General features: G+C 37.3%; 8 protein-coding genes, 1 long non-coding RNA gene and 1 pseudogene across 12 annotated transcripts; 6 read left to right on the top strand and 4 right to left on the bottom strand.

The window, feature by feature from the left end:
• The first annotated feature begins 2,114 nt into the window (after positions 1–2,114).
• On the top strand, positions 2,115–3,359 carry LOC124641178. The gene is made up of 2 exons (XR_006985643.1): positions 2,115–2,534; positions 2,570–3,359. It is a non-coding gene; the product is annotated as an uncharacterized LOC124641178 (long non-coding RNA).
• On the bottom strand, positions 3,069–32,756 carry LOC124641176 (phosphoinositide 3-kinase regulatory subunit 4). Of its 2 annotated transcripts, XM_047179175.1 has the most exons (28): positions 32,430–32,755; positions 31,906–32,086; positions 31,302–31,472; positions 30,682–30,870; positions 30,295–30,383; positions 29,739–29,945; positions 28,789–29,245; positions 28,368–28,560; positions 24,582–24,691; positions 24,034–24,142; positions 23,112–23,260; positions 22,436–22,579; positions 21,994–22,110; positions 21,448–21,582; positions 20,940–21,018; positions 20,778–20,854; positions 20,213–20,313; positions 19,477–19,568; positions 18,831–18,944; positions 15,920–15,995; positions 15,496–15,591; positions 14,802–14,924; positions 13,475–13,582; positions 12,887–13,044; positions 12,227–12,385; positions 8,404–8,561; positions 7,424–7,602; positions 3,069–4,519 (listed from the first exon to the last, which is right to left on the bottom strand). In XM_047179175.1, the coding sequence occupies exons 1-28, from the start codon at positions 32,519–32,521 to the stop codon at positions 4,306–4,308; spliced, it is 4,077 nt and encodes a 1,358-aa protein (XP_047035131.1). In that variant the 5' UTR covers positions 32,522–32,755; the 3' UTR covers positions 3,069–4,305. The 2 variants fall into 2 exon arrangements, 1 of the variants encoding a protein (XP_047035131.1); XR_006985642.1 differs by lacking the exons at positions 3,069–4,519; positions 7,424–7,602; positions 8,404–8,561; ... (1 more) ...; positions 12,887–13,044; positions 13,475–13,582 and adding an exon at positions 13,699–14,025 and having other exon boundaries at positions 14,123–14,924; positions 32,430–32,756.
• Positions 32,757–33,049: 293 nt separating this feature from the next.
• LOC124641106 (stromal membrane-associated protein 1-like) lies at positions 33,050–42,511 on the top strand. Its single transcript, XM_047179081.1, has 5 exons — positions 33,050–33,268; positions 36,185–36,315; positions 38,128–38,306; positions 38,709–38,817; positions 39,594–42,511. Exons 1-5 carry the CDS (start codon positions 33,151–33,153, stop codon positions 40,284–40,286), a joined length of 1,230 nt encoding a protein of 409 aa, XP_047035037.1. The 5' UTR covers positions 33,050–33,150; the 3' UTR covers positions 40,287–42,511.
• Positions 42,512–44,625: 2,114 nt separating this feature from the next.
• Positions 44,626–48,243, bottom strand: LOC124641439 (annotated as a pseudogene).
• A 1,436-nt stretch (positions 48,244–49,679) lies between these two features.
• LOC124641653 (sister chromatid cohesion protein DCC1) lies at positions 49,680–61,762 on the top strand. Its single transcript, XM_047179821.1, has 5 exons — positions 49,680–49,837; positions 59,648–59,838; positions 60,084–60,889; positions 61,184–61,347; positions 61,587–61,762. The coding sequence occupies exons 1-5, from the start codon at positions 49,824–49,826 to the stop codon at positions 61,690–61,692; spliced, it is 1,281 nt and encodes a 426-aa protein (XP_047035777.1). The 5' UTR covers positions 49,680–49,823; the 3' UTR covers positions 61,693–61,762.
• On the top strand, positions 49,951–52,329 carry LOC124641652 (protein DENND6A). Its single transcript, XM_047179820.1, has one exon. The coding sequence runs from the start codon at positions 50,128–50,130 to the stop codon at positions 51,811–51,813; it is 1,686 nt and encodes a 561-aa protein (XP_047035776.1). The 5' UTR covers positions 49,951–50,127; the 3' UTR covers positions 51,814–52,329.
• Positions 56,637–59,213, bottom strand: LOC124641654 (mitochondrial import inner membrane translocase subunit Tim23). The gene is made up of 3 exons (XM_047179822.1): positions 58,886–59,213; positions 57,945–58,052; positions 56,637–57,588 (listed from the first exon to the last, which is right to left on the bottom strand). The coding sequence occupies exons 1-3, from the start codon at positions 59,100–59,102 to the stop codon at positions 57,329–57,331; spliced, it is 585 nt and encodes a 194-aa protein (XP_047035778.1). The 5' UTR covers positions 59,103–59,213; the 3' UTR covers positions 56,637–57,328.
• On the bottom strand, positions 61,749–102,434 carry LOC124641650 (phosphoenolpyruvate carboxykinase [GTP]-like). 2 transcript variants are annotated; one of them, XM_047179819.1, is made up of 13 exons: positions 102,328–102,434; positions 97,708–97,779; positions 72,949–73,048; positions 71,636–71,781; positions 71,029–71,213; positions 69,711–69,833; positions 65,484–65,633; positions 65,004–65,107; positions 64,438–64,651; positions 63,870–64,062; positions 63,258–63,456; positions 62,681–62,830; positions 61,749–62,390 (listed from the first exon to the last, which is right to left on the bottom strand). In XM_047179819.1, exons 2-13 carry the CDS (start codon positions 97,737–97,739, stop codon positions 62,088–62,090), a joined length of 1,899 nt encoding a protein of 632 aa, XP_047035775.1. In that variant the 5' UTR covers positions 97,740–97,779; positions 102,328–102,434; the 3' UTR covers positions 61,749–62,087. The 2 variants fall into 2 exon arrangements, with proteins under 2 accessions (XP_047035775.1, XP_047035774.1); XM_047179818.1 differs by lacking the exons at positions 97,708–97,779; positions 102,328–102,434 and adding an exon at positions 75,181–75,459.
• LOC124641656 lies at positions 66,121–68,848 on the top strand. The gene is made up of 2 exons (XM_047179826.1): positions 66,121–67,048; positions 67,449–68,848. The coding sequence occupies exons 1-2, from the start codon at positions 66,835–66,837 to the stop codon at positions 68,105–68,107; spliced, it is 873 nt and encodes a 290-aa protein (XP_047035782.1). The 5' UTR covers positions 66,121–66,834; the 3' UTR covers positions 68,108–68,848.
• Positions 102,435–108,870: 6,436 nt separating the features above from the next.
• On the top strand, positions 108,871–120,973 carry LOC124641655. 2 transcript variants are annotated; one of them, XM_047179824.1, is made up of 3 exons: positions 108,871–109,141; positions 119,082–119,235; positions 120,136–120,973. In XM_047179824.1, the coding sequence occupies exons 1-3, from the start codon at positions 109,122–109,124 to the stop codon at positions 120,256–120,258; spliced, it is 297 nt and encodes a 98-aa protein (XP_047035780.1). In that variant the 5' UTR covers positions 108,871–109,121; the 3' UTR covers positions 120,259–120,973. The 2 variants fall into 2 exon arrangements, with proteins under 2 accessions (XP_047035780.1, XP_047035781.1); XM_047179825.1 differs by having other exon boundaries at positions 109,070–109,141; positions 120,140–120,973.
• The last annotated feature ends 5,684 nt before the right edge of the window (positions 120,974–126,657 follow it).

The raw sequence follows: 126,657 nt of genomic DNA on the forward strand, positions 1-126,657 counted from the left end.
TCTGTTTGCTTTATACTTTGCGGTGGTGGTTAGAGAAGTCTTACAAGCAATTCCCCAGGGAGTTCGCATTCGATTCCGCACGGACGGCAATCTTTTCAACTTGGCTAGACTTAAGGCTCGTACCAAGGTTTCGCATGCACTGATCTCCGAGATAATGTATGCTGATGATCTGTGCTTTTTGGCTGAATCCCCAGATGGCCTGCAGCAGCTGATGTCCGGTTTCCATCAAGCTTGCCGTAAGTTCGGCCTAAAGATCAGTGTCAATAAGACAGAAGTGATGTCTGTAGACATTCACGGTCGTGAGTCACTGACCATAAAGCTTGGCCAGGATGTGCTGAAGCAGGTAGATAAATTTCGCTACTTGGGGAGCACTGTAACATCCAAGTGTGACCTTGATTCTGAAATTAACAGCAGGATCGGTGCTGCAGCTGCAGCATTCGGTAAGTTGCGTTCCAAGGTCTTCAGTACACGTGACCTTAAGTTGGCCACCAAGGTTTCTGTTTATATGGCAATTGTGCTGCCAAACCTTTTATACTCTTCCGAGACGTGGTGTCTATATCGTTGCCACATACGTGCTCTAGATCGGTTCCACCTAAAATGTCTCCGTTCCATCATGAAGATCAGATGGTCTGATAGAGTACGAAATACCGAAGTCTTGCGGAGAGCCAATGTTGGTGGCATTGAGGCCTACTTAATGCGCCGGCAACTTCGGTGGTGCGGTCACGTATCGCGGATGTCGGATGAGAGAGTGGCGAAGCGCATCTTTTATTCTGAACTGGAGGAGGGCAAGCGTAAGCAGGGCGGACAACTCCTCCGGTACAAAGATGTCCTAAAGCGGCATATGAAGAGATGCAACATAGAGCCTTCACAGTGGGAGCTTTTGGCAGCACAGAGGTCAGAATGGCGCAGAGTGGTTACCAACCATGTACGGGATTTCGAGGACCAACGTAAAGTTGACCTTGACGCTAAACGCGATCGGGTAAAGGCCCGTCCACCTGCTGCTATTTCGTATCACTATCAAGACGGCAAACTCACCTGCCCTCAATGTGCTCGGACTTTCCTCGCAAAGATAGGGTACATTAGCCATCTTCGGGCGCATGAGCGCCAAAATACCAATTAGGAGTTTAAGCGGTCGCCATGGCCGAAATCGGTCGGATATATATAGTTTTTGTGTGTGTGTATACTACATTATAGAGCTCAACTATTGAAGTGATTTTGGTACGTATTAAATCTGCGTAAGCGCAGCAAAGCGTAAATTAATGATATTCAACAACAATGTTGCATCATAATTTCATGGAAACTGTTCAACTTACTGAAGGCTCTTTATTATTTCCAGGGCGGTTTAAAAGAGGAAAATAGGTCTCTGTGAATAAATCACAGCGGTTTTTGTAAGAATTTTGATGACACAATACAATTTCGAAGATTTTTTGGATATGCCTCCTGTAAAGCGCGGAAGACGAGGTGCCAGCGACGTCGATGAGGGTGACGAGGAGTATAGACGGAAGAGGGAGAGGAATAATGAGGTAAATAGTCGAAAATCTACAGAACCTCTTTTCTATGAGGATACATTTTGTTTCATAAAAGTTGCTCCTTCAACTTCCAAAAACATTGTGCCACATATCTTGTAACAGTCATGCAATTTTTTGTAATATTGTTAGCTTTGAATAAAATTATTGTTTACTTAAATATTAGTTCTGATATACAGTTTTGTCTATTCACTTAGTGAGAATCAACCAGTTGTTCCTGTGTGTTTCACCCACATTCTGAGAAAACTACTTCCCGCTTGCTAATTGTCCTTTTCCAGGCAGCTAGTAGTTTTTGAATTAAAGTCAGGTCACCTTTATAATATTATAATAAGGATTTTATTAAATAATATAATTTTTCATTCAGGCAGTCAAAAAGAGCCGAGTAAAGTCCAAACAGCAAACACAGGACACATTTACACGTGTCAAACGGCTGAAGGAAGAAAACCAGGAGTTGGAGGACACCACAAAAAGGCTGACCAAGGAGTTGGAACTCTTGAAGGAACTCTTTATTGCCACAGCCGCTAACAAGAGTAACCCAAAATTTGAAGGAATGGATCTCGAAGCACTTTTAGCGGATACACCTGATAAGTAATAGGTATTCTATATTCAACTTGATAGAAGAAATGTGTTTGCCAGCGGTTTTTCTTTTTGTCAAGTTGCTAGTTGTTAGCGGGTATTTTAATTGTTTAATGTTTTTGTTGTAACTATGTCTAATTAGCATTTCTGTCTCCTGTAATAATGCATTCTTGTATAGGAATGCACAATTTTGTCAGACTGATATTATCAATAGATGTTGTCATTATTATTTTCTCTCTCGTAAATTTCACATAGTATGATTAATGGATTCTGAGTAACGTTCCAAGCTACCTTTTCGGGGAAAACTGTAGTATAGTTATCGGCACGGATATTGAGACTGACCTTCACCTTCAGAAGTGATTTTTTGGTTTATTGCCTTATGTGTACAGTGCGCGAAGCGATCCCCACTCTTCCGCCGAGAGCTCAATATCCGTGCCGATAACTATAATTGGTATTATAAAGTTTAGGAGCAAGCCAGAATTTACACACTGTTTAATGTTGTTACTGTAGTTGCAAGAAACTATTTAATGCCATAAGTTTTAGTTTGTAAGTTACTGTTTAAGTAGAGATATGAACAAACAGTAAGGTCTTCATTGTAAAGTTCAATTATTCAGTATATATGATAGGTAATGATAAAGTTTAATTATATTAATTTTGTTTCATGTTTTTCGTAATATTTTGAATGATATTTAAACTCGTAACAACATACAGGGATGTATGCACTTTATTGAAAATTTTCTTATGATCTGTGATATAGTCTAGTTCATATTGAATTGTATTCTTATGACGTGAGAAATTATTAGCTGAAAGCTATTTTTTATTCATTTTTACTTTGATTATGTAATCACATAGGGTGTTACAGAAAAGTTAAACAGATGTTTGACACATGTTTAAGAAAGTTCTGAATGGAAGTTTTCTGTTTAACTTTTTTGCAACAACACTGATTAATGAAAAGGAAGCAATAAATAATGTAAATCAATAAAATTTATTATGGAAAAATATTATCTTACTATCTACATTATTTTTGTTTCGTTTTATTGACATGCATATTGAGTCAGTCTATGATTTTGAAATTCATTGATTATTCTTCATATTGTCTACGCAATCATGAACATAATGTTTGAAGTAACTCAAAATAGGCATGTCATTAAAACATTACAAATTCATAAACAATAATGTTTCTCACTGTTATAATGTAATTTATCAATCTAAGAATTAAAATAATAAAATTTAAAATAAACTTGATATATAATAATATTCAGTCGTTGTCATTTATAATAACTACCTTGACTGCAATATATAATATATATAATAAATAATAATGAACCTCAGCTTTAATATTACACAAATTGATACTTTTCTAATCTTGAAGATGATCACAGATAAAAAATTGTAAGGAACAAATAAAAATAACGAAATAAAACATTTGTCTAACTTTTACAATTTGAAAACAATTTTTTGATGTAGGTATAGTAAACATGGAATTATGCATTCAAACAATAACATACAAAATAGCATTTATTCTGAAAATCATTGAACTATGAAGCCAAATACAGATTTGATGAAAAATTACTGTATAAAGCGTCGCCTGCGCGTGATTATAAAATAGTACTACAAAGCTCATTGTAGGTGGCGCCACTCATATTGACGTTATTAAAAGTCCGTATATTTGTACAGGTAACACGTCAACCTACAACAATGAGTCAAATTCCTTCAATAAATTTTCAACCTTATCACAATAGTGGAAGATTAATATTAGATTGGTAAAAATCGACAGATTCGGATAGGTTCACCTGCTAGCATCTGTACTTACTACAGCTCACCTTTTACACATTAACAGCCAGTTTCTTCATCAAAAGTAAAAGCCAAAGTAAAAGTCAAAGTAATGTCTAAAGTAAAAGTAACGGTCAAATTCATTTTTTCTATTAGTTTTGCTGTCACTTTAGCGTTGAAAAAACGAATTTGACAGTTACTTTTACTTTAGACATTACTTTGACTTTTACTTTTGATGAAGAAACTGGCCGTAAATATTATTTTTTCACATCAAAACAACAGAACTTAAACATTTCATATAGCTGATACAAAAGAGAGCTGAATAGGTCCAAACTCCAGTAAAATCACTGTGAAAAACACAGTAACTCAGGCCATATATCAACCTTGCACATTTCAGCAATTTATAAGTCCCAAATATTATTATTTTTTCCTATTTCCAGACATTAATAACCCCATCTGCAGCAGCACTGACAAGATAAGGCTTGCTACCTTCTACCATAGTCAAGTCGGTAATAGGCGCGGTATGGTAGAATGACCTGGACTCTACGCTGCGGTATATGTTGTCTTCTATGAGTGAGGATGGTGCTGAAGGGTTCTGCTTGCAGCATTCCTGGATGACGGTCGTGCCGTCTATTATGCGGCTCCTGGGAAGAAAGGATTAATTTATGTAATGGTACATTTTAGTATATTAAAGGCCAATTTTTTCAATCGCCACATAACTTTTGTCTGAAGAACAGGGTTGAAGTTTTGTATTGAAAATACATATGTCGCTACATTTATCCCTCAAATAGAAGTTATCATGAATATCGGTTCGAATCTCCTAACTGCTTTGAAGGGCAACTTTGGATTCATTTTAATAAAAGACTTTTGACCTGGTAACTTTAAGGGATTAATAATAATAATTTATTTCAGACTAGTTGTGCAATTACTGCAATGACATATTTTACCGACAAAAAATGAGGAAAAAAGAGATCAAGATTCCTGAAAAAATCTTAACCATGTTTCTTGCCATAGAACCATCTATACATATAATAAATCTGTAAAAAAACTGTGTCTGTACATTGAATATATTAAAAAAATAATCATTGGGTGGGGTTTAGAAACAGTAATGGAGCACAAATCCAAAAAAAAAATTCTGTCTGTATGTCTGTTTGTTTGTACACGCTAATCTTCCGAACTACTGAACGGATTTCAATGAATTTTTCTTTGTTGTATCAGTATTAAGCCTGGTCAACATATAGGCTATAATTTATCTTCGAAACTTGAAGACCTGATGCAGAACACCAACAGACCAACAAAACTATAAGAGATACAAAAATGGTGTCATGGCAAAAATTGTTTCATGTGATGAGCATTTTCAGCTGAGATAATAAATTTGAAGATCTGGAACACCTGATGTGGAACCCCAAGAGCCCAGCTTCTCTGTACCATATACAGGTATGCCGTTTTAGGAAAAGTTGTTCAATTTGATAAGCACTTTCTATTGACTTATACAAATTGAAGATCTAAAACACCTGATGTGGAACTCCAGGGGCCCAGCTAGACTATAGCATATAGAGGTATGACGTTTTAGCAAAAGTTGTTCAATCTGATAAGCACTCTCTGTTGACTTATAAAAATTGAAGATGTAAAACACCTGATGTGGAAACCCAGGAGCCCAGCTAGACTATAGCTTATAAAGATATGACGTTTTAGCAAAAGTGGTTCAATCTGATAAGCACTCTCTATTTTGACGTATAAACATCGAAGATCTGAAACACCTGATGTGGAACTTTAAGAGCAATTGAAATGTATAGAAATGAATGTTATGAAATAGGTATGGTGAATCAAAAAAAAGTAATTAGTCCGTCTTTTAGATAACCCTAAAATAATGGACACGTATTTTTTTCTTTTCTCCTTCTCACAAACAAATAATAACAAAGATATAACACGCTTGAATTTTGTGTTAAGTCACTGCTTAGTACAAATTTTACATACCTAGACGTGGCGTCACGAGCCCCCACTCTCCGAATTTTTTGCGTTATATATATCTCATTATTATTTTGTATGTCTCTTCCAGACCTCGGGACTACAGAGTTCCGAATTTTTGGGAGGCAAACGTGAGGCCAAAGCCAACACGCTGAAGCCCTTTTGAGACAACTTTAATGAAATGGTGACACAAAACCGACAATTATCCCTTTATACACTATAGAAATGAACCCAAGGACAATCCCCGGTGAACGTCGTTAAAAAAAAGACAATCTGTGCTATACCATTGCTAACTGTGGATGAATACTACTTGGGCTATTGTGATGGGAGGCTAATGGACTAGGAATGGGGAAACTACGGGAACTATGGCTCCTGCCGATGACAATGTATTAGATACATGTAAAAATGGCAGGTGGAGACTCGCCAGCTCACTTACTGGGCCCCCGGGAATCTGTCACTGAATAGCAACAAAAGGGCAACAGGGACATGAGCGGCTGAAGTGTGAGGATACCTCGGCGGATTTTAAACGCAGATTACGCGCTCCCTGTGGGTCACTTACCACGAGGCACCTATCCTCCGAGCAGGGCTACTAACCCTGCTCAAGCGACTCCACTCTGGATGGTCAAGCCAAGCCAGAGGCGTGAGACCTACCCCCGTCATGGTTCACTCCGACCGGCCGGAGATGGGGGACAGTATACTCTCCCTGGAGAACTCAGTATATATGCCCCGCGGGGTCGCTACTCCCCCTCATCAGCCTCAGATATCCTGCAATGCTTGTATCTCATTATTATTGTCGTTATTATCTCAATAGCCTTTGTCCCAATTATGTTAGGGTCGACTTCCAGTCACGATGCAACTGATTACCAGTGTTTTAAAAGGAGCGACTGCCTATTTGACCTCCACAACCCGGTTAACCGCTCAACCCCCAACACCCCTCGGTAAAACTGGTCAGACTTACTGGGTTCTGACTACCCATAACGACTGCCAAGAATGTTCAATGACAGCCGGAACCTACAGATTAACATCCCCTCCAAATAACGGTCATTGGTATCCAAAATATACGTAGAAAGTACATACGAACTTAGAAAAGTTGCATTGGCAGGTACTTGCCAGACCTGGAATTAAAGACGCACGCTCATACTTGAGAGATTGGTTCTATACCCACTAAACCACCACGACTTCCACTAAGTCATCACGACTTTGTCATCTCAGTAACATTTAATGTTTTTTTACGTAATAATACGTGTAATATTTTTGCCACACACAACTTAAATGCGGACTAATTAGAATCACTACTTTTATCCCTATGGTCACGTCTATTGCGGTTCAGTTCTCAGCGTTTTGTTTAGTCTGCTGTGCTTTTGCCGTTAAAGTACAAAAATTAAATATATGGAACATTTCTAATGGCTATGCGTATTCCGTTGTTTTCAAGGCAACGGGCCCTTAAAATTCAATATCAGACGATTCAGATCTTTGATTTTGCTGACCCCGTAGTCGCTGGCATAAGGGACAGGATCCGCGTACGAAGTCGCGGGCAGAAGCTAGTTATCAATAATAATCTTACATCCACATAAACGTACCTGTATTTAACAGCATTAGGCGAGTTCCTCAGCGAATCATTGTGTGCATGTAACAGCACATACGAATCCTCAGGGTGCTCCAAGTCCCAGTACCGCAGCCGAAGGTCGGAGCCCCCTGTCACTACGAACCTGTTGCCCTCGCGAGCGCCGCAGTATATCGCGCTTATGTAGTGGGAAGCCTATAGGAGGAAAATGAGGGATCGTAAGTAAATTAATCAGTGTTTTTTTTTACACACTACATAAGCTCGATGAACAAAATAGTTCATCGAGCTTATGTTATGGACGCCTGTAGGGGGGTAAATAAGGGATAGTAATTAATCAGGTGTTTAACAAAAATACGCTTCTGATCTTGAAGGCCAAATATATAATGCCAAGGTCGCCAAGAAGCACTGGATGCGGGTTGCTGAAGATCGAGCAACGTGGCGACCCTTGGGGGAAGCCTGTGTTAAGCAAGTGGGATCGTGAGCCCCCCCGCACACTAGACAGCCAGCCTGCAGCAGCCAGTAAAACATATGACACAGGCCGTAGGACAGGTAGGCGGTACAGTTATTTCCTTTTATCTCAATCCATCCAAAGGTTGTCTGTAAGAGATCGCTTTTAGCGATAAGACCGCTCATTGTGTCACCGACTTTAAAATCTTTAGGTTAGTTTTTTGTTGTTGTTTTTAATTGGTGTACATAATAAAGAGTATATCATCTATCTATCTATCTATATGACGTTGTATTGGAGCCTGCGCACTAGGCAGCCAATAAAACGCGCCTGATTGCACGGCAGCTGCCCGCGGTCTGAGCGGGCTGCCGTCAGTGTCTGCGCACTAGTTGTAGCAGCCAGACGTATTCCCGGGGTCCGAACTTTGATAAGATGACTTTTGAAACAGATAAATTTATTCTGGCTTCTGAATTTGCTGCTGACTGGTTGCGCAGCGCGGGGGTCTAAAAATTTAAGGGCTGGTGATGATTTTGGGGATATAATATAGATACCGCCGGCGTGTAGTGCAGCGGCTGCAGCGCGTTGGTGCTGGGCCACAGCGCGTGCGTCCTCTGCGTGGACTCCAGGCTCCACGCCGCCGCGTCGCGCCCGCCCGCCGCCCACACGCACCCGCTGTTCCCACTGCCTACTATACGCCGCACTCGTTCCGCTATAACGAGTGTTTAGATGTTAACAACTCCCCGCACATGGATAAAAAGTAGCCTATAATTTAGGCTGATATATAAGCTATAATACTGCCAAGTTTGAACAAAATCGATCAAGTAGTTTTTGCGTGAAAGAGCTTCAAACATCAACATTGTATGAGAAATGCTTCTCATATTAGCCCTGCTCAATGCATAAGTGACATCGAAATAAATGCTGACACGGTGCTGAAGCTTCTCAAGTCATTAGATCTTAACAAGGGAGCGGGTCCCGACAACATACCACCGACATTTATAGTAAGGTGTGCTGATAGTTTGGTGGTACCACTTACTGCCATTTTTGTGCGTTCAGTTAGTGAAGGTATCGTGCCCAACATATGGAAACGAGCATTTATAACTCCAGTGCACAAGAGTGGTAGTAAGGGGGACATTACCAATTATCGCCCAATATCAAAATTATGTCTGTTCGGTAAGATACTAGAGCGCCTTATATATGCCCAAGTCTATAGCACTTTTTCCTCGGCATTCATTCCCGAACAACACGGGTTTTTAAAAAACCGATCGACCACGTCAAACTTACTATCATTTGTTGATTTTACTACCTCATGTATGGACCATGGCGGTCAGGTAGACTGTACCTTTACTGATTACAGTAAATGTTTTGACCGCATAGATCACTCTATACTCTTACAAAAGATCTTGCAGGCAGGTATCCATGGTAACTTGTATCGGTGGGTTACCTCATATATACGAAATCGTTCGCAAGCTGTCGCAATCAATGGCATTGTATCTTCATGGCACGTAGTTCCTTCTGGAGTTCCCCAGGGATCTTTGCTTGGTCCTTTGTTTTTTAACATTTTTATAAATGATATTAACATGTGCTTTCATAACTCGTCATTTTTACTTTACGCAGAAGACATGAAGATTTTTAAACAAATACGCAATATTGATGATTGTTATCTTTTGCAACAAGACCTGTCAAGACTTGAGAGCTACTGTACATCAAATAATCTAGACCTCAACGTATCAAAATGTTTCCTAATTACATTCACACGTAAAACCAACATCATAGTCCAAAACTACACCTTAAACAGTCATAACTTAAAACGTGTAAACTACATACGAGACTTGGGTGTAATACATGACTCAAAACTTACGTATGAGAAGCATATCGATTACATAGCCAATAAGGCCTATAAAGCCATGGGATTTTTAAAAGGGTATAATTTAGGCGATCACCAAAAATATTTTTAAGACTCTAAGCTGAGGCACCAAATAAAATAAACAACTCCAAAAAAAATAAATTGACTTTATTAAAAGGGCACTAAAGTATATAATATTATGATCCAAAAAAAAAAAATAACATCAGAAAAATCGCAAATCTCGTACAAATATTATTTTTGGTTCCCAAAATGGATTAATGGTCACCAAATTCTATCCAACTAAAAGATTAATAATACTACCAAAATCAAAGTTAGTGACGAAAACGAATCGCTGCAAAACCGACTCCACGTAGTCTTGTCTGCCCTACCCCTAGAGTGCAATTCAAATCCGCGTGGGCGCAGAGGGGCGAGGCGGCCTGCGAGCTGAGGCGCAGGTAGTTTTTAAGGCTGGCCGGCGGAGCCGGCCAGCAAGCCGAAGCTGCGGTGGTGAGCGTGAAAACCATCTGCGACGATAAGCTCGCATGGGACCGCCGGAGCCCCGCAGTGCCGGAGCCGTGACAGAAGCCATGCTTGCTGCATGTTTCGTGCTTACATTTTACTACTGAGTTACACACAAATTCATATAACAATAAATAAGCGACGTACGTTTGGGAACCCCAGTATATTAATTGGTATTTGGGAAATATTCTAGCGATCGTTAGCTTATTTAGTCTAACAAAAATGACCAAATTAGGAGTCATGGTATTACATAATTGGTAACATCTAAGTAGTGACAATATATAATATTTGGTCTAAAGTGTATTTTAAAGGCGTCCATATATTTTTTTAGTAGTCAATAATACGAAAAAATGGTTTTACCTAACAATATTTTTGGAAACGTTATTTGGTGACCATTTATCCATTTTGGTAACCGTTTAGAATTTTTTTGGTAGTAAAATAGGTACTTTTTTGGGTGGTGTTTAAACACAAGCCTTTTTAAAAAGAACCTGTTCTCAGTTCTCTAGTGTCAAAATTATTAAAATTTTATACTGTTCGTTTGTCCGTAGCTCACTCGAATACTGTTCGCAGGTTTGGAATCCTCGGTACGATATTTATAACTCAAGAATTGAATCAATTCAGAAAAAATTTACCAGATATCTCCAACATAAATGTGGCACATATGATTGCAATTACATATCCAGATGCAAAAGATATCACCTTTTACCCCTTAAAGAGAGGAGGATGATAGCAGATGTTACATTTCTTGTTAAATTGGCTCAATCACATATTGACTCTCCTACCCTTCTCTCGAAAATTGGATTACGCGTTCCTAAAAGGTTGCCTAGAATACCGGCTCTCTACCTTAATGTCCCACATTGTAGTACTAATTACCGACAAAGTTCATACTTTGTCAGAGCAGCAAAGACCTTTAATACACTCGCAGACTTTTCGGAACTTGACCTATTTACCGCTAAGCCACGGGTATTCGCAGGAACACTTGCTAAGAGCTGGTTTGATGTGGTTCGATAATTGTATGTTTTTGTTTGTATTTTGTATTGATGTCGTGTTACGTTTTTATTGTTTGGATTAAGCAGACAAGCTAGGTATTGATATGCGAAAACATGTAATTGGTTTCAAGTTATCATAAATTGTAGTTAAAGTGTTTTTTTGTAAAACTGTTTGTTTTCCGAATAAAATAAAATAAAAATAAAATAAAACATTTCCACGGAATTGCCAATCCACGGAAGAGAATGGACGAGTGGAAGTGCCCTTATAGTGCCCCAATAAAAAAAAACCAGTGTCGCCAAGTTCACACATTTCAGATCTGCTGTCCTGTATGGATCAGAAGTGTTGGCCCACAAAAGCGACGAATTTTAGATAATTGCTTGCGGCAGAGATGAGAATGTTCATAAAAATGTGTGGTGTTACGGGAATAGATAGAGTGAGGAATGAGTAAAGTTACCGGCACGGATATTGAGCTCTCGGCGGAAGAGTGGGGATCGCTTTGCGCACCGTACGCAAAAGGCAATAAGGCAGTAAATCGCTTCTGCGCAGGTGAAGGTCAGGGCTCAATATCCGTGCCGATAACTATATTTAAGAGGAAGCTTGAAAATGGCGCCGGTAACAGACAAGCTTTGTGGAAATCGGCTGTTATAGTATGGTCATGTATGCGGAGGAATGAAAGTCATGGTGTTGGGATGGTGATAAGTATGAACGTGGACGGATATACCTAGTGGAATAGGGCGACCAAGGAAGCGATTGAACGAGGGCAGGAAGCTGACGATGATCAATAAGTTATGAAGGTGTTATGCTCTTACGCTGACTACTGACTGGGTATGCGTTATTATGAAATCGGACAGATAGTTTTTATACTTTTAACCTTCATTTTTCAACGAATAACGTCCAAAATAGTCAAAGGTAAAAATATTAAAAGATTCATACAGTATGTCCCGAAATTTAAGGATGAAAAAACTGATACAAAAAATATACCTAAATAAATAATTAAATAATAATAATAAAAAATAACTTACAATTAGGATGCCTCACAGACGTGATGGGCAAATGGAACCTCAGATCCCACACACAGATGGCGCCACTTGAAGTGCCCACAGCGAGGTACCCGCACGGGTCTGCGTATAGGCACGTGTACACCCCTTGCTTCAAGTCGCCTTGTAGCTTCCACGCGTTACCTACGAAAAAGGGGGAGAACTTTTTTGGCAGCTCGTACAGCAGTAGGAGCAGTAGTTCACAGATTCATCCGAATTCTCAATTCGGCTGTTTGTGTTTTTTTTTTCTAATTGCGGAATCAAACTGCTTTAAGGTTAAAGCTCAAATATAAAATGTGCACTTGGAGAGGCCTATGTCCAGCAGTGGACTGCGATAGGCTGATGATGATGATGATGATGATAAAATGTTTTTATTTTTATTTTTTATTATTTTCTTAAGTTAATATTCCATTAATATTATTTTTTTCTTTACATCCGAAAGTTCTTTTATTGAAATGTTTGCCAAAAAGAAATGAATTAGAAATATGTATAGATTTATTTAATCTTATATCTAGAGGTTTTCCCCTATTATTCTTCGTCCTTTGCTCAGCAGTGCGACAGCATAGGCTAATAAAAAAATAATTAAAAAAAAACAAAATTATCAAGCCTGTCCTAATTGAAACAATTAAGTATATTAGTACATACCTGGCGCCCTGAGGTCCCAGCCCACAATATTGGCGAGTAGCGTGGCATAGGAGATGACGGCGCCGTGCGCGGGCGCAGCCACGCACACCGCGTCGTCGCCGTCACCCTCCAACTGACGCCCTTGTGACAACGTCATGCGGGACGAGTTGTTGTCTACCCTGGGGGGTAAAGGTGGGGGTATGATAATGATATTCTGTCATACCTCATTAGGGATACAGGGCTGGCAGAAACTAAAATGGCCGTACAGCCCAGAGGGGGATTCTACACACGGCAAAATAGATAAAATAGTAACTAATATTAAAAAGCGAAAACAAAGTTTGTTTTTTGGATGCGCTTATCTCAGGAATTGCCGATTCTATTTGAAAAATACATTTTAGGCGTTAGATCAATGAAGGGTTATAGCCTACTTTGTATCCGGGTTGACGAAATATAGTACCCACGGGATGCGAATTAAACCAGTTTAATAATAATGATGAATTATCAAAACCTGACGTATTAAAATAAGCATAGGTACAAAGTTAATAAATAATAAGAATAAATAAATAAATAATAATAAGTAAAGGACCCTACTACAATAGAAATACATACCTTAACACGAAGACAGATTCTTGCGTAGCAGCGACTAGTGACTGGCCGGCTTCACACGCGGCTATCGACAATACCGGGCCTGCATTCCTATTGTACATTGATTTGGATCTGTAATAAAAAATGTACTAATTTGAATATTGTTTGAGGAAATCGTGGCTAAGAAATAGATGCACGAATTGGTAATAAGGTTAAGCAATTTTGGCGCGGTCAGTTTATGGATGTATGACTATCTTGACATGACGAGTGACTCCGTGTTTCGGAAGGCACGTCAAAGGTGGATCTCGGCTGTCGTTTGAACATATTTGGCAATCATTACGGGTAGTTAGAAGCCAGAAAGCCTGACAACCAGTCTTATCAAGGGGTATCGAGATGCCCGGGTAATTAGGTTGATGAAGGCACGTAGACAGGTACTCCATGTAAAACACTGGTAGTCCGCTGCATCCGGTTAAATTGGAAGCCCACTTTAATAAAGAAGGGAAAAGGCTAGGGAGGTGATGATGACGATTTTATATATCGTCCTTTTTTTATAGTTATCTTTATTTTCTCTATACCTGTTGATGTGTGCCTGCGTGTGCAGGCGCTGCGCGTCCCACAGGCGCACGGTGCCGTCTGTGACATGGCAGTGTTGCCAGCACACGGCAGTGTTACCTGTTGATGTGTGCCTGCGTGTGCAGGCGCTGCGCGTCCCACAGGCGCACGGTGCCGTCTGTGACATGGCAGTGTTGCCAGCACACGGCAGTGTTACCTGTTGATGTGTGCCTGCGTGTGCAGGCGCTGCGCGTCCCACAGGCGCACGGTGCCGTCTGTGACATGGCAGTGTTGCCAGCACACGGCAGTGTTACCTGTTGATGTGTGCCTGCGTGTGCAGGCGCTGCGCGTCCCACAGGCGCACGGTGCCGTCTGTGACATGGCAGTGTTGCCAGCACACGGCAGTGTTACCTGTTGATGTGTGCCTGCGTGTGCAGGCGCTGCGCGTCCCACAGGCGCACGGTGCCGTCTGTGACATGGCAGTGTTGCCAGCACACGGCAGTGTTACCTGTTGATGTGTGCCTGCGTGTGCAGGCGCTGCGCGTCCCACAGGCGCACGGTGCCGTCTGTGACATGGCAGTGTTGCCAGCACACGGCAGTGTTACCTGTTGATGTGTGCCTGCGTGTGCAGGCGCTGCGCGTCCCACAGGCGCACGGTGCCGTCTGTGACATGGCAGTGTTGCCAGCACACGGCAGTGTTACCTGTTGATGTGTGCCTGCGTGTGCAGGCGCTGCGCGTCCCACAGGCGCACGGTGCCGTCTGTGACATGGCAGTGTTGCCAGCACACGGCAGTGTTACCTGTTGATGTGTGCCTGCGTGTGCAGGCGCTGCGCGTCCCACAGGCGCACGGTGCCGTCGTCGGAGCACGAGCCGAACAGCGACACCTGCGCTGGTAGCGTCACCATCTGATTTACACGGGCCCTGGACATAGAAAATATAGTAAGTATGATTAATAATAATAACGTCCAAGGCCGATCGGCCACGGCGGCTGTTCTCATATAAGGAGATCAGCCAGCTGCGCAGGACATATTATAGTGCACCAGCATTCGCACAGACACAAGTGTCCTATGTACGTGTACACGGGAATCGTCAACACTTCCAACCAGACCAACGAGGTAGTCGCAGGTAAGTATGATTATCTAACAGATACCCTATGGAGCAGAAAAGTTCCCGAGTGGCGAGTGTAGCAACAACGACCTGGAAGACGCAACGGCAGGCCTCTACTAGATGGTCGGACGACACATCACGCGACAGTCGCGTGGCTGGCGACTGTTGTCATCCGCGCGAAACTATGTACATCATACAATGTTGTCTAACACCGGGTTCGGCCGCTAGAGATTTTGATGTAACTTGCTAATTTACTAAAGTTTCTTATATCAGAATAACATTATAGGTACCTAGTCTTTTTATCCCGATGCAGGAAATACCTAATTCTACCAGGAAACACATGAAACCGCTGGCAGAACCTAGTAAGTTAATATAATAAACTTACTTGTGTTCATGTAAGTAGGCAAGCAGCTGGTTCCCGGGCCGCCAGCCGGCCGGGGGTAACATGTCGTCGTTGTTGTCTAGTGGGTCATCGTGACTCCTGTAATAAAACTTATTCTTTTAAAAAACAGTCTTATAGTAAAATATTTATTTCTCGCTTATAGACTACTAGTGGCCCGGTACGTGCTACGAATAAAACCACCACCACCACCATTTTGTTACAAAAAATGAATTAATGATAAATGAATGCTCGACTGATTTTGGCAAACTTTACAAAAACCATCTACTAAATAGTCCGAACAAAGCCTAAACATTTGGTTTGGATAGGTGAGCCTGTTCTTCATTTAAAAAATTAAAACGAAAAGTAACATCAATTTTAGAAGTGATTGGATACGCTATCATTTCTAATCCCATTCCTGTTGACTTACCTCAGCGATTTCTGATATTTCTGTTGCATACGGGCTGTCAAGTCTCTCAGCTCCACGCGACACGGCGCCATGCTGTCTGTTAATTATTAAACTATATTTTATTCATTTTGCTTCGAAGCCGATCCCAACATAGTTGGGAAAAAGGCTCGGAGGATGATGATTCATTTGGTTTGATAATAAATAAAGGTATTTATGCCCCTTTTCTACCCTCAAGATGCCCGACTAAGGAAAGCACCCATTTGTTTGAAACCTGTCTATAGTAAAAAATAATATTTTTAGGTATTTATGAGCATTTTCACCAACAATAGGTCCCATTAAGGAATTTATTTTTAAATTAAAACCTATAGTTGAAAATAATCATTTATTGAGTCTTATGTTCACAAACAGCTATGACAGGTGTTTCCGTTTTTATTTTGTTTAACTAACTTTTATTTGATACATGATAGTGTTACCAGCAGAAAGCAGTGTTATTTGCTGATGTATACCTGTGTTTATGTATAACTGTATTATTGGGGTAATATCGAGCCTTTACCGCCATTTTAGCGCAACCGACAAAAAACAAATTTTACAGGAGACGGTTTTTTTTAAATATTTTTAATCAGAAGTGTGCTAATAACAAGAAAAATTACATACGTTATTGATTTTTAGAGATTTAAATATATAATTGAAAATAAAACAAAAATAATGAGTTTTTATGCCATTTATGGCGCATACAATATTTTTGCTGTCACAGTTTATAGATATTCGGGCGTTTACGATAATATTACCTATCAAAATTACTATCCAAGAAATAATATAATTGTTAAAAAAATGGCGTTTTAAAAGGTTTTTAAATGAAATATCCACATAATAATCAAAAATTATTTTTTCATACTAATCGTTAGGAATAATGAGATCAAATGAACTTATACTTATTACAAAGATTATAAAATGAAATGAGAAATTTCTTCTTGTACGAATCAATTAATACTCGTACCACTTATTCCATCGTGGTTTTTAATCAAAATATTATGTATTATTAAAAATATAGTTATTTATGTAAAACATTTGGGATAGTGAGATGGGCCTGCACCAAGGGTCGGCTTTAAGTCCTTACCTCTTCCTGCTTATTATGGACGCCTTGACGGCGGACATACAGGAGGAGGCACCCTGGTGCATGCTATTTGCCGACGACATTGTCCTGGTTAGTGAGGATGGACCTGAAATCCAGAGCAGATTGGGGAGTTGGCAACAGAGACTGGAGAATGTTGGATTGAAAATCAGCAGAACCAAGACCGAATACATGTTCTGCGATTTCGGCGGTCTCTCTAGTCCTGAAGCCATAGCGCTTGATAACGCACCTCTTCCTATCTGCTCCGATTTCCGGTATCTCGGCTCGCTTATTCAGGGCGATGGCGAAATAGATCGGACAGTTACGCACAGAATTAACGCAGGATGGATGAAATGGCGGCAGGTAACGGGAACAACTTGTGACCCTCGTATTCCCCTTAAACTTAAGGGGAAAATTTACAAGAGTATGGTCAGATCTGCTGTCTTGTATGGATCAGAGTGCTGGCCCGCAAGAGCGACGAATGAAAGACAATTGCATGCGGCAGAGATGAAAATGTTAAGAGGTATGTGTGGTGTTACGCGAATGGATAGAGTGGGGAATGAGTATATAAGAGGAAGTTTGAAAGTAGCGCCGGTATCAGAAAAACTGCGTGGAAACCGGCTGTCATGGTATGGGCATGTGATGCGGAGGAATGAGAATCATGTTGTGAGGAAGATGATGAGTATGAATGTGGACGGATATAGTGGAAGAGGAAGACCAAAGAAACGATGGATGGATTGTGTGAAAGTAGAAATGGTAAGAAAGAATGTTACTTGTGAGCTGACGGCAGATAGAACAGTATGGAAGGAGAAAACATGCTGCGCCGACCCCAATGAATTGACCCCAAATAAGGGCAAGAGGAGGATGATTTGGGATAGTGAGATCAAGCAGATTATACAAGTAAACTAGGTACTCGTACTTCAATTCAGAAACTAAAGAGAGCTCTCTTTAGTTTTTGTAATTTTAACTTAGGTGAAATAGACACAGTACGAGACTAATTTAACAAATTTTAACTAACTCACCAATAATTTTAAGTGAAAGAATATTATTACAGGCAAGGCATAAATGATACGCGTAATTATTAAATTATTCTTACTTTAATTTAAGTACCAAAATTAAAATAAAATACATACCCTTGCTGCTGGAGTCAACATTGCTGATTTATTTGATACCTAACTGATGAGTTTCCTCTCGAAGTACACTTCTAACTGAATGAACACAATAATAAACACTATTTAAAACGTTTTTAGGCTCAAATCTATTTTTTTACTATAAAACAAAGGGAACGATGTTTGTTGCATCAGTACTTTTGCGGAAATAAACAACAGTTCACGACAGGTTTGTTTATAGTAAACGCCCACGGTGAAGCACTAATGTCGCTTGCGATAAAAATGCATGTGTCGCTTACGTTAAGGTTTAGAAAAAATGTATATTAACGATAATTTTAGCACTTGCTATAACTTTGTAACGCTTTTTTTTGGCGGGAAACACCAACAGGGAAAGGTCCGTTACGGTTTAAAATACTAGTTTCGATAAAAAACGGTTTCTTGACAAAAGTGTCGCTTACGATAATTTGGCGGTAACGGCTCGATATAGTCATGGAATAGTATGTTTACAATATTTTCTACAAATAAACTCCATCCAAAGGTTGTATGGAAGAATTTGCTATTTAGCGATAAGACCGCCCAATGTACTTTGTGTGTGTGATTTCCTGTGTTGTTAATCTATTTTTTGGTGTACTATAATAATCTAATCTACGTATGGAATTGTATTGACGTAATATAGTTATGGAAATGGTTTAGTGAGCAGATGTCAACTTACATTGCACATAGCTAGCACTGTGCCCGAGCTGCGAGTGCTGCGGCGGCACAGACATGGCTGGCGACGCGGCGCCGCCCGCCGACAGCGGCTGCGACTGTGCCGCGCTCTCTGAAACTGAAAATAATTCTTAGTTAAACTAGCTAGTGGGTTCACCCCGAGGGAATTTCCCGCCCCCGGATAAAAACTAGTCTGTAATTTTCCCCAATTAATTAATTATCTAAGTCTGAATTTTTGCATTGGACCTGTTTTCCAAATAAATACTAGCCGATAACTTTCCCCGATCTACATAACACTGAACGATTTTTTACATTGGAATAATGGTCCAATGTAAAAATTATTTATTTTACATTGGGCATACAGCAGTTACACAGTGTCTGAGATTAACGCTTTCTTCCAAAAAAGTGTTTGATATAGATGTTTATTAATAGTAAACAGGGGGTTTTCTTTTATTTATTTGTAGGGTACAAAGGCTAAGAAATTACTGGACAAATTAAAAAAAAAACTTGAAATTGCTGGGAAGCTATACAATACCCGACTGATAGATAACATTTTACTTGGGTACGAGAAATATTGTCCAAGGGACGGAGGTAAAACCGCGGGAAAGAAACAGCTAGTAAATAATAATTTAAAATTAACAATAGTTCACCTCTAGAATGTTGTTCATGTGACTGTCCGAACATGTGTTGCCATTCCGTGTTCATATGCGTCTCGTGCGATACCGATGTCTTGTGACTGCGCCTGAAAATTAACATACGTTATTGACTGGTGGCAATTTATAAATAACCGTTGGGGTAAACGAGTTCTAGAGTGGAGACCATGCCTCGGCAGACGTAGTGTAGGACGTCCTCAGGCACGGTGGCGTGATGACTTGCGCAAGACGGCTGGCAGGAGCTGGATGCGAGAAGCTGAAAATCGATCTCAGTGGCGTGCACTTGGAGAGGCCTATGTCCAGCAGTGGACTGCTATAGGCTGATGATGATGATGATGAATTTATAAATCAAGCGTCATAGAAAACTAATTTTTATCTCGATATTTTTAAGATGTTTACGAACAATATAGCGCCTAAGGCGTTAAGTCCGCCATTGTACTATTTGTGCAAGAAGTATTTTAAATAAAATAAATATAGTATGTACCAAAATTGCAAAGGAACCGTAAAGGAAATTTAATAAACGGTTGTGGGGACATTTTGCCCCAGTTTTTAAGTCGTTCCGAACTAGAATTTGTGCTTTTTTGTGCTGAATTTAATATTTTTATCGGATGCGTGTTTCATCTACACAATTTTATGTTTTTTATTATTATTATTCTTGATGCAGTGCTGTTAATGGACCCAAATAATTGATATGTGCTGTATAGTATATAGCAGCTAGTTGAGCTACAGTTACCGGCTGTGTGCGTCGCAGTCGACATGCGGCATGCAGTCCAGCTGCACGGCGCGAGACATGCCCTTGGCCAGCACCAGCCGACCTGGCGCCTCCGTGATGTGCTGTAAATAAGAATAATACTAATTAATAATAATAATAAGCTAGTTGTTTGTAGCTAAATAACAGCCAAACGGGTCGATCGACCATAAACTTAAGCAACACTTGGCGTAATCTGTGGATGATGACCTGACCATGACCTGACCGTGACCTGCTTGTCATAACGAGTTCCTCCGTGTGTCGGAAGACAAGTTAACTTGGCGGTGAAAATCTTTGGCTGTCGCTACGAGTAATCAGAAACCAGAAAGTCTGAGAACCCATCTGTCTACTTCCAACGAGGGGTATCGGGTGCCCAGGTAGTCAGGTTGAAGAGGTCAAAAGGGCAGTCGCTCCATATAAAACACTACTGCCGGTGAGACTGGAAGCCGACACCAACATAGTTGAGAAAGGCTAGGCTAACACCTAATTCTTTATAAAACACTTTCAAAATCGTCCTTTATTTAAATAAACCCTTGTAAATGTGACTGACCTGTGTTGATGAGCCCTGTATTTTAATTAAATGCGCACTCATTGCCAATAGCTGGTTTTCCACGTGCTCCGTCATACCTGGAATTACATATACATTTTGTTAATTTCAGTCATCAATTGTCATAATCAAACAAACTGATTTCGAAACAAGAGACCAACTTACCATCAGAAGCCAGTCTTCTAAACAAGTTTCTGAGCTGTTGTCCCATTTCCGAATATTGTGGAACGGTGCCCTGTTTTACCTGTTAATAATATATAATTAAATTAATATTCTATTTTGTATATTTTCAAATTGTATATTTATAAATTTCAGAATATTTAAAAATGTAAAGCATAATATATGTTCCTAATTAATACAATAAAATAGTAATCAACAGTAATTTTTCAAGTCTCGTCCTGAAAGTAGGCAGCGGGGGTGATTACGTATGAGCGGGAAGGGTGATCTGACAGGACTGTCAGTGATGGGTTACCAAGGTCCTGGATTTTATTGTTTGACACTTATGTATGACACTGACAATAAAGAAAGGTATAGTACAGAAAATAATAATTTTAAATGATGTCGATCACATTGGGCCTTACGTACACCGGGAACAACCTTCAGCTTCCTCCACGCACCTGTGTAGACCAACGAAACAAGTGTCACTAACGAATTTCCGAAAATATACAAGTACCTTGAGTCTAGTATTCCTTCTCTCTCGTAGCGTATGTACAAGTCTGTCCACATCCCCGTGACGCAGCACTGCATCTAACACCTTGCGGGGAATAGGTTCCGCCAAGCTTTCTAGCAGTAACTCTGCTCTTTCTACCTGTGGAGGAAATTATTTAGGTTTTATTTATGTGTTCCGTATCTGAAAGATGGTAAAGGACGAAAAATATGCCTCAAATATAACTTTGTCACTCTTATGCCCAGTTTCACAGCAATTAGATCACCGTCCAATTGAGGAAAACAGCTGTTTGTCATAACTCGAAAGAAAGCATTTTATTGGTTAAGGTTGGTGTAAAAATTCTAGCTTCATAATAAAAAAAGTTGCCGTTTAATAGACCGATTGCGTAATCGACTTTTTTTTATATTAGGCCTCAAGCTGGTTACTATACTTCATAAGGTTATGTATTTAACTATTCACACATTAAATACTATTCAATTCATTTATTTATTTATTTAATTGTAAGCAGTAATTTTTAAAAGTTTATGTCATCAAAAATGTTTCCAACTATACCTGTATAAGTTTGTGTTTGAGGTGTGGCCAGACGAGGGGTAGTATCTTGCAGTTGACGTCAATCGGGTTTAGAAGGCTGGACACGCATGATACTAGGCCACAGACCTCGTGACGAATCTAGGCAAGTAAATAACAATGAGAGTGTAAAAATTCAGTGATAAAATCCCATTTTTCGAATTACATATTTGTATGTTGCCTGTTTTTTTACCATTATATGGCAAAGGTTAGGCATATATAAAGGATTTTTTTTTAATATTTTACCAAACAAGGAAGCAGAATATACGAATACATACGTCAGTTCGATAGGTACCTACAACTTAAAAATCATCGCATCACCGGGTGGAGATACTTTAAATTGGATCTTAAACAAACGATGTTTTTGTTTTACATCTTTTTAGTGACAATACCTTCTGAAATTACTCTTTAATGCCAATATACTCACCCACAAGTTAGGATGCGCTAGAAACACCGCGCTCTCGGCCACCAGGTCACAGAGCGCCTGTTTGGGCAGTAGCCCTAGCTCTGCTAGACTTGTAGTAGCCCGTAAAGCCTTCGCTATAATCCACTCTGATTGGTCTGTTAGGCCCTGGAACAATAATTTGGAACAATATTATGGGTGTTTCTCGAAGTATGGATCAAATGGAACAGAGGTATGGAGAAGATCAATTATGAAATTTTTGACTTCAGGATGTGGGGTCCATTTTTTACGGGTCAAAAACGATGGTTTATTTAAGATTTTTTTCTTTTTTCTTCTTCGTCTTCTTCGAAGTCTTTTTCCCAACTATGTTGGGGTCGGCTTTCAGTCTAACCGGATGTAGCTGAGTACCAGTGTAAAATTTTTATTTCTTCATTATGGTGTAATATTTTCTTTCGTGATATTGTTGAGCAGCATTAAAGCATGAATCGAAAATCATTTTTTCTAACAAAACGTTTCTTAGTTTGCGTTTTCATACAAATTGCATAGAAAATAACCGATTTTTGACAGTTCAAGAAAAGTATGTTCTGACCGATTTTTTGTGCAGTTGACAGTACAAAAAATGCTACTGTCCCTAGCTGTCAATTGCACAAAATATTTGGTACCACATTTATATGGTATTTATCTAGTTTTTGTCTATCACCTGTTGCAAGAGTGGTACAAGTATAGGCGCGGCGTGGTGGCCCACGTATGCGGCGACGCCGACCACGCGCTCGAAGAAGCACCCGCGCAGGGCAGCCTCCTCCTTGTCGTTCAGAAACGTCACCATGTGCGATAGTATCACGTCGTTTGCTATATAAAATGTTTCAATTCGTATTATTATTGGAGTGAAGTGAAGTTTTCAAAATAAATACACATCATAGAAATTACATATTTACTTTATTGTAATTATCAACAACCTTTAAAAGCTAAGAAATTTTCGCCAAGCATCTCGTTTTCATATTTAAAAAAACTAACTTATGAGTTTAATTCTCAACCTATTTTGAATAACCGATGATGCATAGCCATGAAATAGCATAGCATATTACAACTACAAACTCCCACTCATCATTTTTATTTTTATAACATCAACTTCTAGAATAATCCACTGCTCAAAATTACTTTGTAAAGAAAAATGATTTGATCACAGAAAATATGACAGATTCTAGCAATTTATGAAAGCAAAATTGTATTCAATGACAGTATATAATGAAATTAGTTATATTTGTTTTTTGGACCTCACCTGCCACTGCAATATTGAAAAATAAAAGAATAGATGAAAGATTAATTCAATATGAGGTAATTTTATTAAAGTAAGAGGACAATATTAAGCCGGGTTTGCCGAAGCCGAAGCTGACTCGTACGAGTGCACTCGATCCGAGCCAACTCTTACTGTGAAAACCCAGCTTTAGGGAAATCAAACTATATCAAAAGGGCAAAGCTCCGGTTTAAAGATAAACCTAATAATGTAAACTCGAAAGTATTTCAAGGTGGAAGAAAAAAATATGCTGCGTCGTCTATACTGAATAAAATTTGAATAAGAGCAGGGGTATAAAGGGTATAAAAATTATATAAAAAGATCTTACCTTTCTGTTTTCCGAAGAATATACAAAGCTTTGTGATGCCATTTTCTACTAAGGCTCGCTTGACCACCGCTTGCGAGTCGGTCAGTAAATACGATACTGTTGAGCGGACCTAGAGATAACAACATATTTTTTAATACGAAAGTAACTTTGACTTTTTCAGCTTTCACGTTATAACTGCTTGGCACAAGATTATCTGGCCTTACGACCGCTTGGCCGGATCCAGCTCTAATGGAAGGTTGTTGACTCAACTATAAGATATATGGTGATATGTGGCAAAAATTTGATACATTGACATTCATTGAATTCAGGTACATGAGGAAGTTTATGGGAAGAATACATAGGGGGAATACCAAGGGTTGTTAAGGGAGTACATAGGGAAAGTATATAAGGAAGTAGAATATAAGGGAAAGAGAATATAAGGGAGCGTATAGGTGGATCAGATAAGAGAGTTTATAAGTCGAGTAGATAAGGGAGTATTTAAGGACGTATATACGGAAGGAAGTGGCCATTACTTCGAAGCTTTATATTAAAACGGCTAGCTTTCATACCATTTCATGCAGAGCAGACAGCTCAGTCTCGTAGTTGATGTTAGCTGCTTCCTTCTCCACCATATTTTGTGTCTGGTCCAGGAAACGTACTGCCGTCTCCGCCAGTTTAGCTGTACAAATAACACACGGATAAATTGAGATTAGGAAGTAGTGGCTTATATCCGGAGCTGCGGGGTTGTTCGAAAGAGTAATCGCGGCCCTGGTACATAAAGGGTTCCAGAAGGAACATGATGTGGCATCAGCCTAATCTATAGGCCAATGCAGCCTGAAAATAACAATTGTAGTATAATATAATATGTAACTAATATAATATGTATAATATGAATTTGTACAAAAAATCCATCAAATCCATCGCGTTCCTTCGTGGGCCTTTTATGTGTCAGGGCCGCTGTTTACTATTTCGAACAATCCTGCAGCCCGTCTAATACTATCAAGCTATTTTATATATTTTTATTTTAACAACTAGCTGTTGCCCGCAACTTCGTCTGCGTGGGCAATATAGAATCGTCAAAATACACTTATCCCGTAGGTGCATTCTTTCACGTGACAGTATAATTAGGATTAGCACTTAGCAGTCGCATAGATTCATTGATCAAGGTTGTGTTGTGGATGTGACCATTTATCTAAACAAAAGAAGTAAAGTTTGTAACGTTGTGAATATCTCTGGATCTAGTCAGCCAATTTGGGAAATTATTACGTATGGTGCGTAAGTAATTTTCACAGGAAACAGCTATAATCTGTCTATATGCTTTGAGTCTGACAAAGCTGTCATTTGTACATTTTCTGCAGCTGCTGCGACTAACCAGAAGCCAGAAAGTCTGTCAGTCTTACCATGGATATCGTCTTGTGTAGTTGACTGGATTGAAGATAGGTAGATAGGTAGTCGCTCCAAGCAAAATATTGGTACTCAAACAGATTCGGTGACTGGAAGCCAACACCAACATAGTTGGGGAATGGCTGGATGGATGATAAAATGAGTCATCATCATCAGCAGGCGCATAGGGTAGGATAGTTTCACTTACTCACTATGGTAAGGCTGACCCCACATTAGGCGTGCGCGATCCTCGTACTCACCGATATTGTTAGCATACGCGATGCGCACGGGCACGCTGGGGTCGGTGGCGCGGGGGCCGAGCTCCGGCAGGATGTACTCGGGAACACTAGGCACATGTATGTACAGTACTCACCGATATTGTTAGCATACGCGATGCGCACGGGCACGCTGGGGTCGGTGGCGCGGGGGCCGAGCTCCGGCAGGATGTACTCGGGAACACTAGGCACATGTATGTACAGTACTCACCGATATTGTTAGCATACGCGATGCGCACGGGCACGCTGGGGTCGGTGGCGCGGGGGCCGAGCTCCGGCAGGATGTACTCGGGAACACTAGGCACATGTATGTACAGTACTCACCGATATTGTTAGCATACGCGATGCGCACGGGCACGCTGGGGTCGGTGGCGCGGGGGCCGAGCTCCGGCAGGATGTACTCGGGAACACTAGGCACATGTATGTACAGTACTCACCGATATTGTTAGCATACGCGATGCGCACGGGCACGCTGGGGTCGGTGGCGCGGGGGCCGAGCTCCGGCAGGATGTACTCGGGAACACTAGGCACATGTATGTACAGTACTCACCGATATTGTTAGCATACGCGATGCGCACGGGCACGCTGGGGTCGGTGGCGCGGGGGCCGAGCTCCGGCAGGATGTACTCGGGAACACTAGGCACATGTATGTACAGTACTCACCGATATTGTTAGCATACGCGATGCGCACGGGCACGCTGGGGTCGGTGGCGCGGGGGCCGAGCTCCGGCAGGATGTACTCGGGAACACTAGGCACATGTATGTACAGTACTCACCGATATTGTTAGCATACGCGATGCGCACGGGCACGCTGGGGTCGGTGGCGCGGGGGCCGAGCTCCGGCAGGATGTACTCGGGAACACTAGGCACATGTATGTACAGTACTCACCGATATTGTTAGCATACGCGATGCGCACGGGCACGCTGGGGTCGGTGGCGCGGGGGCCGAGCTCCGGCAGGAGGTACTCGGGAACACTAGGCACATGTATGTACAGTACTCACCGATATTGTTAGCATACGCGATGCGCACGGGCACGCTGGGGTCGGTGGCGCGGGGGCCGAGCTCCGGCAGGATGTACTCGGGAACACTAGGCACATGTATGTACAGTACTCACCGATATTGTTAGCATACGCGATGCGCACGGGCACGCTGGGGTCGGTGGCGCGGGGGCCGAGCTCCGGCAGGATGTACTCGGGAACACTAGGCACATGTATGTACAGTACTCACCGATATTGTTAGCATACGCGATGCGCACGGGCACGCTGGGGTCGGTGGCGCGGGGGCCGAGCTCCGGCAGGATGTACTCGGGAACACTAGGCACATGTATGTACAGTACTCACCGATATTGTTAGCATACGCGATGCGCACGGGCACGCTGGGGTCGGTGGCGCGGGGGCCGAGCTCCGGCAGGATGTACTCGGGAACACTAGGCACATGTATGTACAGTACTCACCGATATTGTTAGCATACGCGATGCGCACGGGCACGCTGGGGTCGGTGGCGCGGGGGCCGAGCTCCGGCAGGATGTACTCGGGAACACTAGGCACATGTATGTACAGTACTCACCGATATTGTTAGCATACGCGATGCGCACGGGCACGCTGGGGTCGGTGGCGCGGGGGCCGAGCTCCGGCAGGATGTACTCGGGAACACTAGGCACATGTATGTACAGTACTCACCGATATTGTTAGCATACGCGATGCGCACGGGCACGCTGGGGTCGGTGGCGCGGGGGCCGAGCTCCGGCAGGATGTACTCGGGAACACTAGGCACATGTATGTACAGTACTCACCGATATTGTTAGCATACGCGATGCGCACGGGCACGCTGGGGTCGGTGGCGCGGGGGCCGAGCTCCGGCAGGATGTACTCGGGAACACTAGGCACATGTATGTACAGTACTCACCGATATTGTTAGCATACGCGATGCGCACGGGCACGCTGGGGTCGGTGGCGCGGGGGCCGAGCTCCGGCAGGATGTACTCGGGAACACTAGGCACATGTATGTACAGTACTCACCGATATTGTTAGCATACGCGATGCGCACGGGCACGCTGGGGTCGGTGGCGCGGGGGCCGAGCTCCGGCAGGATGTACTCGGGAACACTAGGCACATGTATGTACAGTACTCACCGATATTGTTAGCATACGCGATGCGCACGGGCACGCTGGGGTCGGTGGCGCGGGGGCCGAGCTCCGGCAGGATGTACTCGGGAACACTAGGCACATGTATGTACAGTACTCACCGATATTGTTAGCATACGCGATGCGCACGGGCACGCTGGGGTCGGTGGCGCGGGGGCCGAGCTCCGGCAGGATGTACTCGGGAACACTAGGCACATGTATGTACAGTACTCACCGATATTGTTAGCATACGCGATGCGCACGGGCACGCTGGGGTCGGTGGCGCGGGGGCCGAGCTCCGGCAGGATGTACTCGGGAACACTAGGCACATGTATGTACAGTACTCACCGATATTGTTAGCATACGCGATGCGCACGGGCACGCTGGGGTCGGTGGCGCGGGGGCCGAGCTCCGGCAGGATGTACTCGGGAACACTAGGCACATGTATGTACAGTACTCACCGATATTGTTAGCATACGCGATGCGCACGGGCACGCTGGGGTCGGTGGCGCGGGGGCCGAGCTCCGGCAGGATGTACTCGGGAACACTAGGCACATGTATGTACAGTACTCACCGATATTGTTAGCATACGCGATGCGCACGGGCACGCTGGGGTCGGTGGCGCGGGGGCCGAGCTCCGGCAGGATGTACTCGGGGAACACGTTGCAGTCCGAGTTGGGGAGTAAGCGTACGGCGGACAATGCGCGGGCGCAGGTGGCTACGGCGCGGGCTCGGACGCGGGACACGTTGTCATGCGATAGGTGGATCTGAGGAAAATAAATTATTAAAAAAACCAGCGTATCCTCGGATCCAAAGACGGAATTATGATGGATGACTTCTAAAACATTGCAAATAACTGATAATAAAATTACTTCATGTGACCTTGCATACATGTTTTTTGCACCAAAGAGAATTTTTTAATTCGCTTGACTCACTTTGACGCTGTATTCATCAAAAAAAGATTGTACCTACTAGAGCAATAAATCTATACTCACAATATAAGGCAGAATCCGATCCAAAATAGTCTCCGAACTCGAATTCTCGCACAACAGCTGCAGAATCTCCAAACTATACAACTTCGAAGTACAATGATGCAACCCCCTAATGCATGACGTCACTAATGACGTAATTAATATCAACCCTTCACTATCGGGCCCCATATCTTTTCTCTCTGGGGCCTTATCATCTTCATCATCAAAATCTGTCGTATTAACATTGAGCACTTTAAACTTATCCTTCAATTTATCAATGCTGTCAATATTCTGATGGTCTGTAGTTTCTTCGACCAAGTCTTGGTAGTTCTTAGCATCGGAGGGTTGGGTGAATATCTTGATAATGTTCTTAATGTCCTGGTGAATGCGTAGTATTTTTTCGTCGGGCGGTAGTATTGGTTGGGCGGAGAATATTAGCATGTATGATTGGAGGAATGAGTAGAAGTATTCCGGGAATAATCTGAAAGAGAAACCATCAAATGACATATGATATGCGCTGGAATTGACAGAATAAGCCAGTCTAGGCTCTTTTGCAAAATTCTCTGCTCCACTTAGATGAGGTTCAGGCCTTAAGTGGTTTTGGGTGTTATTAAAAATAGCTTTTTGGACTTTCAAAATTTTGCTAAACTGCCCAGATTGTATTACACCACAATGTCTGGGAGAACCCATCACTCTGTTAATTCCAGATCCGCATGACATTGAAAAATTGATAAATATAGTAGCCCAATAGACAAGAAGAGAAATAACAATAGGTAGTCTTGTCTAATCACAAGATATTGTAATCTGGATGCAATTTCTCATTAAAATAAGCAGCAAAAACAGTTTTGTGTCCCTCGTCAATCATGGAGTTCAAAACAGTCCTCAGTGCATACTATGGATTGAGACCTCACCTCGGCATTACAATTACGAAAATCACATTAACAACAAGTACCTACTATTATACAATAACTCACTTGCCCCTCGCCTCATCGAGATACAACTCGGCAGTCCTCCTATCTCTCGGGTTCCTCTCGGTCATGGAGTGGAGGAGAGTCCTCAACTGTGGGTCATCCGTGCTGAGCGTCATGGTCGGAGGCCTGTCTTCTCCGTTACGGTAGGCTAGTAGACCTGGGAGGTCTAGGGCTGGAGTGCCGTCGTTCCAAAGTTCTAGGAGAGCACAGCTGGAGGACAAGAAATGGAGTATTGTTGTAATGTTTAGAGAATATAGTCCATTTGAGTAGGCACTTATGTAAAGACAAACAATCTGTATACAACTTTTTATTTTCGAACTCAGTCATCATCCTTTATCCCAATTTATTTGGGGTCGCCGCAGTATGTTTTCTTTTTCCATACTTTTAGAACTCAGTGTAAATAAAAAAATAATTTAACTTACTTAATCAATTGAATAATTATTTTAAGCAGTAGATCAAGTATCAAGATTTTTTACCTTCAGTTAAGTGCCTACTCAAATGACGTACTGTATTATGATTTTTTATCAAAGGTCTTGTTGAAATAATAAAAGAAACTTACCCAGCTGAAAATATATCCATGCTAGGTACGAGCTCGCCAACTTTACATGGCGATTCGCTTAACAAGAGACCGCCCATTTTGTCATCACTCTGTATAAATAATTAATATTTATTTACTAACATGCTTTTTATATAATTTTTATTCATATTTTCATGACGTTGAGGTAAGTTTTATCGTAATTTTCATCATGTAGACGCTTATTAGAGGAAAAATGATTTGTTTGTTTGGTCCCTAATGGCTACGAAACAACTTAATTGGTTTGATACTTTCTTTCACTGCTGGAAAGCTACACTATCCCAGGAATCCGTAGCTATATTCCAAGAGAAGTAGTTTCCACAAGCCACAAACAGAAATTAATTTTCTTTAAAAAAATTACGTATCCCTTACCATAGGTCTATTATGAGGATCAGGAGCCCTCACGAATCTCTCAGGGGCCACATAGCACAGCCTCCTGCGAGAGGTATCGAAGAAGTAGCTGAAGTCTGCCGGATTGTCGTCAGGGAGGAAGGTCGGCTTGAAGGAAGCTATGTCTGTCAGCAGCACCCACAGCCAGGATGTCACCATTATGTTTTCTAGCTAGAAGGGAAAATATTAATGACGATTGGGTATATGAATGTGATTTTGTGACTATTAGAGATTTTGCTAAACATTGTCAATGCATTTATGAAAAGTTGAAACGGGGACGTGAATATTGCAGAAAAATTGCTCCTTATTTTTACTCAGTGCCAATTTTGTAGAGTTTGAAGTGTTTGTTTGTTTACTCGAATGCGGAAATCTTAGGATCTACCAAACCAATTTAAAAAATTCTTTCAATGTTAAATAGATTATTAATTGAGGAAGGCGGTAGTTCGAACGAGTTGCGGGTGAAACCGCTGGCGGAAGCAAGTTTATAATTTCATGCATGTTGTACCTATCACATAATGAGATCAAAAATTTTGCTGGATTTTTCATATTTCATACAAATTGTTGAATATAACTATACTAATCCCTGTTACCTAGACGCTTACCTTGATATCTCCATGACAAATCCCAAGCTTATGCATTCTATGCAGTGCATACAGTACTTGGAAGGTGATCCACTTCTTCTCCAGCGTGGTGAGGAACGGACGGGTGGACATGCGGTCGTACACACTGCATTTGCAGTACTCACGCATGAGGAGACCGGCTTTGTCTGTTAGCTGAAAAGTATTATAAAGGTTGAGATTACCAGCCAATTACTGAAATGTCGCAATTTTATACACTACTCTAACATCATTTTATCTCTGTCAAACTTATGAAAATTGCTGTGACAGGAAGTAGTTATACTTATATGAAACAATTAAAGTTAAGTAATGTTTCAGTAATTTGGAGTGGTTATCCTAACTGTCAAGCATGAGAATCAAAAGATTTTTGCAGCTGTTTACTTACCTACTTCTAAAATAAGGTTCAGGATTCAGTTTATTTTTCTAAAAGTTTAAATGATCATTCAAACCTAGCTTATTTAAAAAGGAAATAATTAAGAACAAAATCCAAACAAATATAATCAAATCAATAAAACATTAAGCAGTGGTTATTTGTAAAACACCTAAACCAGTCTAAAATAAAAACTTCAAGTTTATTTTAAATACATACAATAACCCTCTGAAATGGCAGACAGTTGAATGCTGAAGCCAGCTGCTCTTTTATCTTCAGGATCCGTTCCTTATGTTCAGCCAGTGGTAACGAGGGGTCATGGACAGCAAACACCTTCACTACCACTAGACCTTCACGGGATCTCGCTCTAGCTACCTTCAGGAAGCGGGTGGAACCCAAGCTAGAATATTGTAAAGAAACATAAACATATTATGAAGTGATAGCCTTGTCCTTTTAAGGAAGTTTGAAATTACCAATTAAAAAATTATATTTTATGAGCTACCTAAGGTACATAGAAAAACTAAAGTATTGAGTTGGAAATTACTACAAGGTTACTTTGATTAAGTGACTCATTTAAAATGATAAGCAATATATTGAAGATATTAAATCTAAGTAATAGGTGTTATTCTGTCTGTATTTCATTCTAAAATTGAGGCTGGTTTACAACTAAAAAAAAAATTCTAACTTATCATCAGGATAAAAAGGATCACTTCGGTACTAGTCCTGCAGTAGTCAATACTTACCTCTGATCAAATGATAGGTCAACATGATCGCTCAGATAGTGTTCTACGGGATAAATCTGTGATGGAGCAACACCCACCAGCTGATTGCCCATTGTGTAATTATAAAATTACAACAAATTACGTTTAACACATATCCTTTCACCAAAACCTTATTTATTTCTAACCCACTGGCTTCTAACACTTTATAATCTTGCTATGCACTTGTTGATCTTTGTGTGATAATTATAGGATTTATTGCGACCTAATAAATTTAAATAAATAGTGATAATTTAGCTCACGTATGTATTCAAAACAAAGCAAAATTTGCAATTTTTGACACTTGCCTGCCTGCCAGTCAAACAAGTCACTTTTGACGTGAGTGGACGTGAGTAACAAATCCGTTCAAAAACTAATGCAGTAGAGCTGTTTTGTATTTAGAATTTATTTACTGATGCAACGATTTATTTCTGCCGATTATTATCTTGAACTTTTATTACAAAATCTAAGCCTTTACTTATGAAAATACGATGAAAATCATTTAATTCAGGTGCTGTGTTTAGGAAAACTCTTGGAAAAACCATTTTGTTTTTCTGTTTACGTCAAAATTCATAGAGTAAAATGACAACACAACTCATCAAATCCGCTGTCATTGTAGCTCTATGGTTTCTCTTCCCTTCAACAAACAAGCATTCCACCCATTTTCATTGAATTTGATATCGTTTGCTAATAATATTTCAAAGAAATGTCTTCTAAAAGTGAAAAAGATCGAGCCAAACAGATCCAGGACAGATGTCAGAACATTTTGATGCAGATGTTGAAGGATGAAGACAATAAATACTGTGTTGATTGCGATGCCAAAGGTACGCGGATTTTTTCTTTTTTTTTGTACTTTAATATTTCATGTATCTTCTTGAATGCATCAGGAATGAGGTCATAAAAATCTCAACGGGCAGTTTCTTTATTAGTTTCGCAAGCAATTTGACTATAATTGAGGTCCTTGAACTCAATTTTTAACATCAAAATTATTCAAATGACTCACGTTATCTCGTAATATTTGTGAGACTTTTGCTTCGTTTTTCACATTTCTACATGTTGCAGTGCTTTCTCTTAATTAGTATTAAAATTTAACAGCTAATCACGAAGGCTGTCTGAATCTGATAATTAATAATTCCTTCTTGCTTGAATGACTTAGTGCAATGTTTCTAAATAGTTATTTTGGTATGTGTCAACAGCTGCTGCATTTAATCAAATTCATAAATCTTAGTTCTTTATTGTTTTAATAACTATAAGTCTGAAATTAAAAAAAAAAAAACTACTCAAAGTCTTTCTTACCACCCAAAAAACTTGATACCTTTTTGTTTGTTTTTGTATTGAAGGTAGCTCAGATAAAACTATAAACTAAAGGCACTCTATACTCAATATCCTGTACTTCCCTAACACACGATAAACATGGGAAAAAGTAGTGTGGTTGCAAAAAGTATTGTAGTACTATTGTTAATGTTTTTGTTCTACAATACAAGGGATACAGTATGATGGTCTAAAGGAGAATACATTGCAATCATCCAGAACCGATAGTCATTTATTCAATGTGTACCGCTTGTCTTTGAACCACTTCTTTTTGTCAACTTCAAGACTGATATCTTGTGCTTGTGTTCATTTTTATTTTTGTTCTTATATTTACTTCCCTATAAAAACACCTTATCTCAGTTTTAAGAATATCCCTCATTTGCATTATCTAAAATCTTAATATAAATTAAGGAGCATAAACCTCTATTAGCACACCATATAGTTAGGTATAGCATCATTGCCATCCTCTTTGGTATGATATAATTGTCATTGCCCAACCATAAATGAATGTGTTATGTGTACACATGTTTATATTTGCATTGAAAGAGTCTAAACAGGCAAGGTGCTGTCTGATTGAGGCTGAATGCTATTATTTATTCATGACATAATCTGTTCATGACACAAAATGATTGTCTATGGTTCATGACATAATTAGAGAGTTGGTTGGGATAACTTTTACTACACAAACATTAACCTTATGTAGCAATTTTGACCTGGGGCAATGTCTACTCAATTTGGTGAGACATAAACTGAAGTTTTTACACAAATATATAACGGGTGTGTTGTTCACAATCACATTAAATGAAATGCGTTAATATACTAGTTAACATAATATGTCGATTAACACAAAGAAAAAAGAAAAATATGTAAAAATAAAAAAATGCATTTTTCAAACAAAGTAAATAGAATAAAAATGTGCGAAAATTAGAACACCACATAAAAGTCAGCATTACAAACAACTGGAATTCTCCCTTGAAAACTGACAGCTGTCAGCTATTCAATATGTTCGATACTCCTAACTTTATCTCTACTTTACACATGATGTTGTAAATTATAAAAACGAAAAATTACTCCTGTGGCCAAACCACTGAATGGATTAGGTTATTTTTTTTTACAATTCGCCATAGAATATCATAAAGCATATGTGATAGGATTTAATGTGATTGTGAACGACACACCCTGTATAATAATATTAATTTTAAGTAAAGTAATACTCAAAATAATAGTTTCAGCTGTTTCCCAAGAGAACCACTTCCAATAATAGATAAAATGTAACCTACACATTGCATCAATATACTATTGCTAAGTTTCATCAATATCTATCCTGTACTTTTTGTGTGAAAGAGGAATAAACACATGCATTAAAATTTCGCATTTATGATACTAGTATAAAAATATACAGGTATATTAGTGTAATATTCTTCATTGGGCTTATCATAATGATGTGTCTTTTAATGGTACATGACAAACATTAATATTTTTATCACAAACACATTGATAAGTTATCTAGAGTATTTGAGCCCAGCTGTTTAGCATAATTGGCTTAAAATATCAATTTACCAGGATAATTATTTACCCCAAAATTATTTTGTTTAGGAATAGGAAATTATTATTAAAAAAATAGGAGAAATAAGATGCATTCATAAAATATTTATACATATAATATGTATTCTAATTGTTAAGCTGACAACACAAACAAACCTTCGTTAGGTTGAATTTGCTTATCTTAGGAACTACTAGTCCCAATTTCAAAAACACTTGTATACATATAAAGTAAGCTTTAAATATCATCATGATTTTTTCTATGACATACATTATTACTAATTAATAACAGTAGTACCAATATCATATTCTGTATTGATAGTTTTGTAATACAACCAAAATTTGTGTTAACAGTAATTAAAATTGCAACCTTGCATTAATTACTAATGGTCAAAAGGAAGTCTGCAATTATGTTCACATTAACACTATTTTGTATGTCAATGCTGCATTCTTCACCGTTTCATGTTATTAATTTAAATGATGTAATAAGGTAAAATGTTGTTTATATTGTGGGTATGTCAATAGTCTTTGTTTAGATATTTGTTAGAATTTATGTAAGATGGATTAGTTGAAGCAATAAACTTTTTATTATTTATTTATTTAGATGGATGAGGAAAGTTACCTGTTATCCAAATCCACCACAATACAGCTGAGCAATTATGTTTGTTAACTATAAAACCTGATTGAAACATTTTCGGTTTTAAAAACTTACGTGAGCGGTCTGAAGGAGTTGTCAAGCCTTTCTCTCTAAAAAGGCTGTATACAGTTTGCTGAATACAGTTTGACATTTTCTTCTCACTTAGGACTCTAGCAAAAGGAACAGCTAGACAGTTTTTGATGAGTGTGCAAAGATTCCTTTGATTTAATGCTTCTCGTTACCCCCACAGGACCTCGCTGGGCGTCATGGAACCTGGGCATATTCCTATGCATCAGGTGCGCCGGCATACACCGGAACCTCGGAGTGCACATCTCCAAAGTCAAGAGCGTCAACCTTGACTCCTGGACGCCTGAACAAGTCGTGAGTATTTCATTGAAACTACTTTAAAGTAAAAAGTATAAAGGCGTTTCTTACCACCTTTTTATTGGAGCCCTTTGATTACCAGGGCAGCGATAACTCATCAAAAGATAAAAAAGGCTGCTGATGATACTTTGAAGTAAATTGAAATTACTTTAAACCTTGTCTTCTTTCGAGCAGCCTGTAGATATCAAGCCCGTATAGCAGTTAACAAACTCTGAGGGCCACTGGGCCTGCGCCTGCCGGGACTGTGAGATTGTTCAAATTACTTCTTCTTCCCAGCAAAAACACATAGAAATGGTGAATGATGGGCGTTTTGGGGGCTGTATTTTGTAAAATTGATTGAGTTGATTTTCTCATCATGTTTCTAGCAAATAAAAATTTCTGATTTCAGTCTAATTTGAATAAATGACTTTTTATCTTTTAATGAGTTATTGTGGCCCTGGTTAACAAAGGGCTCCAATAAAACAAAGGTGGTTACAAAAACCTTTGTACTTAGACTTACCTTTAGATGCATTTATATCTGAAAACAAAAGACGATGACATAACAGCAAATTATTCCAATATAACAAAGAGGATACATTATTTCGATTGTGATGAAAAATTCTTTCACTATTTGGAAGCAAGACTATCCTCGAATAACATAGGGTTTGTTTTGATTGTCTCGTAATGAGAAGAAGTTTCCCCGGGACACAGGTAAATAGTTAGTATTAGTCATTAGAATAGTAGCTTAATCACCAACCCGCATTGAACAAGTGTGGTGATTAACGCTCAATCCTTCTCTGTGTGAGAGAAGGCCTGTGCCCTGAGTGACATCATAAAAAGGCTGATGGCAACCTGAAAAGGCCGGCTATCATTGCCCATCCTTTACAGTCGTTACAGCTAGTCAGAAGCCAGTAACTTTGACACCAGTCTAACCAAGGGGTTGCCCGGGTAACTGGGTTGAGGAGGTCAGATAGCCAGTCGCTCTTTGTAAAAAACTGTTACTCTGCTGTATCAGGTTAGACTGGAAGCTGACCCCAACATAGTTGGGAAGGCTCGGGAGATGATGATGAGCTGAAAGGGATTATGAGTAGCATAACTTTCCTATCCAGAAGTTTTACAAAGTTTAACTCTAAAATACCTTCTACAGTAGCGGTCAATGCCCCGGTTAAGCAAGAAACATTGCTTAAGTACTAGGATATCGCGTTATCGTGACGTATCACAAAATTATTAAACTCTGCTCTATGTATAAGGCGTTAGATCGCGTGACTGTTAGCTATGAGCACCTAAGCGACGTCAATGGACTAAAACACGTGGCTACTGGCTGCTTAAATATGTATTGTAGGTTCTATTTTTACTAAGGAGTTTCTTTATTAATTAGTTTCTTTGACTATGTATACAAAGTACTGTACGGTGGTCTTGAATTTTTGGTTTCCATCACAGGGAGGTCTTGAATTTTTGGTTTCCATCACAGGGAAGTTCACTTTGTTATGTATTTTCCTTACATGACTAATATGTCCAGGAAAAGTTTGTATGCCAAAAGGCGTCTCCGGGTCGCTACAAAATATTGAGCAGACCAGCTCTTAGCAGTTTACCCACAATATCTTGCGTATAATCGTTCGGGATCTAAAGAGAGAGAGATCTAGCCGAAGATTTTGTTTGTTTGTTTGAACACGCTATCTTAGGAACACCTAGACAGATTTGATTGTTTATTTCTTATATTTATACGGCTGATACCTAAGTCGTTCCAATTGACAGATGAAACGCTGGTGGAACCTACTACTATAAAAAAAAATATGCTTTCTTTAAACAGATCCTATTTCCTCTTCCCAGGTATCCCTACAACAAATGGGCAACTCTCGCGCCCGTGCGGTCTATGAGGCGAACTTGCCCGATTCCTTCCGAAGGCCACAGAACGACTCCTCGCTGGAGGCCTTCATCAGAGCCAAGTACGAGCAGAAGAAGTACATCGCTAAGGAGTGGGTGCCGCCTGCACTGCCGAAGGTTAACTGGTAAGTGGTGATGATGGAAAAAGTGGAAGTGGTTTTTTTTTTCATAAGGTTGTGGCTGAGTGACAGTCGCACAGGTCCATAGATTAAACGTTAAGTTGCTCTAGGTGTGATTAGTTTCTGTTTAAGCTTCTGTATCAGGGGTGAGCCAATTAAAAGACTAAATATCGCCAGCTTACAAAATGGCAAAAGGAATGTTTTTTTTTTCATGCGAATTAAGTTAAATGGAAGTTGTATAATATTTTTTTGCCTTGACGCGATCAAATGACTACATTTTAAAAATATCATACTGAGACTCTTGCACTCCACGTTTCCAGCTGATACTTGGTTGAATTTTTTTTTGAATGACATTCAGCCAATCCATTCTGTACCCACAAAACCTATAAAACCTACCTAAATTTTCAGGGACAAAGAGATTGATGAAGAAATAGAGAGGCAGAAACGAAAAAAGAAATCCACCAGCTCAGGCTTAGGACCTCTGCCAGCTCCAACCACAAGTGATAAGAAATATAATGTAGGTATATCTTCATAATGACGACCTCTGTGGCGCAAAGGTCACCAAGCCGGACTGCCGAATCTGAGGTCCCGGGTTCGATTCCCGGTTCGATCGACATTTGTGTGATGAGCATGCTTGTTGGTCGTGGTCTGGGTGTTACAATATGTATTTATAAATATGTATATATGCAGCTATATGTAGTTTATCAGTTGTGTTAGCACCCATAACACAAGTTAATTAATAACTTAGCGTGGGGCTAACCGACCGTGTGTGAAAAGGTGTCCCGACATTATCCCGACATTATTTATAATATATCGTATACATCACGATTGAATTTATAGGCAATATTTTGTATGACGTAGGTACTTTTATACCGCGTGACGTCTAAACGGTCATCCATCATATATTATTTATTTAAGTAATAGAAAATAGATAAGTTCGAAACTGCCCACTTGTTTGTGTAGAAAATAACTTGCTTAGTAAGTCTTTGTGAAAGAAACATAACAATTATAAAAAAAAATACGTAGGTATAAAAAATCAACATAGATTTTATGACGGCACGACATGCTAAATAAGCCATTGAAATTGATGAATTCCTATGCCCATTGTGTTTGATTATGCTTACAACGCTTAATTAGATACTATAAAATATTATTTGCATTTTCAGAATCAAATAAACAATAACATCATTCAAGTCTCTTTGGGTTCAGATATTATTTGTTGTATGTAACTTTCTAAATTCCTTAAACAAAACATAGAACACAGAATTTAATATAAATAACGTAAAATTACAGAAGTCTGATGTCATACCGAGCATTCCGAAACCAAAATCGTCAGTGAGTCCAAAATTGGGCAGGTCTACGCCGCCCACAGCACAACCGGACCTCAGCAAGACTTCCAATGGCGCTGCAGACCTCCTCGGACTGGACACAAGCACCAAACCCGACCCCAAACCAGCTAACGACGATATATTCTCCAGCTTCTTCTCAGCACCACAGGAGAAACCCGCGGAAACCAAACCCGAAGAACTAAAACCTGACTTAAAGACTGAAGAAGAGAACTTCTTCAAACAAGCAGCCCCCACGGAGAAGGAGAAGTCTAAGTTAACAAAGGACAGTATATTAGCTTTGTACAGTCAAACACCTTCAACTAATTTAGTGAATCAATTCAACCCGGTGCCTCCTGTGCAGCCCGTGCAACAAGCGCAGTACCCTTTCGCGCCAGTCTACCAACAGAACTATACAAACATGCCCGTACAGAATGGCATGCAGTTCAACCAGTTCCCTATGGGTAGTCAGTTTCAGCAACCGTTTGGGGCCCCGGTTCAGCAACCGTTGCAGAGTCAACCGTTCCAAAATAATCAGTTCTTCAATCAGCCCCAACAGCCTTTGGCGCAACAGTTTAACAGTCTGAACTTAGGGCAAAGTTTTCCGAACGCTTTCTCGCAACCCAATACGAACGTTGCTAGCAACTCGACATGGCAGTAGAGTTGTGTATTTCATTTAGATTTTTTATTTACTTACTGCAGATGTGTGTGTGAGAAGGTTCGCTTGTGTGTAGTGACGTTTGAATTTAGATTTTTTTTTTGTAGGAAATGTTGCCAGCAAATTAATTAAATTTATTTCTAAATACTTTCAAGGACATGGCTTTTTATTTAATTTGATACTTTGATGCCATAAATATTGTTTTGCCATAGTTAGTAACTTATTACCTCATGTTTTTATTTTCGATTTTTAAGCTTAACGCAGTAAATTATAGACTAGATTTCTGGCAATATTTTTGATACATACAGGTATGCATTGCTTGTCATAAAACCTAAGCTCTAATTTTGCTCCTTAAATTGCTAAGGTGGGATACTTTATAAATAATTATTGATTATAACCACACCAAACTAGTTTATTGCCAAGCAGTATGCATACCAGACTTACAAATTAGCCTTCTTCCCAAACCGAGGCTACCACGAAAAATCGATCTCAAGATTCGCGCCACTACACACAAAGCGAACTCAATACATCTGAATGTACGTTTGTAACGAGTAGATAAGCAGTTATCGTGAGCGTCGGCTCGGTCGGCTTCTTAAGCAGTTTGTTCCTATTTGTAATGCTCAGATATCTACTGAACTTAGAAGGCGCTGTGAAGCCTACTTTACTGTAAATTGAACCTTATTACGTACTGAATAAGTGGCAATTTCATTTGACGTACGTTAAAGTATATAATTCTTGTGCAATCAAACCCGTCATTACAATCAAGTAATCTAGAATGTTCCAAAAAGAATAGAAGGTTCGTGACATTCATTCGTTCGAGAAAAGTTTAAACACAGGCTGAAAATGGATGAAAAGCAAAGGAGGCCACATAGCGCCTTTTATGAGCAGTTACTAAACATTAATGAGGCTTGGTGCTTCAGAATGAGTGGATAAGGTGAACGTACTTATTAGTTATTGTTATATCAATTATTTCTTTATTAAACAGTCTTCCTAAATTATATATTTACTCTTGATAAACCTATTTTATTTTAGCTATGCAATAAAATGTCTCCCACTGTCAAAAGTAATTTTTAAAGTCGACGGTAAGAGACAAGATAGTCGATAGCTAATAAAATAGTGGGATAGAAGGAGAGTATTTAATTTTTACTTATTATAAAATGTGCTATGAAATTATGTTGGTCGACAGTAAAGTACTTAACTGTATTTTCGTCGTCAATTCGTTCAAAGACGGTTTTTTTCGCATCTGTGAACGTTAGAATAATTTCTTATTATTTAAATTCGAAAATAATGTAAGGTGATAGTGATTCCACTCATTCTGAAGTTTGAAAGGTCGATACACGCATGTTTTGTTGCAACGATATTCCGTGTGCAATATCAAATGATCGATGAACTTATGTATGAAAAATGTTTTACGCGTCAAAAAAGTCTTGTGTATTAAGACTTAAATTCATGCGGAATAGAGTTCAAATTGTCGATACAAAAATTATCGATAAAAGGACATGTGTGGACATACCTAGTTATTTCAAGTCTGTTCAAGTTTATGGCGAAATTGTGAAATGCTGAATTGATGCCCTCTGGTAAAGGGCCCTAGATAGTGCACAATGTAATGTATTGTAGAGTTTAATATTACTAACTGTATGTTTTAATTTCAGTAAATTGTAAGTATTATAAGCAACCGACGCAAAAAGCCCATAAAAGGTGCACAAACTTGAAATAACAAACTAAGCCCTTTCTATACGACCTGTGCAATTATGTAATTTCATGATAATTAACTATTTTTTTTATTATTTTCATTGAATAATTTATACTTCTATATATTGTGTATTCTTAAAACGTTTACACTTTGATGAATAATTTAGCACTTTTTAAAAATCTATTTTAAATATTTTATGCACAGATAACAATTTTGTTTGTGTAACGATCTTAATTCACAGTAACTTTAAGTAGATATTTTATTTTTATTTTGCTAAAGTCAGGCGTCCCGGATTCGGCCTGTTCCAATGAAATGTAGAAATAATATTTTGAGTGCACACATTTCATATATTTTGTTAAATTATAACCATTGTACAAAAAATATAATGTCATAATATTGGAATATGTATGTGTATTTACAATGCCGATAACGATTTCGGGACGTTTGTAACTTGGAAATTGGTGCGTGTTCTTTAATCTATTTTATTTATAGACGTTAAAAATGTTAAATAAATCTGATAACCATTTTCTCTAAATTGTAAAGTTTCTATAATATAACTATTTACATTTAGATAGCCATTCCCATCTCATGCTTTTAGGCATTTTGTTTGATGTTAGCTAAGGTTTACAAGTATTAATAATTTTTATATTAACGTGAATTTTAGTTTGAACGAGTATGTCGCACGCTTATTATTAAAGTGACCGAATTGAAAAAACTAGTTTTTTGGCAAATCGCAAAAAACGTTTTGCAATTAGGACTTTGGCTGTTTATTTAGACATAAATGTTACAAGATGTTACTCGCATAGTTATTTTTATTTTTTAATGATAGAATATGAACCACATAGTTGGTTGAAACTTAAATTTCAATTGAATACTATTTATTTTGTTTATTGTAGGCTGTCAAAATTACTTTTGTAGTTTTAGGTCTATATAATACTAAGTAACAGTTAGTCTGCCAAAAAGATAAAGACCTAATTAATTTTGAGTTGATTTATTATTAAATTCAAATACTACTTGGTTGTATATGTAAGGTTTAAGTCATAATAATACTAAACGAAAATACATAAAAATGAAAATACATTTTTGTAGTTACGGTTTTTAATTAAAAAAAAGAGATCAACATTAAGGAACTAAAATTATAAAAAAACTGTTATTTTCATTTTAACACTTATTAATAGAAGATGTTAGATGTTTTTATACCGAACTTATTAATATAATTAAAAGAGATCTTAACTTCTAAGCAATAAATCAATCAGTCTCATGGTATTCTAAGTAGGTTTACATCAGTTCACAAAAATCACTCTTCTATCCTAACTATCGCTTTTTAAATTACAAGTCTTTATTTAAATGATTACGAGAAATATAATAAAAAAAATAGTATACATTTTCATATACCTTCAAAATTAACAAAAAGCAAATATAGTTTTTTTATACAAAGTAGTATATAGTATTGTAAAAAACTATGATAACTATTATAAACTATAATTATAACATCGTAGCAAAATTAAAAGAGATCTTAGCGAATCTAATCAGCGTTATGGTATTCTTAGTAGGTCCGCAGTCTAGGTATAAATCAGTTAACAAAACATAAATTATTTAAAAATATAAGATGAAAACGGAGGAGTCATCTTTACCTTTACTGATTAAAGAATGGAATTATAAAAGTCAGAATAAAAGTTAGGGATCAAATTCTTAGACAATAATTCGCGTAAATCTTTTTTTTTATTTTCACTTAGCTCTTGTTTTCCAGTGTACGCTTTGACTAGCGTTAACTCGTTTAAAGGCAACATTTTGGTTCGCCTGTTTCTTACACATACTTCCAAAAAATCCTGTTTATAAGATTTTTTTATAAAAAATGAAAAGGGGTTTTTCTTTGTCACCTTAATCATTTTTACGTCATTCCATACAATATTATCTCCATTCTTTGTTTTATTAAAATTGTATCCCCAAGCTTCTTGTAACTTTTTCAAGTCATAAAAGTCATGAAATGTACGCTCATTTACTATAAATTTGTTTCCTGATTTTCGTGCATTTTTAATTATTGATACATATTGGTGTGGTGAATATATAGGTCCAGATCTTAAATTCTTTTTTACCTCTTTTTCTATAAGGCTATGTATGTTATCGGCTTCATTCTGCGTATGCCCTTTGATTAAGTATTTATGTGTGATGGAATTAATATTAAGATGTGTAACTGCGTAAAGATAAAGTGTAACGATATATTTATTTTTATTTTGTCCTCCGCAATTGTCCGAATACAGTATAAGATTGATGCCTTCCTCATTAGTAGCCCTGGATTCGATACAAAGTTGTTCGAAATAATGGAGTAGACAAGAGCCTATTTCATTGGCACCTCTTTTTGCATCAGTTTCATTCCAAAAATAACAATGCACGTTACTGTACGATTCCTGTACTTTGCCTTCTACTTTTTTGTTTAAGGAGGCAACAGTGAAATTATAGCTATTGAGCTTACTTTTGTAATAGAAAGCTGAAGTGTCCCCTTTAGGTGATTGAAGAACAGCTTGGAGGTCGAACAAAATTACTTTATTACTGTCATCAATTTTAAGTCGGTCATTATATTTTTCCTGTCGGCTGAGGGTTTTTTCTTCTAAATGGGAATCATATTTTTCTTGAATAATAAGTTTTTGTTCAGGCGATGAATTCTGGTATTGCAAACATGTGTCGCATTGATCCTTTCTTGGGCGAAAAAATGATATATTGAATTGTGTATTAAAAACCTTATAAAATGTGCAATACTTTCCTGCTGGCTTATTTTTTTGTTTTTGGACTTCTTCAAAGTCTTTAAAGAGATCTACTATCGTTTTTCCACCGTCTATGTATTCACGGGTCGATGATTGTCGTGTGTAATGAGAATCAGTTCTTGGAATAGAATTGATAAATTCTTTGATGTCAGAAATTAATACTTCATCTGATTTATGATTACCGGTTATTCCTCTACAATCCGTCTTCAAAATTCCATGTTTATCAGTCTTATGTTTAACAGTACGAATCATACGATCGGATATGTTCAAAGTATTAGTAAAAAAGGTTTTACAAACTCTGATCGAATTACCAGCAACAACAAAATGGAAAGCTTTGTTACAATGCCGTGGGGTCAATGCATTGGTATATTTATATCTGGGTGTGATATCAGATAAACACGACAAAATGAAAGATCGCTGATTATGAATATCTCCAAGTTCCCAGTATGCGTCGAAAATACTTTGCCTTTGAACAGAATCAATCTTGCTAGAACATTGCAGCCTGCACTGGTCATTACATGGTGGTTTAAGTTCACGAGCTTTAGTTATAATATTTTTACTATTAATATATGACTTACCACAATTTCTCAATTTTTTTGCTCTAGTTTGCTTCCAGTTTTCCGGTTGTCTAGTGCGTTTTTTACCTTTTGGCTTAGTAGAAACTGTAGGTGTTCCGGAAGTTGTGTCTTCTGTTAAATTATCTTGATTCTCCATTGTTCCTCCGTCTAACTCTCTTGTTGGCTCAGGTGTTCTATTTTCTGTGTTATTGGCATTTAACTGTTCTTCCAAAGTCTCTTCGTTAGAGCTATCAGATGATGAACTTGAGTCTGAAGTTGAAGAAGAACTACTACTCGAACTTGAACTACGGGTACGGGGAAATAGCAAATGACTACCCTGTTGGCCCTTTTGTACGGTTTCGAAAGTAGGATCGCCATCACTTAAATCTGCGTCGCTTTCTCCAGAATTAACAGGTGACACACGATAATCTATAACTGCCTTGTTACGGCCTTCAGTATGTTTGAAATACTCAGAGGCATTCAAATGTCGTTGATTTTCGGGTTTATTATAAACATCACATAACATCTGCAAGTAAACATAAAAGGTGAATAAACAAATTTAACTAAACATACCTACATAAAGTATCAATAAATAAGTAAGTGCTAAGTAGTAATTTTACATACCTGGACATCACCACTTTGAGTTGAAACAATATCAGTATCATTTTCGGGCTCTTTAGATGCGTCACATATCATCGTCTGTTAACAATTAAAGGTGAGTAAGTCAGTAAATTGCAGCTAGCCATAAATAAAATACCTTGACAATACAATTATTTTTACAAACCTGGACATCAGCACTTTGAGTTGGAATAATATTCGTAACATTTTCGGGCTCTTTAGTTGCATCACAACAAATCGTCTGTTAACAATAAAAGAAGTATTAGTCAGTAAATTGCAGGTAGACGTAAATAAAGAAAGACACCATAAAGACAATTCAACGATTTTTACACACCTGAACATCAACATTTTGAGTTGGAATAATGTTATCTTCAATTTGAATTAAATCTAGAATTTTTCTTGATCGCGAAGTAGACGACGTCATCCTAATAAAAAAATACTTAATTATAATTATAGGTCAACAAGTGAAACTTCTTTTTTTGTTCCATATTTCGTTTTAAAGTGACTCAATCCTGAACTTAAATCACCTAGCACATTCATAGCAAAATTCCGTTTTTTTTTTAGTATAGTACAGACCAAATACTGAATGTTACTAAAAATACATTATCATTATTTGTAATAAACAGACTTAACAATGAATTCTACAGAGTGTACGAATAAATTTACTAAGTTTTTTATTCAAAAAGAGACCTAATCATTAATGTGCTGTAGAATCATCTAGAAGTTTTAGTTTTAAACAGTCCTAAAACGTAATATATCGTACAATAAATTAACAAATTTAATATAAAATAGACTCATTACGTATTGGGTCAAAATACAACAAAAATAATCAGTAAAACTTACCTTCGATTTCACTGTTACACAATCCTAAATATTAATAGGTCACTTTTATGACAAACGACCAGATGTTCGTTTTGAGCCGGTTAAACGATTACTGAATGTGTCAGTGTAATGTCAAAATGGCGTCTTCAAATTCATAAGTGTGAAAGAGACCGAAACATTGTAAGAGCAGTATAACTCTAACTTTTTAAGAGTTTCTTGGAGTTTGTCACAGATGGCGTTGTTTTAAAGATGACAGTGTATCTAACTCATGATTGATTGATTTTGAATTCGGTCACTTTAATACTAAGCAAGCGATGTAATCAATTCAACCTGCACGAAAAACTTGTTTTAGTCATGGAAGACTGATTTGTCGACTGTCGTGTTATTTTAGAACAGGGTCATATCATCTTACGTGAGCATCAGTAATCATTTGTCAATTTACTCAAAGAAATATCGAAAATATTTTTTTAGCCATAAAGTCTCAGAATTGTATTGCTTATGAAAGTCCCACCTGTATTAATGGCGATAACATATTAATAAAAAAAGTAACTCCTTATTGTAATGTTTTGTTAGAGAAAATCAGGCTCTTTTCATATGCACAACTTATAATGAAAGTATGAATCAATTCATTTCGAGTGTCACTTCACAGACTCCACGTTACGATGACAATTTCGCGCCAATTTTTATATCCCAAGGGCGTCGTTCTTTTCGTGACAACTTCAATGTTTTTTCTCTTCTCCTAAACAGTATTTATTCCTCTCACTGAGGAACCTTGGACTGTCTTTAGCTAAAATATTTGGATACTATAAGTTATTTATTATGTAAATTCCAAAACTTTAGTTCGCGCTACACTTACAGAAAATGAATGTTCTGTGGTTCTCAAAAGGAATGTCAATTTTATTCTAATTTTGAGTGCTTTATACCTATTTCCCCATTATGGTTCGCGATCAAACGATGATTGAACAAGAAAACTGGTGTTTAGATGCAGGTTTATGCAGTTATAAAGCTAGGAGATCCGACGACAATACTTTTAATTTATGTATTACTATAATGTCTATTTACATGACTCACAGGGGTGTAAAAAATGCCTTATAAGAAGTATAGTTTCTTATGTTCTTGAATTGCAACAATGAGCGTCGAATGTGGAATGGATAAAACCTTTCGTCAGCATTCATTCCATAATTTTGTTTCCAGAATTAATAAGTTTTTAAAACTGATGACAAAGGCTTGCGGAAACCATCATTGTTAATCACTTAGAATAAATACTTAGTTCAGATTTCATTTATGAATAATGCAACGTACATAATATATAATTGGCATTTATTACATCTCTGTGAGAAATCCTGTGATGGCTGTAGAATACCCCTCTAGTAAATAGCCTGTATTATTTTAGATCGTCATTTCGTTAAATCCACTTTTGATGTATTTAGTTGAAAATATAAAATGTGATTCTTTAATAAGTGAATAATATGTAATATAGTAAAAGTAACGGGCCATTAGTCATATTGGCTGTATGTAGCCCTGATTGAGCCTGTATTTCGTTTACATAAATAAATATAATGCCAATAGAAATGTTTTTTTATTCATGAATTCAGGGACCAGGGCGTAGCGTGGGGCAAATGCTATTTACGGGGCGGCAAAATTAAACCAATAAAATTTCAGAAAAAGCCGCCCTAGCTTTGGTCGTCTCCTATCAATTTTGACTGTTTCACCCTTTGCATCCCCAAAAAAATTCGCGCTCGCTGCGCTCGCGGCTCCATGTCAGATATCGCATTTTATCTTTGTTTAATTTTGAGGCATTCAATTCCGAAAAAACATTTTTCGCGCACGTCTGTTATGGCTTTTTATGATAATATGTGTACCTACTTCATGAAAACTGTAAGGAAAAAATGGCGCTCGCTTCGCTCGCGGCTTTTGCACTTCACTTCTATGCATATCTTACTTTTTGACTTTGCTTTGTTAATTTACAGTGGTTTTTATTTGTTTTATGCCTTAGACTAAAAAAATTTCGCTTCCTTACATATGAAATGTGCCTTATGCATTTTTAACGGGAAACCCACCAAATAACATATTTTACTGACTTTAAACATGTATTGTATGACGGACTGCATGCAATAGTTATTTATTCAAAAGTAGGTGGGTTTTCTGCAATCAGAGCGGTGCATGTACATATTTTTTTTTGTTGGACAAGTAAGATGGATATGAATGGGCGGGGGGGGGGGGGTCCGGACCCCCTGGATCCACCCCCCCCCATATATTTTTTGTCAAAACGTATGTAGTCGTAGGGCGGCATAATCAGTTTTGCACGCGGGCGAACAAACAGCTAGCGGCGGGCCTGGCCAGAATCTAGCCTTGCTCGAAGTAAGTATGGGCTATCTAAACACTGGAAGGTTTTTACAATTCGGACCAATCATATGGCATACAAACAGAATAGTGGATGGCATTCAAGATCAATCATTCATGGAATTTGTTTATCTGGTACCTTCTGACCTTGTGGACATTTACTTAATATTTTTTTTCATTCGAACAATAAAATTCAAAATAAGGGCCTAAAAATATATTGAAGGGCTCTACACGGGATAAGTAGGTACTTAGTCTTTTTGTAACAGCTGCGACTGCACAGTAAACTGCAGAGTTATATGGATGCACGAACCGCAGCGAAGTTGCAATTGATTCGGGCGGTCGCAGCTTGAAACTGTCGCTCCTGACTGCTTCAAGCGGTCCGTGTATTGCCGGCCTATCAAGTCATTGGTCCTTGATCCGGTCTATGAAGCTCGGATCAGTTCACAATATATGTTTGTGTAAGTGTGAAAGGGCATAATATCGATACGATGCGTTTGTATTTTGTAAAATTATATGTTAGCTGATAAAATTATTTTGATGACAGGCATAGGTTACACATAACATTTTTAAAATAATGTATTTACTTACAAGCGATTTCATTCAAATAACTAATGGAAGTGGAACTGTGTTATTTTTCTGTGTATAACGAAACGCGTTCCTAAAGTAGCTTGGTCCAGAAATTGTATTTTAACTGTTTTTTATTAAATTGGTGTGGTAAATAACGTGTGTTTTTGAAGAATCTAAAATGATGGATTGTGGGTAAGTTACTATGATATAAATTATTGGTCCTTTCGAAGATTTTTGGTTACTTTTTATCGATAAACTTGTTAGACTTTTGTTTTGGCGCCCGCAGCCATATTGTGTCAAACAGCTGTTGCGGGAACGACTTCTGTGTGCTCCGTTGTTTTTGTCGTTTTTATTCACAAAAAATGTGTATAAACTCGTTACACTGTAATAAACAATGATAAGGTGGTGCAAAAACAGTGTTTATTAATTAAACGTGAAGAAATTGGTTATTCGGAATGTGTTTTCGGTAATCAGAAAATATCATGGCTTGTGGATTGCAAAATTACGAGGACGGTGATATGCCCGCGGCTGAGCTCGAGTTCCAAACGAAATGGAGCAGGTTTTCCGACTGGTTGCACTGCATATGTGTGGTTACGTTCGACTTGGAGCTAGGACAGGCTATGGAAAGCGTGTATCCTCCTGGTGTGAAACTAACTGATCAGGAGAAGTGCAATATTTGTTATTTGGCGTTCCCCGACTCTAATTCTGGGTGTATGGGCGACACCCAGTTCCATGTCCGGCTGCGCTCGAGGGCGGGCCTGACGCGCCAGCAACTCGTGTACAACGACGACAGCGTGCCGACGTTGCGCGCCGACTCTACGCACTACTGGGGCTTCGTGTACTTCAGACAAGTGAAGGACCCCTCCCTGCCTAGAGGATATTTTCAGAAAAGTATAATTTTACTTACTAGATTACCTTTTATAAACTTATTCTACAAAGTAATCCAATTGATTGCTCCCAAGCATTTCGAGGAAGGTGAGAGGAGCCTGGAAGCTGCTTGTCATGACATTAACAGATGGCCTCCACTCGACGCCGGGCAGAATGTGTTGTTACCTGTGCTTGGCACAGTTTTTCAATCATACATTCCTAATCAACAGACCGGAAAGATAACTCGATCTGACATTGCAAAACAGGTGCATTCTTCGAATGTACCACATATTCTAGCATCATTACAAGATGTGAATGTATTTGATGTTCTATCTAGTGTTATTTCACACTTGCATTTATTATGGGAGTTGGTGTTGACAGCAGAACCCATAGTGGTGATGGCCAGTTCACCAACTGAATGTTCCGCTTTAGTTCAAGCATTGACATACTTGATACAGCCACTACCATATTCAGCAGAATATAGACCATATTTCACAATACATGACAGTGAATTCAAAGAATTTACAAGGAAACAATTCAACCCACCTTGTGTAATATTAGGCGTGACCAATCCATTCTTCACAAAAACATTACAACATTGGCCGCACACCATTAAGTTAGGTGATGCTTCTTCTATAAAAACAAAATTGAGGAAAGTTGGCAATCTCAAGCTTTTGGACTCTGCACCAGGTGTGTATACTCAGTATAAACCTTTTTTGGAAAAAGATAAAGCTATTATTAAAAAATTGCACAATGGTATTAGAACTGATCGCCCATCTGAAGTTCAAACTGCTATGGTCAAGCGGCACCTACTTGAACTAACTCAAAGCTTTATGATTCCTTTAGAAAGGTACATGGCATCTCTCATGCCTTTGCAGAAGAACATTTCTCCATTCAGAGCACCTCCAGTGCCAAATCCTTTTAATCCTGAAGACTTCTTTGCAACGTTGCAACAGTCCGGCCCACAATTGACTACTGGCATAAAAGGGGATTGGATTGGTCTATACAGAAACTACTTTAGAACTCCAAACTTTAGTGCATGGTTCCATGAAAGACACAATAATTTGACAAATAAATTACATGCATTGCAACTTGAAGCATTGGCTGAAAGTGACTTAAAGAAATGGTCAGTTGGTAAAAAGGAGGTTGAAATTGTGGATATGGTTTTGAAGTTGAGAGAAGTGTTGAAGAGTAACCCCCCAGTGGCGGACAATACCAGGACATTGTTGGCGCGGCGCTTGGAGGACCTAAACTGCGTCCTGCCGGAGGATATGAAGTCGATACTGAACGCGGCCACGTGACAGAAGCACTGCTGCGCCTCAAACTTGAGAGGATGCAGCGACGACTGCAAGACACAATACAGGAAGTTAAGATATGGTCACCCTATTGTGTGCATGTGAAATGTTAGTTTTTATATCGACATGCAATAGTATCGCGTTTGGGGGTCGGTTGCGAAAACCGCGTTGCGTATATCAAGTTTCATTGCGATACATTTAGTGTATTATTAAGTTTGGCCAGAAATAATGCTATATATTTAGTAGGTAGTTAACTCTAAATTGTAATTAGCAAATAACTGAAATTAACTTAAATAATACCTACCTCTGCAGAATAACTTTACTTCTGGCCAAAGGCTTGTGGGCGTTTCTGCGAAAATGTTCGAATTTTAATGTTGTTTGTTTTGTTTAAATTTTTTATCACTTGTTTTCAGTGCGCAGTTTAGTGTTTATAGCTCGATAAGTTATTTATGGATAGTCTTGCAATAGTTTTATAATATCATTTGACTATAAATATAACTTCATCGCGAATTAGAGTAAATACTAGTTGTATAATTATTTCAAATATTCGACAAATATCGATCGTTAACATTTCTGTGGAAACTCCTCTAGCCTGGCTTCTTTGAAACCATCTGACTAATTCATTGGTTTAAAAATCTTTGCTTCCATCTATGTACCTACTCGATATTAAGTATCTGATGTTAATTAAGTAAGTAAATAGTACTGATAAATTGTCCCGTTAGGAATGACTGATTTTTCGTTAATATTGGGTTATACATGTACATGTGTAATGTTCCCAATTCAAGGTGGTGGTAATGTGTTGTCCTTATTTGGATTAATTTACGATTTTATGACCAGTTCTCCTTGTTTTTGTTGAAGATGATTTCAATGCTACTTTAAAGTAGCGTTTTCCTGTAATACTAAAGTTCAGTAATGAATTAATAACGAATCCATTTAAAACTCGGAGAGTTTTCGACGATGTCATCGTTTATTAGGGTTCCGTAGCCAAAATGGCAAAAACGGAACCCTTATAGTTTCGTCATGTCCGTCTGTCCGTCTGTCCGTCTGTCCGTCTGTCACAGCCGATTTACTCGGAAACTATAAGTACTACAGTGATGAAATTTGATGGGAATATGTGTTGTATGAACCGCTACAAAAATATGACACTAAATAGTAAAAAAAAGAATTGGGGGTGGGGCCCCCCATACATGTAACTGAGGGATGAAATTTTTTTTTTCGATGTACATACCCGTGTGGGGTATCAATGGAAAGGTCTTTTAAAATGATATAAAGTTTTCTAAAAAACATTTTTCTTAAAGTGAACGGTTTTTGAGATATCAGCTCTCAAAGTCGTAAAAAGTATGTCCCCCCCCCTCTATTTTTATAACTACGGGGTATAAAATTCTAAAAAAAATAGAGGTGATGCATGCTAATTATCTCTTTCAACGATTTTTGGTTTGATCAAAGTATCTCTTATAGTTTTTGAGATAGGTTGATTTAACTGTAATTTACGGAACCCTTCGTGCACGAGTCCGACTCGCACTTGGCCGGTTTTTTATATTTATGTAAACAATATTGGCATTGAAAGCGCATATATAAAAACACCGTGACCAATAAATTCGATGTACAATTAACGGCCATAATTCTGCATAATAAAATAATGAAACAGTTTTTATACGATGGTAAAATCTTGCCTAGTATGCCTGGGTGGGCTGTCAGTTGATAACGTATGATATTATGAAACTACGTCGATTATAAATAAGTCTTGTAAATATTGTAGCTATAAAATTAATACTTAATCACTAATTTTATCTAGTAAAGTAACAAGAGAGAAATGTCGGAAGACATTTTTGATAGATTATCGTGTTTATGTAAAACATTGTAATCCAATTTGTGAGACATTTGTAAATTTGCTATTTTACTGGCTGTGTATTCAAGGTCACATTGAAAACGCGGAAGGTTTGCAGTTTGCATTAATTAATATTACACGCCACTTGTATCTAATTACATTATACGAATTTTAAATGTAACTGAAGATATAGACAGTGATTCAACGCGAACAATGTCCTGTATAGGTATGCTGTGATAGGCTTTAATTTTGTAATTAGTTTGTGTATTACATTGCCACATAAAATATTTTAGATATAAATGTATTGTCAGAACACGAATACATGTAAAATTTGACGGGAAAATTACAGTTTACTGAGTTGTTACGACCGAGCGCACATATTACTGAGTCAGTAACATGAATCAAGTACTTACCGAGATTTTAAAATAACCGTTTCGATGTACCTACTCGTGGGAGAAACGGTGTGTCATGCTATTGAATGAGCATTCTCAAAACAAATAATAGTTTTTGAAGAATCGATGACGAAGTAAATGACTCTTGTTACTGACAAAGGGAATCCAGTTAATCGCATTATGTCAGTTTCTTGAACTCTGTTATATTTACGGTATAATGGAATTGTGTATAACACCTATTTCTAGACGTGTATTCTTGAAGAGAATTCTTATGAAAGCGTGCATCTAGAAAGGGTTTCCTTAGACAATCGGGATGTATAAAATGAGATGTAATTACAAAGCTGAATCAGTCCAGTCTAAATAATAAGTCATTTTCCTTCGAACTAAGTCTAGATCGAGAGTCGAGAAACCTATGAGTTACTATTCGCATTGAAATATATTTTCGTATACTATTTTATTAGGATGAATGTTTAGAATCTCTGTATTGTATTTGTAACTGTCCTATCTGTTTATCATTATGGTGTTACGATTGTCAGCTACCAATGTCCATCGAAAACTGATTGTAATTTACGATATCATAAAGATTCGAAGGTAAGCGTACCTTGTTATTATACCTCTTTTGGTAGAAAATAGGGAATATGTATTTACACAATGATGTCTATCGCAAAATACCTTCAAGATAGCTACTTAGCTGCACCCAATACCGATTGATAAATAATCTATAGTTCGGCCATTCAGAGAATGCGTTCCTGACACGTCGCGATTGAACTGACGACGTAACTTTGCAATGGCGTTGCAGTTACGATAAAAATATTTTTGCTGGTTGTTTACCGTTTTAACAATTGAGGAGCATTAAAACAACATTATTATATCAATAATCAATGAATGTTATTACGTCGTCAGTTCAATCGCGACGTGTCAGGAACGCATTCTCTGAATGGCCGAACTATAACTAAACAAACGACCATGCTACATATTGTTACACATTTAAGTCGGCTTCTTTTTGACACCCTCGGCCGCAATGCAATCTCCTTTGCGGCAATAAATTAAGATATTTAGTTATCATATCTAAAGACCTTCATACCCACAGCGAAAAGTTCCATATTATCAGTCAGTAGATGTCTAGGACACTTGCAGGTCATGTCACAAAATTTCCGATATCAGCTAATATCGATAGATGATTAGGTAAGACAACTGACAATCGTAACAGCCCTACATCTCTTTACTCATTCATCTTAACTCATTTATCACACGAAAGTCCATCCAATTGTAAATGAAACCGCAAAATAATGAACGGTTGTATTGTTGAGCATAGATAAGATTTTTTCTAAGATTAAGATCACGAAACTCCAGTTGATGTGTAACTAGATAATGATATTAAACGAACCGCGCTTTTTAAAACACTGAAATTCCTGAAATTTTAAAGTAACGATCGATTCTTGGCAATTTGTATTCGATTAAGATCAACGGAGATCAAGTTATCCAATTGTATAATCGGAAACTCTCCGCTTCAGTTGTCTGTAAATAATCGAATATAATATGTAACTAGTACCGATAATATTGCAAGATTTGATTGTGCATAGATAGAATGGCAGCTAGGACTAATGGATACCGATTAGGACCGGCAGACCGGGAGCGGGAGTTTCGAGATCTTACAGGCCTACTAAAGTAGTGAGTCACAAAATAACTGTCCCGCACTTCGTCTAGTTGAAGATCGTTCAACTTAAATTGAAGTAAGCAAGACGAACATACGATTCCGGTTATATTAAAAACCAGGTCTCATGCCATGGCTAGCAGTCAAGGTTAAAAGTGCATTTACGGCAAAAAGACCTACCATCCAGAAATCGGTGCTCGTTTCATTTTACCACGCTACTTGACTGCGCTAATGAATTAATCGATTGTTTATTTTACGTTAATATTTGTAAATAATTGGGTGCCAAATTTTAGTATTTGGATATTGGACGAAAATTATGGCATTGTAATTTTATTTTTATAAAATAGTTATATAAAACTAAAGGGCCTGTTTGCTCAATTGTTTGAAATGTAAGCTCGTAATAGGGTGTGCGCACATTAGCGAAAACGTGAAGGTTACCGTGGTTGCAAGGTTTCCGAGCGTTCGCCAATATGTACAGTGTACACCCTTAGAGATTATTATGTCAAGGTCGGGTCGAGCTAACGCGACGTCAATATAATATCTGGACGGGTAACCCAACCAGATGGAACCGGATCTAATGACCAAGCAAGTAGGTTGTGCGACCCACTTGCTGACTCCTGTAAATGAACTTATTCCCTTTTAGCGAGAGGTTTTGTCGTGTGGGTCTGATCAGTCCGTATGGAGTATAACGATACGGCAATGATGCCAAAGGGCTATTCAGATTCATATTCGAAAAAGCAGCTGGATTCTAATGTATTGTTTTTACCATGACTCCCATTGGCTCGACCAGACTATTTCGGATGGGATATTGCAATACGGGCAATACCCATCCGCCAATGTATCGTTAGTTATAGCAGACTCCACTAGTATATAACATATCCCATCGTAATCGCTACATGTAAATACAACATTGTACAAACTGCACTGTGTAAAACAATGTAAATGAAATAAACCATTTATTTTTCAAATAACTCATTTATTAACGCTTATGCATATTTGTGCGGTCCTGATACGACAAGGCGGGAATATGTACGTAATACAGGGTTGTGCTATCCATAAACTGTATGCAAATACACATGAACCATGAGATAAATTAGTTTATATGTACGGCTGAGTAAATATGAGAGATAATTGTGAGTAAATAAACCTCACTAGAAAATATATTAATATAATGTACTGCGTTTATACACTAGCTGTATAAATCAGCAGCTATAAAAATGTAGATTAAATAGTCTACTACATTATATACAAGATTAGTATTATCTATACTGCTAAGCAATTGTATACCTTTTGACTACTACAATAATTTACAAATTACCCACTTTAGTTTTGGTGTAGGAAACCATTTTATTGATATTCAAAAGGCCTACGAGTAAGTGACATACTTCAATATTTATCCAATAAATATACCATTGAAAACGGGATGAATATTTTATTAAGTACAACAATTGCTACTGTGGCAAGAGCTACACAACTGTAGAGCGCAGTTTATGGATACCAAAAAGCACAATACATAAATCTAAACAGGTACGGGGGGACATGGCACAAATAAGTCCCGGCGTCCCGACAGATCCTTTGGCGTCGTCATAACAAAAAACTAAACATAACAGTCTATTAAATATTTACATGACTATAGGCGGTTTTGAATCACAATCTATTGTATCTAGCTTTGCTCCATATATTGTCGTTGTCGGTGATGAGTGTGTAGACTCCAGCGAGGGTTAGGCCGACAGCGGCGCCGAGACCCATGGAGCGCAGTCCGGAGGTGCTCTTGTAAATGATGCCGGTGGTAGTGGCGGCGATGAAGGTGTTCGCAGTGTCTTCCTTGTCGCGTAGCCATGTCACGCCCAGCGCGATACACGAGTAGAATGACGCGATGATGCCGAGAGTGCAGCCAGTGTTCGTTCCTGGAACATTATAAAGGAATTTGTATTAAGATACATAGGCGTACACAGAACATGTTTATTAGAAAATTCTTATTGGTATCAACCTACAAGGCTTTGTTTATTTGAAACCAGTACTCCATTCATAAATGAGAGATAAATCTCATGCTTGTAAGGCTTCTAATCAGTTTAGGCTTTTTATAGAGAAATCTATGCGATGAAGAAAGTAATTATTCAAATTATTATAAACCTGGAAGTTGTTTCTTATTTGATTCTTATATAGTAGACAGATATATAAGAAAAATATAACAATCTGCAGATTTTATGATTCAAGAATATTTAGACCCAGATTATTTATATTATTTCTTGTACCAACTGACCTTGCTTCATGATGTAGTTGATAATTTGGGTTTGTCGCACTTTGCCTGTCTGTCCTGCTAGTGTTGTGGCTCTCAATCCTCTGTATAAACCTGCCATACCACCCAAGCCTGGAATAGAATTATTTACAACACTATAAAGTAGAATTTAAACAAAAAAAAATTGCAATGGAGTTTTGATATGTGGTGATTATTTGGAACCAATATCAGATTAAGGTGTATCTCAAGTTATTAATCTGTTGTATGTCAGAGCGCTGATATACATACACTAGACACAATTTTATTGTTTATAATTAGAGAAATACAAGTGGTTAAATCAGGAGAAAATACTTATGAACACTGGATTTGGACACTTAATTGCTGTTAGTTTTGCTATTCTGGCAGTACCTATATAAAAAAGAAATTGGTTGCATAGGCTAAAACAGCTGATAGAAAACAAATATCTATTAAATTAACAAGTAGGTGTGACAATTAGTCTTGAAAAATAAATATTGACTTCTTGTAATAACTTGTTTTCTGAAATGATTGCTGTTTGTTTTGTCGAAATTATAGTGTAGTATATTAGCTTCGCACCGTCTAGAGAAAAATTGATGTAGTTCTTATCAATAAATGGTTTTACAGTTCTATTGTTCACTTCTTGAATTAGACTCCAATCCAATTCACTGTTACTGTGAATATACGCAGTATTTACTGCAATCTGTCTTAGCTTGATGCCTATATTAATAATAGTATGCTGGTAGGTATAACCCTGAGCTAAAAACATCAATAATACAACATTTTCTTTCATGATTTTTTGAATAACTGTTTGATACTTCTGTGCGATTCGAAATTCTAATTTACCATGTATACCAAATACGTATTGTATTCATATTTATTCTTACACAGTGTTATGTAAAAATTACTAATAATTTTGAGGTTATACTAAGATTTCATCATCTCATTACCTGATCCGGTCATAAAGGACATTCCAATAATAGGCAGTGCTACGTTAGACCTTCTGGCTGTGGATGCCATGTGACTGTCATCAGGATACAAGAATTCTGGTTGCATTTTCGGTATGATATGGGGATCGAAGTTCAAATATGGGGATAGACTCGCCCCCGCCTGCTGTGTCTTCTCCTCATTCTTGTTCATGGACAATATATCGCCGAACAAGGACATTTTGCTATTTTGGACACTATTTTAACTAATCTAAAACTAAAACGTGATTCGGATATCACGCAGCGAATTTAAAGAAATCGAACTTTAATGAAATGTCAATGTCAAAAAGGTACCTCAAAATCATAGACAAAATTTGTGGTAATGTTGTCAGCGTAATAATTTAATTTGGATATTCATCCACAGAGATTTAATGTGTTTTATTTTCATAAACGAAAACGAATTGTTTTCTTTCTTTAGAGTAGTTTCTCGTTATGTCCACTAACTATCCCACTAGCGTTTTAAGAGTGTTGAATTTAGCGACGACGAATGGTTGATACTGTGCAGTCACAATGCCATTGCGGCCTAAAACAGCTAAAGCCATAAGAATGAGAGCCGTACCTACGAAATAAGGAACTGTTCCGTGGTAGTACCATTGTACATCCTTATCAACTCCATGCTCATTTAGAACCACTGTTCATAATTTTATAACAACACGGCACAACAAACTGCTAACACCGAAGTCACGCGTTCACGTTTACTAACGCAGGGTATTTTGTCAATTCCAGTGAGATGAGAACACCGGAAGAAGTAAGAAAAATCATAAAGACTGCAAAATTGCACGAGTCTGAGCTGACCGAAGTTACCCAAGTCCTCAGGTTTCCTGAGCCAACACAACAGAATCACAACTTGAAGTTAATGCTACTAGATGACACGCTGCTTAAGGAAATAGAAGCTGGAAAAGAACTGGTGTTTAAAGGTAGGTACTTAAGTTTTTTTTTTCATAATACGTATAACGATGATTGTTAAGAACACTGCAAAAGTGTAGGTAAGTACCTGTACTGTATAGTATATCACTGATGATGTTGAGGACTGGAGAGGCTTCTGGTATCGCGAGCACAGAGACAGGGCGTGACTCCTTACATTATAACCACCCAAGCGTTCCTTCTTCATTTGTTTCGTTTCGTACCTCCCTGACTTACGTACTCAATTCTCAAATTACAGGAGATCCAGACGAAAATGTCGTACTGTGTACAAATAACAAAACTTACGACGTCAAAGAAGCGGAGACCTCTAACAGCTTACTCCTAGTTCCAGAACTTCTGTTCGCAGCATCCACAGGTTTAGATGAAACCATACAGAATGACTCTATGGAATCAGACTCCTCTTTCGACAAATCCAACGCAAGCCTTAACAAATCTACCGAATCCGACGAAGGGTCGAAACCGCCGAGGAAAATCGAACATAAAGATATTATAAACACATTTTTTACCTACTACGAGTTAAAACCGTGCAAACCGAGGTTGTCAAAGTTAAGAAAGTTGTTAGAACCGACCAGATATCAGGGTTTAGAGTTAGAATACGCTACAGATAAAACCAAATTGCTAAATTATGATGCTCTCTGTGATCAAATACAAGCATCTAAAGCAGAATTAAATGATGAATTAGAAAAGATTCAGGCGATAGAAATCGATGGTTTTTATCGATTATTGGAATTCGATTACGAATTTCGAGTGCTTTCCTACATGTTAGATTTGATCGATGAGAATTCGTGGGTTTTTGATCGAATATCTAAGGAAGTCACTATGGACAGTTTAAAAGAATTGGTACCTAACTCAATTTTGGAGGCAATGTTTAGGTTTTATACGACAACGTCGGTTATAGAAGATGGGATTCAGTATTATCAGTATAAGCAAGACAAAGTATGTAGGTTTTTGGCTCGAGTGCTGCTGAAAAGTGCTGGGAAGTTCAATCTGGTCGAATTTTTGGAAGCTTGGAGGGATTCAGTTCCTGAGGGAATGGTTACAGACGTAAGTCAATTCTGCTATTAGATTTGAGATTTTTCCGTGTGCCGACAGAACATCTACAACTGTGTAAAAATGCTATATCTCTTCCGCCTAGCGTATGGATTCGTCAAAAGTAATTTAAATCAGTTCAACCTTTACCGCCATAGTTTTCTAGCCACCTAAACCTGTCACGTTAATTTTTGCGTATAGGTAGGTAAATGACCACACTTTTGTTGATTATCACAAAGTTTTCAATTCGTTTCTTTATAATATTAAATATAACGGTTTTAAAATATGTCGTATTTATTATTATTCCAGGAATCAATGCTATCAGGAATAGCGTTAGTAGATAAAACGAGCACTCCTCAAGTAGTGTGGGGGTTCTCTGAAGGCGATTTACCTGAAGAAATCCACGAGCGATTTAAAATACTGTTTCAAACTAAGGCAAAGTGGACTGTTGATCAGATATCGCCGTATATTGAGTAAGTACTCTTAAACTTTCATAAGTAGATACCAATAACTTTGGTAAACGCTTTTCTGTGTATAGTTGTGCTCATGAAAAAGAACATATACTTTTTTGAGGGGGCGGGAGATCCCCAAAAAATCTTCTCTTAGACTTAATCTCATCTTAGAATGAATTAAGACACTTTTACTGCTTACAACTTTGATGTGTACCTGTATTATTAGTTTGATTCTAATGGTAAAATTCTACGTCTTCCAGATGCTACGCGACAGAAAAACTAAACGTAAACGCCATATTAACGAAATACGCGCGAGCTTCAACACAAGATGGCGTCAGGGTATTTTCAGCTAAGCATATGAAATAGTTTGCAAGTTCTATTTATCTTTAAACATATGGGTGCCAAATGAATAAAATTCATACTTATACTCATTGAATAATACGTTTTATTTAAAAATTAACTTACACATAAAAATATTTATCCAATATCTGATGAGTAATTAATTATCGCGTTATACAATACATAAAATTCTTATAAAATATCATTATTTTTACTTAAATAACACAGCCTTCTTGTTCTTCGTAAAACCATCCATTTAGTTTTCAATCATTTTTATCTCAAAATTGTACGACCAGCGCTCGATTAAAATGAAAAAATAAACATATCTCGGGAATGTTTGCAAATACACGAAAAAGAAAATATAAGTAGTATCTTTACATTCCAGAACTTAGTCTAGGCTTAAAACTAAAAATCTTTGGTATTTATGATTGTTGGACATTTTTCCTAAGTTTGTTGAGTTCCTCCCACATGGCTGGGGGTAGGTCTTCTCCAACTTCTTCCTTGAAATACTTTTCGATGGCGTCGGCTTCTTGGAGCCAGAAGTCCTTGGGTATGCTGAAGAGGGTGTTCATGTCGATGGGTCCGAGGTTGTCAGTGTTGAGGTCGCCTTCAGTGGGGATGTTGCCGAGAGGGCTCTCAGTGTAGCAGGGCTCGTTGTCACAGCGGCGCAGGATCCAGTCCAGGACGCGGGAGTTCTCGCCATAACCGGGCCATAGGAATTTGCCCTGTAGATAGAAAGGTCATTGATTAGATTGCCGGATTGATAGAAAAGGGTTTGCTCCGAAAGGTGCTCAAATTGTTCATCGAAGTAAAAAAACATGCATTTGAAGATTTTTTCTACTCCAAAGGGGACTTTCTCTACATTTGTCTGAAGATTTTATTTATTTAATTTCCTGAAGGAGACCACAGTCTTAGCTAGCTAGATGAGCTCTGTTTTTGTTAAACTGTCTGTTTGTTGTTGGTTAAAATTTTAAAATGATCCCCCCCCGTTGTTTTCTTAACCTGGAGTACCCACCTCATCGTTCTTGCGGAACCAGTTGACGTGGAAGATCTTGGGCATCTGTCTGCCTTGCTGCGGCATGGACAGCCAGTGCTTGATGTACTCGCCGAAGTTGTAGCCGAAGAACGGACGCATCGCGAACGGGTCGTGCATCACTACTTTGCCCTGGAGAAATAATAGAGGTTAATCAGGTGCTTTTATAAGGGAAAAGTAGGTCTTTATGCCGTTTATTTTTGAATATAGGTTTTACAAGCTGTTTTTAGAGTCAGTAATGGGTGTTCAAAGCTTCGTTCGATTGACTTGTGAAACATAGACTTTACTTTTTTATTTGTATCTACTACTCACTACGCTCAATACTCAATCCATTGTTAGCAATCTATATGATATACATATACCGTAGGCATATTACTACTCAGTAGTGACATAGCTATTACCTTTAACGTACCTAGTTCAAGAGTCAAGTCAACTTATTATAGATGGACATTAGTCAATTTTATAAGGACAAATTGACTGGTGAATCCGCTTCAAATCAGTATTGAAGTCAACGAAAGCACTCTTAAATCACAGTATAATATCACAAGAGATAACTTACAGCATGTTCAGCGGCAGCAGTAGCTTCAGATCTCATGGTGGCTCCCATGAACACCCCATGCTGCCAGTCGCGGGACTCCACGACTAATGGCACTCCGGCAGGCCTGCGCCCTCCCAGGAGGATGGCGGAGATGGGCACACCTTCAGAGCTTTCCCATTCAGGGTCGATGATGGGGCACTGTTCCGCTGGAGTGCAGAATCTGGGGGAAAAATTGGGGGTTAAAATTGAGGTTTTAAAGTGTTTTTGTGGGTTTAGGTTCTCTTTTGCTGGTCGTACCTATAAGTCTTTTAAAATGTCACCTTATAAGTTGATTGAATCCACTTAGAAGAATTGAATTCTCATTGTAGATAGTTAAAATTCGAGTAATTAAAATGTTTATCGATTAAATAATGATCTCTAGCTCAATGTTAATGGAACGTTTTGTTGATTCAACAATTATGTAATTTTACAAATATTAAACAATTATGTAGTTCAAACTTTAGATCCGAAAAATCATACAATTGATAATTCCATAATTTTATATCCTGGCAACACAACAAAATGTGACCATAAAGCTGAAAACTTATTATCAAAATTTCAAAAAGTTCAAGGCACAAAAGCTACTCAGCCTACCTAGAGTTAGGGTGTGCAGCGGGGGTCTTCTTGCTAGCATCCCAAGGCTGTCCCTTCCAGTCAGTGAGGGTCTCAGGCGCATTGCCCATACCCTCCCACCAGACGCCGCCGTCACTGGTCTCGCCGACATTCGTGAATACCGTGTTTTGGAATACTGTTGACATCGCTATGGGGTTCGTGGCTTCTGAGGTTCCTGTGAAAAGATATTAAGGCTTTAGGATAGGTAGTTTGTGTTAAATCATTTTGTAGTTTATTATGTCATGTAAACAATAAGCTATTCTATATTTCATTTTTTTAGCTCATTTTGCTCATGTAATGAATGAATGCAAATAACGCCTAATTTTGCAGTACAGAAAATAAAAAGAGCCCGTGCTTAGCGGTCAAGTTTAAATATTGTGATAGGAAAAGTATCTACAGTCGGCATACTATGTTTAATGCATTACTGAATTGCACAAATTCGGAATAGCAATACTCCAAAAGTACAGAAGGCATACTATGTTTAAAGAAATTACTGAACTAATCAAATTAAGAATTTAAAGCAATACTCTTTATATGTTTGATTATTTACCTGGAGCAACACCAAAGAACCCATTCTCCGGATTGATAGCCCTCAAGACCCCGTTCTTATCGAACTTCATCCACGCTATATCGTCGCCCACACACTCGACCTTGTACCCCGGTAGCGTGGGCGTCATCATGGCGAGGTTGGTCTTGCCGCAGGCTGAGGGGAACGCGGCGGCGATGTAGCGCTTCCTGCCTTTGGGGTCTGTTACTCCTACGATCTGGAATTTGGAAGATTAGGTTCGATTGAATGATTTTTGATGTCATTTTTTTTTGTAGTACAGCATTGGTGCTAAATGGAATGTATGAGGAATTTGAATAAATCAGAGGTCAAGGATTTTTCTTGTAATGTACTTAATACTATCTTCTTTTGTAAGTATGTGTTTTGTTTGTATTATCATCAAAAGACCACTGAGTTATAGCCATGAAATTATGTAGTCAGGTGAAGGTAGATTGAAATTTGCTTTTAAGACATATTGCTATTAGATTTTTGATAGGCAACACTATACGATAGTTACGTAGTAGGTAATTGTTGTTAATCTATTTAATGTGTTGATTGCCATTTAAACTTACCAGCATATGCTCAGCCAGCCATCCCTCGCGGCGCGCGATGACAGATCCCAATCTCAGAGCGAAACACTTCTTGCCCAACAAACTGTTGCCTCCATAACCACTGCCTATAGACAAATAAATAAAAGAAACATTAAGACTACAATGTAATATTTTTGTAGATATTTTATGTATTTTGAGTCTGTATACACGACTTGAAGAGTTTTTGTTTTACACTACCTGGTGGCGCTACTATCCATACATTACGTATTTTGTTTCATAGAATTTCTTGTATATATTTTTTCTACTTTACTGTATAAATTAATTACATGTCAACCTTTGTAGGTGGATATTGGGTACAAGACGGATAGTAGCTTTATGCAATTTTTAACTAAGTAGGTAGGTAGGTACTGAACACTGCAATGCTAATATTATTCTTTAACTTCCAAAAAAACAAATGAACCCTATTCTTCCATTCCATATTCAAACCAGCAGAATACATACCATAGCTAACGATCTCATTATCAGCGGGTTTATGCAGAATGATGGTGCGCGGCGGATCGCAGGGCCAGCCCGCAATACCGCCGGTGCCGACCGCGTGTAAGCATCGGACGAACTGCTCATCTTGACGAAGAGCTTCCAACACTTTGGCTCCTGGAGACAAGGATATGAGGTCATATTAAAGTACTGGTCAATGAGTAATGGTCGGGTAGCAAAGGCAGCTGGGTTGAGGAGATGAGATAGGTAGTCGCTCCATCTCCATGTAAAACACTGGGGCACGATTCTCCTAATTTTACTTAAGCGTCATACGATTCACGTTCGACTCGATTCGACTGAGATCCGATCCCGACTCGATTACGATTGAAGCGTATGTGGCATTCCGCTATTTTTCCTTTGAAATAAACGTTTTTATCCTTTTCTGTCATTCAATAATGAATCATTTTGTCTGCAAATGATTTACGATTGCAAAATGATTGTACAGCAAACTACCGTATAGACCAAAATTACCAAAATAGCAGACCAATCAAATGTCAATCGAATACGATTGGTCTTTTATTAGTAGCAGAATGCCCGATATGGTTAAAACTGCGATTCGATTTCTATTCGATTTTGACATTATTAACTTAGGAGAATCGGGCCCCTGGTACTCAGTTGCATGCGGTTAGACTGGAAGCAGAGGAAAATGGTGTTGGGCAGACTAGGCAGATGATGATGTAATATCTTTTTGGGGTAAAATCAACTAGTGCTTGTGTGTAAGTTTGTATTAAGAACAGATTAATATAAGTAAATTAGAGTGTTACAATTTCAATATTAGGCTACCATAGTAAGCGACATATTAATTCTAATAGGACCGCCTACTTGTGTAATCTATTTACTTTGTACAAATAAAATATTTATCTACACATTACACTACACGTGAGGTTTGAACCTCATTATAAATGCTTGACATTGCTACAAACAACCCCTATCACTATTTAAATCTTTCGCGCCCTTTAACCCGGTCTCTGATTGGTTCGCTAAAGTTCGCGCCAACCGCGCACCTACGTCACGGCGTGTCGCTACCTACGCAACACGTAGGTGTTGTAATGAGAACCCCTCATATTTACATCGTCATAAAAATAGTATCAAACCAAATCTTAGAAAAACAACAAGACTCCACAATATTGAACAAATATTAAAAAATAAATAACAGAAAAAATAATTCGGTAAAATTTAGCATAGCTTCAAAAAATTTTTGAATTTCGAATTGGCGCCAATTTCGAGTGCATACGTAGAGGTAGATGTCGTTGCAGCTATGTAGTCTGGGGATGCGTCCGGCCGCCGCACGGCAGTCGCGGTGACGGACCCCGGCGACATGGAGCCATCTACCTCCGTTAGCAACGGCGACGCCGACAAGGCTCTTAACATAGAACTGCTCATTTCTGAGATCAAGCAGCGCCCGGCCCTCTACAGCAATGCTCAAGCCGAGTATCTCGAGAGAATGTCCAAGCAGAAGGAGTGGACCGAAGTCTGTCAAGCATTATTCAAGGACTGGAACAAGTTCAGCCCGCGCAAGAAACGAGACAAAGGTAACATTTTTAAAATTATTTTGTTGCCAGTATTAAAAAAGAAGACCGTTTAATTCCAAATTCGATGTATTTAGAAGTATTAATTAGTATGTGATAGTGAGAATTTTTGTGTGTTATTAAAAATCGATTGAGCCCCGGCTGGAGCTATATTTAGATGGAGGGGTGCGGGGGCGCAAGGGAGCTGAGGTTCCGGGTTCGATTCCCGGGCGACAAGTCATTGCTTGTACCTACTGAATGTGCCGAATGGTGATATGTGTAATATTAAGGATTATTTAAATAGACATAGATTTAGGCGTCTGCCTTCTGTGGGCGTGCCCACCTCTTACATCTGAAACGGGACCCCTCCCCTCTCTTCCCATGGTAAACTCAAACCTAATGCACAGATGTTTTTAAATTTCAGTGCGCGAAGTTCAAACCAAGTGGCTGAAGTTGAAGAACTCTTTCTTGAAGAGCTATGGAGGTGTTCGCAAGATGTCTCCATTGGCCAAGAAGAAGAAGCACACCCATTTCAACAGCATGTCGTTCCTGATCCCTTCTACTTCGACACAGGAGGACAACAATGTGGATAATAATAATGAGGATGAGGAGAGTCAGGAAGCCCCTCCGTTGTCAACTGCTGAGAGGATGGTGGCTGAGTTCTCGCAAATGCACGAGGTGAAGCCGACGCCATACATTGTGCCGGTGCCGCAGATTCAGCAGCCGGCACACACACCGATAGACGAGCATCTGAACTTCGCTCTCATGTTGATCCCGTCTCTTCGCCAACTGACTGCGGACCAGAAGTTCATCGCCTGGACCAGCATTATTGAAATTATTCAGAAAGCTGGAGAGCTGGGTAAAAATATCAGCGTGTTGCAAGATCAGCTTCGGTACCCAACTGCTGGACCGAGTGGCGAGCAGGGACAGGTGCCTATGGTCCAATTGCCCCCAGCACCGGGCACTTTAGAGCCAGAGGAACCAGAGGAACCCGCATTCCCAGCTAGCCACGGTAGACCCACTAATCCTCAAGGCGAAATCATGTATCCAGAAACTGATCAGGAAGACCTAGATGAGGCCTAATTTGAGGTATACCGAATTATTTAAGCTGAGCGAAATACACGCCGCTCAAACTTAGCCCTCTATTTTATGTATTCTTACCGAACCTCTATTTCTCTTTGATGCAACATTAGGTTGTCATAAATTTTCGAAAGGTGTACCTGGGCTAATTTTGAGTGCCAAAATTTCCGCGTCCAGATATGGACGGTGAAGTCTTTTGCTAAAAAGGCTATTTTGTAAAATGTAATTTTTTGTTATGTAGGTATGTGTGCAGGGTTAACTATTAAAACAATTTTAATCATCATCCGCCTAGCCGTTACCAAACGAAGTTGGGTATCGGCGCGTAGTGCGAGGATCTGTCTAAAGACCACCCGTAGACAGACGCAACAAGACCAGCTTACTTAGACCCCTAAATGTTAACTAATTACTATTTCAAAAGATGTTTTATTTTTTTGATCTCTAAACGATATAAGATAAAAGCTATGTGAATCCGTGCTGTCCATTTGTCACTTCCTCAGACCTAAGGCCGTATACAGGAAGAAAGCTGGAAGAATGTAAGCGCTTATAAGTTTCCAGCTTTTGTCGGCGCCGGTCAGCGCTTATCGGCGCGTGTTCATATATTTTTCCTGCGCGGGTTACCAGCGCTGTCAAGCGCCGATAAACGCTTATAAGTTTCCAGCTTCTTCCAGCTTTCTTTCTGCATAGGGCCTAATTTACTGAGCAGGTGGTGGTATCGAGCTTAGACAGAAGCGGAAAAATTTAGGTTTAAACATGTTTATTAAATGTCTTGATGTCAAAAAGCGTTTTTTTTTAAGTTACCTATTCACTTTGGTTGCTGACTGCACTTGCACGAGCTAGCAAAAAAATTGCAGCCTAATATTGATACTCCCAATGGTCAATTGATTGGCAAAAGTATAAGCATTTTTTTCAATAGTGAAATACTGCTATTGGGAGAGATCAGAATTGACCTGCAATATGCGCCAAAGCGACTTCTAACCAGCGAACGCTCAATAAACGAATATACTTATTAATAGAAAAACCTGTAGGGGTTGCTAGGGGATACTTCCATCTCCTTACATTGACCCGACGGGAAGCCAGTCTAGTCTACTACCAATATAACTTGACCCACGAGTGTCTAAGCAGTAGCCAGAGTTGATATGACTCGAGAGGCTCTCTGATACCTGGTCGTTGCCAGACAACACCGGACAAAAATATGCTGTGTTTATACACAAATATAATTTCGTCTGGTTTTTTGTGAGGATTATTTTTTAATGGTATTGATTTGGCTGCCCGTCTGGTGCTCGTGAGTGCACTAATAAGTTTTAATTTTTTATTTGAAGTCTAGCTTTTTTCTGAATTCAATTTCTCAGTGGCCGTCTTAAATCTGGATGGCAAAAGTTTTTTTTTTTAATAAACAGCATTTACTAAGGGTGGATGCACCACCATGTAACTGACAATAACCAGACGTCAAATTACCGTCAATTGGTCAAGTCGGCAGTTTTTGGTTTGGTTATTGTTGCAAACAGCCCCAAAATTTTTTTTCGTGCAAGCATTGTGCTTCAGCCTTTTTTGGAATTTTTGAGGGAATTCAGGTGAGATGTCATGCTGTTAATATTGAAGTACTTACCCATTCTGGTCATAACACGCATGGAGTATACGACGTAGGGTGAGTCGGTGATCTCCACTCCGATCTTAGACAATGGGGATCCGACGGGACCCATGGAGAATGGGATCACGTACATTGTACGGCCTGTGAACAAAAAAGAAATGTAAATTAACGTATTCGGTACTGAATGGTAAAGTATTTGTATTTTTTGGAGAAATAGCGAGCTTAAGTTATTTAGTTTTGTAGCAAATACACGAAACAACATTATCGTTAAAAGTCATCATATACGTCCTTAATGGGAAAATAATTACCTAAGTCATAAATTAATCCGAATTTTTGATCAACATTCTTAAATACTAGGTACGTAGGTATATTCTTTTCAAGCATATTGGACATGTCACTCAAATAAAAATCTGTCTAGACTTTTCCCAAATATGTTAGGGTCGGCTTCCAATACTTATTGCAAATTAATTTCTCCCCTCGGCTGTCAAAACAAACGAGTGCCCAAAGCTCTTTGATGTATTAAAACAAATTGCAATGTAACAAATATAGGTACTCCACAGATATAGTAACTGCACCTGTACCTATAGCTAATTACATCCAGCCGGGCCCAGTCCGCTGTATTGATTTTAAGGGGAGTCTGCGTTTACAGACACATGATATGCAGACAGATTGATATACACATTTATATTATTATGCACCTACTCTATCAATGTATGGGAAACTCTGATATCCACCCTTTCATTACTCAATACGCGGTACAAAGATTTTGGGAAACCGATTCATCGCTCATTGTGTAAAACGGAAAACGTACTCTTTTGTTTCTTTGTTCTAAAGTTCAGTTTATAAACATTGTTTGGGAAACTTTGCTAAGGAGGTTTGAGAATGTTTTCACGAAGCTTAACAAAAAAATCTTCCGCGTTAGATTGTTCAATAGTTATGTCATCTTGCATATTAGGCGCGCAGTAAAGGTCACCTTTGTTTGCAATCAATATCAGGAAATAGTTTATGCATGATTACTTTTTTTTTGCATTTTAATAAACAAGTTAGTGACGTGTTGCTTGCAAATCAATTTTGCAGTCTCATAATTTAAGAACAACTTTGCCGTAAGTAGGTACCCTAATTCGAAAGCTATGTTTCCCGGTAACTAGATCACAAAGGCCTTTCTAGAACTCCTAAAGGATTGTACAATGGCAGTGCATCTATTACTTGGTTGATACGTGTCTGTAGCACTTGTACTGTCTTTACGACTCGTAGAAGATTTTACGGCAATGCATTTTTAGATGTACCTCCATAAATAAAAAAAATAAAAAATAATTCACGGAATTCGAAGACTTACCTCTCATACATCCAGGGAACCTCTCGGTGATAGCCTTATCATAATCACTGGGAGCGATGTAGTTGCCCAGAGCGGACTTCTGACCAGCACGAGCGATGGGCACCACGTCTCTCTCCTTGTCAGAGCAGATGAAGGTGCGGGACTCCACGCGGGCTACGTCAGCTGGGTCGGTGCGGGCCAGCCAGCTAGAGAGGAGGTCATAGGTTAGAATTTGAATGTGGATGAAAAATTGGGTGGTGGTGTGTTGGGCGCCAAATTCTCCAAAGGTGGTATTGCTTTATTTATTTCTATTGTACTTCCAAGAAAGAATATATAAAACAATCTTAAAACTAGGACATAATAATCTGGTAAGTAATAATAAAGTAATTAAAGGAATACACAGGAATTATTGGGTGGCCCAATATTTAGCATACATATTCATATGTGTGTATGTGTATGAATTTGACTATCGTAACAGTTCTAAAGATTTTGATGACGGAATATTTTGGCTATTTGATGGTTCAGAAATAGGATTGATTAAACCAATATAAAAGTAGTTGCTAAACTTCTCTTTAACCATACAACTCTAAAAGACACACAGTCTTTTAAAGTTTTTAAGAGCACTTACCAGTTGTCATATTTAGGCAAGCGCTTAAGCATTCCCTGTTGCTGCATGATATGCAACAAGGCAGCGGCTTCAGCCTCGGAGCCGTCACAGACGTGCACATGTTCCGGCTGACAGAGAGCAGCACTGCGCTCCACGAAGGCTCGGACCTGGTGAGATGGTGGTTCATTAGGTTCTATGTGGCCAGTAATTTTGGGTGTCGTTGATTTTTAAACGTAGAATATCTTTAGGCTCAATGTGGACTATAGCATAGATTTTTTAGTGAATATAGTCTATTCCTCTATTGTTTACTAACATAATATAATAGAAGTCATTGTAAGAACCATAGATTACTCAATAGTTACTACGTAAGAACAGGGGCCCGATTCTCCTAAGTTAATAATGACAAAATCGAATAGAAATCGAATCGCAATATGATCGCAATAGCAGTTTTAACCATATCGGGCATTCTGCTACTAATAAAAGACCAATCGTATTCGATTGACATTTGATTGGTGTGCGATTGGTCTGCTATTTTGGTGATTTTGGTCTATACGGTAGTTTGCTGTACAATCATTTTGCAATCGTAAATCATTTGCAGACAAAATGATTCATTATTGAATGACAGAAAAGGATAAAAACGTTTATTTCAGAGAAAAAATAGCGGAATGCCACATACGCTTCAATCGTAATCGAGTCGGGATTGGATCTCAGTCGAACCGAGTCGAACGTGAATCGTATGACGCTTAAGTAAAATTAGGAGAATCGGGGCCCAGACAACTGCCTTGAATATTATTTGTTACGTCTAGACTGCTCGTCCATACAATCAGTACCTACTTATGGTTCGTCTTTAATAAACAATTTACAACTTATCGATCCCTTACATGGTTACAGAGACATGCAATACTTAATGACTCTTACATTTTTAAACTCCCTTAAGTCAAAAATAGACAGCAGTCTGCAGTTATCGATTTACTTAAGTACTATAGAGTTTAGAGGCAATTTTTCTCTGCATTATCGAGACTGTTGTAGTTATTTTTATTTAAGGACAAATCGTTGTCTTTATTGTAATGCTCATTTCCTTGTTATTGTTTATGGAGATTATCTATTTTGCAAATCCTTCTGCATTTCTTCCGGAAAAATGAATCTATTATTATGTAACCATGAAATCAAGCCCGTACAGTAGATAAGTACAAGACCCTTATTGTGCTGGTCTAATTATTATAGATAAGTAGTTGCACCTGATATATGGAGACACTATTTCAAGAACTGGGGCACATATTCAGACTCTATGCTGCTACAGTGAAATCCAACCTCTTAAGTTCTAAAGTTCTTACCTTGGGAGTCAAAGCAGCGAGTTGGGGGCTAGGAGCGCTTGCACCCCGGAGAGCGGTCTGATGGGCCGCGCGCCCACAGGCCAGAGCCACTTGGGCATACCTGTAGACAAAAGAAAAGTCATGTTAGATGATATAAAACACAGAACCGAACAATATTTTAGAAGAATCAATTTTCTAAGGAAAAGTTTTGGCTGAAACCATGATTTCAGTCGGTCTGATGCCAACTAAATTCTGATCGTTGTAATGTGGGTTCTGCATCTCCATACTGATTTATGAACTCACACAAACTAGTTACCAACTAAAAGTTTGCAGAGTGCATCATAAGTCTGCTTTTATCCAGTTTAATTTCAGTTCATACCAATTTTACTGAGACGTCAAAATATTTGATCACGTACCCGACCCCCAAAAAGGGTTATTAACAAATCTTCTTTAATTAATTCGTTCTAATAAATAAAATTGGGATGTCGAAACTATTGATATGAAGTAATTAACGCTATCTATTGCGTTTTGACCAGTGTTCAGGGTAACGCGTGGAACTTTGAACCGGTCACAAAATGTCGGTCAATTAAAGTAAAGGTTAGCCGTTATCTTATACGCGCACTTTGTACGGATTTCGGAATAGTTATAAGCGTTAGATAAATAGATTAATGTATCTATGTAAGTAATTAATCTTGCACAATTTGTTTAAATCCGATTTGGTGATTATCTGTTTGATTATAGGATGTCATTTGTTTTTGTATTTAAATAAAAACAAAAGCGGTTGAGAAATAAGTAGGTAACTCAGATGATAATATAGTATTAGTTATTACTAACACTAGTTTGTAAGCTTGTAATTTTACTAACAAAATATGGATGTAATCTTAATATGAATCTGAAATAAAGGATTTGATTAATATTATTATAGTACCGCTCTTAATTTTACAAGTAGAAAGATTTTTGTGAAAGTTAACCGCACACGAGGAGAGGTACCATCGATATTTCGGAGCAATGTGATGTCCATAGGAGGTAGTAAGTAACCTATACTTTTTCTCTTTCACTCTAGGTCTCAAACGCTATAGAATTTGGTACAGTTACATGGCCTAATATATTTACAATTACATTCTAACTACAAAAAACGCTATGAATGATTTTTTGCGATACCCGATCCACTAACGACTTAAGGCTCAAGTTCACCGACAGCTTAAACGTCAGCTTGTCTTAGAACCACCGTTTCGTCATCTCAACTGCCTAGCCTTGCTTAACCTTATGATCAAAGTCAAAGTCAATAACGTTTATTGAAACTAGCCTAGATTTTAGCACTTTTTCACGTCAAAATCACAAAAGGACAGCACCCCCAAAACGCTCCCCTTTTGCCACTTTCTAGTGTTATGGCTGGAAAGAAGAAGCGGTGAAGAACAAACTTCCCAGCAACGATGGATCGACAGATCCACGCTGCTTTGATTTAGCCATGAACTCTATATACTGTTTACTATGAACATGCATGTTTAACTTTCAAAGAAAACGATTGTTTTAAGAAAAACGGACGTTTATGTTGTGAGTGAATTTGGGCCTAAGTATTGGCTACGTGATTCCATAATATTGTATGTAGGAATTAGCAACTCATTGATAGACAAAAAATGTAGGCAATAATTTCAGTCTGCCTTGTAGGTAATTTGACTCAATTGAAAACAATAACGTTTGGCTGTAACATGATTTGTTTGAGGAACCGCATGACGTAGGCGCAAAACTGTAAATTAACGAATGGAAGAACTATTGGAAAAATACCTGACTGAGATTTATGAATTGGTAAGTAATCTAAAGGTAGAAATGGTATCATTTTTTATAACAAATTGCTTAAACCTGATAATTTTGTCCTTAGTCTAGGCAATAATGAAAATGCTAACAGCCAAATCAAAACAATTACTTGAATGAATTTTGTTTTAAGTGTATGAGTTGCCTTTGTCCAGGATTTTATTAATTTAGGCTGATTTCTTGATATTATATTATAAGTTTGGAATTATTTGTTTTTTCATAGTGGAAAGAACCCACAATTAGATGCTTTTATTATTATTAGGAATAGATTAATGAGAAACAAAATTTTGAATAGTTGGAATAGATTAATGAGAAATGAAATATTGAAGAACAATTTGGAATAAACTATTCCAAAGAAAACATTTAGAGAACAGAATAAATATTTCAAGAACATGGAATGGAAAAGTTTATGAATGGAGAAGACTATAAAAATAAACTTACTGGTTGGTCTTCCTCACGTAATCTTCAGGGACAGTGTTGAGATGCAACATTTTTAATAATTAAGTAATTTAAAGTAACTATACAATTAAAACAAAACTTAACAAACAATTAATACTTGCAATTGAAAAATTGAAAAATAAACTTAAAATACCAGAGTTATATTTGGTCAAAATTACTGAAGCTGAACAGAATTATAAGCCACCTATAATACGCTATAGTGTTTAATTTGTAACCCATTTAATACTATGCGTGATAGAACTCTGGTAACGGAGTGGGTATAAAGTTGCGCGCGCGCACTATATAGTGGAGGAGTGTTTGCACGGCGCGCTCTCATTGGTCGAGAGCGCGGGTGTGTCGCCGGTGACGTGCGCAACGAAACAACTTGTTATTTTACATTTTATCGATATGTTTTGCATGTAATGATAATGTTACTCGTTTAATAACAATATATCGATTTAGATGCATCGGTTCACTGATAAATTTATTTATTTTTGTAATTTTTAATTATGATTTGACAGTTCTAAATGACATCATTCAGGAATGTGTAAAAAATAAGCATAACTCTTCGTGTTTTACATTAAGGATTGTCAATGGGCAATTTTATGGTGTATTTAAAATTCGTAGGACAATAGCCTTGCTTTTACATGTCATGTATTTTAATCGTCAATTCCAAAAACAATCTCTTAGTAAGCAAGATAGGTGCCTTATTGCATCATCTAATTATGTGTTAGCTAGTATAAACTGCTGTTTCATTTCACATAAGTAAATATAGCTTAGTCAAATCATCGCAGCTTGCTGCCTAGACTTTTGATTGATAATGCCTGAAATAAATAAATGTCAAAATCATTCCAAGACACACCCATAACTGACTTCTTTAGCGAAGTTTTTTAATAAGTATATTTTTTACGCTTTTTTTCTGATTATAGGAATATAATAACATTATTCTAATACATTAAAGTCGATATTGCGCTTATGTTTATTAATGTCAGTTAAAACTACTAGGCTATCTATCTATATAAATAAAAATGAATTATTGTTCATTAGTCTGATTAAAACTCGAGAACGGCTTTGCCGATTGAGCTGATTTTGGTTTTAAAATGTTTGTAGAGGTCCAGGGAAGGTTTGAACGATACAAAGTTCGCGGGATCAGCTAGTTTTGAATAAAAATTGCTCTTTACACAATTTGATTACTATTTTGGGGTCTTTTTAAAGTTAAAATTCAAATAAATAAATAATTATGAAGTCCAGTTTTATGTTTATATCTATGTTTATACATAAAAGCATGCAACTTAGGATAAACTGTGTGTTTGTAAGTAAAGGCAGCTATTTCGTCAGCATATATCAAAGCTCAAGGTGAGTTTCGTCATTGGACACGATCGGTTCGGTGAGGTATGCACCGGCTTTATCACTTCTACGTTTCAAAACCTTTGTTTATGGTACCTGCCGCCCTTTTTTTAGTTTATACGGTTGTTTATTTATAACACTAACGCTGAAGTGTGGTATATTTTGTTTGAAAAATCATTTTATTACTTACTATTAATTTTAGGCTTTCGCAAAACAGATTTAGGTAATTTTTGAATTGGTAATTACGATAAAATTATATTGATAGAATAAAAAAGTCTTCTCTTTTTTTGAAATTGGTTAAAATTATGCCTTTTTTCTAATCACATAGGTAAGATATTAAATAAATAGTATAAATACTAGGTACCTATTTCTACACGAGCTCGCAAAAACACCAAATTTTAATTTGCTCAATAAGTCTCGTTAGTAGTTTTTACGACGCGAATCAAATTGTCGTCAATGAAAGATGAAAGACGTGGGTATGCTATACATGATACCTATCTATATTGTGTAGGTACCTCATGTATGCGTATGTACGTGGACAGAATCAGACGTTTATTCTGACTAACCTTGGCCTTAACTTGACCAATTGATGCGACTCGCACTTGACTACGCAATACTTTTACAAGGAAAACATTTTGGCCTCTTTCTATTAGGAGAATAATAACAACCATTCACACTAGCGGTTTTTTCACACCGGCAGTTGTCAGTTTGTTTTGCTGTCCTGTCACTTGAATACGCTTAATACCGAATAGACTTGAATACCGGCACCAGCTGGCCGGTTGTCGTTAAGAAAAACTGAGCGGAAAATCCGCCTGTGTGAAAGCGCTGTAAAACAAAGTATTTCATTCCTGTCTTTACAGAAATAGGTAAGTAACTAGATAACAGTCGATTTTTTTTATATCGATAAGGGAGTATCGAAGCTTAATTAGGTTAAATAATTCCCATATCCCATATTCCCGTACGACCGTATCGCAAAACTCAATTTTCGACACTCTCGAGGGAATCAAAAATCATAGGGTCTCTTTGACCTAAAATTAACAACGTCGTTGACCTCCAAAAAATATTGATAAAAAGCCATTTTCCATATAAAAAAAACTGACTTCAAAAATCAATAAAAAGGAAAACAATATTTACATATTATACTTATATATATTATACTCTTTGTCACATGACTAAAAATCGGTGGCCAAATAAACATTAGGTACTTAGCAACGTCGAGAGCCTTCCACTTTTTTTTCAATGTTTTTTATTAGTCCAAATGAATCCTATGTAATTTGTCTATGATTCCCGCGAATTGACATCATCTATCAATTCCCGTTTGACGTCAAGAATTAGACGTGTAGATAGATATTCTAGTAACTTGATTTGTTTATGAAAAACATGGATAGTAGGTATTATTGCAGTGTCATATCGCATCGGCAATAATATTTGGTCATTCAGTATTAAACGGCTGTTTTGTTTGCAAAACGGTTCCGTGTCAGCCATTTTTTTTGTATAAAAGTTAACGAATGCAATAAAAGTTATCGCTAAAATTAAGCATAAAATCGCAAAGGTACAAAATATGTTAGACTATTTCATATGTATAAATACGCATTCGTGAATATCTATAGATTATGAAGAAGAAACGTTTTCAAATATAGAATTCAGTTTTAAACTATTTTGCATTCTAAAATATTTCATTAGGTGCAACAGATTTACAAGAGTAGGTACATAACGCGGTGTCCTGCGTGAGCGACGAACGCGACGCGACGCGACGCAACACGACGCGACGTAATGCGACGCGATGCTATACGCGACAGATGTCCTACGTGATTTTGGTCATTACTTCTCAAATCATGGAGAAGTTGTGTTACAATTTTGCTTGAAAGTTCATATTTAAAGTACAGACAGCAACAATCTTCCAACTTGTTTGTACTAATAAACGATTTCTTTAATATTTATGTTTTTTTTGTCCCACAACAATCAACGCTTCTGAATAGTTCGCGGTGTCGCGTCTGGTCGCCCTCAAAACAAGTACGCGTTACGTCGCGTCTCGCCGCAGACTGTCACATAGGCCGCATGTAGGGAATTCCTTTGAGTTGATCGCGTTCGTCGCGTTCGCAGCGTCGCGTCGCGTCGCGTTCGTCGCTCACGCAGGACACCGCGTAATAGATTTAAGAAATAATCATTAAAATAATGAAGTAGGAAGTTATTAACGGAGGTAGGTAAGTAGGTACTTTATTGTGATGTTTTGATTGATTTATAATAGATCTAAATATGACCTAATTAATTAGTCGATAATGTTTTGTTTGTACGAAGTGTTTGAAATAAAATTGAAAATACAGAAAATACTGGAATATCAGAGAACATAATTCCATCTTTTCCTCGAACCTCTTTTCATAAAAGGGATCTAGTTTGCATTTCTAGGAAGCTGGCACTCTGTTAGTGCTCGAATATTATTCCGCTCAAAGGATCAGCGGGACGCTGCAGAATTTTCAGTTCTTTTTTAATCTCAATAAAAATAGTCAGATTTCTGATGAAAAACTACAAACTCTTATGACATTTTTTTTCAATATACCTATCCGCTACAAAGCTGTACAATTTTAGCCGAACTTATGGATGACTTCAACAACTAATTTCAGGGGACAAGTCATCAAAGGTCATGTGACCCGTAAGACCATACCCTTTACTTATACTTAAGTACTACTTAGGTCTGTATATTGTGCAGTGCACAATGTTCCGAGCCGCCACAAAGTTTGGCGAGACCTACACCTAAGTTTTGTAAGTTATAAAATGTATGATAACAGTCTGATGCAAGGTTCTTCGACTGAAGTTAGTACATAACACACATCTACTACAACATTACTAACTATTTACATTACGTGACTCCGATAGGTCATAAGTTCTTACTGATAACTTGGAGCTATGCTCTTTGTTTACATCAGGTTTTGTTATTTAATTAAATGACGAGCCGGGTGATTTAAAAACGAATACGGGGGTGGGGTGCAAACTGTTAATATTTCGTTGTACGAGTAGAGGGAATCCTCACTTATATAACATACTAGCCGTTTTCCCGCGGTTTCACCCGCGTTCTGTGGGAACTGCTGCCCGTACCAGGATAAAATATAGCCTATAACATGTTACTTGACACAAGACCTTTCCATCTCCAGTAAAAATAAATACTTAAATGGCTTGATATCATAAATTACTATTTTACTACTAATAAGGAATAAGACCGGATTGTCTAATATCACTTACTGGACTTGAGTTTGATTAAAAATGCTAAACAGGATTTTTTATATAGACATTTAGATTTAGAAAAAAAAAATCTTTTGGAAAGGTCAATAGAACTTCATTATTATTTATTTGTGCCTCTATTCCCAGTCGAGTCTAAACACACTGAGATACGATGTTTCGTCGACGTTACGATCTTAGTGAAATGGTTGATAAACGTTACCTTACGTTCCATTACCTACATATTTATCTACACACAAATCAACCTGTTAAAAAGGAGCCTATCCTATAGTCTTCAGTAGTCTGCGGGGGCTTAACCATAACTACGATTTTCCTAAAGCCACTCCCTCTATCATCCTCCGAGCCTTTTTCCCAATCATGTTGGGGTCGGCTTCCAGTCTAACCGGATTCAGCTGAGTACCAGTGCTTTACAAGAAGCGACTGCCTATCTGACCTCCTCAACCCAGTTACCCGGGCAACCCGATACCCCTTGGTTAGACTGGTGTCAGACTTACTGGCTTCTGACTACCCGTAACGACTGCCAAGGATGTTCAATGACAGCCGGGACCTACAGTTTAACGTGCCATCCGAAACACAGCCAATGGTGTCTAAGATATACTTAGAAAGTACATACAGACTTAGAAAAGTTGCATTGGTACTTGCCTGACCTGGGATCGAACCCGCGCCCTCATACTTGAGAGATTGGTCCTTTACCCACTAGGCCACCACGACTTTTTCACCACCACTCCCTCTAATGAGCAATTAAATAAATAAACAAACATTAAATTATCGCTACTCGAGTTAAGCAATAAGGAAACAGATATATGTCAAGTAACTATTACACATTGGTCACGGTACCAAGTCCAGTTATAGTTAGTAATCCATTATCTGGTGAACTTAGATCTTCTGCAATTGTTGTTTAGACAAGTCGAGAGCAGAGTCCTAAGTCTGATATCTAAGTAGTTTTAGTAGTGTCAGACTTTGTTTCGACTAGATATGATATATGACTGTGTTGACTAGATAATTCTGCTGAAAATAAATAGGCACCTATATAAATAAGCTTAAACAAAGATAGGTAATTTAGTACCTAATATAAAATTAATACCGACAAAAATGATTTTAAGTGTTTTGTGGGCAGCGACAAATGATGCTGAGGAGTGCTAAAACTCTTTTTATATAAAGTTAGTAATGTACTATTACCCAAACATTAATTTTAGGTAGGTACCTAAAATGTAAAAGTAAATTGTATCTGGACAGAGTCTGTCTTCAAAAAAATAACTTCCCTTATCAGAACTTAATTGGCGACACTTTTTTACAAGGAAGCGGATCTTTCAGTCCCAGACTTAATTACTAATAAGTATCTAATTACTAATTATAAATTAACTGATTGCGATTCCCGGAACACTGCATCTTCCTTATTCCCCTTTTTATCACAAGTTCTAAAGTCCATGATTGATAAAATACACAGTTTTGTCCATCATTATTAATTCTTAAGCAACGTTCGTCTTCTTGAATTGGATTGTCATGAATTGAAAATAATAACAAAGGTGCACGGTTTCAAGGAAGAGGAAACCGACAAGAAATTGTAAACAGTCTTTAATAATGGCATCTCGGAGTAGGTACCTAACTGAAATGTGTGTGAATGAGCATCTTTGGTTGGCAAATCAATCAGCTAAGTACATATTTAACACCAATATTCCCGCAATACATAAGTAAATAATGTTTAACAAGTAAAAAGTGGACGTGTGTAAGATTAGGTACCTACATAGATAATTTCTTTTTGACCCCCTCTTATCAAAAAAGAAATGATAAGTAAATCTTACCAAGGGCTCCTTTTTACATGATATCAAACATGTTTTCTGTAATAATTACGCATAACCAAATCATATCATTACATACTATTGTCATATACCTAATCATAAAATGACGTATTATTATCCAAAATCCGCTTAGAAACATCTTTCAAGAACCTCTAAAAAAGATGATCTTGACCTGAATCGTAACATTTAAAAACGGCTGAATGCTAATTAAAACAAGAATAAATTGTAGACAGACCGGTTCAGACACACCCACAGAATATTTCCACGCCATCTTGTAAAACGTGTACAAGATCGGGTGTGTCTGCTACGTCATTTGTTTTTAAGTAAAAACAGGTGATTTTTGCTAATAATATCTGCAAAGATTACAAAATAATTGATTGCAAAAAGAAAGGTTTAAACTTGTCTGTTATAATTACTTGATAATTTGCTAATTAACTTACGAAAATAATGCGTTTTAGTATCTTCTTATCAGACAGATTGGAAAATAAAGGCTTGTTTTAAAAAACAGCTTTGTCATTGAGTTGCGAAGTCACGTAGGATGCCAAATATGAGGTTGGTCTTTATGCCATAAAAAGTTGTTTGGTTGCTTAGCAACAGCTCTACAGGTCGACCGGTAAAGGTTAATTTGTGTCCATCTCTGCCATGGGTGCCATGCCTCGGAGAGAACGTAGGTATTGGCTGTGGATCAGCGATCAATATATAGAGAAATATATAAGAGAGTGGATACGTACCTAAGCCAGTAACATAGGAAAAGCACATAAAGGCGAAATTAGAATGTCGTCTACATTTGAGTCAGACTACCGGATCCTACAAAGCTTTTGTTCGAATGTATTATCCTAATCATACCTATTACTTAAGTATCAAAATGTAATTTGCTGTTAGTCAGAGTTTCGATATGACCTTTGTCTTAACATTATCGCGATAAACAAAGCCTGTAATTTAAAAACAAAAATATTCTCTCTCGTCAGGCATGTTAATCTGTTGCTAAGCTTAGATTGTAAAAGTAAAAAATAGCTTTATTGCTAAGTAAGATTCTGGCACGTGTCACACAGAAATAAAGTCGGATTTGTTGGTATGAACATGTCTTGGCAATTCAGTAGGTACCTAATACCTATTTGATATGGCCAGTGTTTTCAGTTTTTTTTTTTCAAAACACGAAAAAGGCTTAACGTTTATTTAAATTAACATTTTTTAACACAGGTTACATCTACTTTTAATATGAAAGGTCAATCAATGAGAAAGTTCAAAAGTTTTTATTTTTGATGTTGTTAATTTGGCATAGAATCACGTAGATACAACCACAAAAAAGAAAGAATGGTATAATGCCTAATATAAATGTTTATGCAGATATATTGTTTTTCCGTGTGCAAAAAGAAGCACCTAACAGCTGGAAAGACATCAAAATAAATCCCATACTATCTTAAATCCTTTGTAAGTACTTAATGCTTAGTAAAAGTGGATATCTATGGTCAAAGGTAGATAGAAGAATCAATTCTATTATCACCAGTACCTACAGATAATAGTTATCAGGCCCCACCGACAAGCCCCTTAGAGATAGGTTTGAAGGTGATGAGAAAACAATAACATATTATGACCTCATTATTATTTTTTGTTATGAGACTAATGTTAGGTACTTGTTTCTATCCTAACTTGACAAGTTTTATTTTTGATGAGACTCTTAGAATGATTGTAAAACGGTATAACCGATTTAGATGTACGCAAGTAGATCATAAGTTTATAGAATTATCAGGACTTGGCTGAAACATTTATAGAAACATTATTTTCTCCATTGAGTATGGTACTCAGCTGAATCCGGTTAGACTGGAAGCCGACCCCAACATAATTGGGAAAAAGGCTCGGATGATGATGATTTTCTCCATAGAGTAGCCCAGTAGAGTAGAGTAGTTCTCTATGCCAAAAGCTGAGCTGTCCAGTTCTTTTGAACTTTTGAGATTTTGAACATGAAGAGGATTTGAGCAGATAAAATCTATACTTATATACTAATATTATAAAGAGGAAAACTTTGTTTGTTTGTTTGGTTGTAATGAATAGGCTCAAAAACTACTGGACCGTTTTAAAAAATTCTTTCACCATCCGAAAGCTACATTATCCACGAGTAACATAGGCTATATTTTATCCCGGTACGGGCAGTAGTTACCACGGGACGCGGGTGAAACCGCGGGAAAACGGCTAGTATAAAATAAGGCCCTTCGATGTGACTTCGGGTGCCAAATACCCTTCTCAAACACCGCATGTGTTAGTTTGCGAGAGGGTGAACCGAAGGCATAGCTAGTATGTCTAAATCTGTGACATTGACATATCTTGTCAGAGACAATCATGTGTCAACTGATATCTTTATGTTACTTATTATCTGGTTCTTAGGGACAATGTTCTGATTAATTTATCTATCGCCTTGGCTCATAGGTAAGGTTTTGATGATGAAACACGTGTTACTTACTAAGATTAGGTAATTCTTTATGTTAGTGCCGTTTAAATCAGTTATTTATTGTTCTGTAGATTTAACAGATGCCCCTTTACATTACAGATAACAAAACAGATTCACATAACGCGGATTATACCTATCTATAGTCCTGAAATAAAAAAGAATATTTTGTCTATGAATGATTTCGTTTTATTTATAACTTGTAACTTCGTAACAATTTCCTAGAAAACCACAGCCAATCTAATATCTACCTAACAGGCTTTTTTATCGATTTTATTTATAGACATTACTTTGTGTACCAGAATATGTTTAATATCGTTTGGATATTAATGTATTCCCTCATTTCCTTGTCTGCTGGCTACTAGTCAGACTGGTCGTGAAGGTCGCTTGTCTTGCCGCCAAAAGAGAATGGGGACTCCTTTGTTTAACTCGATCAGGAAATTCATAGACTACAACTTGTCTATGATTGAATTTATGCGGTAAAAAGTTTGTTTTTCTTTTTAATTTCAAATAACATGAAAATAAGTTTGCTTACGGTACTGAACAACGCAGGCGTATGCGAGCTACTAATAATTTTGCCCGACATTTTGCTGTAGGCGCTAAAGAGATTAAGAGGCAAATATTGCACCTCAAATAAGTTACTAATACACGATATAAATTGTCCTTTCTAATATTATACTAAAACGAAACTAACTCTGCTTGTCTGTCGCTCTTTAACACCAAAACTAATTAACCGATTTATTAATTTTTTTTCACGGTTAGCCCAGAGCCTAAAAAAGGACAAAGGCTACTTTTTATCCCGGTGCGGGAGGTAGTTCCCTCGGAAGACGAGAAACACACATACCGTAGAAATAATGTTCTTGATATCAGTCTCAGTTAAATCAGAAGGATCTAAAACTTGTAGACTGAAATAATTTCAAAGCTAAATGATGCAACAGGCTAACCTCTTACACCAAGCGAGATATGAGACTTCATTGTAATAAAAAATGTATCTAATTAAACACGCAATTATTGCGATAATTAATATGTCTAGTGAAGTTAATAATAACATTATTTACATTTAAATGTATTGAACCGTCCCACTTTTCGTTTCAGCATTTTATGTCAGTATTCAAGTCAGTTTTCGAAGAGCACGTAAAACTGTAGGCCCCGGATGTCATTGAACCATTGAACATCTTTGGCAGTCGTTACGGGTCATAGATATAATATTACTAAACAAGATTGCGCACGCTCAAAATATATATTTACGAAAATGAACTCTATTCTAACGCAATAAGGTACTAAATTGGTTGCATAATACACAGAGGCAAATCCGAGCCGAGAGGGATAGTTCGAACGGAGGCTGTTTGTCTCTTTCTAACACCTTGCCAGCATAAAAAAATGTTGTGATCAAAAGTTTTGTCTTCCCAAAAACAATTGAATCACTTATATTTTTATCTTATTTTAACAATTGTAAGTCAACAAATTAATAACAATCGCATTAATTTATTCGTATTTATTATTAAAACATAAACAACATAAATTTTTATTTTGCTTTTTTTTATTTTCTAGCGGTAGCCCTGAACATTCTTGGCGCGTAATCAGCATTTAAAATTTTGTTTATATTTTTTTGTATTAAATCAATTTAAACTATTAAAATGGTGAAAAAGTGTTGCGTTTCTACTTGCAAAAGTGAATCCTATGGTGGTTGCAATATATCGTTCCACAGGTTAGCTAATAATAACATTTTCGTAAACCAAACCACTAGGGTGCCCATGAATTCTTGTAACGAGTCAAAATATGGGTGATGGATTTTAAAACTGTTGTACTATTGTTATAGCTTCTCAAAAAATGAAGAAAGGCGACATAAATGGCTCAGCAGTCTATATATGAAGTAGAAATACAAAAAAATACAGTCTTCACTTCGAATCTTCCTGCTTTTATACTGCTAATTTCCGCTAATTATTAAAAGCCTTTGTTAGTATCTTAAGGTCACAAACTGCGTAAGTTAAAACTTCAATACTAATCTGTGTTTAATAATCTTAGCAAATTCGGATTTGTCTCACATAGCTTAATCTCATAGTCACCCTATTAGAAAGGGACAGACAGCCTCCGTACTAACTGTTTCACTCGGCTCGTTTTTTGGGTTTATATGCGCAGTCCTGTTTACTAATATTATGTCTATGTTACGGGTAGTCAGAAGCCAGAAATTGACAACCAGTCTTATCAATGGCAATCGCGTTGGTAACTGGGTTGAGGAGGTTAGACAGGCATTCACTTCAACTATCAAACAGTGTACCAGTGACACTATGGAAGACTACCCCAAATACCTAGTTGAGAAAAAACTAGACAGATGATAATGAATTAAAAAAAAAAAAACTATATGAATGAGTTATTTTGTCTATAGAATTGTTTGTGTGAGGAATTACTTTAGTTAGGTAAAATAAGCAGTATCTTAGATACTCAATAGGTATTTTATAACGAAGCTATGCAAATATTATGAAAATCCAGGCATTGTATTTGGTCTAGGGTGAGGTATACCTATCTCGTGACATTGTTCTCATATTGCTAATCCATTAAGATTACATAAAGTACTTACCTACAAATATGCGGGTAAGTACTTTATTATAATAATTTTTTTATCATATCTAATAATGATTTTTGGCGATTTTAGTTTAAATTCAACAAAAAAGGGTTTAGTTCGATCTTATTTTGTGTAAAAATTACTATGGATAATTTAAAACTTCAGCAACAAACAGTCTCTCGGAATGAAGCTTTAAAAAAGTCAAAAAACGTTTGTAATTAAAAAAAAAAACTATCAAAACATTTCTATCAATATAAGACCTATAAAAAAACTACAAACAATGAATGTCATGTTTGAGCCCCTGATAGACCGGCCCGCCTGCCAATTAACTGAGAGAGTATTATTCACTAGCTCCAAGGGGGATTTTCCGTGATAACTGCAAACAACAAAATAATAAATAATAACGTTATTGTGACAAATCTACACTTGAACGGTGGGCGTGAGGAAAATTTTGCCTTCTTTACAACAAACTGATAAGACTCTATTGACTGATAAATAAATGAATCTGAGGTCATGTGAGTATTGCGAATTTTATTGAACAGGGGAATAACTAAACTTATTTCGCAATGCTTGGAATTAGGCAATTTTATCTATTTGTTTGTTTAATACTTTTTACACAATATACAACGGCGGGCTATGAGTAACTAAAACGCCTTAGGTTAATGTTGGCATCTGTTGTCAAAATGTTCTGTTTAAGTAGATAATATTTTATGTTAGAGTGCTGTGAAGTTCAATAAATAAGTAGAATAAAAGGATAGTCAGGTATTCTACTAATGTTTATCTGTAGGTACATGCTCCTACTCAGATATAAGAGAGAAACTATAATACCGTCTTTTACACTGTAACTGGCTTACAGCCTGGATAAAATGCTACTGAAACCACATCCCAGTAGTTTACCAATAAAATCAATAACTTTACGAAATAATTAATGTTCTCAACAATGACATATGAACCCTTAAACCAGGATACGATTCTAGAAGTAACTGCTTTTAACCGCGATCGAAATAACTCCACAGACGACCAGACAAAGACGAGAGTTCATAGGTCACCACAGATAACAAATTGATATATTTCATGCTAATTAACAATGGGATATAATAAAACGAGCGATTAAAAAAACGCTTAGCGACTGATGATGACATACTGTATTAATAACTTGAGCGGTATGAATTTGAGTAAGCGAAAAATTAACTAAACTAACAACGAATATTGATTAATAATAAAGTCCAGAACGAGCTTACAAAAAGTGAATTGTGATAAATCCATTTCATATATTAAAATTTTATCCGAGCGACTACATTACTAAGTGAGCGACTGGAAATACAGAGAGGGCAACTTCAATATTAAGATAGAATCGATTTTTCTAAGTGAGGTTATACATAACGTACTACTAAATAGTTCACTTTGAGCAAAGTTTTGTAAGCTGCTTTATTAATGATTATTGGTTCCTGATATTCTATTTTAAGTTGGCAGAATTTTGAAAACGAATCACTGCAAAACCGACTCCACGTAGTCTTGTTTGCCCTACCCCTAGAGTGCAATTCAAAACCGCGTAGGCGCGGAGGGGCGAGGCGGCTGTTGTAACATCACTAATTAGTAATACTAATTAGTACGTCACTAATATAATAACTTCCGCTATGATCTGTCATCTGTCTTTTTCCATATCCTTTCTATGGGTCGACTATGTAACTGTGGTACAGTGAGTGAATGTGTGTGGTGAAATAAAACTCAAGTAACCCAAGATCAAGGACTTTCATTTATATTACATGGTGTCAGAAGTCAAGAAGAACTCAAGTCAAAAAAGTCGAAGTCTGGAAGACAGTCGGTCGCGAAAATGGACCAGTCGAGTTCCGAGCCATGCGGCGTGGGCGACCATAATGGCGTCCAAGGCCTTAACAGCAAAATAAAATCACTGCAAATTTCGTCAGATTCCACAAATAATAATGCGGAGGCGTGGAAACGCTGGTGGCAGCAGTTGGAGCTGTATCTGTTGGCCACGGGTTTGGATAAGGCACCCGAAAAGCGTAAGATAGCTATCTTGTTGCATCTCATAGGTGAAAAGGGCTTAAATATATTCAATACTTTCAACCTCACCATTGAGAAGACCACGCTTGCCGAAGTCAAGTCCAAATTTCAAAATTTTTTTGAGCCCAGAAGGAACATAACCATGTGCCGTCACATGTTCTTCACCAGAAAGCAACAGAAATCCGAGTCGATCGAAGGATTCCTAGCAGATCTGGAGAACAAAAGCCAAGATTGTGAATTTGGAACACTCAGGGAATCGCTCATCAGGGATATTTTCATTGCAAATCTGCATATGGATTTAGCGCATGTACGTCAGAGACTACTCCAGGAACCTGATCTGACATATCAGAAGATGCGAGAACTGGCAACAACACTGATCGTCGCACAGCAGGATGCTGAAAAAATTGTCAGTAGTTCCAACGTTGAAAAGTCAGAAAATGTCATGCATCTACGTCGGAGGAGCCGTAGTCGAGGGGATCGTCGACAGCGAGCTTCACCAGTCGGTCAGCAGGGTTCTGGCGCAGGGAAGTCTCCCAACCCTGAAAGGCGCTCGAGGACGTGTAGCCGCTGTGGGCAATCTCACCGCTACAAGTGCCCAGCGCAAGGAGTCAAATGCAGGTCATGTAAATCATTTGGTCATTTTGCTAAATATTGCTTCAAAAATAAAAATATCAGTCATTTAGAGTCGTTTAATTAAAGTCAAAGTCATAAAAATAATCAAGATTATTTTTTTGGAATTTTGAATAGTCATAGCTCCAGTCAAAGTCATAAGTCTAATTGTCATTTAAAGTCATATAACAGTCACTATAAACATGTCAAGTCAGCAAGCACACATTCTTCTCTGTACCACTTGTCTCCACCACCACAATTTACACACATACATAGTCAGTCACAGTCAGGGAATGATTCCGGTGATGACATTGGTGTCATTCCTGAGAGATCTCACCGAGACTCATATTGTCAGTCTGAGAAATTAATTTTCAAGTCATATTTCAATGATGATAATGGTGATAGTGTCATGTCTGAGAGGTCTGAAAAGTACCTCGGTGATGAAAGCAGTCACCAGTCAGAGAAATCAATTCTCAAGTCATATTGTCATAATTCAAATAAAAGTTGTGATAGTCAAAGTGGGTATCTTAATGATGAGTACAGACACATGTCTGAGGAATCACCTCACACAATCACAACAGTCACATCACCATATCACAGTCAACAAGTCACATCATCATTTAGTCAGGTCAATACAGTCGAGTCAAAACATAAACATAACATTAACAATAGTAAACAGTCTTGGAACATAAATGTTAAAGTAGGTCATTCACAATTTAATTGTATCATTGATTCAGGAGCTGATCTTAACATAATGTCAAAACAAACTTTTGATTCTTTAAAACGTCAACAAAGTCAAATGTCACTTGTCAAATGTCACATAAATGTCACAGGATTTTGTGGCAAGTCAATACCCATTATGGGAAAAGTCAATATTAAATGCAATTTAATATTAAATAATAACACTGTCAGTGAAAATATAGTGTTCATAGTCGCAAATTTAGTATGTCCCAATGTCCTAGGTCTTCCTACTTGTGAAAGGTTAGGAATAATTAAAAGAGTTTTTTCAGTATCTAAACAAAATTTTTGTCAACAAATTCTAACACAATATAATGATGTTTTTCAGGGTCTTGGCTGTCTACCTCCTGTCTGTCACCTGAAACTCAAACCTGATGCAGTACCATGCGTGGATCCTCCCAGGAGAGTACCATTTGCGATGCTTGGAAAGCTACGCGAGGAGTTGGATCGCATGGAGAGCATGCAAGTCATTGAAAAAGTCACTAAGCCTACAGAATGGGTGAATAGCATAGTAATTACGGTCAAAAGTTCAGGTCAGTTACGAATTTGTTTAGATCCTAGAAATTTGAATAAGAATATTATAAGGGAAATTTATCCAATAAAGTCAATTGATGAGATAAGATCTCAATTAGTAGGAGCTGTTTGTTTTTCTCATTTAGATGCATTTTCAGGTTTTTGGATGTTAAGATTAGATGAATATAGTTCTAATTTATGTACCTTTCAAACACCATTTGGCAGATATAAATATTTAAGATTACCTTTTGGCATAAATGCATCATCAGAAATATTTCAAAGAGTTATGATGAATTTGTTTGGTGATTTAGAAGGAGTCTTGATATTCATCGATGACATTCTAGTCTATGGTCCAAGTGAGTCTATACATAATGAGAGATTACATAAAGTAATGCAAAGAGCTCGTCAAGTTAATTTAAAATTTAACAAGTCCAAATGTAAATTTCTAGTTTCTGAAGTCTGTTTTTTAGGTTATGTCTTTAGTAAAGATGGTGCAAGGGTTGACCAAGAAAAAGTAAAAGCAATTGTCAATATGCCTACACCACAAAATGTCAAAGAATTGCAAAGAATATTAGGTATGATCAATTATTTAGGTCCCTTTATTAGCAATTTGTCAGAAAAAACTCAAATTTTAAGAAATCTTTTGAAAAAAGATGCAGTCTGGTCTTGGGATGAAAATCATAATAAATGTCTTAAGAGTTTAATAGATGAAATTACAAAGTCACCGGTTTTAGCTCACTATAACCCCAATATTCCATTAGTCTTGTCAGTAGATTCGTCTAAGTCAGCATTGGGAGCAGTCATTTTACAAAATAATAAACCCATTGCTTATAGTTCAAAAACATTAACCACAACTCAGTCTAGGTATGCTCAAATTGAGAAAGAATTGCTTGCAATTCAATTTGGTTGTGAAAAATTTCATCAGTATGTATATGGTCATAGAGTCACAGTTCATACAGATCATAAACCATTAGTCTACTTATTTGATAAACCATTACATGATGTACCAGCTAGGTTACAGCGAATGATGTTAACTTTACAAAAGTATGACTTGAAAGTCATACATGTCCCAGGTAAACAAATGTTTATATCTGATACCTTGTCTAGAGCTGCCTTAAAAGATTATTATATACCAGAAAATGAGGCAGAAATAACTTGTCATGTCAATTTAATGTATTCAAATTTAGCAGTCACTAAAGACTACAGCACAAAATTGTCACAACATACTAATAAAGATGAAAGTTTGCAATTGTTAAAGAAATATTATTATGAAGGTTGGCCAAAAAGTAAAAGTAAAGTCAGTCAATTAGTCAAACCATATTGGAATATACAAGCTGAAATTCATGTCGTAAAAGATTTGTTGTTCAAAGGTTCAAAATTGATAGTACCACAGTCTATGTATAAGGAAATGTTGGATAAAATTCATGAAGGTCACCAAGGTATAAACAAATGTCTTAAATTAGCTAGAGATTCTTTATATTGGCCAAACATGTCAGGTGATATCAAAAATTTAGTAGAATAATGTCTTATATGTGCGAAATTCAAACCTTGTAACCAAAAAGAACCATTACAAAATTTTGAGATTAATAAGTATCCATGGCAACAAGTTGGTATTGATTTAATGTATATTGATAACCTTTCTTATTTAATTGTTACAGATTATTATTCTAAATACATAGAGATAGCTTTGTTAAATAAAAATAGTACAGCCAAAAATGTAATTACACATTTAAAGTCTATTTTTGCCCGTCATGGTATACCTTTGTCATTAGTGTCTGACGGTGGACCTCCTTTCCAATCTTTAGAATTTAAGAATTTTTTACATGAATGGGACATAGAACATATTATTACTAGCCCATATCATGCACAGTCAAATGGTCAAGCAGAAAGTTCAGTCAAAATTGTAAAAAATATGTTGAAAAAATGTAAAGAAAATTCGTCTGATCCTTATATAGCCTTATTACAATATAGAAATACACCTAAAAATAATTTACCATCCCCAGCACAACTGTTAATGTCTAGGAATTTAAGAGATAATGTTCCAAAGTCATATAAAAAATTAAAACCAAAGGTTGTAAAATTTAAAGATTACAAAGATTGTGTAAACAAGAATAATGTCAATAAGTCAAAATATTATAATAGAAATTCTAAGCCTTTGTCATTGTTGTATCCTAATGATCATGTCTACTTTAAAAGAAAACCAAATTATAATTGGGAACATGCCATTGTCAAGCAAAGGCTGGCAAATAATAGGTCATATGTCATTGAGGATGTCAATGGAGTTAGGTATAGGAGAAATAGAATTCACTTAAGGCATAAGTACTCTCCTATGCTATCCAACTCGTCGTCGTCGTCGTCATCGTTGCAGGGGAGAGAGGATGGTGACAGTCAGAAGGCTGGACCTCAAGAACTCTCATCTCAATCCTCAAGTAGTCAAATTGTCACACGTTCAGGTCGATTTGTAAAGCCTTCTCGTAGGCTAATAGAAGAAATAGATTAAGTATATAATTGTAATCTAAATTAAGTCATAATTAAGTAAAAACCTTTGTCTATCATAACTATGTATAATAAAGTCAATTTTTGTCAAGTCAGTCCATAGTCTTAAGTCTATTGTTTGTCAAGGGTTAATTTAAACTTAACAGGGGGGATGTTGTAACATCACTAATTAGTAATACTAATTAGTACGTCACTAATATAATAACTTCCGCTATGATCTGTCATCTGTCTTTTTCCATATCCTTTCTATGGGTCGACTATGTAACTGTGGTACAGTGAGTGAATGTGTGTGGTGAAATAAAACTCAAGTAACCCAAGATCAAGGACTTTCATTTATATTACAGCGGCCTGCGAGCTGAGGCGCAGGCAGTTTTAACGCCCGCCGCCGCGGCTGAGGCTGGCAAGCCGAAGCTCGCATGGGACCGCCGGAGCCCCGCAGCGCCGGAGCCGTGACAGAAGCCATGCTTGCTGCATGTTGCATTGTGCTTCCATGCTGCATGCCTGCTTGCATGCTTCGCTTCAATCCCCTTCCCTCGCTCCGCTATCCCCCGCTTACCCCTTGATATCTTAATTATACATTTCCGATTATTATTTAGGAAATGTATAGATTTCCTAGGAAATGTGTCTAATGTAATTAATTTCACACATTTTGTATTCGAAACACTTCATTTAAAATAAAATGCCGCTCAGTATAAAAAATACATTAGCCAAATATTGAAAAAAATGCAGGACGTAACGTTGACACTCAAACAAATATTAAGTCGCTCAAATATTATGAAGCTGCTCATTTTGTATTTTAAGTAACTCAAATTAATGTTTGTAAGATACTATTCTGTTGATTTTTCGTCACTTGCAGTCAGTCGCTCACTTAGTAATTATATAACCCAAATTAATTAATTTTGACACTTAAAATTGTAATTCACAGTCACTCGTTTAAATACTATCCATTAACAATATATATGGAAAGAGGGGAAGGTGTCGTCCAAGGTACAGCTACATCAAGCAAATTAAAGAGAAGGTAAATGTTGTGACGTATAAGGAAGTTCAGGAGTTGGCGCTAGATAGGCGTAAATGGAAGGAGCTGCACCTACAAGAGCTGGGCTCTTAAATTGAAGAAGAAGAATTAACAATATAATTATGATTTTAAACATTTGCACACAATATTTGCACTCGGAGTTGAAAGAAAAACAATAAACAATGATCTATGGTGCGTGGAGCAAGGAAAGAGGTATAACAAAATAGTTTTTAAGTAAGTCAAACGTTGTCGTTAAGCGCCTAATGTTATCTTGTAGCGCCAAAAAAAGTATCAGATCTGTGGGCGCGCCATTGCCGTTATATAATTTTAGGACCGTCTAAGATTCATTTAAAAGCCTGAATTGTGACTTGTAGGTCACTGTTTTTGTAAGTCATTGTCTGCAAAAGATTGCTTGGTGACTTTGCATGTACCTAGATATTATGTTAGAGAGAGTAGGTACGTAAATTATTGGGTTCCAATCAAACTTAAGAGTACCTGGTAAAGTATAAATTATTTAATACTTGGACCCTATGACCCGGAATCTGAATAATGCGTAACTGTTATTGCTCTTAGATCTTAGCTAAGAAATCTTAGTTAATTGACCTAACAAACAAACACTGGAGTTGAAATGACAGACTGTTAACCATCATTAAAATTTAGTTCTAACCAGATCTAAAATGGCTCAATTAATATCTACACAAGCCACAATACACATGTTGTAATAATGTGCCCAACGCCAATAATTCGGGTCAACTAATTATGAAGACATTGTGATAAAGGCATTAATAATAAAAATACGATAGGCCACTCGTTGGAGACACGAATTTTATAGGTGTCAAACCCGATTTGTGAGGTCACCGGCTTCAGTCAACAATTTATATCTGTGGAATATACCACGAGATTGTGACCCTAAATGAGCGGTAAGAAGAATTAGTTACAAGTTTTTTCCTTCACACGACAAAATACAAAAAATAGACAGGAATTATTATGTTCAGGACATTTTAAACCCACGCGTAAGTATGTCTATTAGTAGCTATAACAATTATTCCATTCCTTCTCATCATTCCTCAAAAATAAGGTTTTATTCAAAGACATAAATAAACCATAGTGTACAAGATTTTTCTCTCATTTTCCTCTCAAAGCATACTTAAGAACTCGTTTCCCTATTCCTTCAAGTAACGAAGCATTTTTACTGCACAGAAACAGTGATATTTCAAAAGGTCAACGTGAAAAAATCCTCCAAAAGTGACTGGTAAAAAGTTGTTACTAGTCAGATTATTAGCCATTATTATTGTATGTTTATGTATAAATGTTATTGTGGTTAGATTACGTGGGAGGGTGTGAGGCCAGGCCTCCAAGAGGGTCAAACTGTGACCCTCTTATCACCGCTATCGGGCGGAGTTCTCCGTAAATGGTATTACAATAATATTTGTATGTATGTGTTGTTCTGTCGTGTGCAGTGTGTACGTAGAAGAAGATTAAGTTCGCAGTTATGAAAAAGAGGGAATTTTAGAGGTACGTGGAAGATGTTTTTCTGCAAACTGACATTGGATCTTCGGAAAATACCAAAAGCACAAACGTAACTTGTGCGTATCCATAGATTCAGCAGTCGGAGCGAATGTTAATCGATTAGTGACTCAGGTTTTTGTTTATTATATAGAAACATAGAGCTAGGTGAATGATACAACAAAAAGACGCCTTAACTTAACTCAACCTTGCGACATTGAAGAAAAGGAGTAAGCATGAAATCATTTGTCATGGTCACCCACGGGGATTGATTACCATGGGGTTTTTTTGTGAATTGTCATGTATAGGATAAAATACATGACGATGCGGGGTTCTTTTGTTTTAATGTGATTAGAAAATTGAATGGCTAATATATTTAAAAACACGTTAGGATTTTCGGATACAAAAATTTAAATTGATAACGTAAAAGTACATAAAAAAATCTTGTCATGCTAAAGAATCAAACATCTTTGTAAAAAACCGAATCATTCAGTTTTTCACTATCTCCGAGTGTTAATTACGGGTTATGTCAACAATGAAATCTTTGTTCAACAATATTATGTCAGCGTTTAACAAATAATTACATCAGTTATGACAAGACAAGAAATTCGTGTCGGGCTGAAAAACGTGTGCACAGTTTTACTAATTCAGTTCCATTCTTTTCCACACGAATTTTGCACTTGATCGCGCAGTCAATCAAAAATAGGTTTTGTCTATGTTTCCAAAGTCATATGTATCTTTTCTACATCAAAATCTATATTCAGCCGTTTACAAAAACCAAACAGTTACAGGAGAGAGCAAAGAGTGAGTTATGGTGGCAGAATCATTTCCTCATAGGTAATGCTTTCATGGTAAAACGGCTGAACCGATTAGCAAATAATTGGGTATAGATAAGTGTACATTTCCTCAAAGAATTCTAATTCAATAAAGGGAAAGATTTGTTCTAAAACACTACTGGTTCTAAAACAGTAATAGGACGAATGTAAATAATACTTATTTCAACTTCAGTGTGATGCATTCATTATCTCTATTTAGCATAGGCTTTATTTTATCCAGACTCAGGAAGTCAAATCCCTCGGGACACAGGAAAAACCGCGGGAAACAACTCGTAACCTATACTTCTGTATTTCCCTGCCTAACGTGGTAACGCAACCGAGACCACGTTAGCGTCACGACACGACTGATCGATCGCACTGTGAAAATAGTCGCGGATTGAGTTGCAACCGTTGCTTGGAAATCAGTTCGTATGCAATTCGTTGCGTTGTCATGAGGTCTTGCTGTTGCGTTTGTTGCATGGCCCGGGGTTGCATGTTAATCTTGGATACCTATGCCTGTCTGTCATATATGTAAGCACCCGATGGAAAAAATCCTACTCATGTTTGTGTTTCCTAACAACTCTAAAAACATCCTTTTTTTAGAGCGCCTTTTTATAATGGTGACAATTACTGACAATAAAAGATACATTTTTTTAATGAGTTGACACCGTTTTGGGCAGTGAAAAAGAGGAATCCTTGAGCAGAGGTTTAATCCTCTTCGTCCTCTTCGTCTATTCCTTAAGTTTAATTAGTATATTTCTTAACGTTTAGAAAAGTAATGGTATTAAACTTATAATTAAGCACCTATAGGTCAGGGGTATAGAAATTGACGCATCAAATCGAAAATTTCATAATCAGATTAAATCGATTGGCTTAACTAACCAAAACTTCATTATCATATTTATTAGTTTATTCTCAAGGGCTTAATAAAAAAGAAAAGAGGTTAACAGTCATATCCGAGTGTCGGGAAGCTACGCAACTCGTGCCAGATACCACACAGTGTTGCCAACTTCAAATCAATGATGGAGTATACCTAATCAAATCAGCTGGCCCATAGAGTTTTCTTATTTACAACCATGGAAGCTCATAAGTCAGTGTACACAAGCAACTTGGAGAGTTGTGTCATTTAACAACTGCAGCAAGTTTCCTTTCGGTTTTCAATCTTTACAAATGACTGATTATAATGCGATTGACACATGAGACTGGCCACGGTTGGCGGTGAATCCGATCTCTTATTGTTCTCACTTCCATGAAATTCACTCTAACCTTACATACGAACACCGCCCATTTGCGTGAACATTTCGAAATCTACATACTTCTCATGTCATGTGTGTTTCGCCAGGTATAATAAATGCATCATATATCATGGAGACCAAAGCACCGGCACTTTCAAATAATGTGTACAAGAAATTAAAATATAAACTTACTTTTTAGTTATTCGGGAAAAGAAGAACACCATTTTGTTTCTTTTTTCTTGTTTCTGCTCCTATTTTTGTTATCTGCAACAATAAATTCGTAATTTCAATACTTCATTCATGAACCTAGATGAATACTTAACTCAAAATAATGCTAGGTTCAATTCATGAGTAATTAAGTACTTATGTAGGCTTAACTATCATCTAGAGCGGTGCAAGCTACCTACACATAGCACCGTTTTCACGCTTTTCAAGTTTACCATAAACAATTTTCGGCAAAGCTCATCAGTAGGTTCTAAGATCTAGACATTTCCAAAAATGACACTAGCAATTAATAAAACATCTTGATTGATTGTTTTTAAAGAACAACAGTGCAACGACAGTCATTTGTTCCTCTAAACGCAATCGTTAGATACACGACACGAAATAAATAACTGATGCATTGCCAAAACTATTTTTAGAGACACTTTCTTCATGTACATATCTGCTAAGGGGTAATGCAGTATCTGTCTGGACGGTCAGCGTCAAAAGTTGCTGAACAAATCATCTCCGGAGTTTAAAATATACAGTGTAAGTGTTTTAAGAGGCTTTTATCCAACAATCCCGAAAGAATAAAAAAGTACCTACCTATAGGATATTGACAGAAGCACTTACAAAAATACTGAGTCTCAGAATTTTAGTATCTACATTAACTATAAAAGCTAAAGTTTGTCTGTCTGTAGCTCTTTTATTCCGAAACAACTGAAACTGGAAGCACACGTCGTATGCACCCGATTCTTAATCTGGAGCGATGCTATATAATTTACACTAGCTGTTACCCAGATACTGAAAAATATATAAAACCATAGTAACTAAGTTTAATTTTGAATTCCCGCCTATCTGACACAAACTGTGCTATCTTATCACTACTGTGATATATTTCTTCCGCCTCTCCACACATTATTTGCGTTAGTTTTGAAAATACAACTATATGACGTCACATAAGTCAGCTGTTTACACTGTCAGTTGACAGTTGGCATATTTTTGTACGCACTTCGCGAAATTTTAACGAAAACAAAACATGAATTGCGAAGGCCTCGTCAAATTGTAATGACAAGTTTGAATGACTAGAGAAATGTTATGTTTTGTAAGGCCAAGCAAAGATTAAGATAAAGATTTCAATCTTAAATCTTTCATGAATTATCTTTGGCGTCAGTTATGTTCAAAGATACACTTCGGAAGTAAAATTATCTCCATATTTATCTTATTTATGCCACACGGGGTTTTTTATCAGTAAGAAGTTCCTTTTCAATAATTTTTAAATTCTTTTTAATAATAAAAAATAAGGGAAATACATTACATAAGTTTATGTAATTTGAGACCAATTTTAGGTAATAAAATAAGAAGGATAAATCAATAATTCAATCATAAAGTATATAGTTCTAAATTGTAGGTAGTGATTAAGTTACTATTAATCGATTAAAAATACGCATGTAACAATAATCATCCTCCGAGCCTTTTCCCAACTGTATTGGGGTCGGTTTCCAGTATAACCGGATTCAGCTGAGTACCGGTGCTTTACAAGAAGCGACGCATGTAACAATAATAAACAATTAAAATCATCGAATTAGTAAGTAGTAAACCTTTTCACCCGGATTTGAACCGATCGATAACAACGATCCTAATTAGTTTTTCTCATGACTTCTTATCTCTTGTGGAATATTTGCAATTTATTTTTAACTCGGCGGCACGTTTATTAATAACATTTCATGTATAGATAATAATATAAATATACTTATTATTTTACAATATGCTGAAGTTACAACAGCCATTGCAGTGTTTTTGACTCGGATTTAGGTATGTAGCTGCCATTAAATTGTTAGATTTGTAGGTGTTAAAATTTATTTATCCCACCCATGATAGTTACCGCCATTTTTTTAGTTCTCTGTCACATTGTAAAATTATTTATTTACTTACAACAATGGACATTTGTCATATGTACTTTCTTTCAACAACACATATTTATTCTTATTTATGTGTCTGGCAATTTTTTTCTAAAAGGATTTAGCTTTTATCTGTGGAATTTTCAAGATTTTTCACTGTTCGTCTTAAAATATTCGATGATATTATGAGGTATGTTGTCTTAGGGGAACAATTTCGTCTAGAAGCACTCAGTGGCCACCAGGTACTTCATTGTGTAGTATAGAAGTAATATAATGCCCCCGAGAGTATCAATACATGGGTTTTGCATCGGCAGATAATGTACATAATGCCTTCAAAAGGTTCACAAGGCGTCGCCTGCGACTTCGTTCACTTATGTTTCTAAGCTTGGAAAGGTCATCTTGTCTTTCTCTTCAAATAGTAAAATAGATTCATATTTCACGGTCCCACCAGCGGTTTCCCCATGGCCCATTTTCTTCGCGCAAACGGATAAAAAGTAAGTTTTACTCTCCAGATTTTCATCATCCCTTTTAAACTAAGGATGCTTTTGATAATTTCCATAAGTATACCATAAGTATACCATACGTCAATTCAACTACCCTTTTCTAAATAAAGATAAGAATAAAGTGCCTCATTACGCAATCAAACAAAAGCAAATCCATTTCTAGAAATGCCATTGAAAACAAAATGGCGCGATAGCGTAGCTGTCAACAAGTGACGTCAGCTGTCATCATGCGGCTTCTCGGCTAATTACATCATGCGCTTGTTTGTGATAAACTGTGATAATGCTGATCGCGGGGTCAAATGGAGGCTTGGCTGGTGACTGTTTTGAGATACGATGTTTGGCAAGCTGGTGGTCAGATTGCGAGGGAATTTTGGGTCAATAATAGAATAATAGACACTGTTATTATAAAAAAAGAGACGTTTTGTAGTAACATCAAGAATAATCTTAGTTTTACTACATCTCAGTGGAAGAAAAGAAAATAGCTTTTTAAATGGTATCAAGCAACACCCAAACTCTTGCTTCATACTTTCATAATTTTGGCCTCACTACAGCCAGCATCAATTTTCCAAAAACTTTTGAATGTAGGTAATTAATCTTTCTTCATTGTAGGCGTGTTCCATAAATATGACTGGTGTCGATGGAACCAAATGAACAGGTTGTATAATGTCTCCTCGGTACCCGTTTGACTTGTCAGCGCGACCTATTAGGGAAACTTGATTTCCGACTTTTGATGAAATTTGTAATAAAAAAATATTGTAACCAAATTCGACAAGGCTTTAAACTACTTTTTTAAGTAGAACTGTGAATTATAGGTGAGGAACATTGGAAGTCTAGATGTGGGACAAATGCTTACAATTTTTGTCGGCTAAAATTAATAGACAGACATAGGTAAGTAAATAGGTTCACCAGTATCTGTGCTAAATTGGAGGGCAAAATAAAGTATAAATTAGCCGTTTGCATATTAAATGTTGCAGTTCATATTGTTAGGGCAGTATGAACTGCCACACCTCTAACTAAGAAATATATATTTTCTTAAGAAAGCTGTACTTAAATGAATATATTATTGTATAATTTCTGAAGGTCATTCTAGTTTGTAAACCTCGTTCTAGAATGTCTGTATCTATCAATATTTATACTCTGTGGAGTGTTGGAGAACAGTTAGTTCCTGTTAAAGTGATTTATAGAAGGGTCCATGCAGCTAACTTGGTGTTGTAGAAAATTAAACCATATATGTTAAGTCATAAGGTGGTTTTTTGTATAGCAAGGTTTAACGTCTGTTTGTATTTTGATAAGTTTTGTGTATCCCTTAAACGATGTTGGAATTGATATTAAATATAATTTTTCTTATGGATTTCGTAACATTACTTAAGTACCTAGTTTACTATTATTTAAAATGCCATTAAAATTGGTTCGTGACTGTTTCAAATTGTTGAATGCTCATTACAATTGTTTAGTTTTATGCACCTAATTTTATAGTTGATTTATATGGGTGTAGAAGAAATCATGTACCTAAGTACTTTTGAAATGAAATTAGTACCTACCTACCTATCTACATAAAAAATCATGACCAATTTTGAGAATTCCTATGCCAAAGTTATTTGTCTTTTACATATAATATAAAAGGAAATAATTGAATTCTTCGTTATCTTATAAACTATAATACCTATGAGTGACTGATTTTATTAATTGCAATCAGGAAGTGTCGCCATGCTGATAATATTATTATTGTTTACATTTAACCAGTATATAAAAGCTAACACAAGCAAAATTGTAAGGTAGTCGATATTTTGACATCTAGTTTGACAGTTGAGGAAGCATTAATGCAGAATCCAGAATACCCGTCCCGCACAAATGACAGTTATTGTTTCTTGGATCCAAGGAGTTCTTAGATCGTTTTAGTTTGTTAAATAACGTTGGAGGTGTTCAAGCTATACTTAAGAAATTGGAAGTCATTTACATATAATAAATATATATCAGCTAGTAAAAGTGATAAACGTTGTTTATTTTGAAAACATTATAAAATAGTTACTTAATTATAATTCTAGCCTTTCTATCACTCTGAAGCGAACCATTGACGATAACCCCACGTCATTCTATACACGTTCTATATTTAAATTCGAATGATATGATTACCTATGTCAAAACTAAGTTATCCATCGACAAAACAAAAAAAGAACTGGCAAACAAAAGACCATAAATATATTTACCTTTTTCTGAGTTAACGGTGCACGAATGAAAACCGGATTTCTCCAACAGTTATAGTTTCACGTTATTTACGATTTTTATATGAAAAAAAATGCGCAAGACGTGTAGTATGCGGTCGACGCACTAGTATACTGGTAAACAACGAGCATCGAGATGTAACATTGCTTGCCAGGCGTCGATAACAACGGCACGTCTTGTGAATGTCGTTGCCAAAACGTTGCCCAAGATAGGTCAAGGATACAGGTGATCTGGATTATTTGCATAGCAATAATATACACGTGGGAAATGTGTCAATATTTTAATATATATAAAAAAATGACAATCTATAAGTATTCGAACCAGGAAAAAAGACAAGTGACATTTGAAATTCCTAATTACCAATTTTGAAAATCAGTTTTATTAAAACATATCTTCTTAGATACGACAGATCCAGTCTCTTACCTCTTCAAGAATGAATTCTTATTCAATTTATAAACACACGAATGTGACTACAGGCGAATATTATAATTATTATCTTATATAATGTTTGAAGAATGTCAACACGTTTATGTAAATACATAATTGAATGTTTTAGACACTAATAAAATATGCTCTAAACATACATCTTTAGGTTTCATTTTCAATCAAAATTATGTTATAGGAACCAAAATAAGTGGGATCATGGAATCCTGTTTTAACATATACGTATAATGGCGTCCAAGGCCGGTTTCGACCACGGTGGCTGTTCTCATGTAAGGTGATGAGCCGTCTGCTCAGGACAATGCACAAGCATTTGCGCAGACACAGGAGCACTCACTATTCCTTCACTTTCATAGCCTGATGGGACGGCAATCCGTCATCACCGGAGAGAGATCAGGTGCAATATAGACACATAGGTATATAACATATTTATATCCTATCCAAAAAAAGGTCATTAACAACATTTCAATCAAGGAACATGCTAGCTAGACCACCAACCAAAACAGAAAAACCGCTAAATAACTTAATATGTAGGTACGTACATCACAAGAGAATTACTAAGAATACTGTTATCCATAAGATGTTTGTAGTTTTCAATAGTTTCCGATACCAAAGGAATGTACCTATTGAAATTCATAAATAACGGCTGACAATGGAGGACATTTTGTAAAGCGCCACCTGGCGGCTCGCACGCTCTTTGTGGTGATGCAAATACGACGGACAAAGGATCAAAGAAAAGATAATATGTTATGTATTTCATATTCCACAATGTTCTTAGATACTTATGTGTTATGTGGGAGTGTGTGTGATCGGGTTTAAGGCGATTTAGCTGTTTTTATGGGCTTAGAAGGAATATTTTTCAGGGTACATCGTACATCTACTGTAAATGAGAATAGGCATGATGACAAATTTTTAAATTATTAATTTTAAGAAAATGCGAAGTTTTTTTATCAAATAATTGCATTTTTCTCTGTCCACTTTGAATCCGGCGCGAAAACGCTTGTCAGTGTCATGTCGTCACTTGTGACGTCACGACTGAAATTACAAGACGCAAGTAAACAACGCTCGTGCAATAATTAAGTTTTTTGTGTTATTAAATATGAATTCGAAAGGGCATAGGTGTTGTGGGGTCCCCCAGTGTAAGAACACATCCAAAACAACTCCTGATAAGTTATTTGTGTACGTTCCTTACAATAAAAAAATACGAAACAAGTGGCTTAAACTTGCAAAGCGAGATTCAAAAGCAATATTGCCCAGGGTACAACTTTATTTTTGTGAAGATCACTTTGATGTAAGTTATTACATAGTTCTCTAGATTCTAGCATAGTTTATAATGTAAATAACTATTTCGAGGTTAGGTTTCATCTCTCATTGTTTTTTAATTAAACTAGTATACTTACATGGAAGTTTTAACATTTCTAAATTCAGCTGAACAAAAATATTTATTTGATGCCAAAAACTTTCCCAGCATTATGATATCAATTCTAGGCAAATTAGCGCTGTTTGCCTTGATAAATCTGGGCTCCATAACTCGTGTTATAAACAATTAATTAATTAAAAACAAAGATCGCAGTGGAAGTTCACAATAACGAAATGTGACGTTCTCGCGCTTTCGCGCGAGTTGTTTTCAGAGATGACGTCACGAGCTCTGATTGGTGTTCAAGATATCATGGCGGATTGCCTTATTTCGTAATTTTATTTTATAAAAATACATATTAATCACATTATCAATAAAGAAAACAATGCGCGTTTTATATTCCAAGCTTCAAGTTTAATTTAATAAATATATTATTTTAATGATTTTTGATTACTGTCATCATGCCTATTGTATCTCAGAGATTCGCCACTGTAATTAATCTTTCTATGTATCCATCTGTCATTGAACATCCTTGGCAGTCGTTAGGGTAGTCAGAAGCCAGTAAGTCTGACACCAGTCTAACCAAGGGGTATTGCGTTGTCCGGGTAACTGGGTTGAGGAGGTCAGATAGGCAGTCGCTTCTTGTAAAACACTGGTACTAAGCTGAATCCGGTTAGACTGGAAGCCGACCCCAACATAGTTGAGAAAAAGGCTCGGAGGATGATATTTCCAGCTGTTCAGATGCTTTAGCCAATGCTGGTAGATAATAATCTGGAAATGGGCAACACGCATGCCCCTTGAGACATCAGGAGAGAGCTAACTGCTGAACGTAGGCCTCCCCCAAAGAACGCCAACCATTACAATGCTACTTACTGTTTACTGTCTGACAATGGGTGTAAAGAACCTCTCTTTTACCATATAAACATGAAAATAAATGCCCTTATAACTGAAAATTCTAAGGCAACATAAAAGAAGCCCTGATGATAGGTAGCTATACTTTCACGAAATCTTGGAAAATAAAGCGACAATTTACATTTCATCTGGGGGTTATAATTTCATTTGTTTTAATGCGTTTCAAATGTTCCCGGTAACTGCTCTGTGAGAATTACAAGACAAATCATTGGATTGTTATTGGATTGGTGAACCTTTACATTTTACGGAGATAAAAGTGGCTTAATATTATGTTATATAATATACTGTAGTTCCAATAAGGTACCCACTTCATGATGATTTCTTATTAAGTGGCAATAGAAACAGAAGAAGGTTTTACTAATTAGTCTTGTTTGGTTGTCAGGGTTCTAGATTAGAATTTAGATGAATCACATACGAAAACGTGTGACGTCACTACTTATCTAATTTATTAAAGAGGAAACATTCACACAATAAAGGTTCCGAAAGTACTTGAAAAATTTTGATTCGATAAATTCTACCAGTGTTGGGAAGCTAGACTAACTCCAGGGCACATCAAAAAGTCACTCCCCGGGTCGGGGGTGAAACCGCGAGAAACAGCTCGTTATCATTGATATACAAAAACTTTTTTGTACTTATATCAATGGTCGTTGTAAACATTATTTGAACACGAAGCGCCCTGGGGCGCAGCGTGCTCTTCGCATATTTTTTGTGGTGCGTTGTGAGGAGTCTCGTAGTGTCATCATAATTATCGACAATCATGTATCACACGACGGAGTCCGCAACAGTTTGTACCTGCGTATGCACACGAATAGGGCGGTGTGGCGTCGTAACATGACGTGTGCCGAACATTTCCTAAACTACACAGATAACTATGTCAGTGGGCCTTGACTTTCAAGATAAAATAAAGATAGTCATCAAAACACTACGTAGAAAATTGACAGATATTGATCGATCGATCACGCCCCTCGTATGTTTGAAATCAGGTGAAGATGCAAATCTGTTGGAAATGCACAAATGATGCAATAAATAAATAAACATAAGTAACTTATAAGTGCATTGTCGACATCATCATCATCATCATCATCATTCTCCTGCCCTTATCCCAATTTTATTTGGGGTCGGCGCAGTCTTATATGTGCATTGTATGACATGAATATAGTTTATGAAAGTTAAGTTTAATGCGAGCAGTATGAAATTAAGTAAGTTTTTGTAACGCGCACTACACTATAACAACAAACACTGAAAAACTAAAATTATATGAACATTATTTAGAGGGCTCACAATACTTGTTTTTTTTTTGTAGCGAATATGGAACGGAACCCTTCGTGCGCGAGTCTGATTCGCACTTAGCTGCTTTTTAAGTCCCCTTTTTTGTAGACAAAGGCGTGATAAGTTAAATCGTGTCTTAGGTAAGGGGTATCGTGTTATTCTATACCTAATTGGGTTATGGAGATATGATTGGTAGTCACTCTATTTGAAATGGCATTAAGTTTGAGTCCTATTTATTTGAAAACAGATCTGTAACTAGTTGGAGAGGGCTAGACTAGACAAATGACAACTTGTGAAGTTTGACGTGACCGTGCGTTTGATCTCCTCAATTTTTTGGTAAACTTGATGCGAAGGAGTGTGCATTTTTTTTTAAATGATTCCTATTTATTATGATCAAGATTATAGTGATGTAAGGCGATGAAGCTACTTTACTAGGCAGGTATCTATGTATGCAGACATTATGATCGTTATTCTATCCCATAAAACTGTATTCAACAACAATGTTCGAATCAGGTAGGTAAGTAACAATAGAAGGCCTGACTCCTCATAATAGGTAACTACTTACCTAAGTTATTGCAGTAGATACTGATCGATAGATTGGCAAGCTCAGGCTACCGATTTACAGATGAATGACCCGTTTCCGAATTATCACCCCTGAAATATCTGAAAATATAAGTTGTTGTTCCCACGTGATCTCAGTCCGTTCATGATGGTTTGCCGTCCCTTTGGACTATGTGAGTGAGCGAATACTTAAAGAAAGCACCTACCTACTTATATTAAACTAGCTTCTGCCAGCGGTGTCACCCGCATCCCGTGGGAACTACTTCCCGTACCAGGATAAAAAGCCAGTAGCCTATAGCCTTGCTCGATAAATGGGCTATCTAACACTGAAAGAAATTTTCAAATCGGACCAGTAGTTCCTGAGATTAGCGCGTTCAAACAAACAAACAAACAAACTCTTCAGCTTTATAATATTAGTATAGATGCAAAGTATTATGTTCTACTAGGTACACGATTGACGGCTGCTGTCGTTTGATGTTGATGTATAGATAGTTCAACTCAGATTTGCGCGCGGCCCTATGTGTGCGTCGGCTTGTAAATATACAACTTTCATTCGTGTGACAGTGACGTCGTCCGAGCATGACGTGTTCTTATCGCTTTTTGTTATGGGTACAGTCGTTTACGAAAATGTCTAGTTCTTCACGGAGAAAATGTTTAAGGAGTCAGGTAGCGTTTCAAAAAATGAAACAACATTCAAAGCTTTTTATTATTACATTTTACAGTTTTTCATTATTTTCTCATAAGTTTTTTCAAATTGACGTTGACAGTATCTAAGAAATAAATGAGGTGAAATATCTAAGATGAATTAAATACTCCTTACATATTTTCTAGATCTCGGGGTACGCGGACAATAAATAAAAGTGTGGACTAAGAATTTAAAAAGACGTATAATTTAGTATAATAATGGAAACAAAATGTGTGGGGAATTTTAAAAAATTATATTGCTTCGCATAATGTCGACCAAAATAAGACGGAAATAATGAAACTCATAAATGAACGTTTAAGTCATATTGATGAAGGGATGTTGGGTAATACTTGTCGACATGTACAAAAGAAAAAAGAAAAATACTATAGACATTTTGACATGGAGTCAAAATTTATAATTTACCTCGGTGAGAGTAGCGAATCCGAAAATTCATCATTTGATTTTTCAAGTAGCGATTCAGAATCATTATAAATAAATAAACATTAAATTACGTAATAACTGTTTATCTTTAAACAGCCGTAACCCCTAAATAACTGTATTTGTACCCGACTGTACCTCTTGTCACGCACACAAAGTCACTGTGTATGTACAAGGGTTACCCACACATAAGGCCGCGCGCAAGACTGAGTTGAACTTACTATAACTGGGTTGATGAGGTCAGATAGGCAGTCGGTCCTTGTAAAACTTTAGTAACTATTCAACTGCATCTGGTTTGACTGGAAGCTGACACCAGCATGGTTAGAAAAAGGCCTTTTCATACTACTACATAATACGAGCATTATTAAATGTTATAATATTTTTCTACTTACCTACCTGATATATCCAGCCTTGTCATAGGGGATACATAACATATAATATGTTGAAAGTTGCTCCGAGGTAAGGGCTGTCATTCTTTTAACTGAAACAAACGACAAACAAAACAATTGTTAAACCCACGGTTATTATGCTTATTCGCAACTTTACCCATTTTTGAGTCCTCTAGGACCAATCGTAAATCTCTTCAGTAAACACGGATATAGAAATAAACTCGTTAGGTCTTTTTGTCCCAAAATATGTGTTGCTAGGTGTTCCTCGCGGTTCCCGAGGGAACTATTGCCCGCACTCAGATAAAAAGTAGCCTATGTCCTTTTTCAGGCTCAAGACCCATCGGTGAAAGCTGGACAGAAAGTCAGAAAAAGTTATTAAACTTTGCATATATATGTAGATTTGATAGATTTTTGTAATTCCTACGATCAATATTGCAATTTAAAGTTAAAAATCCAAAACCAATTTAACTATCCAGCAAAAAAGTTTCAAACCAACTTTTATTGCCCTGCAAAATATTAAAATCTTAACACCTAACAAGCGCAAAGGAAATTGAAAAATATGGACGTTGATGTTCTTTTTTAAAATATCGTTGTATTATCCCCTCGAGTCCGGTGGTGTAATCCTTTCCCCACGCGCGGTGCGTGGATGCGCGGGAACGCTTGACAGCTATATAAAGATGGCCGCTACTCTGCAGGACATTGTTGTGCTGGAACTTAGCTGGTGACATGACGGCTGTGCGGTGCAGGTAAGTCTTAACGTAGTTAGGTTTGCTAGAAGTTCGGAAACTTTTTAGGCAACTTTTTTAGTTTTCTTAAAACATCAAATTTGCAGAAACTTTTAAAACAATTGTTTAGGTTTTATGACTATTCCCGTAAAATACGAAATACCTACAGGCGTTAATGTTGTCGGTGAACTTGAGTGTCCTTAGTTTGGAATTATTTTGTTACGATTAACAAACTTTGTTTGCGCCAAACAGCGCCAAGTCAAGCCAACGTCAAGAAGGAACTTTTCAGAAAGTTTTCTGAAAAGTTTTTGGGCGAGGAACATTTAAGACCTTTGTGAAAAACTTTTCAGGAATTTTGAAGTGAGAAGTGGTCAGTGTTCTGGACTAGTTATTAGTGGCAGAACGTTGTATGTTTAGACACTGTTCTCGAAAAGAAAACTTTTTATAAGTTCCAAATCTGAATCAACTAGAATTTTTCCGGATTTCTTTGTGGGGCAAAAGTTTTTCTACTTTTGAATAAAGTATTAAAAATATAGGCCTATCTATCTTAATTGACTAACACGCAATTTTTCTTTGAAAAAGTAAGTTTTGAAGCTTTCACCAGACCGGGAAATTCGAAAAATTCGTAGGAAAATTATAGACATAACGTTTCAGACTCGAGTTAAGATACCATTATTTTTCTAAATTAGATTAAACTAGGCTTTTTCTAAATTAGTTTAGACTAGGCTTACTAACAAAATATTATTCCATTGTAAGCAAACTCGATGATCAAAAAAGTTCACCAACACAGTTGGGAAAAAGGCTAGGTAGTTGAACCTGGTAATACCATCATCAGAAGATAATACCTGCGCGTAGGGTTTCTAGTTAGTTTTTAGTTTGAACTGCTCTAAGAGTATTTCTACAATTGTCGAATTAACAACATATTATGCACAGGGCTTGATATATTGTTACTTTGACAATTTCATATAATCACGAACTTTCTTTATTCATTCACAAAACTTAAAAAAGTAGATCTTTGTTAAGGCCTTTAAGAGTCCGCTAGTTATAACCAAAAAACTTTCGTCGTATTGGTTATAATTACCTAGGCCCTAGGCTATTCGTTATAATTACTCAGTTTCATTAGAAAATTAGTGATGTCAACTTGCAATAATTGGTACCTACACAAAATCCATGGGGAATATAGTTTCAGCCATTTATTAGAAGTATGTCAATTAAATGATGACACGCTTTTTACACGTGCAGTATACGATGCAAAAGAGGGTAATAAATAAATAGGTTTTTGGAAAAAAATGAAGCTGCAAGCAAATTACAGACTTTTTCTTACATTCAGTACGGAACATGGATGGGTATTTTTTGACCAGTTTTTTAAATAAAATGGTTTGTTGACAAGTTAAAGCTCACCTCTTAGGTACGAGTATGCGGGGTCTTAACTTTTCAAATTATGTGTATGTGTGTAATATTCTGCTACTAATATAAGACCAATCGTATTCCAACGACATTCGATTGGTTTGCGATTGGTCTGCTATTTTGGTGATTTTGGTCTATACGGTAGTTTGCTCTACAATCATATTGCAATAGTTAATCATTTGCAGACAAAATGATTCATTAAGTATTGAATGACAGAAAAAGGATAAAAACGTTTATTTCAAAGAAAAAATAGCGGAATGCCACATACGTTTCAATCGTAATCGAGTCGGGATTGGATCGCAGTCGAACGTGAACTGTATGTTGCTTAAGTAAAATTAGGAGAATCGGGCCCCTGACTTATGGTGAAGGAAACCATAGTGGTGATATCTGGTCTTACAAGGCCTGAAATCGCCAACCCACATTTGTCAATTATTGCAGTTTCCTTCTTTGTACGAGAAGAGGTGTGCCTAGGAGTGCGACAATATAGAGGCTTATGATGATGGCTAGAAAATAGATTGACTTCACCGAGTCATATGTGGTAAACCCGTTCATTGATGAATGGTACATAGGTAAATAACATCTGGGATCTAACGTCTAAACTACAAATTAATTAGTTTTAAAGAAAGGAAAGAAAGAAGTCTACAAATGAAAACCGTCATCCAGCCGCACGTTATCAAAACAAAAATATTTTGTGAATGTGTCTGTTGTCATGTAAATCGCAGTTCATGTTACAATTTTTGGAATCCTTGTAAGTACCTATAAGAAGACTATTTATTAAGTAGGTACACTAATAGGCTATTTATATTGAGATAGTGAATAATGATGGATTGGAGCTGCTATCAATATGTCTTATAGCCCGGTCAAAATAGACATAAAAGTAGTGGTCAAATAACAAAAATTCCCAGAAAGCTGATTTTTGGTGGAGAGCTAGATTTGATCATTATAAATAAAATACTAAAAGTCCCCATCGATCCCATGTGTGCGTCAAAAGTTATTCGAGGTCAAATGTCAAAATTTTTGTTTTTATTTTTTGTGTTTTTTTCGAAAACGGTAAGTTTTATCTAAAAAATACATCAGACCAAAATTTTAGATTATAAAATTTTCTACAAAAATGGCATTAACAGTTTTTCCTAAATGTTACCATTCCTGAGATATCGCGCTTCAAAGAGTCACACTATACATGATATGCACATATGAGCCACGTAAATACGAGGGCTGCCTTTTAAGTTGTGTCGTTTGAAATAAGTGTAGACAATCTAATAGGTTAATAACATTTATTGTTTATCAAAGAATTCTCCGCGATATTAAATGCACTTTTGCATGCATTTAAACCAGTTCTTGAAACATTTATTCCATTCTGAAGTGGGGGTAGTCAAAATGGCCGATTTGTGTGAGTCTACAGCTTTTTCAGGAATGCTGAAACGTTGACCACGAAGACTTTGCTTAATTTTGGGGAGTGTAAAATAATCGTTATGCCCACAGGTCTATGTCACGGTATGTTACATGTTGGTCTGCGAGAATTAACTGGCGCTTAGCCTCGATATTATCTTGGGTCATGGCGGGTTTTGAACTACCTTCAAGTGGCTTGTTACTGAAGCTAGAGTGCCCACGTTGAAATTCTAAATCAAAATCAAAATTCTTTTATTTCAAAAAGGCCTTTGCAGGCTCCTATGAAACAAAAAGTTGGTCTCATGGAGAAGAGCCGGCAAAAAACTCCATAGAGACTCTTTTGAAAAGTAATATTTTCACAAACAGTCTATTACTTAACAATAGTAAGCTGTCAAAATTATACAATGCAACTGAAAGTTAAACTGTAAACTCCTAACTCCTAACTTTATCTCTGTTTTACACATGATGTTGTAAATTAGGGCACGCCACCATAGTGACTGTAAGTCCCCTCTTTGAGGAGTGAGTGGCTCGGGAGGAGTCATGGCGGCTCACCGGATACGTTTGTTCTGTATCTGTATCGAATCGGTCGTGAGGAGGCGCCCGGGTGTCACCACTGTGCGGACAGCCCCAAGGGCACGTTGGACCACACAGTCCAGGTGTGCCCTGTGTGGGAAGAGCACCGTCGGGTCCTCGTCGTGGCTTTAGGCGGCGGCGACCTCTCGCGTCCGAGAAGGAGGAGGCGGAACGACAAAGAGTTCGCACCTCTCATCCCGGCCGCCGCGCTGGACCTGGTAGACACCAAGGGCTCCGGGTGTCGCGAGACGACTCCCGGCCACCGTAGGCGTGGGTCTCTGTGCGGTGAGTTAGGGTGGCTCATCGCTCATGTCTAGTTAATAGACAAAAAACCCGTGTCGGCGGCGCGTTGTTCCACGCGCTCCTCAAAGACATGTCAGCAGGCCCAGCGGGGCCCAGCAGGGCCAAGGCCTGTCGGGGCTGTGGGATTCTTCGAAAGAGTTACCGCGGCCCTGGTACATAAAAGGCTTACGACAGAACACGACGGTTTTTAGTCAGTAAGAGTCTGACACTCAAAGCCCTCGTATATACGTTGCTTATATGTGCATATCATGTGTAGTGTGACTCTTTGAATCGCGATATCTCAGGAATGGTAACATTTAGGAGAAAACTGTTGATGCCATTTGTGTAGAAAATTTTAAGATCTATAACTTTGGCCTGATGTTCTTTTTTGATAAAACTTACCGTTTTCGAAAAAAAGTCAAGAAACCTAAAATTTTGACATTTAACCTCGAATAACTTTTGACGCACACATGGGATCGATGGGGGGTGATTCTTCGAAACACTGTTTTGACGTGTTTTTGACCGAAGAACACATGAAAATAACCTTCGATTGGAATGCCAGTTTCAGGTTATATGTTAAAGGTAAATGTCTATCGACGCCTCATGTAGCTAATTAGGATTTATTAAAAAAAACTATAATTAAGTTAGCAGAAAACAGTAAAACCTAATTAGTCTGGTGTGTCCCAACGTCGGTTTTTGTTGCATTATTTTACTTTCTGCGAGCTACGGTCGCGTTACACTAAAACTAATGAATTCAAATGATCTTTAAATACGTGTTTCTTAACATTTTAATATTAAAATACAAAAAAAATGTGTATTTTCATAATTACATACATTTAAAAATTGTCCCCGACTAAATTCATCATTAAGCTGGCTCAATTTGTTCAAACATTATCTGTACGTAAATAAAAAATATTTGAAAGAGTAATATTTACTTGTAAGTGATCGCGCCAGTCAGCACCGAACGGTGACAGCGAGTGCTCGTGCGCGGACGTATTTTTTCAAAAAAATACGATTACAAGTTGTCATCTGGCGTTTGTAAGGCAAGTAGTACAATCAATCTGTCATAATTAACTGATAATGTGTATCTACTATCGTTTTGTTGCCAAAGCAAAGTGTCGTATAAGAGGGTTTTGCTAACATTAATTGCATGTTTGATTTTTTACGTTTATAAATAAAGGAGCAGGATTTGATAATCTGCGAATTCCTAATTTTTCTGGCCCCCATTGGTCTGGTTTCATCTGGCTCTTAAAGCCAGACGAATTTGAGCGGGCCATATGAATTAGGTTTCATACAAATCGGGCCTGACCAGATTAATTTTTATGTGTCAGATTAATTATGTCTAATGACATTTCTTTGCTGTGGTTTGTTTTTTTTTGTTCATTTGTGTTGGCTTCTTCGTATTACTTATATTTTATTTCAATAAAATTACTTAAGTTATACAAAAAAAAAAAATAAAGGAAACAGCCTGTTGGTTATTATTCCAAAGTTCAATTGCTGTGGTGTTGTGATCGTCGCTTGAATAGCTTTATATCTTTTCAGATCCATATTTTCAAAATGGCAAAACAAAAATTACAAACAAGAGAAGAAAGACTAAGAAAAAAAAGACTAGCGGAGAAGAGAAGATATGAAAGAATAAAAAATAATGAAGAATTATGGAAAGCAAAACAAGAAAAGAATAGACAAAACTATATACGCAGAAAAGAAGAAAAAAAACAACTACCGATAGGTGATATGAATCCCAGACAACAAAGGTTACAAAGAAAGAGATGGAGAAAGAATTACAAAGCATATTACCAAAGAAAGAAACAAGAAAAAACAACAGCGGCAATGCTAGCTCAAAACACCCCACCACAAAGTCCTAGCATCTTGCCCTATAACGAAGCTTTTCATGATAATTGTCCACCTTCTAACAACCAGGTTTTAAATAGAGAAGAGTCACCTACACCAGGACCATCCCGGATTTTACGCAGTACTTCAATTCTTCAGAACCGTGCTTATTCTTCGACTTCACGAGGAACTACACCGAATTCAGAGGCTCCTTCCTGTTCTTCACCTGTACCTTCGGTTGTAAGACGTCTCCATTATCAAAAAGAGAAAGAAATAAATAATCTTAAACGAATAATACTAGATATGAAGCAACAAAATGAACGTTACAAGAAAAAACTGCAAAGATTAGCATTGAAGTATAACGGACCCTCAGTAGATAATAAAATGAGACCTAAAAGTCAAAATACAACACTTATCCACAAAATAAAACGCTCAGTGCGAAAGTCAAATAAGATACCAAATCAACTTACAACTTTTTTGCCTGAACTACTAAGAAAAGAAGTTGAAATATTTTATGAAGACGATGAAAATAGTAGACTTTGCTCCGGAAAAAAGGAATTTATTACAAGAAACCAAATACGTAAACAAAAGCGATATCTCAACGACAGTCTTATAAATCTGCATAAAAAGTTCCTGAAAAACTCAAATTCAATTATTAGCTATTCAGCGTTCTGCAAGTTAAGGCCATTTTGGGTGATCATACCTGATTTTCGATCAAGAGATACCTGTTTATGCAAATTGCATACTAACATGGACTTATTCATCCAGGGATTGTACCAGAGGAAGATATTGCTCACTAAAACTTCCCAAAATCTTCTCTCTCTGCTATGTTGCGATGTGTATAATGAAGATTGTTTACATCGAACATGTTTTGCTTGCAAGGAAAGGACAGTCCCCTATCAGGAATTTGATAATTCCGTCGAAATAACATACTGGCAATGGGAGACTAAACCATACACGATTGAAGCTACGGGAAGAAAATTAAGATCAACTGAGAAAATTAAAAAAAGAGAGGAACCTAAGATATGCATTGAAAAATTTGAATCAACATTGAATGAATATTTCGTGCATTGTGGTAATGTAGTTGCTCAACAAAAGGCTTTCAAACATTTAAAAGAAAATCTGCAAGAGGGTGAGTGTATAATTCATGTTGATTTTAGCGAAAATTATGCAGTTAAGTGCAATGAAGAAATACAGTCCTATCATTTCGGTGGTAGCCGTAAACAATTAACTCTACACACTTCGGTAATATATTTTTTAGACGATGAGAAGATTCAGCAAGTACAGTCTTTTTGTACCGTGAGTGAGTGCCTTCGTCATGACATTTCTGCAGTGTGGGCTCACATCGTACCAGTCCTCCAATACATAGACGAAAAAAAGACAGACATTCATACTATACATTTCATTTCCGATTCTCCATCTAGTCAGTATCGTAATAAAAAAATATTTCACCTAATTGCTAGTTTGCATATCTATCTAAGCTCCATTAAAATCATTACATGGAACTATAGTGAATCTGGTCATGGGAAGGGTGCCCCAGATGGGATAGGCGCTGTTATGAAAAGAACTGCGGACCGTGCTATTTCCCAAGGGCAGGATATAAAAGATTTGAAGGATTTTTTAAATGTTATGCAAACCCTTAAGAAAGTAAAATTGAGAACCGTTTCTGAGTATGACGTATCTGAAAAGGACTTCCTTTTTCCGCAAAATGTGAAAGCTTTTCCAGGTTGCCTGAAAATGCACCAGATAGTCTGGAATTTTGAGTCTCCCGTACTTGCTGTTCGAAAACTGAGCTGTATAGATCAAAACTGTCTTCATCAGACTGTTATAATAGTTGCAACCACAAAAAGCACCTTGGCTTTTATCATTTGGAAAACGAAGTTCAACAAAACAATACCGATGAAGTTACACCGTTTGCTGATTCAACACGACAACTGAGAGAAATTGGTCAATCTTTTTGGACAATCAGTAATGAAACAGATAATATTATTACGCCTAACATAGATCAAAGAATTTTAGATGAAGAAATTGAATTCAATATAATACCACATAAAAGTCAAAGAAATGATAAAGGTGTACGCAAATCATTGGGAATAAATAATGATATTAATAAAGAATTAAGAGAAGATAACGAGCAAAAAGAAGGACGGAAGGATAATGCTGTGGAAAGAACGGAAATGTCTCAGTGTGCTGACTTGGATAAAATCTCAGAGATAACTTTTTCAAGAGATGGAAGTAAACATTTTAGTGTCGATTTAGAAAATATAAATCCATACTTAATTGACTCCGATGATGAAGAATTTAATATTTTTTAGTAATTTATATAGGATATTAATTCGTTTTTTACGATCTCAAGCTAAGAGTTCCTATCGTACTGCAAAATTAAGTCTGATTTTGATAAGTAAGTTTTATTTCATTTTAATTAAGAGTTTGTATTCGTTGAAGTTTATTTTTGTTTTATGCTATGATTCGTTATTGTTTTGTATTATTAAGAGATCTCATGAAGATTAATTTACCATTTCACATAGGTAATTATTATAGTAATGAAGCTAGTGTGATTTATCAACCGTAAAAGGTTAAATAAATGATTAATTTGAAGGAAAGTGTTACTGTTTCCTTAATTCATAATTATTTTTTTGTGTCAGCCAAAAAAAAGTGATAATTAAGTAGTAATAGGAGTAGTTATATCAATATTTGGTAAAATTTTATAATAAAGATGATTGGAAAAATATAGGAAGTATCATTAATCTGTATACCTCTAATTTATATGGTGCGAAATCACATTCATCTGCCTCTGCCACAATTAATCTGGCCCAGCAATTAATCAGCACCTTTTAAATCCTAATCTACGTGATGCAAATCGATGCCTTCGACATATGATATTGCACATAAGGCACTGGGTCATACTATTAAGTCAATTCAGGTCTAAGAGCAAAAAAAAATTGAGCCAGATCAATGAGTCAAAAACCCTCGGTTTCAAAGAATCACCCTGGGGACTTTTAGTATTTTATTTATGATGATCAAATCTAGCTCTCCCCCAAAAATCAGCTTTCTGGGAATTTTTGTTATTTCAAATTTCTATTTTGACCGGGCTATTACTTAACAACCAGAAGTGACGTCCATTTTTAGAACCATTAGCGATATTGAGACATAATTAATTATCTGTGCGAGATAAATGAAAGATGAACGTAATGGGGATATTTTTGTTAACAGTTAAAAGTTATCAATATCAATCAGAATAGGCTTTTGTACGTGATGGGTACGTGATAGCAATACTTAGGTATATACAAATATTTTTCGCAACATTTTCAATGTGTGGTGGTTTATTATTTCAAACCGTTTATTTTTGGTCTAATATGTATTCCGATTTAACGATTAAACAGTATGTAGCTGTTTCCCAAGGTTTTACTCACGTCCCGTGGCAACTACTTCCGTTAGGTAGGTACCTCCCTACCTACCTATATCATAAACAACAATGGAACGAGTTAAAATAAGCTGCTGAGAACGATGAGAAATGTCTCCACGGGAATTCCACCGTGTTCTAAGATTTACTAAATCAAAACTAAGAGTGAGTTGTTACGGCGAAGAAGCAACATATCGCAGTAGAGATAAAGAACTCTGCTAGTAACTTATCAATGTAAGCCCTGTTATTGTTGTTTGTGTCGCGAGCTCTGCTGATCCTTAGCAAGGCTGGGTACGTGCTCTCTGCAGTACCTACTGAATCTAGTTTAATGTTGGTTAAAAATTATAGAAGTAAATAAATAAAATGTTCTCAAGAAGACTGGTAGACACTGCAGCGTATGTTTCTCATGTATTTTTCGGAAATCAGTATCAAAATATACTGAGAGTTATACCTCAAAATAAAACGGTTTGGGTTAAAATGAATTGGGAACATAAAGATGATGACAAGAGCTGGATAGTGACTGATGTTTTTTCATACAAGTATTGTACATTATTGGGGGTGTTTATGGGGTAGCGGTCCCCATAAACAGGGGCCCGATTCTCCTAATTTTACTTAAGCGACATTTTTCTTTGAAACAAACGTTTTTATCATTTTCTGTCATTCAATAATGAATCATTTTGTCTGCAAATGATTTACGATTGCAATATGATTGTAGAGCAAACTACCGTATAGATCAAAATCACCAAAATAGCTGACCAATCGCAAACCAATTGAATGTCGTTGAAATACGATTGGTCTTATTTTAGTAGCAGAATGCCCGATATGGTTAAAACTGCTATTGCGATCATATTACTATTCGATTTCTATTCAATTTTGACATTATTAACTTAGGAGAATCGGGCCCCAGATCTCACTTTGAAGAACAGTATTTTTTTGGTCTCAGAATTAATCTGAGGAACTAGTGCTTAGGCACTAGGTACATTTGTTAGAGTATAAGCAGTCATTTACGAAACTGATTTTGGCAACATTCCCTTTCGCATGAGGGTCTCGGTATCTTATCTCCTATAATTCTTCCAGCAGGTGCATAGTAGTGGTGGCGGCATGCGTGCTGGCGGCGGCGCTGGTCTCCGCGCAGATCACCTTCAGCCGCGACTGGACCGGAGGCAAGCGCGCCGCCCCGCAACTGGCGCTCGACTGCGGACAGTTCACGAGGCTCTGCCGTCACTTCGTAGTTAGTCTCTTGCTGATTCTAAATTCAAAAACTTTAAGGCATCTGGAGACAGATGGCCAGGATCACCAGTCGTGTTAGAAATCGTGGCAGAAACCTTAAGCTGAATCCAGGGGCCCGATTCTCTTAAGTTAATAATGTCAAAATTGAATAGAAATCGAATCGCAATATGATCGCAATAGCAGTTTTAAACATATCGGGCATTCTGCTACTAATATAAGACCAATCGTATTCCAACGACATTCGATTGGTCTGCTATTTTGGTGTTTTTGGTATATACGGTACTTTGCTCTACAATCATATTGCAATCGTAAATAATTTGCAGACAAAATGATTCATTATTGAATGACAGAAAAGGACAAAAACGTTTATTTAAAAAAAATTGCGGAATGCCACATACGCTTCAATCGTAATAGAGTCGTGATCGGATCGCAGTCGAATGTGAATCGACATACGATTAAGTTAAATTAGGAGAATCGGGCCCCACAGTGCGCAAAGCTTGCTTAGACGTTGCGTTTAATGTGTATCAGTGCACGATATATCCCATAAGTTTTGTTACGCTTGAAGAACTATCCCTTAAATTATAGTTTGAGTGAAACCAGGAAATCACAGTATGGACAAGGCTGGTTTGTGTTGTTTTATGGCAAACTTTTGAAGTAAACTACTTGAGTTACTGTGATTGTTTGATAGTAGACTAAATTGAGTGGTACTTTATGAAACTAATGAGTAATGTAGATGCAGTATTTATAGGGCCGGAAGAACATCATTCTCCGAGCCTTTTTCCCAACTATATTGGGGACGGCTTCCCGTCTAACCGTATGTAGCTGAGTGCCAGTGCATACATGCATGTGCAAGGGCCGGAAGAACGTAGGTACTAATCTTTAATTATCTTCTCCCATGTTGGCAGCACGAGTTGAAGCAGGCCCTGACGTCAGAAATGGCGGCCAAGCACCACCAGGAGCTCGACAAGCCGCCACTATACGACGAGGAATAGCCACCGCACTACAGCTGTTTACTACCAGATAGACGCTCGGACTGACGGCCCGATCACACGACACTCCGGTTGGCTAGAGTTTAAGCATGACTGTTTCATCCTACTGTCCCCTGCCTTCGAAAAACTTTACATCTATTAAGTAGGTTTTACTCTCTTTTGTCTTGTTTTTATATTATGGTATTCTCATTTTTTTGGTGGCTTCATACGATACCCATTGGGCTGTGCATTGGGTAACATAATTGAGTTGCGTAAATTACGAAAATTTTATTTTCTTCATTGGTCATTGAATTGTCTAATTTAAAATTTAATTTATAACCGTCTTTTGTGGGAAGTGAGGATTATGCCTCTCTTTGTCTATGACACATAAAAGTTTTATTATTTCAGAGCGGTTGCTAAGTTAATTACTGAAGGCGCTTGGATTATTGTTTTAAAATTGTTATTTTTATTGAAGTGAGGCTATTTCCTGGTTTTAAGGATTTTCATCATCATAAACATTTACTTTTGTGTTTTTGTGCCAAGATGTCTCTGTTTAACTTATTTTTTATAGACTTAACTTCTATCTAAGAATCTAGTCAATATGCTTACGTGTGTAAATTAAGTAGTTAGGTATTAATAGATATAAAATGCGAATTAAATGCACGACGATGTGATGTAGCGCCGAAGGATATTTTGATAGGAATTAAACTGTATAGCGTCTAAACATCTCTGTATATTGTATTGTATGATAAATAAATGAGATTAAAATCTTGTGTCGCTTTTTTTTAACCAACGGGGTTTTAGAAAGTGATGATGGTGCTTCCGATCCCATACGCAAATTAGGTATCTTCGTGGTATGCAGTGTATATATTGTAGTCTTTGGTGGTATGATCTGAGCCTTGTGGATGGAAATAGCTCAAACTGCCCTATTGACAGCAGTGTGACAGTAGTAACCAAGTTTTATTTTCCATATTTCAAGGTTAAGACCATATTTTGCAAGAAAATGTCACAATCATCCATATATTCTCAAAAATATATAGAATTTACCTTCTGTATTTTAATCATTGAGGTTTTTTGATACCTTAAAAATATATCTGAGGGCACGGCAGTGCCCCAGCCAAGACTCGAGCAAAGCGGGCACGGCCGTACCATCTTTTCTCGAAGCGTTTCGCGGCTATTTCAGTCCCCTGTATCTTCCATGTGAACAAAGCTAGGAGTTTAGGTTTTCGATGACCAAGAGTAAGTATTAGAACAAGCTCAGTCTCAAAATTACAAGACATTTGAATAAATAGTTTACCAGTTATGAGCGATCAAAGTTACACCATTTTGTCACTGACTCACTGACCGATCATCAAAAGTCTAAGGTACTTCTAGCAAACTTAGAACCTTCAAATTTGGCACCAAGGTAGGTTATTAGCTACATATAAAGGGAAAATTATAAAAACCTTAAAACTTAATAAAAAAATAGGAAACAAATTTATATTTGCAGTTTTTCAAGAACATTGTGTATGAATTTTGACTGCATTGATAACTTTGTTATTTATTTATGTACAAAATGTTACTATTTGTTTTATTGTTACGTAGTGGTATATTGTTATTATGTATTAAATATACAACATATGAATAAAAAAGCTAGGCTTAAATGAAATGAATAATGATAAAATCTTTCATATTAATGCAGTGCGATAAACACTGCATGCTCGCTCGATAGATGGCGTTGTCCTGGTCTAAATCGCGCTATGGTTTCGTTACATAGCTTAGTATAAGTAGTACTTAAAAAAAAATCTAATAATTTCATGTGATAGCGTCATCTACCTCTGAAATAAATCTCTTTTATTCTAAAAGCTATTCGATTAAAAAATTCGACAATTTCGAATTTTTTTAGGTTAAAAAAAATATTGTTTACGTGCTACTTTAGGTGTACATATTTAGTTTGTTATATATTTAGTTAGTTGCATGTAAGTTAATTTAATTTGTTATATACTTAGAGAAGAAAGAGACCTACAAAAAATAAATTAGATCCCACCAAAAACATTAAATGTAAAAAAAAGCCAATCCTCTACGCAATTCCTCCACCGTAAAAAGTTTTGAGATCGCATAGAAGCCAAGTCCTGTTCTACTTTATTTGTAATAATAAATCAATATTTTGTGACTATATCAATAGTTTTGTTCACATTACAATAATACTGTCTTGGCCATGAGCACAAGTTAAAAGTCGCTCCTTGTAATAATGTGTAAATACCATTGAATTGATAAATTCTATATGGACATGATTTTACGATTGGACTGATTATGGACTGATTGGAATTTGAGATCACCATGGACTAAACATGCGCCATAGTACATGTGCAGTTCATTGATGTTGGATGAAACTGACTGTCGGTCATTTAGTAACAATTGAATAAACTAAAAGTATTTAATTCTGTGATATTAAACTTCATGTTTGACTTTCACCTCTCCAAGATATGTTGTATTATATTTGCAGTTTATTGTGCTCATGGCCAAGTCAATATTATTGTAAAGTGAACGAAACTATTGATATAGTCACAAAATATTGATTTATTATTACAAATAAAGTAGAACAGGACTTGGCTTCTATGCGATCTCAAAACTTTTTACGGTGGAGGAATTGCGTAGAGGATTGGCTTTTTTTTACATTTAATGTTTTTGGTGGAATCTAAATTATGTGCGGAAGTTTTGAGGGCAATATAGACTGACTTACACAATTACCGAATTATGCATGTTTATGTATGCACCCGTAACGTCATGTTACGTAGGGTGCTTACATAAAGAAACAGGTTTCCGGTACAGACAAAGGCCGGCTCCACACGTTGGTACCAACGCTGGTTCCAACGTTGGACCACAAACTCGGTGAGGCGTACACACGTTGGCCAATAAACTAGTTCTGTCCCGTCAGGGCCAATGTGAAGATGTCCGATACAGAAATCGAAACTGCTCTGAGAAACTCGAAAGGATTATATAAAAAAAAATATGATATTTTCGAGCTGCGTCCCATATTATGGGGTGTGCTTGATATAGTTCGATCAATAATAATAATTATCCATTTTATTAATCTATATCTTCTATACATATAATAAATCTGTAAAAAAACTGTGTCTGTACATTGAATATATTAAAAAAATAATAATTGGGTGGGGTTTAGAAACAGTAATGGAGCACAAATCCAAAAAAAAAATTCTGTCTGTATGTCTGTATGTCTGTATGTCTGTTTGTTTGTACACGCTAATCTTCCGAACTACTGAACGGATTTCAATGATTTTTTCTTTGTTGTGTCAGTATTAAGCCTGGTCAACATATAGGCTATAATTTATCTTCGAAACTTGAAGACCTGATGCAGAACACCAACAGACCAACAAAACTATAAGAGATACAAAAATGGTGTCATGGCAAAAATTGTTTCATGTGATGAGCATTTTCAGCTGAGATAATAAATTTGAAGATCTGGAACACCTGATGTGGAACCCCAAGAGCCCAGCTTCTCTGTACCATATACAGGTATGCCGTTTTAGCAAAAGTTGTTCAATTTGATAAGCACTTTCTATTGACTTATACAAATTGAAGATCTAAAACACCTGATGTGGAACTCCAGGGGCCCAGCTAGACTATAGCATATAGAGGTATGACGTTTTAGCAAAAGTTGTTCAATCTGATAAGCACTCTCTGTTGACTTATAAAAATTGAAGATGTAAAACACCTGATGTGGAAACCCAGGAGCCCAGCTAGACTATAGCTTATAAAGATATGACGTTTTAGCAAAAGTGGTTCAATCTGATAAGCACTCTCTATTTTGACGTATAAGCATCGAAGATCTGGAACACCTGATGTGGAACTTCAAGAGCAATACTATACTTGAAATGTATAGAAATGAATGTTATGAAATAGGTATGGTGAATCAAAAAAAGTAATTAGTCCGTCTTTTAGATAACCCTAAAATAATGGACACGTATTTTTTCTTTTCTCCTTCTCACAAACAAATAATAACGAAGATATAACACGTTTGAATTTTGTGTTAAGTCACTGCTTAGTACAAATTTTACATACCTAGACGTGGCGTCACGAGCCCCCACTCTCCGACTTTGTTGCGTTATATCTCATTATTATTTTGTATGTCTCTTCCAGACCTCGGGACTACAGAGTTCCGAATTTTTGGGAGGCAAACGTGAGGCCAAAGCCAACACGCTGAAGCCCTTTTGAGACAACTTTAATGAAATGGTGACACAAAACCGACAATTATCCCTTTATATAGAAATTTATATAGAAATGAACCCAAGGACAATCCCCGGTGAACGTCGTTAAAAAAAAGACAATCTGTGCTATACCATTGCAAACTGTGGATGAATACTACTTGGGCTATTGTGATGGGATGCTAATGGACTAGGAATGGGGAAACTACGGGAACTATGGCTCCTGCCGATGACAATGTATTAGATACATGTAAAAATGGCAGGTGGAGAATCGCCAGCTCACTTACTGGGCCCCCGGGAATCTGTCACTGAATATCAACAAAAGGGCAACAGGGACATGAGCGGCTGAAGTGTGAGGATACCTCGGCGGATTTTAAACGCAGATTACGCTCCCTGTGGGTCACTTACCACGAGGCACCTATCCTCCGAGCAGGGCTACTAACGCTGCTCAAGCGACTCCACTCTGGATGGTCAAGCCAAGCCAGAGGCGTGAGACCTATCCCCGTCATGGTTCACTCCAACCGGCCGGAGATGGGGGACAGTATACTCTCCCTGGGGAACTCAGTATATATGCCCCGCGGGGTCGCTACTCCCCGTCATCAGCCTCAGATATCCTGCGATGCTTATATCTCATTATTATTGTCGTTATTATCTCAAGAGCCTTTGTCCCAATTATGTTAGGGTCGACTTCCAGTCACGATGCAACTGAGTACCAGTGTTTTAAAAGGAGCGACTGCCTATTTGACATCCACAACCCGGTTAACCGCTCAACCCCCAACACCCCTCGGTAAAACTGGTCAGACTTAGTGGGTTCTGACTACCCATAACGACTGCCAAGAATGTTCAATGACAGCCGGAACCTACAGTTTAACATCCCCTCCAAATAACGGTCATTGGTATCCAAAATATACGTAGAAAGTACATACGAACTTAGAAAAGTTGCATTGGCAGGTACTTGCCAGACCTGGAATCAAAGACGCACGCTCATACTTGAGAGATTGGTTCTCTACCCACTAAACCACCACGACTTCCACTAAGTCATCACGACTTTGTCATCTCAGTAACATTTAATGTTTTTACGTAATAATACGTGTAATATTTTTGCCATACACAACTTAAATGCGGACTAATTAGAATCACTACTTTTATCCCTATGGTCACGTCTATTGCGGTTCAGTTCTCAGCGTTTTGTTTAGTCTGCTGTGCTTTTGCCGTTAAAGTACAAAAATTAAATATATGGAACATTTCTAATGGCTATGCGTATTCCGTTGTTTTCAAGTCAACGGGCCCTTAAAATTCAATATCAGACGATTCAGATCTTTGATTTTGCTGACCCCGTAGTCGCTGGCATAAGGGACAGGTTCCGCGTACGAAGTCGCGGGCAGAAGCTAGTTCATAACATAAAACAATTATAAGCTTACAGTTTAAACCAAAGCGGTTATAATGCTATACTAAATATACATACAGATAATTCAAATAGTTGAAAGCAATTAAATTAAAGTTAAACATTTTAAATTAAATTAAAATTACTAATAATATTTAATTTGATGCTGATTTGGTGATGCTGGACCCACAGGGAGCGCGTGATCTGCGTTTAAAGTCCGCCGAGGTATCCTCACCCTTCTCAGCCGCTCATGTCCCTGTTGCCCTCTTGTTGCTTTTCAGTGACTGATTCCCGGGGGCCCAGTAAGTGAGTTGGCGAGTCTCCACCTGCCATTTTAACATGTATTTATTACATTGTCATCGGCAGGTGCCATAGTTCCCGTAGTTTTCCCATTCCTTGTCCATTAGCATCCCATCACAATAGCCCAAGTAGTTTTCATCCATAGTTAGCAATAGTTTAGCACAGAACCGGGGATTGTCCTTGGGTACATTTCTATAGTGTATACAGGGATAATCGTCGGTTTTGTGTCACCATTTCATTAAAGTTGTCTCAAAAGGGCTTCAGCGTGTTGGCTTCGGCCCCACGTTCGCCTCCCAAAAATCCGGGACTCTATAGTCCCGAGGTCTGGTAGAGACATACAAGATTTAATTTCATAGTTTATTACAACTAATAATCATTTATATTAATAAATTATTTGTCGTTTGCTTTCATCTAAATAAAGTACAACATTAGGTGGATCAAAGAATATGTCTACATCTGGATGCTTTAAGAAAAAATCATTAATTAGCTTGATAGCTCTAGCAATTGGGCTGGGAGTGGCTTGAGGAAAATGAAAAATGGGAAGTGATAAATTGTATTTAACTTTT

This window comes from Helicoverpa zea, chromosome 22 (assembly GCF_022581195.2).
Source record: "Helicoverpa zea isolate HzStark_Cry1AcR chromosome 22, ilHelZeax1.1, whole genome shotgun sequence".
NCBI classification, from domain to species: domain Eukaryota; kingdom Metazoa; phylum Arthropoda; class Insecta; order Lepidoptera; family Noctuidae; genus Helicoverpa; species Helicoverpa zea.

What these genes read in the sequence shown, in the direction of transcription:
- LOC124641176 (XM_047179175.1), bottom strand. Translation starts at nt 32,521, where the DNA reads ATGGGCAATCAGCTGGTGGGTGTTGCTCCATCACAGATTTATCCCGTA. An exon ending in TTTGTCATGGAGATATCAAG is followed by an intron (nt 30,871 to 31,301) that starts GTAAGCGTCTAG and finishes TTTCCCTTCTAG; the next exon opens with CTAGAAAACATAATGGTGAC. An exon ending in CTCGATGAGGCGAGGGGCAA is followed by an intron (nt 29,246 to 29,738) that starts GTGAGTTATTGT and finishes TTTCTCTTTCAG; the next exon opens with ATTATTCCCGGAATACTTCT.
- LOC124641106 (XM_047179081.1), top strand. Translation starts at nt 33,151, where the DNA reads ATGTCTTCTAAAAGTGAAAAAGATCGAGCCAAACAGATCCAGGACAGA. An exon ending in CCTGGACGCCTGAACAAGTC is followed by an intron (nt 36,316 to 38,127) that starts GTGAGTATTTCA and finishes TCCTCTTCCCAG; the next exon opens with GTATCCCTACAACAAATGGG. An exon ending in GCACTGCCGAAGGTTAACTG is followed by an intron (nt 38,307 to 38,708) that starts GTAAGTGGTGAT and finishes CTAAATTTTCAG; the next exon opens with GGACAAAGAGATTGATGAAG.
- LOC124641653 (XM_047179821.1), top strand. An exon ending in CTGAGGGAATGGTTACAGAC is followed by an intron (nt 60,890 to 61,183) that starts GTAAGTCAATTC and finishes TTATTATTCCAG; the next exon opens with GAATCAATGCTATCAGGAAT. An exon ending in CAGATATCGCCGTATATTGA is followed by an intron (nt 61,348 to 61,586) that starts GTAAGTACTCTT and finishes TACGTCTTCCAG; the next exon opens with ATGCTACGCGACAGAAAAAC.
- LOC124641652 (XM_047179820.1), top strand. Translation starts at nt 50,128, where the DNA reads ATGGCTTGTGGATTGCAAAATTACGAGGACGGTGATATGCCCGCGGCT.
- LOC124641654 (XM_047179822.1), bottom strand. Translation starts at nt 59,102, where the DNA reads ATGTCCTTGTTCGGCGATATATTGTCCATGAACAAGAATGAGGAGAAG. An exon ending in GTCCTTTATGACCGGATCAG is followed by an intron (nt 58,053 to 58,885) that starts GTAATGAGATGA and finishes ATTCTATTCCAG; the next exon opens with GCTTGGGTGGTATGGCAGGT. An exon ending in CAACTACATCATGAAGCAAG is followed by an intron (nt 57,589 to 57,944) that starts GTCAGTTGGTAC and finishes ATAATGTTCCAG; the next exon opens with GAACGAACACTGGCTGCACT.
- LOC124641656 (XM_047179826.1), top strand. Translation starts at nt 66,835, where the DNA reads ATGGAGCCATCTACCTCCGTTAGCAACGGCGACGCCGACAAGGCTCTT. An exon ending in GCGCAAGAAACGAGACAAAG is followed by an intron (nt 67,049 to 67,448) that starts GTAACATTTTTA and finishes TTTAAATTTCAG; the next exon opens with TGCGCGAAGTTCAAACCAAG.
- LOC124641650 (XM_047179818.1), bottom strand. Translation starts at nt 75,230, where the DNA reads ATGTTGCATCTCAACACTGTCCCTGAAGATTACGTGAGGAAGACCAAC. An exon ending in TCGCTGCTTTGACTCCCAAG is followed by an intron (nt 71,782 to 72,948) that starts GTAAGAACTTTA and finishes CCATCTCACCAG; the next exon opens with GTCCGAGCCTTCGTGGAGCG. An exon ending in GCGTGTTATGACCAGAATGG is followed by an intron (nt 65,634 to 69,710) that starts GTAAGTACTTCA and finishes CCTTGTCTCCAG; the next exon opens with GAGCCAAAGTGTTGGAAGCT.
- LOC124641655 (XM_047179824.1), top strand. Translation starts at nt 109,122, where the DNA reads ATGACGGCTGTGCGGTGCAG. An exon ending in ATGACGGCTGTGCGGTGCAG is followed by an intron (nt 109,142 to 119,081) that starts GTAAGTCTTAAC and finishes TAATTCTTCCAG; the next exon opens with CAGGTGCATAGTAGTGGTGG. An exon ending in GGCTCTGCCGTCACTTCGTA is followed by an intron (nt 119,236 to 120,135) that starts GTTAGTCTCTTG and finishes TCTCCCATGTTG; the next exon opens with GCAGCACGAGTTGAAGCAGG.